The sequence below is a fragment of the Coregonus clupeaformis genome, chromosome 2 (genome assembly GCF_020615455.1).
Source record: "Coregonus clupeaformis isolate EN_2021a chromosome 2, ASM2061545v1, whole genome shotgun sequence".
Taxonomy (NCBI): domain Eukaryota; kingdom Metazoa; phylum Chordata; class Actinopteri; order Salmoniformes; family Salmonidae; genus Coregonus; species Coregonus clupeaformis.
The window spans coordinates 37,719,257-37,863,435 of record NC_059193.1 but is presented as its reverse complement, the minus strand read 5'-3'; the positions used below and the strand labels follow the sequence as shown (position 1 = coordinate 37,863,435).

General features: G+C 44.3%; 1 protein-coding gene across 2 annotated transcripts; it reads left to right on the top strand.

The window, feature by feature from the left end:
* Positions 1 to 27,988: 27,988 nt before the first annotated feature.
* On the top strand, positions 27,989 to 112,628 carry LOC121537158 (glycine receptor subunit alpha-4-like). 2 transcript variants are annotated; one of them, XM_041844897.2, is made up of 9 exons: positions 27,989 to 28,330; positions 84,395 to 84,528; positions 85,087 to 85,154; positions 87,271 to 87,494; positions 89,792 to 89,874; positions 103,215 to 103,352; positions 103,741 to 103,955; positions 104,938 to 105,087; positions 111,625 to 112,628. In XM_041844897.2, exons 1-9 carry the CDS (start codon positions 28,263 to 28,265, stop codon positions 111,910 to 111,912), a joined length of 1,368 nt encoding a protein of 455 aa, XP_041700831.1. In that variant the 5' UTR covers positions 27,989 to 28,262; the 3' UTR covers positions 111,913 to 112,628. The 2 variants fall into 2 exon arrangements, with proteins under 2 accessions (XP_041700831.1, XP_041700832.1); XM_041844898.2 differs by lacking the exon at positions 111,625 to 112,628 and adding an exon at positions 106,576 to 106,744.
* Positions 112,629 to 144,179: the final 31,551 nt, after the last annotated feature.

Here is a 144,179-nt window from a genome sequence, read left to right as displayed (position 1 = left end):
TTGACCACCACCCCACTTCACTCCCCCGTAGTGCCCCCGGTCCGATCTGACCCCGCTTGCTGGATCAGGACCTCCGACGCGCACCCCTGGCTTGGCGCGTGAGGTAGGAATGGACCGGACCTGGCAGACGATACGCACCCTTTGCCTGGTGCGTGGAGCCGGAACAGGCCTCACCAGGCTGAAGACTCGCATCCCTGGCTTGGTGCGAGTAGCAGGAATGGGCTGGATCAGGCTGACGGCTCGCACCCTTGGCTTGGTGCGAGTAGCAGGGACGAGCTGAACCAGGCTGACGACTCGCACCCTTGGCTTGGTGCGAGTAGCAGGAACGGGCTGGACCAGGCTGACGACTCGCACCCTGGCTTGGTGCGAGTAGCAGGAACGGGCTGGACCAGGCTGACGACTCGCACCCTTGGCTTGGTGCGAGTAGCAGGGACGAGCTGAACCAGGCTGACGACTCGCACCCTTGGCTTGGTGCGAGTAGCAGGAACGGGCTGGACCAGGCCGACGACTCGTACCCCTGGCTTGGTGCGAGTAGCAGGAACGGGCTGGACCAGGCTGGCGACTCGCACCCCTGGTTTGGTGCGAGTGGCAGGAACAGGCCGGGTCGGGCTGGCAACGCACACCGTAGGTTCTGTGCGTGGAGCAGGAACAGGCCGGGCTGGGCTGGCGACGCACACCGTAGGCTTTGTGCGTAGAGCAGGGACAGGCCGGGCTGGGCTGGCAACGCACCCCGTAGGCTTGATGCGTGGAGCCGGGATAGGCCGGGCTGGGCTGGCGACGCACACCGTGAGCCTGATGCGTGGAGCAGGAACCGGCCGGGCTGGGCTGGCGACGCACACCGTAGGTTTAGTGCGTGGAGCTGGGACAGGCCTCACCGGACTGTGGAGACGGATAGGAGACCTGGAGCGAAGAGCGGCCACCACCCGTCCTGGCTGGATGCCTACCTTCACACACTCTGCGTGAGGCATCCGCACAGGACGTACAGGGCTGTGAACCCGTACCGACATGACAGCACGCGATACGGGAGCAGGATATCCGGGACCGCGGAGAGGCACTGGAGACCTCGAGCGTAGAGCCGGCACACTCCGTCCTGGCTGCATCCCCCCCTTCGCACGACACGTGCGGGGTGCTTGCACAGGACGTACAGGACTGTGCCGGACCACTCGTGGCACAGTACGCTGCTCCGCATACCGCGGAACCTGCCCCGTCTCATGCTGCCATGCCTGAGTACGGGAAGTTGGTTCCGCTCTACCTCCAGGCCTCGCCAACCTGCCTTCTGCCTCCCAACACCCGGTGACCACCTCTCCAAAACGTCCTGTAGCAGCCGCCTGCTGCCCAGCCGCCCAAGCCATGTGCCCCCCCAAAAATTTTTATTTGGGGTTGCCTCTCTTCCATCCGACTATGGCCCTGCTGACGCCGTTGCTCCTCTCCATCCTGGGTCTCCCCCTTCATCGCCCTCCGGTACCGGACGGCCTCCTCCTGCGTAATATGTCCCCAGCCGAGGAGGACATCCACCAGCGTTCTCTCCTGCGGGTGTTCCTGTATACGCTGCTTGGTCCTTTTGTGGTGGGTTTTTCTGTCACGGCCGTCTACGGAAGGAGTGGACCAAAGCGCAGCGTTTGTAGCGAACATGACTTTATTAAAGTTAAAGTGCACGAACGAGAAAACAATAAACAATGACGGATAGTGAAGTCCTCAGTACACAGACTGAAACATGGAACAAAAACCCACAACCCTAAGGTGAACACTGACAGTTTAAATATGGCTCCCAATCAGAGATAACGAGCCGACAGCTGACACTCGTTACCTCCGATTGGGAGTCACATGACGAGACAAGACACTACAACCAAAACCAAACACAACCAAATGAACACACCCTATACCCAACACAACCAAATGAATACACCCTGGCTCAAACTACACAGTCCCGGAGCCAGAGCGTGACACCAATGGACCATAATTTCCAACCATTGTCACCCGTTACCAATGGACTATAACTTTCCAACCATTGTCACCCGTTACCAATGGACTATAACTTTCCAACCATTGTCACCCGTTACCAATGGACTATAACTTTTATCAACCATTGTCACCCGTTACCAATGGACTATAACTTTCCAACCATTGTCACCCGTTACCAATGGACTATAACTTTCCAACCATTGTCACCCGTTACCAATGGACTATAACTTTTATCAACCAAATTTAGAAATATTTTACTTCAGCCTCCTAGTCAACAACAATCACACCACCAGCCCAAAATCCACACTGTACATACAATCCCATTCCCCCAATGAGCAATCGACACAATTAATGCCCAAATGGTGATAAATCTCACCTTAGCCGGCTTGAACAGTAATCACCTCGCGTCTCAAGAGGGAACAAAGAGAATGCAATCAGTACCCGTACTGGCCACCATTTGTCGTGTCGCGTCGGCGGCTGGTGGCCATTGCCGTCAAACACAGAGACCTCTTACGCTGTACCTTGATTTGAAGTCTTTATTCATTATCACAGCTTACAGCATAAGTTTACAGACTCGCGAGGTCTGGAGAGCAGTGACCTCGAATTATAATAACCGCTCTGACTCTCTTTGTCTCGCCCCTTACTTATAACCAATGCTGCCCCCTCTTCTGGCCAATCACCAGTCTCCCCTGTCTACAACACACCTCCTGTCTGTGGTATGTGGTATTACACCTAAAACATTCCCTCTTGATACTAACATAAACAACATTCCTTGTTCCTCCAAAACAGTCATAATCTCAATACACGACAGAAGCTTTCTGGCTCAATGCAGGGAAAGTATTACGAGGCTTAAGTGTGAAAAGACACAAAGGATGGTGCAACATCCCCCCAAAAAGCCCTATGGGCCCTGGCCAAAAGTAGTGCACTATATGGATAATAGGGTGCCATTTAGGACGCACATTTTTGTCTTTAATTAATTAAAGAGCACCATGAAATGTACGGAATAGGTGCAGCTGCAGTCGTTTCTTCCTTTTTTGGAAGGCTCAGATCTACGATGTACTACAATGTACAAGCACCCCACTCCTATAAAAACCTTTGTTAGAGCCAGCATACTTGCATACACAATGACAATGCATCTTCAGTACTTTGCTACTAAGTGGAGACCAAGTAAGAAAAAAACTGCTAAAGCCAGATACAGTGTTCCATTGTGTTGTTTAACAGGTTCCATTCATATTTGATGTTCTACTAGTGTGAATATTTTAAGAGGACAGCCTCTGCAAGGTGAAAGATCCTTCGCAAACAACAGGATCATATTGGCTCCAGTGAAAGACCAGTCTGTCATGCGATGTTATGTAGCTCAACCAGAACGAGCTGTTCTAAGCCTCCAACCTGGCCGGCCCATGAGGGAATCCACTTTGTTGTTCTCAGCCTCAGTCTCTGAAGAAGAGAAGACCATGAAAATAATTGTACAGCAACGGCCATCAACATTTAAAAAAGGTTTTAAAAAAAGTATTATAATAAATGCAACAATTGGACAATGGATTTTTTTTTAAATTCCATTAGATATTGGCTGAATTAGCCTATAGTACATAAACCATTGTACTGGCAAGGACAAATAATGAATGGAGTTCAGGCATTTTGGTGGGAATTCAGTTAAGCCTATTGTAAAATGGCACTCTTTTTCTTATAATGCACTCATATATACATTTTCTTAGTATATTAGGCAGGGGTTGGAACCAAAATATTTTGTAATCGTTTCATTCTGAACAGAACCATTCGTTTTTTTGTTCCCGTTCCACTCTTCCGATCAGTAAAATACATTTGTGAATTGATTCGAACCAAAGAAAAGTACCAGTTTATATTGTTTCTTTCTGTTTTTACATTTAGCTCAACATTAAATTACTTCAGAGATCATGCAGTGCAGATAGAGCAGCTTGCTATGGAGCGGGCAAGCTATAGCTCAGTGAGTTGTTTACATGCATGATGGAAAGACAAGTGTAGCGCGCGAGATGCAATTCAAATTTTGCGGGAGGGGAGAGAGCGAGAGAGGGTGGAGGAGGAGGCTTGGCTTGAAGACATTAATTATCTGAATTAGGCCCACAGAATTATACCTATGGAGGAGCGGCTTCTATGGAGGAACTGCTGATGGAAAAAGACTATAAATACATTTGATTGATTGTTTGATTCAACTTTGAATGTCTTTGAACTTCAGAGTTGGCTTAACTTTGGACCAGAGAAGTTAGCTAGCTAACAAGCTTGTGTGTGCAGAGCGGCACCAGAATTAAAAACACATATTTTGGTACTGTCCATACGTAGCTTGTTTTTGGTCGCAGGTTCAGGAATTGTTGAAGAATTGCAACATTTACCTGGAGTTAACTCTGCAAATAGCACTGCTGGGAGATTTAACAAGTCTCAGTCAATCGATCAATAACATAATAGTACTCTTAGCAAAAACGTTTTCTTTAATTTACAATCTGTAGAAACTATGAGAATAGAACGGTTCAGAACTTTTGTGAAACATAACAGCACAGTTGAAAAATATACTGGATGCTGTTCAGAGATACTGTAGATGGGAGGGGTTGAGTTGAGCTGAAGGATGGTACTAAAAACAAACAAAATATAACTATTGTAAAATAGACTGTCCATAAAATGTATATAGTATGTATACGCTGGAAGTAGAAGCAAAAGTTTTGTTGTCCATTAGTTTACTCCGATTAGGGGAGGTAGGGTTAGGGGAAATGAATAAAGGAAAATATATACAAAAAATATATATATTTTATCTATATATTTACAAAAAATATATGGGGGATTGGAAGCCACAATCTATCTGCAATATTAAAGCTGATTTACCCCCTAAAAAAACACACACAAAAACACATCTTACCTTTTTGTAGTTAATACATCCAATGTGAAATGTGATAACTATAGTATCCCTAACTAGCATTGAAAAAGTTAATCCATTATTCTTTAATTAAAAATCTCTCTCCCTATCTTCTGAATCATGCTTGTAACGTCAGTAGGCTACAGCTATGCTTTGGAGGGGAAGGGGCAGGTAACCTACACACACACACACTGGCAAGGATGTTCAGCTGGCAGGCAGACACTGGAAGAAGTTTCTGAATGAAAGATGGAGGGCTTTGCATAGGCACTTTGTTGCGGTTTTTTGTGGGACTGACTAAGAGGTTATTTAACCAGGTTGTGGGAGAGGTGGGGGGTTCTTTGCTGACCTGCTTATTCAGAATTCAAAGCAGAGAGTGTGAGCTTGTCAGTCAGGGAGAGAGAACAGTAACTGTGGTGGCCGCACAGAAGAAAAACCAACTTCTCATCCAATGCCCTTTACAAGGGCTCATATAAGGCTATTTTTTGCCACCTTCAAACAGATATAGATTTTTTACGAGAAGCTGCCATGACTTATGTGTGGTGATATATGGATTACTGTACAACACCTCTCATCCATTCTATCTACAAGAAGGAGCGCGGCCTCACTTCAATCAACTCCTGACAGCTAAAACCTTGTGGCTTTACGGGGCATTGAAGGGTTAGTAGCGGCTATCAAATCATTTTAGGGTTGTGTTAATCATTAGGGATTCACGGTAAGAGACTGAGGGAGGTAATGGGGAGGTAAAGAGGAAAAACACTGCTGCAAATCCATCCCAGGCTAAATAAATCTGAGTGCCGAACTTTTTAAATGTGTATTTTATATATTTAGTCAATTGCTCCAACCTGTCTTAAATCGAGAATTCTTCAAAAGTAGCTTTTTCTGAATACAATTCACTGGCATTTCCGTTGGCAGTTGAGAAATGTATTTATAATGGAGCAGATCAAACTGGAATTAGATGCCATAAAGCTGTCATTGAGATTACTATTTCATTAGCTACCTGAACATGCATCCCAGCGGGAGCATAAAATCTATGAGAAATGTGAGAAATACTCATGATCTTTTTCTATGTTTTTCACATTGTGTGGAAGTTCATTTTAACCATGTGAAATCATTTTACACTCCATGCCTATTAGTCTTATCAATGCTATGTACAATAAATGCTCACTTGAAAAATGTCAGTAACCTAAAACACAATATTAAGGAATATGTATAATATACATTTAGTATGTTGTGAAGAAAAAGCGGCCCACATGCCCAGTTACATGTTGAGCAACTTCAGCCAAATCATGGAGACGAAGCTATAACAGTTCAGTGCATGTTGTCAAATGGATTTTATTTATTTAATCTCAGGTCTCGCCAGGTCTCATTTGGTGAGCCTGTCGAGGGGGTGGGCCTTTATCATCAAATCAAATGTATTTATAAAGCCCTTTTTACATCAGCAGATGTCACAAAGTGCTTATACAGAAACCTATGCTAAATCCCCAAAGCAATGCCGATGTAGAAGCACGGTGGCTAGGAAAAACTCCCTAGAAATGGCAGGAACCTAGGAACCTAGGAAGAAACCTTTATTGGACATCCATCTCCAGGATGGCTTCATTGTGGCTCCCAGAGTGGAAGCAGAATTATTACACATAATACATCTGGTTCTTCTTCAATGGCTGGCTCCACAGAATGAGAGAGACTTCTAACCCACACACATGCACGGACACAGACGTCGAACACACACAGACACACACACAAACACGCACCCAGATTCCAAACGGCTGCTCGACAAGCCCTTTCATATAAATCTTAAGAAGAGAAGCCTCCATGTGGGGATACATGTTATACACTCCACCGCCTACCGACGTCAAGGCTGTAAGAGGTTGTAGCTTGGTTTCCATCCAGTTGGCGACAGATTTTCATGCAAATAGGCTATTCTAAAATCCACATGAATAAAAGATGTGCATTTTCCCACCAGTGGTGTGTTTACACCAAACACAAAATGTACTTTTTTCGCTTACATTTTCATGTACCGAATACAAATCTAAAGTTCAATGTGTTTCCATCACATTTTCAACTCTACCGATAGTTTTGTCACATAAACTGTTGCATTAAATAGCAAACGTGCCTATTCTGGTCTTGGCACTTGCGCTCTAGCCAACAGCTCGCTGATGTGGGTGGGTAGGCTGTGTTGGTAGGCTAGTGTACATGATGAGATTATTATGGATTATTTGATTTGTCAAGGATCGATCATCAAAGTAGTACACTACATCGGGAATAAGGGCCTTTTGGGATGCATAGGTTTAAATCTCTTGTGTTTGTGATTCAACGTGTATTACTCAGAGGTTAACATTAATAATTAATGCAGGCCGGTTCAGTGCGTCAGATGATGATCATTACTACACAAGACAAAAAACATGTTATTTATTTTAAGATTTGGTCTGCTACTTCGTTACAGACCAATCGAAAGCATCGAAAGACCCATTTACTCGGTTACACACATTTGTACAGGCGGCCATATAACTGCCAGATACAAATTCAGTGGAGGGTTTGGGGGCCTTTAAAAGCTGATGGTTGCCATAGAGACAAGAGGATAGAGAATAGTTGGGTGGTTGGAACGGGTGCAGGGGGAGACATCACTGGTGTTTGCCAGGTTATTGTTCCAATTTCTTCATTTCTTCCCTCCCTGTTACCCAATAACTAGGGCCCTGTACACACTCAGGTTGAACAACTGAGGTACAACACATTTGACACAACGGTTGGGATACAACTGATATTTTTGTGATACAACGGTGTCTCGACAACCATTGTGTAAACCTTTTTGTTCAGATAAACTCTCAGATGTATCAAAGCAGTAGTGTCAAATGTGTTGTACATCAGTTGTACAATCTGAGTGTGCACAGGGACATCTAGCGAGCAACACGGTGACATATGACCCCCATGAATCTGCTGTATTATTTTCAACTCCTTTTAGTGATTAGACGTCTTGAACACCTCTGTCGTCATACATCCTTTTGTTATCGAGGTCCTTTACCTCGGCCTTGCCTCGTTTTCCTATTAACCATATTTATTGATGCAATTTCACGAGACAAGAGGCCCAATATTGTGGCTCCTGGTGGGCTTTGCAATCATGTCATTAGTCTCCATGTGTTAAGAAGTAATGTGAACAGACCACACACATAAACACATTATTTGCCAACCTTGCCTTGCAGACAATCACTGAGCGAATCATATCTTCTATAATTCACATTTCTACATTGTGTGTTGCTGAGGTGGGTAGGCACAGCTGTTCTACACAGTTTGATTTGGTTAGATTGTTATCATTGCCCTACAAATGAATTTCTCTTTCCCACAAAATTACAGAAATTGAAAAATAACTAGATGCTCATTGTTGCAGTGATGAAACAATCAAACAAGACAGCCATATTGTCACGCCCTGGCTCTGGGGACTCTTAAATGTTGAGCCAGGGTGTGTAGTGTCTATGTTTTGTTTTCTATGTGTTTCTTTCTAGATCGTTTATTTCTATGTTGGCCAGGGTGGTTCCCAATTAGAGACAGCTGTGGCTCGTTGTCTCTGATTGGGGACCATACTTAGGCAGCCTGTTTTGCACTTGTCATTTGTGGGATCTTGTTCCGGAGAGGTTTGTGTTTGTTAACCTTAGGACTTCACGTATCGTTTTGTTGTTTTTGTTATCGTTATATAAGTACTCATTAAAAGATGTACGCATATCACGCTGCGCCTTGGTCCACTTCATATGACGATCGTGACAGAAGATTCCACCATAACAGGACCAAGCAGCGTGTCCAGGAGCAGACAGCCTGGACTTGGGAGGAGATCCTGGACGGGAAGGGATCCTGGACTTGGGAGGAAATCCAGGCCGGAATGGCTCGCCGTCCGTGGGAGGAGACTGTGGAGGCGCGCCATAGAGAGGAGCAGCGGCGCCAACCGTGCCGACGTCGGACACGCAAGAGGCAACCCCAATACATTTTTTGGGGGGGGGCACACGGCTTGGACGACGGGGCAGCAGGAGGCAGCTACAGGGCGAATCTGCAGAATAGTAGAGGAGGCCACCAGGTTACGGGGGCTATTGGTCATGAGGGAGCAGGAGTTAGTTGGTCAGAGGGAGGAACTACTGGAGGCGATAAGGGAGAAGGAGAGTATAGAGGCACGGCGAGAGGAACTGGTTAGGCAGCAGAGGGAGCGGAGGTTTATGAGGAAACCCAGTCTCGCTCCTCGCACCAAGCAAGTGGTGTGTGTCACCAGTCCGGTCCGGCCCGTTCCTGATCCCCGCACTAAGTTAGTGGTGCGTGTTCCCAGTACGGCCCGACCCGTTCCTGCTTCCCGCACAAGGCCAGTGGTGTGTGTTCCCAGTATGGTCCGGCCCGTTCCTGCTCCCCACACTAAGTTAGTGGTGCGTGTTCCCAGTACGGCCCGACCCATTCCTGCTCCCCGCACTAAGTTAGTGGTGCGTGTTCCCAGTCCGGCCCGACCCGTTCCTGCTCCCCGCACTAAGTTAGTGGTGCGTGTTCCCAGTCCGGCCCGACCCGTTCCTGCCCCTCGCACCAAGCCAGTGGTGCGCGTCGCCAGCCCGGTCCGGCCGGTTCCTGCTCCCCGCACCAAGCCAGTGGTGCGCGTCGCCAGCCCGGCCCGGCCTGTTCCTGCCCCTCGCACCAAGCCTGTGGTGCGCGTCGCCAGCCCGGCCCGGCCTGTTCCTGCCCCTCGCACCAAGCCTGTGGTGTGCGTCGCCAGCCCGGCCCGGCCTGTTCCTGCCCCTCGCACCAAGCCTGTGGTGCGCGTCGCCAGCCCGGCCCGGCCTGTTCCTGCTCCCCGCACCAAGCCAGTGGTGCGCGTCGCCAGCCCGGTCCGGCCTGTTCCTGCTCCCCGCACCAAGCCAGTGGTGCGCGTCGCCAGCCCGGTCCGGCCTGTTCCTGCTCCCCACACCAAGCCAGTGGTGCGCGTCGCCAGCCCGGTCCGGCCTGTTCCTGCTCCCCGCACCAACCAGTGGTGCGCGTCGCCAGCCCGGTCCGGCCTGTTCCTGCTCCCCGCACCAAGCCAGTGGTGTGCGTCGCCAGCCCGGTCCGGCCTGTTCCTGCTCCCCGCACCAAGCCAGGGGTGCGCGTCGTCAGCCCGGTCCGGCCCGTTCCTGCTCCCCGCATCAAGCCAGTGGTGCGCATCGTCAGTCCGGCACAGCCCGTTCCTGCTCCCCGCATCAAGCCAGTGGTGCGCATCGTCAGTCCGGCACAGCCCGTGCCTGTTCCAGACCAGGGGCGCTACGGGGGGGTAGCGAGAGAGTGGTGGTCACGCCCGGAGCCGGATCCGCCTCCGAGGCGGAATGCCCACCCAGCCCCTACCCTCTTGAGTTTGTGTGGCGCGGTCGCAGTCCGCGCCTTTGGGGGGGGGGGGGTACTGTCACGCCCTGGCTCTGGGGACTCTTAAATGTTGAGCCAGGGTGTGTAGTGTCTATGTTTTGTTTTCTATGTGTTTCTTTCTAGATCGTTTATTTCTATGTTGGCCAGGGTGGTTCCCAATTAGAGACAGCTGTGGCTCGTTGTCTCTGATTGGGAACCATACTTAGGCAGCCTGTTTTGCACTTGTCATTTGTGGGATCTTGTTCCGGAGAGGTTTGTGTTTGTTAACCTTAGGACTTCACGTATCGTTTTGTTGTTTTTGTTATCGTTATATAAGTACTCATTAAAAGATGTACGCATATCACGCTGCACCTTGGTCTGCTTCATACGACGATCGTGACACATATGAAGTTAGTTATCATTTCCTTAAAGGGGCAATCTGGGATTGGTACATCAATTTGACTTTTAAATTAATGATATGTGGGTGATCCCAGATCGCCCCTTTAATTAGCTAAATTCCCCCAAAAAGAGAGCCATATAATTGCATAGTATTTTTCTCAAGACAGAATTAGACAGAGGCTTAATAAATAAAATGAAAATAAATGAAATGTAAATCTGCAGGCTCCTTTTCTTTCTTATTTAATTCCAATTGTTGTGCATTTAACAAGATATTCTGTGATTAAACTGCATCCCAAATGGTGCCTTATTCCCTACATAGTACCATTTGGGATACATCCTCTAATCGAGACTACCTGTATCATCCCGCCCCCAGTTCCCACACACAAAGCCGCTTTCAACAACAGACACACATTCAAAAACATTTGCAATCTGATTAGGACACAGAGCCATTTGGGCAGCCTACATTTCTCCAGCCAGTTTGCAGAAAATAAAAGTATGTGGACATTTCTGTCTCATTAAGGGGATTAGATACACTTGCCTGGCCTCGTACAAAAGCTCCATTTATTCCCACTTATTGGATTGGAGTCTAAATTGCTCCTGTTTTATTCAATTGTGCGCCGCAGTTTGTATTCGTTATGGGGACTATAGAGGCCATAGGCACCAGAAATGATGCCATGCAGAGTAGCAAGTATCCTGGACAAGGCATAGATCTGATAAGAAATCTTCTTGTATTACCATTTCAATGTGTGACACCCTGTCTCAAAGAGTGGATAGACACAAGGACAAAATACCAAGCTATAGCATTGTTTGAGATCCACCTAACCTGTTTATCTGACTTCCAATGTAGAGATATGAATCAGGCTAGAATTAATTCAAGATGGCTGCTGCTTGCTCTATTCCATCAGAAACACTATGAGTAGAAGGCATGCTAGGTTACTGACTGAGCTGGGGGATTGGAGACCTTTACAAAGGGTTTTTGTCTTTATTTAATTATTTCCCCCGACATCAGAGAGATAAAATAATAACCTTTGAAGCCTATCTTTCTCTTGTTTTTCTATATTTCAGTGTACTCAAACAGTAGCCTTATCAGTTCATCACTGTGGGGTAGCCAGGAGTGACTGGTTCTAGTCAGGCTCCATGCTATGCTGTGTATCCATTCTCCCTCTCCCTCTCCCTGAGAGACCCAACATGGATCCTCAGAGATCATTCTTAATTCCAGCTCACTGAAAAATAGAAGAAATTCCCTATGGGCTCTCGGCAGGGGTATGAAGTGGGGCTCAAAGGCTGCCCTAAGCAGAGAGACAGACCCCTGCTATTACTTTTACACACAGACTTTGCTCCAAGGCAGTTGAAGTTCTAGGAGAGGGGAGGAGGGAGGGAGAGGGAGGGAGGAGGGGGGAAAGAGAGGATGGTCTACCTATCTCTGAGTCACCCATCTCAAGGCGAGCTACGAGATCGAAACTAAAGATGGGTTTTTGAAGCCCATCTCTCCCAAGCCTCGACAACCATATCATTAAGTAAAAATATAGATGGAAGATTGCTGGTTGTTTTGGGTATTTGGTACTTGAATCTGTCTGCCTTGAGACAGCAGTCCCAGAGGGTGATGTGATTAAAACACGGTGGATAGTTTGAGGTATGAAACAATTGTTCAGGGATTTGAGAAAAATGATGATGATGAGGGGGATGGTGGTGAAGCAAAGACTGTATAGGCAGGAGGCCATCATTGTTCCTTACAGAAGAGGTTGATGTGTCAAGGCAAATGTATTACTAAGAGCTGTTTGAATCTGTTTGTCATGAAAATGTGTGTGCGCGCGCGCGCGTGTGTGTGTGTGTGTGTGTGTGTGGGTGTGTGTGTAGCACAACAAACATTTTCCATGTTTTGCGGTCCCTCCAGAGTGGGTGTTGTATCCCACAATAGAGACATTTGCTGCTGCAGGCCACCAAATCTGACTTAACCAAAGATGCGTCTTTGACCTAAATGCTCAGGCACCGACTTGAGATGTGTATGAATCATAGTTCATTTCTGTGGGACAAGAAATACATTTCACCAATGACTACTATGCTATCTCACATTGCATGGATGGACAAGGGATGTATGCATTGAGAATAGCAGAAAATTAAGTGACAATATTCAAAATGTGTAGAGTGCATAATATTGTGCTCCCGATGACTAACGATGCGGCATCTCATATTTGCAAATCATGCTGTCGGTTAGTTGCACAATTATTACCTGTGCATTAATGCTGTATGTCCTGACTATCAGTCAAGGGGTAAACAAGCACATTGTATGTTTAGATATACAAAGTCCATCACAAATGAGACCCTACTTCCTATATACTGTAGTGCAGTAGTTATGACCAGGACCCATTGGGCTCTGGTCAAAAGTAGTGCACTATGTAGGAAATAGGGTGCCATTTGGGACACATCTCAAGTCTCCATCGGTACTGTATGTAATTACTGGACTGGTTCAGTCAGAGACACATGCCCTTCCCTGAATCGAGCCCTTTAATGAGAATCCTCTGCTCATTCTACCCACCCCCTCTGCTCTCATTCCATCCAACCCCTCCAGTTCGCCATCACGTCTGGGGATCCTTCAAACCAAACAAACTGTCAACATACTGTTGAATTATTGCAATTTTACTCAGTGATGTATGAATTGCAGCTAGCAATTAGCAGTTCGCTGTTTGACTCCTCGCTCTCCACTGAACCCGTACACAAACAAATTATCATCCTGGCCCCTTCACCAGCCGAGTTTTAAAGGAGTGTCAGGAGGGGCGGATTCCTCCTCAGCTAGAGCAGCTCTGCCAAAAAACACTGCAGGGCAAAAGTTGGGTGCTCTGGGGAGCAGTGGGAGTTTAGTCTGTTGTGAGCGGACAGCAAAGGGTTTAATGAATTATCCAGCCGGAGCGTGAAGCAATTAACCTACATAAAACTACAGAGTGTGGGAGTTGCTGTCAAAGGTTGCATCCCAATTCTTCATCCTTCTCCCTAAGTGTGCACTTGCACACTTGAATGGATTTAGCAATGGTGGAAAAGTACTACTGCCAATTCTTACACCAATCCTATGCTTTCAAATCCATGATGGGGAGTGTGCAAGTGCATACTTCTGGAGAACGGTGGAGAATCGAGACGTAGCCCCTGTCTACTCTATGAGAAGGGCTATAGTGGGTGCTCTAATGCTGAGTTAGAGCTGTTGCCCGCTTGGACAGTGCACTGAGAGCAATGTTGGTATCCTTGGGCAGCTTTGTTGTGTGGAAAGTTGAGGTGTACCTGTAAAGACGCAGCTGTCCAAGAAAAATATCTGCAACCATCTAGAAGAGACCACTGCATGTTGCATTGCGGTCATGCAGGTATACACTACCGGTCAAAAGTTTTAGAACACCTACTCATTCAAGGGTTTTTCTTTAACTATGAAATAACACATATTGATTAATGTAGTAACCAAAAAAGTGTTAAAAATATCAAAATGTATTTTATATTTGAGATTCTTCAAATAGCCACCCTTTACCTTGATGACAGCTTTGCACACGCTTGACATTCTCTCAACTAGCTTCACCTGGAATGCTTTTCCAACAGTCTTGAAGGAGTTCCCACATATGCTTAGCACTTGTTGGCTGCTTTTCCTTCACTCCGCGGTCCAACTCATCCCAAACCATCTCAATTGGGTTGAGGTTGGGGGATTGTGGAGGCCAGGTCATTTGATGCAGCACGCCATCACTCTCCTTCTTGGTAAGATAGCCCTTACACAGCCTGGAGGTGTGTTGGGTCATTGTCCTGTTGAAAAACAAATTCTAGTCCCACTAAGCCCAAACCAGACGGGATGGCTTATCGCTGCAGAATGCTGTTGTAGCCATGCTGGTTAAGTGTACCTTGAATTCTAAATACATCACAGACAGTGTCACCAGCAAGGCACCCCCACACCATAACACCTCCTCCATGCTTTACGGTGGGAACTAAACATACGGAGATCATCCGTTCACCCACACCACGTCTCACAAAGACACGGCGGTTGGAACCAAAAATCTCCAATTTGGACTCCAGACCAAAGGACACATTTCCACTGGTCTAATGTCCATTGCTCGTGTTTCCTGGCCCACGCAGGTCTCTTCTTCTTATTGGTGGCCTTTAGTAGTGGTTTCTTTCCAGCAATTCGATCATGAAGACCTGATTCACACAGTCCCCTCTGAACAGTTGATGTTGAGATGTGTCTGTGACTTGAACTCTGTGAAGCATTTATTTGGGCAGCAATTTCTGAGGCTGGTAACTCTAATGAACTTATCCTCTGCAGCAGTGGTAACTCTGGGTTTTCCTTTCCTGTGGTGGTCCTCATGAGAGCCATTTTCATCATAGCGCTTGATGGTTTTTGCGACTGCACTTGAAGAAACTTTAAAAGTTCTTGAAATGTTCCGTATTGACTGACCTTTATGTCTTAAAGTAATGATGGACTGTCGTTTCTCTTTGCTTATTTGAGCTGATCTTGCCATAATATGGATTTGATCTTTTACCAATTAGGGATATCTTCTGTATACCCCCCTACCTTGTCATAACACAACTGATCAGCTCAAACGCATTAAGAAGGAAAGAAATTCCACAAAATAACTTTTAAGAAGGCACACCTGTTAATTGAAATGCATTCCAGGTGACTACGTCATGAAGCTGGTTGAGAGAATGCCAATAGTGTGCAAAGCAGTCATCAAGCCAAAGGGTGGCTAAAATATAATTTGATTTGTTTAACAATTGTTTGGTTCCTACATGATTCCATATGTGTTATTTCATAGTTTTCACTATTTTCTACAATTAAAAAAAATTAAAAATAAAGAAAAACCCTTGAATGAGTAGAAGTGTCCAAACTTTTGACTGGTAGTGTATATAGGACATTGTAATGCTGCCTTTTCCCCATCTTCCCATCTCCAGCCCCATAAGCATTCCAGGCGTAGCTGAGGAATATGGAACAGGCTTTAAACACTCCTTCACATCCCATTGTTACGAATCTGACACATACCGATGCTGCTCAAAACGGCCACCTCTAAAATGTACGCCGATATAGTCCTTTAGCTTTGTGAGCTATTTTATAAGGGAAAAATATAAAAATGAAAGAACTAAAACGATCAAATTGAGATTTTTTTTGGGATTGAGAGGTCTGAAAGAGAAACTATTTACATTTTTCATCAGGTAAAAAGAGGACAAGGAGCAGGGTAAAATGTTCAGTAGCAACAAGCAAGGGTTAGTCAGCACTTCAGTTGATTTACGTCCACAATATGCTTCAGTCTCATAAAATTGTACACTCTCAAGCCAACACAATTAGATCTGTATTTCATTGCTCCGTGTCATAAAAAGGCTTTACAATTCAAATCCACTGTAACAAAGCTAACATGGCCAACATGTCTTGTCACATAATGACTTAAGATTAATGGACCAATTTGCTCGACGCACAAATCCTTATTTTTGATATATGGAGAATGGAAGGTGTGCGTGTGTGTCTGTGTGTGTGTGCGTGTGTGTGTGCGTGCGTGTGCATATGCGTACACTCGCGTGTGTGTGCATGCACATGTACTGTTTAAGCATGTGTGTAATTAAAAACACAGACCGTATAAGGCAGCTTGACCAGGCTTGAAAAGTGTCTTCTCTGAAGTCAGCTACTGGACTGAGGCATTGGGAGGCACGAGCCCTGAGCCACTGAAGGTGTTACACAAGGACACCTGAACAAGAGTCCCAGGTTATCTCTCTCCGCCACACAATCCTTCCTCCACTTCTTTAACCTCTTAAGGATCTGACCCTTTTTTTCAATTTTCGCCTAAAATGACATACCCAAATCTAACTGCCTGTAGCTCAGGACCTGAAGCAAGGATATGCATATTCTTGATACCATTTGAAAGGAAACACTTTGAAGTTTGTGGAAATGTGAAATTAATGTAGGAGAATATAACACATTAGATCTGGTAAAAGATAATACAAACAAAAAAACATTCGTTGTAATTTTGTAATTTTTATATCATCTTTGAAATGCAAGAGAAAGGCCACAATATAATATTGCAGTTTAAGCGCAATTTACAGCAGCGTGTGTGCAAAGTTTCAGATTGATCCAGTGAAGCGTTGCAATACTGGACTATTTTGTATCAAGTCTGCCCAAATGTGCCGAATTGGTCAATTGATACATTTTCAAGTACATAACTATAGAGAGCATACAAAAATAATATGGTAATACAAAATGTAAGTTTACACACTCCCAGGAATGTCATACATGATGGATCATTAGCTTATACACTAACTTTCACACATCTAGATGGCGGGCAGGGTGGGTGTGGAGTCAGAGACAGCAAGGGTTCAAACTGTAGAACCCAGTTCATACATTTGAATATAAAAATGGATTTTAGTTGTTTTACAAAACTATGCTACATTTGATCTCTGGGACCCTCAGGATGACAAATCAGAGCAAGATTACTGAATGTAAGTACATTATTTACCTTCAGAGTTGAATGTATCAAACCAGTTGCCGTGATACGTTTTTTGTTGTTGTGCACTCTCCTCAAACAATAGCATGGTATCCACATCTCCCGAGTGGCGCAGTGGTCTAAGGCACTGCATCGCAATGCTAGCTGTGCCACTAGATATCCTGGTTCAAATCCAGGCTCTGTCGTAGCCGGCCGCGACCGGGAGACCCATGGGGCGGCGCACAATTCGTCCAGGGTAGGGAGGGAATGGCCGGCAGGGATGTAGCTCAGTTGGTAGAGCATGGCGTTTGCAATGCCAGGGTTGTGGGTTTGATTCCCACGGGGGGCCAGTATAAAAAAATAATGTATGCACTCACTAACTGTAAGTCGCTCTGGATAAGAGCGTCTGCTAAATGTAAAAAATGTATTTTTTCACTGTAATAGCTACTGTAAATTGGAGAGTGCAGTTAGATTAACAATACTTTAAGCTTTCTGCCGATATAAGACGTCTATGTCCTGGAAAGTTTGCTGTTACTTACAACAGTCATGCTAATCACATTAGTGCACGTTAGCGCAACCATCCCGTATATGGGACACCAATCCCGTAGAGGTTAACTTCCAAACAAAAGTAGTGGCCGAGACCGTAGAAAGGCAAATGAAGTAGGAAGAGGTAGACGATGTCCGGAATTGTCATTTGGGCCTTCCATACATGTGACTGAAAAGGAGCGTTATCTGAGTCAGAGACACTCTAGCTAAGCAGCTGGAAATAAGCCGGAGAGAAAGTTTGAAAAGGTGATGAAGAGATGTTTCCAATTGAAAGACCAGCCACGGTTCCTTTTTGGGTCTGTGGTGCTTATCTGAAAGTAGGGAGAGCAGTTGGTCTGGCTGTCAAGGTCTCTGTGAGGCAGCAAAGTGTCGACTGTAATGTAAAGCAGGGGTAAAACTTTGTTTTGAGATGAGGGAGGACCATTTCAAGTGAGGTATTGTGGAATCCTCACCCAATAAATATATGCAGTCAAACTGTCCATGTAAGGACATCAAAAAAGGAAAACATACCATACATACGTAAAATGAAAGGAAACCATATGTAGAAAGGAAACCGTACCGATGCCCTATAAGCAGGCAGGAAGGCATCAGGCATCCCAATAATCCAGCAGTGACCTTTCAGTTTGTGACTTTACTAACCTGCGTAGCCATAACAATGGTCTGACCCTTTCCTCTCATTTAGCCACTCTGGCTCTTTATGCTAACACTCACTGTTCTCGATACAAGACTCCGCTCTCTCCTTAAGTCTCACCACACCACAGCTGTTTGACATCATCCTAGCCTGCCCTATCCAAGAGAGGTCAAGAAAATGAGGCCAGCAAAACCACAGGGCATGTACAGTATAGGATATCGTATAATTCTCCATTACTTTTTTCCACTTCTTCCTCCTGGCATATTTCATGTCTAATCTAAGGGGTTGATGTTGTTCTTGTGGAGATCGCCATCTCCCACTGAGTTCACATAGATTCCTTTGTAATGATGTGTCAATCAGGCTACAAAGTGGCACCGTCCACTGCCTTAATGGCCCAAGCGATCCAAGAGCTCGACTTGAAGTCGGCCGGGTGAATTCGATGGCAGATATCAGGTTTATTTATGTACTGACATATCATTACTTTATGACCACTTTCACATATATCAGAAGCTATAGCAAAGTTGGCGTTGAGGATATAATGGAAGACCTTGAGTAATAGTATATCGAAAAGGACTCTGACATTACAGTACATTCTGGCCCACTTCTGAAACCAAACTCCTACATCCTTTAAATCCTTCTGACACACTCCGAAGGGTTTCTCAGGGAGAGTTGGGATATGCAAAAAACGAATTTCCAATTCACACATAAGCACCCACCAAATTATTATTAATATTATTACATCCTTTAAATTCGTACTGCATCTCTGGTGGACAAGTCATGACATACAGCCTGGGTCATCATATGTCCCCTTTTCTCAAAACTGGACCTTGAGGCCAAAAGTCCTGCTGATTTTCATTCTTCTTTAATCAGGGACTGATTCAGACTTGGAACACCACCCGGCAGGCAAAACTGGTACATTTATAAATGCCATGGTCCATAGCCGCGGGAGGTAGGGGTGCTGAGGGTCTGCAGCACCCCTTGATAAATCAAATAATAAAAAAATCCACAAAATTAGTGAACTAGTCCTTTATTACTCCTGTATGAGCAGAGACCCCCCCACCCCCACCCCTTCCTGCGGCCATGTCATGGTCAGGTTGTATGACAAAACATTTTTTACGTCTTTCTAGCAACCATAAAAACAGGCATCTACATCTGGTTGTAATCTGGATATCTGAACAGATAATAACCAAAATATGATGTATTTTTCATGGTTTCTTAATGTCGTCATGAAAACGACATCTTTACTAAGTTGTAACAGAGACCAATTGGTTGAAATCTGGTTGAATTATGTCTCCTTAACTAGAAAAACAGTTTGCAACCAGAAAATGACATCATTTGGATTCTAAAACTTTTCACAAAGCAGAATGCTGTGAGAAAGACATAAAAACTGCTTTGAAAGTTGTGGGTGCAATTTCCTAAAAAGTGTTTAGTGTTGGAATTAAGTTTAGATTACTCTCGCCTCAGTGCAGGGGGGCAAGATATCAAATCACAAAAACACACTATTTATGGCCTGAGTGACATCTCAGCCAAATGTTGCGAAAATCTTTTTTGGCATCTTTGTTACTCATTTACTTTGAGACAGAATACTTCTGACTGCTTAGAAAACACATTGGGAAGTGAGAGAATTGTTTGTCTTCCCTTTTTTGGAGAACAATAGAAAATGACCACTCAACACAGCACCGACAGCTGATGATGACATAGGATTGCTTTTCCTAGTACCCTGGCTCAGATTTTGACTAAGCCTCTGGATTAGACACATGGTAGACGTATCAGATGAAATATTAAAAAGGTAAATAACAAATTGTCAAATTTCAACTTCATGGTGGAATTCCCCCTCTCAATTAACTCTCCTTAATCCAGCCAGGTCACCTGTGATACAAGTCAGTATAAGCATCTGCCTCTAATTCCAAAGTTGCATGTTCGAATCCAGTGATAGAAAGTTATTTTTGCGATTTTAGTTTTAAGCCTATCCCAAACCTTAACCCTTACCCTAACCATTCGTATTTAATGCCTAACCTTAAGATTTTGGAGTTAATGCCTAAACTTAACCTTAAACACTTCGAAATGTGACATTTGAGAAACATGGATGAACGTCTGACGTGAGACTGTGAGAGCTAGTTGCCTTAATCACCTGTGGTGATGGGTAGTCATTTGCTCAATGTCAGCCTTTTTATTTTGTCAGTGCCTGTTGACATTCATGTGGATGGGCTGTCTACTTTGGCTGCATTGGATATTGAACGAATGCTTTAGGCCTGCTAACTAATTCTAGAGTCTTTCCAATTTAATAATACCTTGCCGTCAACACGGAGTAAGAGCATGCGAACATTATCTCCCTGAATTGACATCTACTTTTGGGAACGCTCCTTTCTGGCACTTCACACACATGTAATCGTATGATATAAACCTTATTCTTAGAAAGCATTTTTGTGCTTTTGGAAGTTCGCCTAAAGCCAGGTTTTTGGAGATCAAAATATGAACAGGCAAATGGAGAAAGGCCATGAGGATTAGACTTAAAGGGAGAAGTGTAATCTTTATGAATGAGGCTCTTAAATATAAACAGGAACGTTCTTCATTGCATACGGGATCGGCTCTTTGAATAGGCTTATCTGCATACCTTTTAAATAACTTTCTCATAGAATTGGTTTTGTTTATGGTTTCTTTATACAATGTTCTAAGTAGATTTTGTGTATTTCTATAGGCCTACAATTGGAAATGCAACATATATCCTTTAATTTGTGATTTAGATCATACGTTGCTTACTCTATCGTTCACCTTAGAATAATTCCATTGATTTTATGTCTCACCATCCACCATCTTGATTTGGAACGACTTTGTTGTCTAACCTCTGCTTTTGACCTTAACAAATGCTGCTCCTGATCCAAGAGGAGAGATCGTTGAAAGATTTAACTGGACTAATTTCTATCTCCAAGATAAACCCTCTAATGAAGCCCATATATCTTTTGTATGATCAAAAAGAGGAGCACAGGATACACTGCATGCATTGTATAGAACAGCATAGCTCTTACAGTACATCCACACTGCCAAGGCAACCACCCAAAAAAAATGAGACTTTGACCTCGCCTTCATGTCGGTTTGTTAAGTAGTGTGAAGATAATCGCCTCTTTAGGCCATGAACAACATGGATCGCTGCACAAAACCTTTAGTATTCCTCTGAACCAGCATGTGTGGCGTTAAGTCTGCTGTTCTGCTATGGAGAATCAGTGGAAGGAGAGCTACAAACACAGAGCATTACAGCCACAGGTCCATCCCTCCTTGGGGGCTTTAGACTGGGGTGATTGTGTGCCTCAGGGATGTGTGTGTGTGTGTACCAATTTCAGAGGGAAGTGAAGGGTCAACACCCCTTGGAAGGTACACCTAAGCCTGCTTTATGGCCACTTTCTCTTAGATTGTAATGCACATGAACTGCAGAATAGAGAGCTGAAAGCCTGTTAATTTGGCACCTAACGGAAGGAACCGTACTGAAAGAGTGAGGGACTACCTAGACTTTATATAATAAATGCTCGTGTTCTTTTTCCGTTGCATGCACTTATGAACACAACCCGGAAGCACTTTATAATAACTCCACGTAATAAAGCATTTATAATGGATTAGTAAATAGTTTATTCATAATTTATTAATCATTACTCCATTCATAAGCTGTTTAATATACACTCAGTGGACAGTTTATTAGGTACATTGTTTGATTGAATGTTAGAATGGGCAAAACGAGTGACCTAAGCGACTTTTAGCGCGATATGATCGTCGGTGCCAGGCGCGCCGGTTCCAGTATCTCTGAAACGGCCGGCCTCCTGGGTTTTTTCACGCACAACAGTGTCTAGGGTTTACAGAGAATGGTACGACAATCAAAAAACATCCAGTCTGCAGCAGTCCTGTTGGCGAAAACAGCTCGTTGATGAGCGGTCGAAGGAGAATGGCAAGAATCATGCAAGCTAACAGGCGGGCCACAAAGAAGCAAATAATGGTGCAGTACAACAGTGGTGTGCAGAACTGCATTTTGGAATGCACAGCTCGTCGGTCCTTGTCACATATGGGCTACTGCAGCAGACGACCAGACCGGGTTCCACTTCTATCAGCTAAAAACAAGAAGAAGCTGCTCCAGTGGGCACGCAATCACCAACACTGGACAATTGAGGAGTGGAAAAACATCGCCTGGTCCGACGAATCCTGGTTCCTGTTGCGTCATGCTGATGGCAGAGTCAGGATTTGGCGTAAGCAGCATGAGTCCATGGCCCAATCCTGGCTGGTTTCAACGGTACATGCTGGTGGCGGTGGTGTAAGGTTGTGGAATGTTTCCCTGGCACACGTGAGGTCCCTTGAAACCAATTGAGCAATGTTTCCATGCCCCGAAGAATTCAGGCTGTTCTGGAGGCAAAGGGGGGTCCAACCCGGTACTAGATGGGTGTCCCTTATAAACTATTTACAAATAATTAGTTGTCTTTTTGTGTAGCCTATTTATACTTTATAAATACTTGACCTGTGTAATTTGGCTGGGATATGCCATTGGTAGACATTCCAGCAGTACCTGATGCTCATGAAGGTCTCAAAATAGCTTAGAACATGCCAATGATAAAACAATAAGCACACAGCACAGGATGTTAAAGGAAATATATTGAACATTTTATTCACAAAAACTGTTGTGAAACAACTGTTCAAGGACTTGAGGAAGAGTTGTAATGTGAATGTTTTGCTAATGTTGTCAACCTCGCAAACACAAACTAATCATAAAACAGGGAGATATAGCAGATGTAGCCTACACACAACAGCTGGCTGAACCGGCCAGTTTTTCTCTAGTGGATTTGGGTGGGTATTATTTTACAGCAACATCCATCATGTGGGGTTTGTGTGTTGTACAAATGTGGGAGTAATGATTAATAAATGAATAAACTATTTACTAATCCATTATAAATGCTTTATTACATGGAGTTATTATAAAGTGCTACCCACAACCCTGATAACAAACAAGCTTTGCTGCAAAATAATTTTGTGGTTGTTGTTGTTGTTGACTTGAGCTCCCGAACTCCAAATCTCCCAAAATAGGGGAGTATTCCCCAAGCCAATGGTGCAGGGATGTCACGTGCCATTAATATTCGCCTGTATTTGGACGCCGCTGCGCTCTCCACATCACCTTGTGTCTCTAGGTGGGTGATAGATGTATCCCTGGCCCCAGATGTCAGCACTGATGTTAGGGGAGCCGTAGCAGCCGAGCAAGCCTAGGTGTGCAGCTCCACGCTCAGGGAAAAGTATGCTGTCAGTACAAGTGCTGCTGCCAACAACCACCATCCTTATTTCCCTCCCCCCTCCTCCTTCCTTTCCCTTCACTAATTTCATATTCTCCCCCTCCCCCCTCATCAGTGCTTCCATCCCCCCTCCTCCTCCCTTTCTCTTCCCTTGTTTCCTATCCTCTTCCATTTTGCCTGCACCAGCATCTCTTCTCACCCCATTCCACGACTCTTGTCTCAACACAGCTCCACTTCCCTCATTACGGGATTCCATCCCTCCTCCATCACTCCTTCCCTCCATCGCAGGTTGTTGCCATGGAGCTGTTGGCTACAAGGCATGATGGGAGGGGTGAGAGATAAAGCGAGAGAGAGACAGGTGGGTCAGTGGGTGTGTGTCAAAACACACGTAGCCACCATCCCCAGTTTCCAGGGCACTCAACAGTGGCAGGTGTAGCAACTCATAAGCCATTTTTACGGTCACAATATTCCAACTCTTTTCTGGCTTCTACTCTGTCTGCTGAACAATAAAATAAGAACAGCTTTTCATTTCAAAGTGAAAGGGAGAGAGTGAGGAAGAAAAGGAGAGATAGAGAGAAAGAAAGAACGACTAAGAAAAAGAGAAAGAGTGCGCAAAAGCTTGTGATAGGCAAATGTGAAGCTGACAGTCGCCCACTCACAGCATCAGAATCAAATGCATCTTTAATAGCTGGCTTCAGTGCAGAAGGAACAGGCAGATAATTGTCAGACAAACACAAAAAAGGGTGAGAGCTTAATCTGGAGTTTTCTCCCCACTAATAGATTAAAAACATTAGTAAGACATTTATCTCTTTAGGAGGCGTCATGGGCACATGGCGGAATCTGCAGGGAAGATGAATGACTTGAACAGTCCTCGTGAGTGATTTGTCAGGTCGCGCTCATACCCTTTGATCTCCAGTTTACAAACCCATTAATGGATTCCTTTATCACTGACCAAAAGTATGTCGACACCTGCTCGTTGAACATCTCATTTCAAAATCATGGGCATTGATATGGAGTTGGTCCCCCCTTTGCTGCTGTAACAGCCTCCAGCTTCTGGGAAGGCTTTCCACTAGATGTTGGAACATTGCTGCGGGGACTTGCTTCCATTCAGCCACAAGAGCATTATTGAGGTTCGAGCACTAATGTTGGCCGATTAGGCCTGGCTCCAATTCATCCCAAAGGTGTTCGATGGGTTGAGGTCAGGGCTCTGTGCAGTAAAGTCAAGTTCTTCCACACTGATCTCGACAAACCATTTCTGTATGGACCTCGCTTTGTGCATGGGGGCATTGTCATGCTGAAACAGGAAAGGGCCTTCCCCAAACTGTTGACACAAAGTTGGAAGCACAGAATCATCTAGAATGTAATTGTATGCTGTATCATTAAGATTTCCCTTCAATGGAGCTAAGGGGCCTAGCCCGAACCATGAAAAACATCCCCAAACCATTATTCCTCCTCCACCAAACTTTACAGTTGGCACTTTGCATTTGGGCAGGTAGCGTTTTCCTGGCATCCGCCAAACCCAGATTCTTCCGTCGGACTGCCAGATGGTGAAGCGTGATTCATCACTCCAGAGAACGCATTTACACTGCTCCAGAGTCCAATGGCGGCGAGCTTTACACCACTCCAGCTGATGCTTGGCATTGCGCATGGTGATCATAGGCTTGTGTGCGGCTGCTTGGCCATGGAAACCCATTTCATGAAGCTCCTGACGAACAGTTCTTTTGATAACGTTTCTTCCAGAGGCAGTTTTTGCAACCAAGGACAGACAATTTTTACACGCTATGCACTTCAGCACTCGGCGTTCCCATTCTGTGAGCTTGTGTGGCCTACCACTTCGCGGCTGAGCCGTTGTTGCTCCTAGAGGTTTCCACATCACAATAACAGCACTTACAGTTGACCGGGGCAGCTCTAGCAGGACAGAAATTTGACAAACTGACTTGTTGGAAAGGTGGCATCCTATGACGGTGCCACGTTGAAAGTCACTGAGCTTTTCAGTAAGGCCATTCTACTGCCAATGTTTGTCTATGGAGATTGCATGGCTGTGTGCTTCATTTTATACACCTGTCAGCAACGTGTGTGGCTGAAATAGCCAAATCCACAAATTTGAAGGGGTGTCCACATACGTTTATATAGACAGTATGGTGTATTCTTTCACATAGATTAAGTCCATGGAACTTATTATGTGACTAGTTAAGCAAATTGTTACTCCTGAACTTATTTAGGCTTGCCATAACAAAGGGGTTGAATACGTATTCACTCAAGACATTTCAGCTTTTCATTTTTTATTAATTTGTAAAACTAATTAACTAACTATTAATTTCTAAAAACATAATTCCACTTTGACATTATAGGGTATTGTGTGTAGGCCAGTAACAGAACAATCTCAATTTAATCCATTTTAAATTCAGGCTGTAACACAACAAAATGTGGAACAAGTCATGGGGTGTGAATACTTCGGAAAGTACTTTTTCCACATTTTGTTAAGTTACAGCCTTATTCTAAAATTTATTAAATTGTTTTTTCCCCTCATCAATCTACACACAATACTCAATAATGACAAAGCAAAAACAGGTTTTTAGAATGTTTTTTACATAAGTATTCTGACCCTTTACTACTTTGTTGAAGCACCTTTGGCAGCGATTACAACCTAGAGTCTTCTTGGGTATGACCCTACAAGCTTGGCACACATGTATTTGGGGGGTTTCTCCCATTCTTCTCTGAAGATCCACTCAAGCTCTGTCAGGTTGGATGGGGAGCGTTGCTGCACAGCTATTTTCAGGTCTCTCCAGAGATGTTCGATGGGGTTCAAGTCCGAGCTCTGGCTGGGCCACTCAAGGACATTCAGAGACTTGTCCCGAAGCCACTCTTGCGTTGTCTTGGCTGTGTGCTTAGGGTCATTGTCCTGTTGGAAGGTGAACCTTCGCCCCAGTCTGAGGTCCTGAGCACTCTGGAGCAGGTTTTCATCAAAGATCTCTCTGTACTTTGTGCTCCGTTCATCTTTGCCTCCATCCTGACAACTCTCCCAGTCCCTGTTGCTGAAAACCAACCCCACACCATTATGCTGCCACCACCATGCTTCACCGTAGGGATGGTACCAGGTTTCCAGACGTGACACTTGGCATTCAGGCCAAATAGTTCAATCTTGGTTTCATCTGACCAGAGATTCTTGTTTCTCATGGTCTGAGAGTCTTTAGGTGCCTTTTGGCAAACTCCAAGCTGGCTGTCATGTGCCTTTTACTGAGGAGTGGCTTCTGTCTGGCCACTCTACCATAAAGGCCTGATTGGTGGAGTGCTGCAGAGATGGTTGTCCTTCTGGAAGATTCTCCCATCTCTACAGAGGAACTCTAGAGCTCTGTCAGAGTGACCATCGGGTTCTTGATCACCTCCCTGACCAAGGCCCTTGTCCCCCAATTGCTCAGTTTGGCCGGGCGGCCAGCTCTAGGAAGAGTCTTGGTTGTTCCAAACTTCTTCCATTTAAGAATTATGGAGGCCACTGTGTTCTTGGGGATCTTCAATGCTGCAGAAATGTTTTGGTACCCTTCCCCAGATCTGTGCCTCGACACAATCCTGTTTCAGAGCTCTACGGACAATTCCTTCAACCTCATGGCTTGGTTTTTACTCTGACATGCACTGTCAACTGTGGGACCTTATATAGACAGGTGTGTGCCTTTCCAAATCATGTCCAATCAATTGAATTTACCACAGGTGGGCTCCAATCAAGTTGTAGAAACATCTCAATTATGATCAATGGAAACAGGATGCACCTGAGCTCAATTTCGAGTCTCATAGCAAATGGTCTGAATACTTATGTAAATAAGGTATTTCTGTTTTTTATTTTTAATACATTTGCTAACTATTCTAAAAACCTGTTTTTGCTTTGTCATTATTGGGTATTGTGTGTAGATTGCAGAGGATTTGTTTTTATTTAACACATTTTAGAATAAGGCTATAATGTAACAAAATCTGAAACAAGTGAAGGGGTGTGAATACTTTCTCAATGCACTGTATTTATTTTCTTGTTTTAGTTGAACCCTAGGTTGATTTGAAACAATAGCTGTTAATGACTTTGCAACTGCTATATATGGGCCTAAATAGTATTATTGATGATATATTACATATAAAGTACGGTTACATTTCATTTGCTCTGTTAAACGTAGTGTACCTACACTTTGTAATGATTTCGATAGCAACAGTGAATCTATTTAGTTATTAAGAGAGCTCTCAATAATCATTCTCACGATAGCACATCGGTACTGGTCAGTGACATATCAAAGCCAAGGGCTCCTCCCTCCTGATGTTTTTATTTCAATAAAAAGGGAGAGAAACGACAGAACCTTTCCCTCTTCCACACTTCCTCTAAAATGACCCCCCCTTAGCTCCCATTCACCTCCCCACCTCCCCTTATATCTCCAACACATAGAGATAATTTCCAGAGCCGTCTATCTTTCTGACAGGCATCACAAAAGGGGCTACTGTCCCTTTAAATCCTCCCCGTTATAATTCCTTGAGCAAGCATCTGGCCATAAAAAAGAGGGAGAAAGAAGGAGAATATAACACACTCCCGCCAAAAACACACGGTGACTCCAGTTCTGCTCGGACGAGTGAAAAATAAAAGCCTATTGTGGATTTGGGATTTGTACAGCCCTCTGTACTTAGTGGGAGGGGGAGAAGTTTATTTTCCCAAAGCCAAGCTCTTTGCAGACTTGCAGAGACGATGCCTTCCTTTTACCTTGTCTCAAAAGCCGCTCAGTGGATTTGGTAGTTGCTCAGATTATTTTTTGCAAGTTATTCCAACGGGAGGGACAGAGAGACTGAGCCAGAGAATGCTCGCACAGCTCATAAGGATTCTGTATGTCTTGTCTTTTTGCTTTTTTCAAGGTGGCTTTATCAGGTAAGAAAGACATTGCATTGCGTGTGGGTTATCTTTCACTGTTATTTGCAGTGGAGTGCATTTGAAGCAGTTTTACTTTTCATATATTCGCTTATCGAGATTATATTACCATATATCAGTTATTGTGCTTCCATTTTGCTGTGAGAATACAAAGGAATAAAAGTTGAAGTTTGGATCAACTGTTGATATAGATCTTGAGACTAACCATGCATTGCTACCTGACTTTTGTATCTTTGGACCTTGGCAAACACATTCTAATATTGGATATTTGAGCCCTACAGCCTTTGTTTAAAAACCCCATCCTTTAAAGGGACATCTTGACAGCTGAGTCAGAAATATAGAGGGAAGAAGTTGACCACTAACAATCGATTTATAATGATCATGTAAACCATGAGGGTAAACATTACTGCAACAATAACTAGCAACAAAAGAGACATGCAAACAATGGAATATTCACAGCACTGTCTCCTTCTTATGCGCAAGTAACAAGTAACATGTGATTCTACCTGGTATCTTACCCTTGTATTAACACAATGCAATGGACCTCTATATCTCACCCATACCTAAACAGATAAGAGAGATAAGAGAGAACCTGTTATGACCTAAACTACCTGTAGAGCATACAGCTGAACTTCTGTTATGTATTTAAGTAGGCAGTGTGGATATATGTTTATTGTAACCATTATATAACAGTCACCACAACCTGGTAACCTCACCATAACCTGAACCTACTAAACAATTCGTTTTAGTTTTTTTATAACAAATGCCTTCTTCGGAAAAGAGTCCCGAGGAGATTTCTGAAATGGAGAAATGAAATGAGTGTGCCAGCCTGGCAAGTGTGCGATGCTTGATTAATTATCATAGGAAAACAGTGGCATGCTGCTGTCTCTGTTCTGTTTAGACATGGTGTCTGGGTTGACAGACACGGAAGAGACGAACAGCTCTCTTTTGCTCTTCCTCTCTCGCTCCATCTTCCCTGCCTTCTGTATTTTTCTCTCTCCCTCTCTTTATCGCTCTCTCCCTCTCTTTAACTCTCTCACTCAGTCGCTCTCCCCCTCCCCATCTCTGTCTCTCTCTCCTTCCCCCTATCCCTCTTCCCCGCCTGCTGTATCTCTCACTCTCCTTGCGTAGCGGAAACTTTTGCAGTGAACGCTTTCCCTATTTCATGCCCTGTCAACCCCAGGTGTGAGCAAGGGAGGGAATTAAGATCTGCATAATCCCACCACTAGCCTCGACACGCAGTGAACCTCGGGGCTTGAGAGAGCAGCCCTTTAGCCTTGGCGAGCAGGGGAACTGACAGCACCTCCTCAGAGAAATCATCCCAGAAGCCAACCAACCTGGCAGGGAAAGATGGAAAGGGAGACAGAGAAGGGAAGGCAGGCAGAGGATAGGGGAGCAGAGAGAGAGGGAACGCATCCTGTAGGGATGGGGTAAGGGGGGACCTGTGGCTTCTGTGGCTGGGTAACATGGTTGGTTTCTTAGGGACTGACAATCCAGGACATCGAGCAGGGCTCAGTAAATTACACGCTTTGTGATCAGTCATTGTAGAGGAGACTCACAGTAGATGTAGTGTGTGTGTGTGTGTGTGTGTGTGTGTGTGTGTGTGTGTGTGTGTGTGTGTGTGTGTGTGTGTGTGTGTGTGTGTGTGTGTGTGTGTGTGTGTGTGTGTGTGCGCGTACATGTCTCTGTGTGTGTGTTTACTACACTGCAACCCAACGTGTGGATAAAGACAGACATAGGCACCTATACCGGCATTTAGAAGCCGTAAAACTGCACAGATCCTGCTCCTAGTGCTATTTAGTCAGCAAAGGCCCCAGACTTGAGTTGGAGCTGAGCTGGTTTGTGTTCATTATGCACCAAATGGATAGAAACATACTGAAATCAGGAGAGGGACTACCTGGACTTGTCCAATAAGAAACAATCATTTTAAAACATGCGTGAACATGACCCTCCCCATCAATTACCGCTGTGGAGCCGGGGCTGCAGGTCTGAAATTAGCAACGGGAGTCCTGCTCTGGCCCACTCAGACTACAATATCCCGGTGTCTGTCTTCCGCTCTGAACTGACCAATCTCATCACATGCCCCAGTGAGGGACGACAGGGAACACGAGCGAGGACATACATTTATTAAATATGTACTTAACATGCAAAACGGGGGCAAATAGATTATTCAACTGGATGGTCAGTGACTCAACACTGGATAGTAAACTTCGAGATTCCAGTGTTTTCTTATGAAAATGGGTCAGTGGTCATAACTATGTAAATAAGCGAGGGATTCGGTTGAGCGTGGTCAAGTGGGTGGAACACCCATATCGCACAGAGGGATATCTGAGAGAGCCCAGAGATCTTTTTTTTGCTCATTGGGGGAGTCCTGGTTCCAGTTCAGATAATTTCCTCCTATTCTAGGCCCTCCCTGTCTTCCCTTAATGGGCAGAAGAGATCTGGGTAGGTTTAAAATGGAAGGTGCAGGTAACTGCCAAAATAGTGGAAACACTTGAGTAAATGAGGGATACAAAGTGTATTGAAAGCAGGTGCTTCCACACAGGTGTGATTCCTGAGTTAATTAAGCAATTAACATCACATCATGCTTCGGGTCATGTATAAAAATGTTGGGCAGGCCATTATTTGGCCTACTATGGCTATGCCCCCATAGGATGACAATGCATCCATCCACAGGGCAAAAGTGGTCACAATGGTTTGATGAGCCTGAAAACGAGGTAAACCATATGCCATGGCCGTCTCAGTCACCAGCTCTCAACCCAATTGAACACTTATGGGAGGTTCTGGAGCGGCCTGATACAGCAATTTCCACCACCACCAACAAAACACCAAATGATGGTGTCGCATCCCTACAATAGAGTTCCAGACACTTGTAGAATCTATGTTAAGGTACTGTTCTGGCTCATGGTGGCCCAACCAATGATTTATATATACACTAGATTACTGATAGGGGGCGCTGTGTTGAAGCCACCGTACCTCCATGAATCACAGTCCTGCTGCTAGAAAGATGTTTGGGTACAGTGGTTCATGAACAACAATATAAACGCAACATGCAAACATTTCCAAAATAAATCTGAGTTACAGTTCATATAAGGAATTCATTCGGCCCTAATCTATGGATTTCACATGACTGGGCAGGGGCACAGCTATGGGTGGGCCTTGGAAGGCATAGGCCCACTCACTTGGGATCCAGGCCCACCCACTGGGGAGCCAGGCCCAGCCAATCAGAATTATTTTTTCCCCACAAAAGGGCTTTTTTACAGTCAGAAATACTCCTCAGTTTCATCAGCTGTCAGAATGGCTGGTCTCAGACTGTCCCGCTGGTGAAGAAGCTGGATGAGGAGGTCCTGGGCTGGTGTGGTTACACGTGGTCTGCGGTTGTGAGGCCGGTTGGACGTACTGCCAAATTCTCTAAAATGACATTGGAGGTGGCTTATGGTAGAGAAATGAACATTCAATTCTCTGGCAACAGCTCTGGTAGACATTCCTGCAGTCAGCATGCCAATTGCATGCTTCCTCAACTTGAGACATCTGTGGCATTGTGTTGTGTGACAAAACTGCACATTTTAGAGTGGCCTTTTATTGTCCCCAGCACAAGGTGCACCTGTGTAATGATCATGCTGTTTAATATAGCTTCTTGATATGCCACACCTGTCAGGTGAATGGATTAGCTTGGCAAAGGAGAAATGCTCACTAACAGCGATTTAAACAAATCTGTGCACAACATTTTAGAGAACCACACTTTTAGTGCGTATGGAAAATGTCTGTGATCTTTTATATCAGCTCATGAAACATGGGACCAACACTTTACATTTTGCATTTATATCTTTGTTCAGTATACATGAAGAGAAAAATGTCTTGTTAATAATTAAGGCCCTGATTCCGACCTGAGTTAAGCGTACGTAAATGGAACATAATTCCCTTTCTATGCACTGTTCTCTTCATGCGTATTCTAACCTTAAGCATGAGAATAGTGTGCTATTCACCTACTATTCGTTTTGGGTGGAGATCAAATAAATTAAGGTGTGGCGGAGGTGTGTCTACAGATACGCCTTATTCTGACCTTGACTTAATTCCCTAATAATTCCACCAACTTTATGCGCAAGGAAACCATGAATATCGTCTAGCAAACCTACCGGTTCCAAGTGGAAAAAGCATCTACTTGATTTTTTTCTGATAGAAATAACAACATTCTCCATGCACTGTAATTTACAACTTGATAAGGGAATTGTAAATATTAATGACACTTGTTTTAGTTAGGCTATAATTTACCTTATAATCGATGGAGACAAATGTGAAAACAGTCATATGGCTGAAAACTGAAGCATATCAACATATCAACTTTTCCACAGTAAGTTTATGAAATGCTGTGCCATTATGCAGAATTTCAATTGTACAACCTTTTAACTTGCAGGGATGGGCACTCTCGAATATCTTAATTATAGGCTACCCCGACTTTCTCTGTTTACTATTTCTATTATGTTAAATATTAACCACTATGAGTATCGTCAGTTGGCCTAATAACAACACATATTCAACTGCCAATTTACTGTTAGTTCCCTTCAGTTGTTATAGCCTACATTATCATTCCATTTCATGACATTGTTTTGTTTACCTTCATTTGCTTCCTCTGTAAACACCATCACTGCCATGTGGTTGTTGCTGAGGATCATTAGTAACAATTGATCATAGAAAGACATGTAGGCTAATTAAATCGTTATAGAGTGGAGCGCAGACAAAGGCATAACAGTTTGAACCCAACGCGTGGTGCAATACTTGGCCGTGTCATCACACAGTTCCATGGTTAGTGCCGGCAATAGACGAGGGTATAGCCTACTATTGTACACTATTCTCCCTATTATATTGTATGTCTGAGAAGTGCGTAGGAAAGGCATGTGTAAGAAAGGCATTGTGTCCTAAGTCTGAATCAGGGCCTATGTGTACGAGGGGACAGATTTTTTTCTTAAATTTGTCTGAAGGTTTATTGACACCGAAACGTTGGTATTAGATTAATTGAATCTGAGGAGCATTAAGATCAGAAATGTGCTGGAGTTTAGGTCTCATTATCTTACTTTTCTTACCATTTGGGGAGTTTTTCACTTCTTTTCCAAAAACACAGTCAGAATAGAGTAATGAGGAGATGTTTTGGGGAAAAGGAGGAATGTCAAATAGTAAAATAGGGGGTGCTTATATTTGTCCTCTTTCACAATTACATAACCTGTACAAGTGTGTGATGTGAAATGGAACTTAGTTTTTTGTATATCCCACTCCCCCTGAGACACCCTCGGAGAGGGGGATCACGGCCAGGGATAAGCCATTATTGACGGCAATCCTGGAGCAATTAGGGTTAAGTGCCTTGCTCAAGGGCAGATCGACAGATTTTTCACCTAGTCGACTCTGGGATTGGAACTTTCGGTTTCGATTACTGGCCCAACGCTCTAACCCAGTGTTTCCCAAACTCGGTCCTGGGGACCCCAAGGTGTGCACGTTTTGGTTTTTGCCCTAGTACTACACAGGAGATTCAAATAATCAAAGCTTGATGATTAGTTGATTATTTGAATCCGCTGTGTAGTGCTAGTGCAAAAACCAAAACGTGAAATGCTGCTCTAACCACTCTTAAATTTCACCTCTGTTGAAACCATATTGAGCCAATGTTTGTCTATGTGGCTCATCATTCGTTGACGGGCAACAGAGATCTCGGACAGCCATCTGTCATTATCTATCATTTTTTACCTGTATCAAAAGTTGAAATGAGTTAAATGGATCCATAATGCATTCTTCACACATTTCATCCATGGCCAGGTAGCCGGGCACTAGATAACAGCTTCAAAATTCATACACTTCTGATTTCAGTCAGACATATATTCCTTTGGATAGACTACCATTTATGCCCTGTGCACATAGTTGTCTGAGGGAGTTTACCAGCAGCGTATTTATTTAAGCTCAATAGCCCGCCATCCAGCCAGACAGAATCCGCACTCATTTCGTACAGAACAAACAAACTTTTCCCTCTACTGTCTATATTTGTTTTGTCACCTGGGCGGCTTTAGGCAAACAGGGTGAATGAGCACACAAACCCATGGCATACATTCAAGCATACATTGCAGCTTCCTCTTTGCCAGGGCTCACTTGAAAAACGGATTCCTGTCTCATTGGGACTTACCTAGTTCAATAAAGGATAAAAAAATGCAAAACGTGGTCATGGAAACCAAAGAATGGGTACTAGGACACAGACACAAACGGATGGTTCTCAGCCCATTTCACCCGGCACCTCGTCTGACCTTTACCACGTCCTTAGCATGAGATGAAATGTGCATAACAACCTCCTTTTGTCCACAACTGAAGGATAAGGGATTGGTAAAAACAGATCACTGAGATCTGACTTTGAGAGTATGTGGGGCTGAGAGGTACAGTAGCCTAGGATCCACACTGAATATCACTGTCTGTGTCTGGAATAAGGGGTGTTTTGCTAAACTAATGTGTCAGTGATTGGATCACCTTCAATCATTGCAAAGAAGACTAATCTGACCTGCTATAACTTAGCTAATTCTAAATGTCCCTCTATTGAAGCAAGCCCAGATTGAATAAATTAAGTGGAATGAGTATTCCATTTCCATTTGCAACACAGGTAAAGGGGCCAATTCTGTAATATCTCCTTGTCAAGCACATCACCTCACATGGACAGTAACAACTTTTTTTTTCACCCAACTTTTTCCCTGAGAGAGGATTGACACTACAGATTTTTACCTTGTAGTAACCCTTGCCTGCTACTTCCCCGGGCTAGTGTGGCAAAGTTGACAAAGTGCCATTTCTCCACTGTCAGGCCCCAAACCCCGAGCCAAACCCAGAGCCAGTGAATAAAGCGCCCATCATGAAGTGTAACCGATGCAGATGATGGGAGCCCAGTGTAAACCTTTAATCTTTCATTCCTGACAGTCCCCCTAATGATTAAGGTTGCATCCCAAATGGAACCCTATTCCCTATTATAGTGCATGCTATGGGCTCTGGTCAAAAGTAGTGCACTGTAAAGGGAATAAGGTGCCATTTCGGACGCAATCTTAGACAGCAGTCGGCTAGAAGTCATCAATTTGCAGCGTTGTCCGCTGGTCGGGATCGGAACCGGAGAGAGTCCTGGACTGTGCCCTAAACAGCACCCTATTCCCTATAAAGTGCACTACTCACCACCCATAGGGCTCTGGTCAAAATAGAGTCGAGGATTATCAGAGAGGAAGAGAAAGGAAGGGAAAAAGATATGCTGCTCCATGCTAATGCTGAGTGAAATAATGACTTCTTTTTTTGCGCAGTGTGAGAGAGGTATCTGATAAAGAGGTAAGACAGTCTTATTGCAGTCACAAGACACACTAATTTGAATGCTGACAGTGTTTCCCAACGCTCTATCTTTGACGACCACAAGCCGTTTCACATATTTGCACACCTGGGTTGTGTTCATTAGGGCATTTTACATGAACAGATATGTAAAATGATTGGTGTTCCCCCTGCAGTGTTTCCTAAACCCTGCCGTATGACACAATCTTCTATCAACACACAGACAGTCACAGCCTCTCCTTGTACTAACATAGGAGTCATTACAACCGTCTCGTATTAGCCCATACCATTCCATACTGTCTCATTACGAACACCAATGGCCAGCATATAGGCTACCTGAGGGAATCCATGGAATCTGTACTCTCTCGCTCCCAATGATGGATATTGCCTTTTATTGACTAAGTAGCACTCCAGCCAAGTTCATTGCTGCAAGTCATTATGTTCACTGCAATTGGGGACATGTAGTTGGGCCATTACAAAGCCTTTCGTGTTATTAAGCCCACACCATATAGCCTGGTAGATAGGCTACCAGAGGAACGAGAGAGAGAGGGAGAGGGTTGGGGAAGGAGAGAGGCAGAGGGGGAAAAGAGAGAAAGAGGGTGAGAGAGAAAGATAGACAGATCCATTATCCTGAGGAAGCTGCATGCTCAAAGAGTGAAGCCACAACCACAGGGCCCTGCACCCCCAGGGTCCATCGACACAATCAATGCTCCTGCACCCCCAGGCGCCAAGGGTCCATTCTCGGATGGTAAAAAGTTCAATGTCAATTGATTGTCATGTTAACTTGTTTAGCCCTAACGACACAATGAAGCTGTCTTCAACCGGGGTGGGCAATCTCATCCACAGAGGACTTTTGTCATGGAAGGGTTACGTTCCTAAATGTTATTCAAGGAGTGTGTGTGGATCTAGGAATTTACGCTGAGTGTACAAAACATTAGGAACATGACATAGGCTGACCAGGTGAAAGCTATGATCACTTTTTGATGTAACTTGTTCAATCCACTTCAATCAGTGTAGATGAATGGGAGGAGACAGGTTAAAGAAGGAATTTTAAGCCTTGAGACAATTGAGACATGGATTGTGTATGTGTGCCATTCAGAGGGTGAATGGGCAAGACAAAATATTTAAGTGCCTTTGAACGGGGTATGGTAGTAGGTGCCAGGCGCACCGGTTTGAGTGTGTCAAGAACTGCAACGCTGCTGGGTTTTTCATGCTCAACAGTTTCCTGTGTCTCAAGAATGGTCCACCACTCAAAGGACATCCAGCCAACTTAATACAACTGTGGGAAGTATTGGAGTCAACATGGGCTAGCATCCTTGTGGAATGCTTTCACACCTTGTAGAGTCCATGCCCCGACGAATTGAGGCAGTTCTGAGGGCGAAAGGGGGTGCAACTCAATATTCCTAATGTTTTGTCCACTCAATGTATATATAAAACTTTGCCACTGATTCAATTAATCATATTCTGACCCAATACCTTTATTTGCATCATTGGTATATCTGGTTGGTAGATCTGGTTGGCCCCAAACCGGCCTTTGCTGGATAAGATTTAATATATTTGATGAGACAATACATGGTTGGAGAACAAAAATGCACTCATACTGGCTGCCTTCAGGTTTGTACATGTCATTACCTCTGCATATATATTTTCCCTGTAACTTATCATTCGTGTACTGTACATGCAATTACTTCTGCCTATATATTTTCCCAGGGAAGAGAAAACTCACTGCGAGCACCACCAATGAATACCTGAATTTCATGAGGGAGACCTAGGCCTCCTACCTGGAGACACTTGAGGCCCAGCGTCAGCAGCAGGATCAGCACTTCAATCATCTGCTTGAAGATGAGGCAGCAGCCAGCGCAGCAGACAGGACATCCAGGGCTGCGGAGATGGCCCAGACCGCCTCGTTTAACAACAGCTTCATAGCTGTATTTGGACAGTTTATCCAAGCCATAAAAGGATGTCAGACAGCAGCAGCAGACATGCCACTAGACTAAACTGGCTGAAGTTCATTGCTGCCCAGGAACAAAAATTAAAGGATAGCACAAAATAGCCCGGTTAACTCCAGCACATTTTGCCAGTCAACGAGGATCACAATAATGTCGCTGTCGAAGTGTGTCATCGGTTGCTGTCTTAATATCATCACTAGCAGTTTTCCCGCTAATTAAACCAAGGCTAGTTTGTGCTGGTTCTGGCACGACCCAGTTCCTCTAGTGCAGAATTTCCCAAACTCGGTCCTCAGGACCCCAAGGTGTGCACGTTTTGGTTTTTGCCCTAACACTACACAGTTGATTCAAATTATCAAAGCTTGACGATTAGTTTATTATTTGAATCAGCTGTTTAATGCTAGGGCAAAACCCAAAACATACACCCCTTGAGGTCCAAAGATCCGAATTTGGGAAACCCTGCTCTAGTGGAATTGCGCCATTAAAATGCTAACCCTCTGGCACCGTATGACCAATCTGCACGAAACTTGATATGTGGCATCTATGGACAAAGGTCTCTTAATGCAATACTTTCCAGACTAGTACCTCAAACAACATGGTCGCTATTGACCCAAAAAAATTCACATGGGTGTGGTCTGGCACATAAATGCATATAAATCAGTCAAGGATATTTGTATTGTAACAAAATTTGGTACACATGTTGCAAACACTGTCAAGACTCAACACATAACATTAATATTGACCACATGGTGGCGCTATAACAGGCACATATTTATATATCTTGATCTGTTTGACTCAGTGATGAAATTTGGCACACATGCTCAGGGACATGAGTCTAGCTAACCCACACAATATTTCAGACACCACTGGCCAGATTTTGACGAAACTTAGGTGAATCATGCGCCTTGCTATAGAGATCACCATTTACAAAATCACACTGATTGGCCAAAGGGGGGCTGCTATAGTAATCAACTGCATGTACATTAGACATGAGTCTAGCTAACCCACACAATATCTCAGACACCACCGGCCCGATTTTGATTAAACTTGGATGAATAATGCGTCATGCCATAGAGATCCATCATTTACAATATTACATTGATTGGCCCAAGGGGGGTACTGCATCATTCGTGGGGGACAACATGTTTACTGTTGCCTTGTTACTATTGAAGCCATTATAGCACATGGGAATGTATGAAACTTACTCTTCAGCCTGAAGTGTCCCCACTTGGCTAGCTTACAATTCCACATACTTTTGTGCAGTGTGTATGCTAAGTGTGACCCTGATTTGCTATAATGTGGTTACTGAATTCGATTTTGAAAGATGAACGTTGGCCAAGGTCTGATAGTATGGAAATGTGTCAGTGCAGGTAGAATCCTTCCAAGGAGAGGAGAAGAGGAGGATAAATCCTCAGCTAAGATGAAACACTGTGAGAGGGAAGGGGTGGAACTGAGTTGACAGCTATAGAAATGTTAACTGAAGTCATGAGGTCAACATTTCAGTTTAACCTTGCGTTGGTCGGTCAAAATAGACGAGAGAATTCTGAATTCAGAAGTACTGTTATAGAAGGTTGGTCAGGAAATGATTGATGAGACGGCGCTTCTTGCACTGCCTAAATGAACAACTGTCTTGACTCGTACAGCCAGTGGAGCAAGAAAACGTCTGGTTCGTAGCTAGATCTCTTCCTTCAAGGGATTTTTGACACTGTGCTGCTTCTTCCTCTTTGGGAATCTCTCTCTCTCTCTCTCTCTCTCTCTCTCTCTCTCTCTCTCTCTCTCTCTCTCTCTCTCTCTCTCACTCTCTCTCGCTCTCTCTCTCTCTCTCTCTCTCTCTCTCAGCAAAGCAGTCTTGAGAGAGGGGGAGGGGGTGGTTTGTGGAGGGGATGGGGGGTGGGATGTCAACTGCGCTCGTCAGATAACACAATGGTAGAGCACGGTGGGCCCCGCTCCTCTCGAGCAGCATGAAATGAGAGCAAGCTGTTGCCGGCACACACGGGAGCCTGTGTAATTCCTCGCAACGCCACATAAATTAGCAGGACTGGTTTCAGGGAAAATCTCCACAACCCTTGACTCCATCCAGCCTGCTACTTCAAGAGCACATTAAATCCAATAGTTCTAATCACAACCGTGCCACGTCAAGTAGCAAAGGCTGACTTGTGCACTGACCTCGCTACTGAAGCTAGCTACTACACAGGAAGTGTGTTCTAACTTTTTATAAACTTTGTTTTAATACGAAAAAATGTGAGTTCTCCATTCCTTAAAAAAAGGTATACTGATTCGGACATCCGAAACAACATATACAGTACACATACTAACCCAGCGCTGACACACCGGACAAATAATCTATCATTATGAAATCTTACTGGGAATTCAGTATTTGTGGGTTTAAACATTGAGCATGTGTCCAGACAAACTCACAAACAAATTCATGCACTTCGATCCAGCAATTTGTTTTTACTTTACTTAATTTAGCAAATATTTTCTTAATCTGATTGGTTAAGGCTTGTAAGTAAGCAATTCACAGTAAGGTCTACACCTGTTGTATTCGGAACATGTGACAAATACAATTTGATAGGATTTGATTTGATCCTTCTAGAAGCCTGCTACCATACTGTATGTGCACAGAGCAGGGTTGTGTTCAGTATGGCACGCAACAGAAAACGTTGTAAATGAGCGTTGATTATTGGACTCCTGGTGGTCCCTCCTTGTTTCATTAAGTTTTCTTCCGTTTGATGCCTAACGAACACGACCCTGCTCACCCTTCCCTTACGTTACTGTTTTAGGCATGCATGGCCATGCTGTCTTCATGTTTCTGTTCGCTGCTCTGGCACCCCAATGGTGGAACAAGCTCCCTCATGACGCCAGGACAGCGGAGTCACTGACCACCTTCCGGAGACACTTGAAACCCTACCTCTTTAAGGAATACCTGGGATAGTATAAAAGTAATCCTTCTACCCCCCACAAAAATAAATAAATAAATAAACATATATACAAAAAATATAAAAAATTATTTTAAAAAAAGATTACAAAAAAAATATATATATATATAAAACAAATGAAAATTATAAATATACTCTAAAAATTAGGAATTAAAAGATAAATAACATAACAATTAAAAATAGGAAAGTGGTTGTCCCACTGGCTATCATAAGGTGAATGCACCAATTTGTAAGTCGCTCTGGATAAGAGCGTCTGCTAAATGACGTAAATGTAATGTAAATGTATTGTTTATCTGAGCACAGCATAGCGGGCCCACAGCTTCCTCCCCAGTGCAGTATCTCTTTTATCGGGCAAACAGAAGCAGATTGGGCCCCTGCCGTTTGTCCTTGGTTGCATCCAAAATGGCACCCTATTCCCTATATAGTGCACTACTTTTGACCAAGGCCCATAGAGTGTCCCATAGGGCTTTGGTATTGCACTATTTAGGGAATAAGATGCCATTTGGGACATATCCCTTGTTTTCACTCTCACTTTGATGCTTGACCACTGTCTGAGGCTCCCCCCATTCATCTGTCTGGCCCCCATTAGATGCCCAGCACATCGTTATGCTGTGGGGACGTGGCCAAATCGCTGACTGACGAGTGGCACCGACTGCCTATTGGCTGGAGGGCCATTTGCCTTTCATTAAGGGGGCGTATCATTTGATTGTTGGATAAACAAGTCGTAGATATTAACTGATGGCACTGTGTGGTTGGTACTTTTTTACTGCAACAATCCCTGGAGATATTTATCTACACAAAGTTTTTCTTAATGTCTTCAGGTCATGAGGAAAGCACACATGCATGCACACACTCACAATGGGATTAGCTATATGCCATTGTCCTGTACTTTACTGCACTTGTCGGTCCTTAAATAGAAAAGCGTGTCCACATCTCTTTGTACTCAGCATGTATCATGCCCAGAGCAACAGAGGAATCAAGTGGACTGTGGCATGGCAATGCTGCAGTGTGTGTGTGTGTGTATGTGTGTGTGTGTGTGTGTGGTGTGTGTGTGTGTGTGGTGTGAGAGGTGGTGCCAGTTTGCAAACAGAAGGCACTCCACACAAAAGAGGACTTATCCTCTGGACAACTATACGAGTGGGCACGAGCTCTCTGCTGGAGTTTGACCAGTCAGTGAGTGAGGATTATACTGTTCAGGAGTGGAGCCAGTCTTTCCACTCGGTTGGCTGATTCACACTATAGGGCCGACCCGAACCATACCGTACTGGCTCAGATTTTCTTTTTTATGTAGTCCTTTCCTGCATGGTTCCAGCAACTATGGTGGATGCGTAACCAGGCCAGCCCGGTACAGCTCAGTTTGGCCCTTTTGTGTGAATCAGGCATCAACACATAATACCATAGAGAATCACGAACCATTGGGACAACATGAGAGAAAAGGCAAACCCAATAGTACCTATAGGACACAATGGTTCCATTTCTAGCCGTTTTCTTTGTAAATGTATTCCATCACCCCTCTGTCCTCCCCTGCTTTATCAGCAACTGGCAAAATAAAAATATTTCCAAAAAAAACAAAGACAATATAATTTTTTCCTCAGACGGGGCTCATAGGATTCCTAGTGTTTTCTGGGTGTTGCATTAACGGGAATTCCAATTAGTCACCGGGTTGCAGGAAGCTGTCGACTGATGTGTGTTTGTGTGTGTTTGCGTGCGTGCTGGGCTCCATATGTCTCCTCTATCAGGCTGAAAGGGATCTCAGAAGGCTGCCACAGATAGTGGAGCAGAGTTGGGAAGCGTTCAGTAGGCATGAAATGGGAGAAAACATTTGAGATACCATCCATCTGAAAGCTCATTTTGGTTTTGAATATGAAGACGTTTCTACCTGTATGTGCTTACTGAATGTGACCTAGCTGAACTAATCTACTTTAGGTGTTGTTGTGTTTCATATTTAAAAAACATCTTGATGGCAAAGGCTCATGTGTGGATCCTTCTAGATTGGCTATACTTTCATAGTGTTGAGGAGTTTGTGGTTTATTTTTGCTAGTACTTTTTCTGGTTTAAACAACACAATCCATGTCTGGCTTTAGACTAAGATGTTGTTCTCATTAGAACTGACTCTTGAATAATGAATAGTTGTTGGTAGTAATGCAAGATTCTTCCTGAAAAAGCAGCTCGGTAATTTTACGGAAGGCAACAAAAATCTCAAATGTTATGGGGTTTTCTTGACAATAGCTATGAGGGTGTGAAAACATGTATCTCTGATAGCCTCAGAGATTATTTTTATTTTTTTATTTTTTTTATAGATGCTAACCGTATCTAATTAGACATACAGTATGCATCGTCATATGCAGATTTTCAAAGGTGCTTGTTAACTCATGCAAATGATAATCCAGGATTGCGATCAACTTTATTTCGATGGAACAGTATGGCCTCCCTTGTGTGTATTACATAAACTCTCCCTCTCTCCATTGGAGCAGCAGAGTCTCAGGTTTTGTTAGGACAATGGAAAGTGTTCACATGCAGTCTGTGTTAACTGTTACTGTGCATCTGTCCAGTCTCAGAAGAGGAAACACTCCTGCCAGGGTTTGTACACAGTCAAATGCAGCATTAAATGCATGGGTGATATGGAAAACGAGCAACACACACACACACACGCACGCACGCACACACGCACACACGCACACACACACACACACACACACACACACACACACACACACACACACACACACACACACACACACACACACACACACACACACACACACAGCTTGTCTTACTATACTGTATTTGTGAGGACTTTTTGGGGAACAACAATTGATTCCCTAAACCTAACCCTAAACCTAAACCTAACCCTAACCCTAACCCCTAACCCCTAACCCCTAACCCCTAACCCTAACCTAACCCCTAACCCTAAACCTAACCACTAACCCTAAACCTAACCCTAAACCTAAACCTAAACAATAACCATAACCACTAACCATAAACCTAACCCTAAACCTAACCGCTAACCATAATTCTAACCCCTAAAATAGCCCTTTTACAAGTGAGAACAGTCCGCACTTCTCTGAATTTTAGTTGGTTTACTATTCTTGTGAAGACTTCTGGTACTCACAAGTATAGTTAAACGTGTACACACACACACACACACACACACACACATAATCTCTGGCAGGCTCAACTCCAGTTTAGCCTCTTTCCACCACTGTCTGTCTGCCTCTGGTCATCCTGTTGAACCAGAGAGACCAGGGGCCATGCCTTTGGTGTTCCTTTCCCTCTCTCACTCTCCTGGCCAAAATGTGGGTCATACCCAGTGTGTGTGTGTGTGTGTGTGTCCATATCTCTATATTTCTCTCTGTGTGCATCTACTCTCTCTATGTCTATGCGTCAGCTTGTCTCTGTCTGGGTGTCTGTCTGAGTTACCATGTGTGCATATCCTGCTGAGCCCCTGTTATCCAGAGCGGCAGACCCCATAGGGTTGTGTCCACATTGGTTTAAGGCACCTTGGTCTGTAATTGGGGCCAAGCGCCCGTTGACTCACCCACCCCTGCTGGGACGTTGGTTCGCCGCAGTCTGGGTTGACTGTAAATGGGCCTCAGTCCCTGGGGCATGGAGGTTGGGGGGCACCTCACTTCCACCTCTCCGCCAAGAAAGCATCTGAGGAGGGCTAAACTAACAACCCTGTGACTCAGCCGGGTAATGACCAAACAGAAGAGCCAGGTCTAACGGCAGCTAGTGCTCCTCTGCTATCAGGCCAAGTGATTACCAATGAGACTGATGGGAGCTAACACCCCCATTCATATTCATACTGGCTCAGATGGCAAGTGGAAGACATTTATCATCTCACTCAAGCAGACTGCGCTTGCGTACCAAATGGCACCCTATTCCCTATACACTACTTTTACAAAAGTGGTGCACTATGTAGGGGAAATGGTGCCATTTGGGTCATACCCTGCAGATTTTGATTATACAGTAGGTGTTCTGTGTGTAGACTCCTCCTGTGGGATTGTGTGGGATTTCCGGGCAGGTGAGAGTTCCCAATGGGATTTGAAACAGAGGTGGCGTCTTGTCAGTGGTGGGAAGACGCACACTGGGAGAGAATCTGCGCTGACACACACACATACACGCTCACACACACCAGCAAACACACACATGCGCATGCGCATGCACACACACACACACACACACACACACACACACACACACACACACACACACACACACACACACACACACCCAACATACACACCTAACCACACACACACGCAGTAACTTCATTATCTAACCCAATTACCAATCCAGTTAGCTTGCACCGAAAATCCAATCTTACTCCTCTCTAAATGCTGCATTTCATTACCTTGACTAGATCAATAACATGAAACACCCTGCTTCTTTGATCAATGAGATTATACTGACGACGTTTGAACACATCTGCTTTGCATACAGCAAGGTTAGTGAAAACACGGGCGTAAAGGACAACATCAACCCCAACATCTGCTGTAGATGTTGCATTTACATTTACATTTACGTCATTTAGCAGACGCTCTTATCCAGAGCGACTTACAAATTGGTGCATTCACCCTATAGCCAGTGGGATAACCACTTTACATTTTTTTTTTTTTTTTTTTTTTTTTGGGGGGGGGAGAAGGATTACTTGATCCTATCCCAGGTATTCCTTAAAGAGGTGGGGTTTCAAATGTCTCCGGAAGGTGGTGAGTGACTCTGCTGTCCTGGCGTCGTGAGGGAGCTTGTTCCACCATTGGGGTGCCAGAGCAGCGAACAGTTTTGACTGGGCTGAGCGGGAACTATGCTTCCGCAGAGGAAGGGAGCCAGCAGGCCAGAGGTGGATGAACGCAATGCCCTCGTTTGGGTGTAGGGACTGATCAGAGCCTGAAGGTACGGAGGTGCCGTTCCCCTCACTGCTCCATAGGCAAGCACCATGGTCTTGTAACGGATGCGAGCTTCAACTGGAAGCCAGTGGAGTGTGCGGAGGAGGGGGGTGACGTGAGAGAACTTGGGAAGGTTGAACACCAGATGGGCTGCGGCATTCTGGATGAGTTGTAGGGGTTTAATGGCACAGGCAGGGAGCCCAGCCAACAGCGAGTTGCAGTAATCCAGACGGGGAGATGACAAGTGCCTGGATTAGGACCTGTGCCGCTTCCTGTGTAAGGCAGGGTCGTACTCTCCGAATGTTGTAGAGCATGAACCTGCAGGATCGGGTCACCGCCTTGATGTTAGCGGAGAACGACAGGGTGTTGTCCAGGGTCACGCCAAGGCTCTTCGCACTCTGGGAGGAGGACACAACGGAGTTGTCAACCGTGATGGCGAGATCATGGAACGGGCAGTCCTTCCCCGGGAGGAAGAGCAGCTCCGTCTTGCCAGGGTTCAGCTTGAGGTGGTGATCCGTCATCCATACTGATATGTCTGCCAGACATGCAGAGATGCGATTCGCCACCTGGTTATCAGAAGGGGGAAAGGAGAAGATTAGTTGTGTATCGTCAGCGTAGCAATGATAGGAGAGGCCATGTGAGGATATGACAGAGCCAAGTGACTTGGTGTATAGGGAGAAAAGGAGAGGGCCTAGAACTGAGCCCTGGGGGACACCAGTGGTGAGAGCAAGTGGTGCGGAGACAGCTTCTCGCCACGCCACTTGGTAGGAGCGACCGGTCAGGTAGGACGCAATCCAGGAGTGAGCCGCGCCGGAGATGCCCAGCTCGGAGAGGGTGGAGAGGAGGATCTGATGGTTCACAGTATCAAAGGCAGCAGACAGGTCTAGAAGGACAAGAGCAGAGGAGAGAGAATTAGCTTTAGCAGTGCGGAGAGCCTCCGTGACACAGAGAAGAGCAGTCTCAGTTGAATGACCAGTCCTGAAACCTGACTGGTTTGGATCAAGAAGGTCATTCTGAGAGAGATAGCAAGAGAGTTGGCTAAAGACGGCACGCTCAATAGTTTTGGAAAGAAAAGAAAGAAGGGATACTGGTCTGTAGTTGTTGACATCAGTGGGATCGAGTGTTGGTTTTTTGAAAAGGGGTGCAACTCTCGCTCTCTTGAAGACGGAAGGGACATAGCCAGCGGTCAAGGATGAGTTGATCAGCGAGGTGAGGTAGGGGAGAAGGTCACCGGAGATGGTCTGGAGAAGAGAGGAGGGGATGGGGTCAAGCGGGCAGGTTGTTGGGCGGCCTGCAGTCACTAGTCGCAAGATTTTATCTGGAGAGAGAGGGGAGAAAGAAGTCAAAGCATAGGGTAGGGCAGTGTGAGCAGGACCAGCAGTGTCATTAGACTTAACAAACGAGGATCGGATGTCGTCAACCTTCTTTTTCAAAGTGGTTGACGAAGTCATCCACAGAGAGGGAGGAGGGAGGGGGGGGGGGGGGGAGTATTCAGCAGTGAGGAGAATGTGGCAAAGAGCTTCCTAGGGTTAGAGGCAGATGCTTGGAATTTAGAGTGGTAGAAAGTGGCCTTAGCAGCAGAAACAGATGAAGAAAATGTAGAGAGGAGGGAGTGAAAAGATGCCAGGTCGGCAGGGAGTTTAGTTTTCTTCCATTTCCGCTCAGCTGCCCGGAGCTCTGTTCTGTGAGCTCGCAATGAGTCATCAAGCCACGGAGCTGGAGGGGAGGACCGAGCCGGCCGGGAGGATAGGGGACACAGGGAGTCAAAGGATGCAGAAAGGGAGGAGAGGAGGGTTGAGGAGGCAGAATCAGGAGATTGGAGGGAGAAGGATTGAGCAGAGGGAAGAGATGATAGGATGGAAGAGGAGAGAGTAGTGGGAGAGAGAGAGCGAAGGTTGCGGCGGCACGTTACCATCTGTGTAGGGGCAGAGTGAGTAGTGTTGGAGGAGAGCGAGAGAGAAAAGGATACAAAGTAGTGGTCGGAGACATGGAGGGGAGTTGCAGTGAGATTAGTAGAAGAGCAACATCTAGTAAAGATGAAGTCAAGCGTATTGCCTGCCTTGTGAGTAGGGGGGACGGTGAGAGGGTGAGGTCAAAAGAGGAGAGGAGTGGAAAGAAGGAGGCAGAGAGAAATGAGTCAAATGTAGACGTAGGGAGGTTGAAATCCCCCAAAACTGTGAAGGGTGAGCCATCCTCAGGAAAGGAACTTATCAAGGCGTCAAGCTCATTGATGAACTCTCCAAGGGAACCTGGAGGGCGATAGATGACAAGGATATTAAGCTTAAATGGGCTAGTGACTGTGACAGCGTGGAATTCAAATGAGGAGATAGACAGATGGGTTAGGGGAAAAATTGAGAATGACCACTTGGGAGAGATGAGGATTCCTGTGCCACCACCCCTCTGACCAGATGCTCTCGGGGTATGCGAGAACACATGGTCAGACGAGGAGAGAGCAGTAGGAGTAGCAGTGTTTTCAGTGGTAATCCATGTTTCCGTCAGCGCCAGGAAGTCGAGGGACTGGAGGGTAGCATAGGCTGGGATGAAGTCAGCCTTGTTGGCAGCAGAACGGCAGTTCCAGAGGCTGCCTGAGACCTGAACTCCAGGTGTGTGGTGCGTGCAGGGACCACCAGGTTAGAGAGGCAGCAGCCACGCGGTGTGAGGCGTTTGTGTAGCCTGTGCGGAGAGGAGAGAACACGGATAGGCAGAGGCATAGTTGACAGGCTGTAGCAGATGGCTACAATAATGCAGAGGAGATCGGAATGAAATGAACTAAACATCTGGGAAAGGAGAGAGCAAGGCCTCCCTCACCAAAAAAATATAACTCTCCCAACTTCCACCTCAGAAACTATAATTGTTTCACTGACCCACCCGAATAAAACTCTCCCAACTTCCACTTTAGAAATTAGAATTGTTGTAAACTACAGAGGTTCAATGTTTCAAGGACTAGACTCAACTTACTTTATTCAGCTAGCTAACTATGACGCCATAGCTAACTAGCATGCTAGCATCCAATAACACACAGTTTAGCACCAATACTTGGTTACAACAAACTACCAATAGTGTGTTAACACACTAAACAGATAATTTGTGTCCGTGTCTAGTTCTTTCATAACGCAGCAATGATTAAACGTTGGCTAGCTAGCACAAAGATATTGTATTTAGCTACTACAGTACAGCTAGCTGGTAGTGTTGGCTAGCTAGCAATGGCTGCTGTGTTGACTTTGTTTGAAAAACGGCGTCGCTGCGAACGAATGTAGCTGGCTAAAAGGATATTGTATTTAGTTACTACCGTTGCTAATAGCTACTAGCCAGCTAGTCCAGGAGGTGAGTTAGCTAGCTAGCTTCGTGCTACACCCGGCACCGCCGAATACAAAAGTAACCTACAATAACTACATACAACTACTACCCACAACAGCCCACGATGCCTACCTATAATACCTAATAATATACAGCCCACGATGCCTACCTATAATACCTAACTACAATCTAAATACATAGTTTAAGCCTTACTCGACAAAGCCCAAGCTATGTATAAAGCCAAACTTACCCAACGCCAGCTATCTGGGTGGCAGACTGCAATCAGTAGCTGTAATTAAGTACAGCAGCTACCAACCACCTAACGTTAATGCCTCGGATAATGAGGTTAGAAAAACAGCTGAATGGTAGGCAGCTAGCTGGCTCAATTACAGGTACTCTTAAGCGTGAAATAACATTGGAAACAACTAACCACAGTTGCTAAAAGTTACCAGTAGCTACCCGCTAGCTAGCTAGCTTTGTTGGTCCAAGTAGTGGGTTAGCTAGCACTTGTGCTTCGCCGGGGTCCGCCGAATACAATACTTACCTACAATAATTACCTACAATAACCTACAATAACCTACAATAACTACCTAAGTAAACTACCTATAATACCTGACTACAATACCTACCTACAATCTAAATACATGGTTTAAGCTTTACTCAACATCATATAAGAAGCCAAGCTTACCTCCTGCTAGAGAAAACACAACCATAAGCATGCTTCATCAATTATTCAATTATCAGATCCGATTTAATGCACTATGGAGGAGAAAATAGAACAGTGGAGTATTCTAATGCAGATGGTAAACCTCAGATGGAGTATACAAGCTGCAGGTTGCCTAGCGGCTAAGAGCATTGGGCCAGTAACCGAAAGGTCGCTGGTTCAAAGAGTTGGCAAGGTAGAATATTCTGCCGTTCTGCCCTTGAGCAATGTGTGTATAGGGCTGACCCATCATTGTGCTCCTACCGTATATCCAGCCCTAAACAGACACATCAAAGCTATCTTTCACAGCCAGCAAAATCACTCTCTATCAGAGATCCATGCTAGCAGTGTTTCAGCGAGACTGACAGGAGGCAAACCGTGCTGATATCAGATCTCTGAGACGTGTGGGAAGGTGTGTTGAATACAGAGAGGACAGGAAGACAGGAGAGACAGGAGATATCTGATAACTGAGGGCTGAGTAGAGCTGACTGTATATCAGGGTTGCGTCCTGAATGCACCCTATTGCCTATATAGTGCACTATTGACCAGGGCCCATAGGTCTCTGGTCAAAAGTAGTGCACTATGTCGGGAATAGGGTGCCATTTGGGACGCAACCCTGCTAGAAGCCCTCAAACACCGCTGTCGGGATCCACAGGGTAGAGTTCAATCTGGTAGTTATTAATGAGTAATTTCCGTTTTTAAGACAATAAGGAAGATGTTGAAGTATTGCAGATGTTCTTAACAGGATTCAACAATTCCTTTAGCTGCTGAGCGGAAAAATGCAATCAGGGCTGTAATGTGACTTTTGACGCTTTAAAAATAGCTGTAACTGGACTGAAATACTCAAAGGCAGTTCTAAAAACCTTATACAAATGCTTTGTCAAGATATCAGGGGAAAAAATATGTTGGGGTCAGAGGAGGCTGGTGGGAGGAGTTATAGGTGGACGGGCTATACGTAATGGCTGGAATTGAATTAATGAAACTGAGTCAAACATGTGGTGTCCATATGTTTGATGTGTTTGATACCGATCCATCTATTCCATTCCTGCCATTACAATGAGCCCATCCTCCAATAGCTCCTCCCACCAGCCTCCTCTGGTTGGGATCATTCATGTGTGAATGTCTCCATATGTAACTCCTTACATTTGGGCACAATTAGTGGTTGACATTTTAAGCATGTACAGTGGGGAAAAAAAGTATTTAGTCAGCCACCAATTGTGCAAGTTCTCCCACTTAAAAAGATGAGAGAGGCCTGTAATTTTCATCATAGGTACACGTCAACTATGACAGACAAATTCAGAAAAGAAAATCCAGAAAATCACATTGTAGGATTTTTTATGAATTTATTTGCAAATTATGGTGGAAAATAAGTATTTGGTCACCTACAAACAAGCAAGATTTCTGGCTCTCACAGACCTGTAACTTCTTCTTTAAGAGGCTCCTCTGTCCTCCACTCGTTACCTGTATTAATGGCACCTGTTTGAACTTGTTATCAGTATAAAAGACACCTGTCCACAACCTCAAACAGTCACACTCCAAACTCCACTATGGCCAAGACCAAAGAGCTGTCAAAGGACACCAGAAACAAAATTGTAGACCTGCACCAGGCTGGGAAGACTGAATCTGCAATAGGTAAGCAGCTTGGTTTGAAGAAATCAACTGTGGGAGCAATTATTAGGAAATGGAAGACATACAAGACCACTGATAATCTCCCTCGATCTGGGGCTCCACGCAAGATCTCACCCCGTGGGGTCAAAATGATCACAAGAACGGTGAGCAAAATCCCAGAACCACACGGGGGGACCTAGTGAATGACCTGCAGAGAGCTGGGACCAAAGTAACAAAGCCTACCATCAGTAACACACTACGCCGCCAGGGACTCAAATCCTGCACTGTCAGACGTGTCCCCCTGCTTGTCCAGGCCCATCTGAAGTTTGCTAGAGTGCATTTGGATGATCCAGAAGAGGATTGGGAGAATGTCATATGGTCAGATGAAACCAAAATATAACTTTTTGGTAAAAACTCAACTCGTCGTGTTTGGAGGACAAAGAATGCTGAGTTGCATCCAAAGAACACCATACCTACTGTGAAGCATGGGGGTGGAAACATCATGCTTTGGGGCTGTTTTTCTGCAAAGGGACCAGGACGACTGATCCGTGTAAAGGAAAGAATGAATGGGGCCATGTATCGTGAGATTTTGAGTGAAAACCTCCTTCCATCAGCAAGGGCATTGAAGATGAAACGTGGCTGGGTCTTTCAGCATGACAATGATCCCAAACACACCGCCCGGGCAACGAAGGAGTGGCTTCGTAAGAAGCATTTCAAGGTCCTGGAGTGGCCTAGCCAGTCTCCAGATCTCAACCCCATAGAAAATCTTTGGAGGGAGTTGAAAGTCTGTGTTGCCCAGCGACAGCCCCAAAACATCACTGCTCTAGAGGAGATCTGCATGGAGGAATGGGCCAAAATACCAGCAACAGTGTGTGAAAACCTTGTGAAGACTTACAGAAAACGTTTTACCTGTGTCATTGTCAACAAAGGGTATATAACAAAGTATTGAGAAACTTTTGTTATTGACCAAATACTTATTTTCCACCATAATTTGCAAATAAATTCATTACAAATCCTACAATGTGATTTTCTGGATTTTTTTTTCTCATTTTGTCTGTCATAGTTGACGTGTACCTATGATGAAAATTACAGGCCTCTCTCATCTTTTTAAGTGGGAGAACTTGCACAATTGGTGGCTGACTAAATACTTTTTTCCCCCACTGTATGTGCATTTACTGTGAGAGTTCAACTGTACGCTACCTAAATTACTTAGTTGCATAAACAAAGGGACGTTAGTGGATACATTTCTACAGTGCAAGTATTCAGACCCCTTCCCTTTTTTCATATTGTGTTACGTTATAGCCTTATTATAAAATGTATTAAATAAAATGTTTTCCTCATCAACCCCATAATGACAAAGCAAAAACAGGTTTTTAGAAATGTTTGCAAATGTATTAAAAATAAAAAAAACATAATTTTTTTTATTTACGTAAGTATTCAGACCCTTTGCTATGAGACTCGAAATTGAGCTTAGGTGCATCCTGTTTCCATTGATCATCTTTGAGATGTTTCTACAACTTGATTGGAGTCCACCTGGGGTAAATTCAATTGATTGGACATGATTTGGAAAGGCACACACCTGTCTGTATGAGGTCCCACAGTTGACAGTGCATGTCAGAGCAAAAACCAAGCCATGAGGTCGAAGAAATTGTCCGTAGAGCTCTGAGACAGGATTGTGTCGAGGCACAGATCTGGGGAAGGGTACCAAAAAATGTCTGCAGCATTGAAGGTCCCCAAGAACACAGTGGCCTCCATCATTCTTAAATGGAAGAAGTTTGGAACCACCAAGACTCTTCCTAGAGCTGGCCGCCTGGCCAATCTGAGCAATCGGGTGAGAGGGCCTTGGTCAGAGAGGTGACCAAGAACCCGATGGTCACTCTGACAGAGCTCCAGAGTTCCTCTGTGGAGGTGGGAGAACCTTCCAGAAGGACAGCCATCTCTGCAGCACTCCACCAATCTTGCCTTTATGTTAGTGGCCAGATGGAAGCCACTCCTCAGTAAAAGGCACATGACAGTCGTTTGGAGTTTGCCAAAAGGCACCTACATGACTCTCAGGCCATGAGAAACAAGATTATCTGGTCTGATGAAACCAAGATTGAACTCTTTGGGCTGAATGCCAGACGTCACGTCTGGAGGAAACCTGGGACCATCCCTACGGTGAAGCATGGTGGTGGCAGCATCATGCTGTGGGGATGTTTTTCAGCGGCAGGGACTGGGAGACTGGTCAGGATCGAGGAAAAGATGAACGGAGCAAAGTACAGAGAGATCCTTGATGAAAACCTGCTCCAGAGTGCTCAGGACCTCAGACTGGGGCGAAGGTTCACCTTCCAACAGGACAATGACCCTAAGCACACAGCCAAGACGACGCAGGAGTGGCTTCGGGACAAGTCTCTGAATGTCCTTGAGTGGCCGAGCCAGAGCCCGGACTTGAACCCGATCGAACATCTCTGGAGAGACCTGAAAATAGCTGTGCAGCAACGCTCCCCATCCAACCAGACAGAGCTTGAGCGGTTCTGCATAGAAGAATGTGAGAAACTCCCCAAATACATGTGTGCCAAGCTTGTAGCGTAATACCCAAGACGACTCGAGGCTGTAATTGGTGCCAAATGTGCTTCAACAAAGTCCTGAGTAAAGGGTCTGAATACTTATGTAAATGTTATATTTTAGGTTTTAGTTTTTTTTTTAACATTTGCAAACATTTCAAAAAAACTGTTTTTGCTTTGTCATTATTCAACTCTTTTTTGTTTTGGCAAGCCTAAATAAGTTCAGGAGTAAAAATGTGCTTAACAATCCACATAATAAATTGCATGGACTCACTCTGTGTGCAATAATGGTGTTTAACATGATTTTTAAATGACTACCCCATCTCTGTACCCCACACATACAATTATATATAAGGTCCCTCAGTCGAGTAGTGAATTTCAAGCACATATTCAACCACAAAGACCAGGGAGGTTTTCCAATGGTTCACAAAGAAGGGCACCTATTGGTAGATGGGCAAAATAATAAGACATTGACTATCCCTTTGAGCATGGTGCAGTTATTAATTACACTTTGGATGGTGTATCAATACACCCAATCACTACAAAGATACAGGCGCACTTCCTAGCTCAGTTGCCGGAGAGGAAGGAAACCGCTCAGGGATTTCACCCAATGGTGATTTTAAAACAGTTACAGAGTTCAATGGCTGTGATAGGAGAAAACTGAGGATGGATCAACAACATTGTAGTTACTCCACAATAATAACCTAAATGACAGAGTGAAAATGAAGCCTGTACAAAATAAAAATATTCCAAAACATGCATCCTGTTTGCAATAAGGCACTAAAGAAATACTACCAAATAATGTGCAAATAAATGAACTTTTTGTCCTGAATACGTTTGACATTTTAGTCATTTAGCAGACACTCTTATCCAGAGCGACTTACAGGAGTGAGTGCATACATTTTCATCCTTTTTTTGTACTGGTCCCCCAAGGGAATTGAACCCACAACTCTGGCATTGTAAGCGCCATGCTCTACCAACTGAGCTACACGGAACTACAAAGCTTTTCTGACCCCAAATCTAGAACAAATTTAAGAAAGCGTACAGTATTATTTGAGCCATTATTGCATGGAACTCCGTTCCCTCTCATATTGCTCAAATGAACAGCAAACCTGGTTTCAAAAAACAGACAAAGCAACACGTCACGGCACAACGCCTCTCCCCTATTTAACCTAGATAGTTTGATAGTTTGTGTATATGTATGGATATGTAGGCTACGTGTGCCTTTTGATTTTATTTTTAATTGATGTAATTCTGTCCTTGAGCCGTTCTTGTCTATTAATGTTCTGTATTATGCCATGATTCATGTTTTGTGTGGATCCCAGGAAGAGTAGCGTTATGTTTGGGGCAAATCCAACACAACACATCACTGACTACCACTCTTCATATTTTCAAGCATGGTGGGGGTGCCATCATGTTATGGGTATGCTTGTCATCGGCAAGGACTAGGGAGTTTTTTTAGGATAAAAAGAAACAGAATAGAGCTAAGAACAGGCAAAATCCTAGAGGAAAACTTGGTTCAGTCTGCTTTCCAACAGACACTGGGAGACAAATTCACCTTTCAACAGGACTATTACCTAAAACACAAGTCCAAATATAAAATGGAGTTGCTTACCAAGAAGAGAGTGAATGTTCCTGAGTGGCCTAGGTACAGTTTTGACTTAAATCGGTTTGAAAATCTATGACAAGACATAAAACATGGCTGTCTAGCAATGATCAACAACCAACTTGACAAAGCTTGAATAATTTTTTTAAGAATAATGGGCAAATATTGTATTCCAGGTGTGCAAAGCTCTTGGAGACTTACCCAGAAAGACTCACAGCTGTAATCGCTGCCAAAAGTGATTCTAGCATGTATTGACTCAGGGGGTTGAATACTTATCTAATCAAGATATATTTGTGTTTTATTTTCCATTAATTAATTAATTACTGTTTACATTTTTCTTCCACTTTGTCATCAGTGTATTTTGTGTAGATCGTTGACAAAAAAGAAAATTAAATCAATTTTAATCCCACTTTGTAACACAACAAAATGTGGAAAAGGTCAAGGGGTGTGAATACTTTCTAAAGGCACTGCAGAATTAGTGGTTGACATTTTGAGCATGTATGCGCATATTAAACTGTATTCTAATCAGTTTGTTCCTTAGACGAATGCTGTAAAGAGGCAACAAAAACAACTGCCATGATGATTAATAACAGAAGAATCAACTGCTGGGTTTTTGCGAGTCGGCAGTCAGTGGGACAGTGAGACGGTTGAAAGTGACAGCAGATGTGGCAATTAAGAGTTGAATAAACCCAACTTGATAGAAAGCTTCTCACTTCTAATCGTGTAACATCCGGACACCCAGCTGATAGCAGAATCACATTAGAGAGGAGAACAGTCGATATGAAATAGTTTGAAGGTTAGTTTAACGATTTCAGTGTGAAGAGGAGTATATCAGCTAAGCCTGGACTGGGTTCACCGGGGTCTTGTTCATTGGGTGCCAAATGGAAGAAAACCAATTGAAACTGGGGGGAGTGCCTTTTTTATTGTCCAATAAAAACCATTCATTGTTGTTTTTCGTTGTGTGCCCTAATGAACACGACCCAGGTAACCCCAGTTACAACAGGGACAAGTCCAGGCAGTCCTTCCCCGTTTCAATCTGTTTTCATCCATTTGGTGCCTAATGAACACCATCCACCACCCTGGAGGCAGTGGGGTTAGTTCGAACTTGGCAAAGCCGGGACATGGCATTCGCAGATCTACCATCAGATCATCAGAGTGCAGGCCTATTGTATCCTAGTCTCAGTCTGCGAGACGTGAGCTAAGCTTGGAGATAACGTTTCTGTTGGGTCTGTAGAGATGTCAAGACTCACTCCCACAAGATTAAAGATTGCATTACAAATTAGAATGCATGAACGTACAGTCGGAGGCAGCGATTTACTTCTTTGTGGGTTAGCAGTATGGATTAGTTTAAATCATTATACCCCAGGGCAATCAGACAGCTAAACATACACAACGTTTCCATGAAGCTAATTTTGCCATTTTGTAAGCATTGTGCACTAAACAAATTATATTCTTTATTTAAAAAATACATTATAAACACAGTAGTGAATATTAATAGTTCAGTGATGAGGGGGAGATGGAAGAAATATTAATAAGAAAGAAAAAACAATATAGCTTATGGCTATGTGTTTGTACTGTGGCATTTAAAATGAGACGGGGTAGAATCCAAATCAGCCTCTCAGACAACTCGCAAGATCAATTTATGTCCCGGGACAACTATTACTCTACTGTGTCTCTTGTAGCCCTGTACAACTTATTTTTTTTCACTCTATACCTCCAATTCTCAACTCTACTCTGAAAAACAAGTGTTGAATGAGGATAATGACATCTCTGAGCTCCATAGACAAATGACGAGGCAGCAAAGTCAAGTCGAAAATGTGATCCTGTGTGTCCTATGTGGTCTTCCATCAGACTTTAATGGTATACAGGAAATACAATTCCTAATTCTTAAAGTTTTCTCATGAATAAAAATCATATAGTAGGCCTATTCGAATATTTTCGGATGGTCAACACTTCCTGCAATTTGGTTGATTTACAGAGTTGGGTAGGTTACTTTCTAAATGTAATACGTTAGTTACTAGTTACCTGTCCAAAGTTAAACCTTTGGATTACCCTAGCTCAGTAACGTAATCTGATTACTTTCAGTTACTTTCCCCTTAAGAGGCGTTAGAAGAAGACAATAGGAATCCATCAAACGCATTTGGTGTGTCATCATAGTGATCTCTGATTGGTGGTCATCATTTGGTGTGTCATCATAGTGGTCTCTGATTGGTGGTCATCATTTGGTGTGTCATCATAGTGATCTCTGACTTGTGGTGAGACTTGCTCAGGTGGAACAAACTTAAACTTGCAACTCTTTTCAATGCTGAATTTAATGTAATTGAGAAAACAGAAAGGTTTCAATGTATTTTTTCGCAAACATCCTTTGTGAATTTAAAAGTAATCCAAGAAGTAATCATCTAGTTTTTCAAAAGCATCTGTAATCGGATTACAATATTTTTCCTGGTAACGTAACTGATTAGTTACAGTTTATTGTAATCAGATTACATGTAATCAGTTACTCCCCGACCCTATTGATTACACAACAGCTGAAGCTGAAATGTGTGTACAATTTTGAAGAAATTTAAATGACCTTAAGTTGTACATTTTTGACAGTAACAGCCCAGCAGTGAAAAAGATTTGCCTCTACTGTAGATCGAATCAGTAACTCCCCTCTCACCATTTATGACTTAACTTCTCTTTCACAACCCAGTCACGACTCAACAAAAACCAGTTTCTCCTCCCAGGGATATTCCTGTATTTCTGGCCTCTACTTCAGTTTGCTCCTCGATTCATGCACCTTGATTGGAAAGTGAAGTGGTGGCAGTGATCCCTTCCCTTTGCACTGTATTTCTTTCTGGACTTCCCAGTATGCTGTGGTGTGTGCTCACAAAAGATAGATCTGCCCTTTACATGTACATGTTCAATTCCTCGGGAAGAGCATTTTGTCCAGCTATTGATGCTATCACTTTGTTCTGGTGGGGGTGGACTGGGACTGGGAGTTGGTGAAGCCTGCTGCTGTATAGAGCTCCATCTCTGTCAGTGTCTTGTGTCGCCATAGGCATAAGCATAGCCATCACTATAGTGGAGTGGCAGTGGGTCACATCACTGAAAACGAATGTGCAGGGGTAAATTGCAATGTGTTCCAAATCCCATGATCCGATGAGGCTATTGATCAATAGCGAAGGGATTCTGCTACAGGCCACGACATGCATACAGTGCCATGGAGCGAGAAGGTCCACATAGGTCAATAGACAAAAGACGACATGTTGCTGTATTACAATAATAGGTCAGTGGAGATGTAACAGGAAATAGGGCTTGTCAAAGGTCTGTCTATGACAAGGTTCTATTTGGTTTTATCGTCAAAATAATGCACATTGTCGACATTTTGAGCGTGTGATTGGATCAGATTTTGGTATAAGGACAGATGTACTAACGCAATCTGGTCTGGTTGATAATAATAATAAATATTATATGCCATTTAGCAGATACTTTTATACAAAGCGACTTACAGTCAAGCGTGCATACAAAATTGCCATGAATGTGGCCTTTGTCTGAGAGCAAAATCTAAAGCTGGAGTGGACATAAAGGATGATGTCACAGCTATGGGAAATTACTAAGGCCTATTCCAACAGGTGGAGGGACCTGTTTTGTTCAATCTCCCATTATGCTAATGTCACTAAAAACCTGGAGTTCCACTGCATGGCTGTCTAAATGACTGACTTCCCGTAATGCGTGCCGAATCCAAGCAGTGGCGGGGCCACTATTCCAAATTGATATGCTTTCTGATCACTGGGCTCGCTAATGAAAAGCAATTAGCAGCATATGTTTGCAATTCAGGCGCTTAATATGGGCTAGGTTTAATTGAAATTAATCTAGTTCAGTGAATTTCATGCAGAGGCGCTGCCAATCTAGGATCATACAAAATAATAGCCAGCTCTGTTAGCACAAAGACTGCCTGTTGTCAGGCAAAATGATTTCAACAGTGCTTGAGTAAAATGGTTTGAGACTTGCATTAAGGTAGGTCCAGAGGCGAGGATGTATTATTTAAGACTGTCCAAGCTAATAGTCGGCTATAGCTTTAATGTGAGGAAAGGGGGAGTAAAGAAGTATAGGTAATAGACTCCTAGGGGTCCAATGATGCCTATGGAGGGAGAGTGGAGAGGAGTTGGCACTGACCCTTTCTCTAGTTGATATACATTTCATCCAATGTGCCGTTCAATGCAGTCAGACAGTTATTTTGTTCTGCAACGCATTACTTTATTCTACATTTGCTCCCTACACCCATGAGCAAAATCTTATATTGTAAACCTAAAGATTTTTCGAATGACATAAGAAATGGATTAATATTTGTATTGTGTGTCAAATCCAAGAAGCGATGAAAGCTTGACTAGCAGCAAAGAGAGACCTCCAAAGATGTTTCCAATAGTTACAGGACTGTCAGATGATGTTGCTGTGCTGACAGTGCACTCACTGTTCCTGACAGGGCTGACAGAAGTCGACACAGTGCTTCCTTCTAAAACCACAGTCTGTCAGCATATTACATTGGCTCGACACAACATCAACACAGGATGAGCAACTGCCAAACACCCTCACCTCCATTATTGAAATGTGAAATATTGGTCCTGTGGTTTTCTGCTAGTAATGAAATATTGCGTTCCTTCTGAATTATTACTATGCAGTTCTATCTTTGAGGGTAAACAAAAACTGAGATTCAAGATAGGGAGTTGAATAAACTTTTCCTCATTAATAATCATTAGTCACATGGCATGAAATGCCTAATTCTCGCTGGGCATTCATCTGTCTCGGTAATTGCTCAAAGAGGGAAGTACAAATTAGAAACTAAAACGATTTAATTCTGCATGCATAATTCAGTGACAACTATGTTTTACAGGGTTATTTTCCCACCAAAATGCATTCTGAACAGCTGTAGAGTTATGATGCAATTCTCCTGTTGTATTTGGCACTGTTCAAGGTTTACCCAATCGCACAGTTTTATGACGTTCCCAATTGCATTTGAACTGTGGCAGAAATACTGACTTTTTTCTTCAGCATTTCTTATTTGTCTGGAACTCATTAATAAACTAACCGCATTACAGGAGTCTGATACACAGAAAATATGTGCCCTTTTCTGTGAGGGGTAAGGGGGAGAGGGAAAGAGAGAGATTAGGGAGAGAGAGAAAGAGAGAGATTTGTTAGGTATTCTTGGCAACGATCCGATATGGATGCAGAGATCAGACAAGAGGTACGGTAGGCCTGAAAAGATCAGGCTCATTAAATGTCCCCAACTTGCATCTGAATGATTAGAAAGAGGCTATTGGTTTTGTCTAACAGGGTCCTGCTGCTGACAGGCTCCTAATGCTCTAAAGATACAAGCAATGCAGCCTTGACGGGTACCACAACCTATAATGTCAGGTAGAAGTGGCACAATTTACAGGTAATACAGTGTCCATATTAGGATATCGTCAATTGTCCGAAGAAAAACTCAGTTATCAGACCTCAGTGTCAGTGTTGTTTTTTTGGCTGCCTAATTATTATAGTTGGCAGGTTTCACAGGCTTAACAGGAATACTTTTTTCAACCCTTGCCGGCGCAGGACAATGAAGGCAAGAGTCCTGTTAGAAATGCATGAGGGTTGATGGAGAAGTGATGTAAGCCTGAGGGGATGCATAGGAATCCCACAGCCTTTTCAAGTGCACATGGGTAAAGATTCAACTGTGGTCATCATTAGAGCAGAGAGGGCTGCAGACCATTACAAACAGGACCTAGGAACTGCTGAACTGTTATGGACGGAAAGAAGCCAATATAATGTTTGGAAGGATCCAAACTCAAGGACCACTCATTGTTTTTTAAATGTCTTTGAAAGATAGCTTATTATAGTAGCAGTCGGTATGCTACAGGTGGGTTGAACGGCCCACGTAAAGATATTCTCAGACCCGTTAAAATAAAAATAGAAGAAACATTGAAGAAAAACGGCTTATTAAAGTAAAAGCTTAAAAAATATATATGTAAAAAGACATCAGATGAGCAATCTCAAACTGAGCTGTGTCCTCAGTACCTATTAGCATCACCAGGCACGGAATGAGCCACCCAAAGACAGCTCCATGATTCTAGGCTGAAATTCACTCCAACTTTCTCTCAAATGTATGTCTTGTCTAATGGATTTGGCTCCAGAATATTGACTCGCTGATATAGGGGAGTTTGATTATGAGCTCAATCTGTCTTGTGTGAGAACTTGAATAATAGTTTTTCCGACTCCAGTGAACCCTTTTGCAGCTTAACTGACAGGGGAGTCATAAAATGTACACTGGAGAATTAATGTTAGATTTGATCAGGTAATCATCAGTCACCTTCCCGCCTGACACAATCACCCAGAAATCCATGCAAACTCCTGCGAAATTGTTAACTCTTTATGCTTCAAAATATAATTAATTGACTTTTCTAATCCCGGACCCACCTACTTGTATAAAGAAGGGTCCCCCGAGCAAATGTATTGCAAATGTGATGTGTAATACTACTCAAGGCTTCTAAACCATTTTATTTCCTGTTTCAATTTAGTCATCAGAAAAACCAGAGCATCCCAATCATGTCCAAAAATTACATAATCATATCTATGTAGGTTTGCTACCTGGTTTCATCAGGTTTGGGGGCTTATCCAGAATTGAATCAAGTTAGGGTTGTGGCTTTTCGAGGTGTTTGCTTGCGTAGCTGGCCAATGCATGTTGGGTTTCATTATGTTTTCTCATACACTATATATACAAAAGTATGTGGACACCCCTTCAAATTAATGGATTCAGCTATTTCAGCTACACCCGTTACTGACAGGTGTATAAAAACGAGCACACAGCCATGCAATCTCCATCATAGGATAGCATCTCCGTCATAGGATGCCACCTTTCCAACAAGTCCGTTTTTCAATTTCTGCCCTGCTAGAGCTGCCCTCAGTCAACTGTTATTGTGAAGTGGAAACGTCTAGGAGCAACAACAGCTCACAGAAGCTCACTGAACGGGACCGCCGAGTGCTGAAGCGCGTAAAAATCGTCTGTCCTCGGTTGTAACACTCACTACCAAGTTCCAAACTGCCTCTGGAAGCAACTTCAGCACAAGAACTGTTCGTCGGGAGCTTCATGAAATGGGTTTCCATGGCCGAGCAGCCGCACACAAGCCTAAGATCACCATGTGCAATGCCGAGTATCGGCTGGAGTGGTGTAATGCTTGCCGCCATTGGACTCTGGAGCAGTGGAAACGCGTTCTCTGGAGTTATGAATCATGCTTCACCATCTGGCAGTCCGACTGACAAATCTGGGTTTGGCGGATGCCAGGAGAACACTACCTGCCCCAAAGCATAGTGCCTACTGTAAAGTTTGGTGGAGGAGGAATAATGGTCTGGGACTGTTTTTTATCGTTCGGGCTAGGCTCCTTAGTTCCAGCGAAGGGAAATCTTAATGCTACAACCTACAATGACATTCTAGACGATTCTGTGCTTCCAACTTTGTGGCAACAGTTTGGGGAAGGCCCTTTCCTGTTTCAGCATGACAATGCCCCCGTGCACAAAGAGAGGTCCATACAGAAATGGTTTGTCGGTGTGGAAGAACTTGATTGGCCTGCATAGAGCCCTGACCTTAACTCCATCAAAACACATTTGAGATTAATTGGAATGACGACTGCGAGCCAGGCCTAATCGCCCAATATCAGTGCCCGACCTCAGTAATGGAAGCAAGTCCCAGCAGCAATGTTCCAACATCTAGTGGAAAGCCTTCCCAGATGAGTGGAGGCTGTTATAGCAGGGGGACCAACTCCATATTAATTCCCATGATTTTGGAATTGTATATTATTTATTTATTTCACCTTTATTTAACCAGGTAAGCCAGTTGAGAACAAGTTCTCATTTACAACTGCAACCTGGCCAAGATAAAGCAGTGCGATAAAAATAAAAACAACAACACAGAGATACATATGGAATAAACAAAATGTACAGTCAACCCAACCTCACAATAGAAAATCTATATACAGTGTGTGCAAATGTAGTAAGTTATGGAGGTAAGGCAATAAATAGGCCATAGTGCAAAATGAGAGTCACCAGCAGCAAGCGCGACATCATTGATATACACCGAGAATAGAGTCGGCCCGAGAATTTACCTGTGGCACCCCCATAGAGACTGCCAGAGGTCCAGACAACAGGCCCTCTGATTTGACACATTGAACTCTATCTGAGAAGTAGTTGGTGAACCAGGCGAGGCAGTCATTTGAGAAACCAAGGCTATTTAGTCTGCCAATAAGAATGTAGTGATTGACAGAGTCAAAAGCCTTGGCCAGGTCGATGAAGACAGCTGCACAGTACTGTCTTTTATCGATCGCGGTTATTACATCGTTTAGGACCTTGATCATGGCTGAGGTGCACCCATGACCAGCTCGGAAACCAGATTGCATAGCGGAGAAGTTACAGTGGGATTCGAAATGGTCGGTGATCTGTTTGTTAACTTGGCTTTCAAATACTTTCAAAAGGCAGGGCAGGATGGATATAGGTCTGTAACAGTTTGGATCTAGAGTGTCACCCCCTTTGAAGAGGGGGATGACCGCGGCAGCTTTCCAATCTCTGGGGATCTCAGGCGATACGAAAGAGAGGTTGAACAGGTATTAGGCTTGGTGGGGGACTCAGGTGCAGAGACGGACACACGGACAACAGAGGGTGAATTAGGATGTCGTTTATTCAGCGTGAATTGGCAGAGAGAAACAGTTCAGGGTGGAATAGCTTCAGACCGGGGTAGGAGCTGAGTGGGGGGGAGAGCCAGTAGTCCGGAGAGCTGGATGACGAGGATATCAGACAACAGATGAGCAGGTTGCGGCGTGGGAATGGCAGGTAGGCAGGCAGCAGGAACAGACGGGATCTGGTCGAAGGAGAGACAGGTTACAAAACGTGGCAGAAACAACTATAATGCTGAGATAGTAACAACTAGACTGAGATTGCTGTACGGGGCCAAGTTACCACAGGTAGTGTAGGAACGAACTGGCGCTGGAGAGGTGTCCAGCCCGGGTAGATAACTGCTGGTTGATTGATGACAATGAGCCGCAGCTGGAAGTAACGGAGCATGAGAGAGAATGGCCACGCCCCTGACCTAGATCCTCTGACTGGGCTGCACAGCAGGGGGAGACAGACACAGACAACACACACACACAGGGGAAAAAGGAAAAGGGAAACAAGCGGGAACCGGACCAACAGTGCCGAACCGTAACAGTACCCCCCCCTCAACGGGCGCCACCCGGCGACCCACCCGGCTTGTCAGGGTGGTCCCTATGGAAGTCAGCCACCAGCTGCGGATCCAGTATAAATCGTCGGGGGAATCCAGGACCTCTCCTCGGGACCGTATCCCTCCCAGTCCACCAGGTACTGAAGCCCTCTACCATGCCTCCGGACGTCCAGCAGTCTCCGCACCGTGTAGGCTGGATGGTCGTCAAATATCGCGGTGGCGAAGGGGGATCCACAGGCGGACACAAAGGGCTGGAGGAGACCAGCTTCAGCTGGGACACGTGAAATGTAGGATGGACTCTCATGGCCTGGGGAAGCTTCAACCGAACAGCCGAAGGGTTGATGATGGAGTCGATCTCGAAAGGACCCAAATACCGGGGCGACAGCTTACGGGAGTCAGTGCGCAGGGGGATGTTGCTGGAGGAGAGCCAGACTCGCTGACCAGGCTGGAACTGGGGAGCGACTACCCTGTGCCTGTCCGCCACCCTCTTGTTACGCTCTGCTGTCCGTAGAAGGGCCTCACGGGTGTCCACCCACACCTTGCGGCAGCGACGAAGGTTATCCTGAACTGACGGGGACGGCTAACTCCTTTTCTTGAGACGGGAACAATGGCGGTTGGTACCCCAAAGCCGCCTCAAAAGGTGAGAGGCCGGTGGCAGATGAGGTGAGGGAATTGTGGGCATATTCGACCCACGGGAGATGTTTGGCCCAGGTGGACGGGTTCTGGGATGTCACACAGCGTAGAGCAGCCTCCAGGTCCTGATTGGTCCTCTCAGTCTGGCCATTGGACTGGGGATGGAAACCTGATGAGAGACTGACAGAGGCACCCAGAGCCGAACAAAACTCCTTCCATACCCGAGAAATGAACTGTGGACCTCTATCGGACACTATGTCCACAGGTATTCCATGGGGACGGAATACATGTAGGACAAAGAGGTCGGCTGTCTCACTGGCAGACGGTAATTTTGGTAATGCAACAAAATGGGCAGATTTAGAGAATCTGTCCACGATGGTGAGTATGGTGTCATTACCCTCAGACATAGGAAGTCCAGTGACGAAGTCCAAGGCCACGTGAGACCAAGGACGACTCGGGACTGGGAGAGGCCGCAGCAGGCCCGAAGGAGCCCTGTGGGAAGCCTTATTTTGGGCACAGATGGAACAGGCCGCCACGTACTCCCGGACGTCAGCCTCGGCGGATGGCCACCAAAAGTGCCTCTTAAGTAGCGACAGTGTACGGTTCATACCAGGGTGGCAGGAGAATCGTGAGGTGTGGATCCAGTTGAGCACTTGCGGCCGCACGGCTGCGGGAACATAGAGAAGGTCGGGGGGCCATCGGCCGGTCCAGGTTCCAACTCTTGTGCCGATCGGACGAGGGACTCGATTTCCCAGTGAACAGCCGCCACCAAACAGGAAGCGGGCAGAACAGGTTCAGGATTGCTGAAGTCTTCATTGTCTGTAAACTGGCGAGAGAGAGCATCAGGCTTGACATTACGTGTGCCAGGACGATATGTTAAAATAAACTTGAACCTGCTGAAGAACAGAGCCCATCTGGCCTGACGGGGAGTTCAGCCTCTTGGATGACTGGATGTAAGCCAGGTTCTTGTGGTCTGTCCAGACTATGAAGGGTTGCTCTGCTCCGTCTAGCCAGTGCCTCCACTCCTCCAACGCCAACTTGACAGCAAGCAACTCCCGGTTACCCACGTCGTAGTTCTTCTCAGCAGGGGTCAATTTCCTGGAGAAAAAGGCCACAGGATGGAGCTTCTGGTCCGTGGGGAACGTTGTGACAGGACTGCCCCCACCCCCGAATCAGAGGCGTCCACTTCCACAATAAACTGCAAACTAGTGTCTGGATGAATAAGAACAGGTGAGGTGGTGAACAGTTCCTTCAATGTACTCACAGCTGACTCGGCCTCAGGCGTCCACAGGAATGGCACCTTAGGGGAGGTGAGCTTGGTCAGGGGGGCAACCACTCGGCTGAAACCCCTGATGAAGCGGCGGTAGAAGTTGGCGAAGCCCAGGAAGCGTTGTAGCTGCTTCCGAGACGTGGGTGTGGGCCACTCCACAACCGCTCTGATCTTGTCAGGGTCTGGTGACACTTGTCCCCGCTCGATAATAAAGCCCAAAAAGGGGACGGACTGCCGGTGGAACTCACATTTTTCTGCTTTCACATACAGTTTATTTTCCATGAGGCGTTGGAGAACCAGACGGACGTGGGAGACGTGTTCATCCTGTGACTTAGAGAATATTAGAATGTCATCCAAATAGACAAACACAAAACGGTGTAGAAAATCCCTCAACACATCGTTAACCATGGCCTGAAACACTGCTGGGGCGTTAGTGAGACCGAATGGCATGACTAGGTATTCAAAGTGTCCGAGAGGGGTATTGAACCCAGTCTTCCATTCGTCTCCCGGCCTGATCCTAACGAGGTGGTAAGCGTTACGTAGGTCGAGTTTGGTAAACACGGTGGCACCATGAAGGGGTTCAAATGCTGAGTTGATGAGAGGCAGGGGTACGTATTTCTGACTGTGATGTTATTAAGTCCTCTGTAGTCAATGCAGGGGCGTAATGTTTTGTCCTTCTTCTCTACAAAAAAGAACCCAGCACCAACAGCGGAAGATGAGGGACGAATGATGCCAGAGGCTAGGGAGTCGCCTATGTAGGTTTCCATAGCTTCTCTCTCAGGACGGGACAGATTGAAAAGCCGACTGGACGGCAAAGGGGCTCCAGGCAGTAACTCAATAGCACAATCGTATGGCCTATGAGGTGGTAATGAAAGTGCCTTGGACTTACTGAATACCTCGGCCAGGTCCAGGTACTCCTCAGGGACTGAAGAGAGGTCTGGGGTTTTGACAGGGGAAGCAGGGGAACCTACCGAGGGCGGAATAGCCGACCCAAGGCAAACAGAATGGCAGTGAGTGCTCCAACTGTGTATTTTGTGGTTTTGCCAGTCAATATGGGGGGTTGTGAATGCTAAGCCAAGGGAAACCGAGGATAAGGGGGGAGGCCGAGGAGGAGACTACTTTAAACTGGATGGTTTCTTTGTGATTGCCGGACAGCATGAGAGAAACGGGGACAGTTTGATGGGTGATGTTGGCAAACTGATGGCCGTCAATAGCGGTTACTGTTATAGGCTTAGGCAGGGGGCTTAACAGGGATCTCAGCCTGAGTGACCAGGTTAACGTCAAGGAAACTATCCTCAGCACCAGAGTCGATGAGAGCAGCTAGTGGGAGAGATAGATTCCTGAACTGGACTGTAGCTGGGATAACTAGACGGGGTGCTGTGGGCATTGAGTCAGGTGTAGCACTCGCAAGTATGCCCACTTTTACCTGCGAGCTTGGTCTTTTGGGCGAACCGGACAGTTAACCAGGAAATGAGTGCGGTCCCCACAGTACATGCACTCACCAGCCCGCATGCGCCGTTCCTTTTCGGCAGGGGACAGACGAGCACGGCCCAGCTGCATGGGCTCGTCTAGTTCCGTGGAGGGATCCGCTGCGGTGTGTGGGGCGGTGTCCGAGTGGTGGTGTAGCTCGGGCTGCAGAAAGCGAGGGGGCCCCGCCTGCGGTGTGGACCCGACCGCCCCTCTCCTGTCTCCTCTCCCGTAGCCTGTTGTCTATTCGTGTAGCAAGGGAAACGAGAACATGAAGGTTAGCAGGCTCATCACGAACAGCTAGTTCATTCTTAATCGTGTCACTTAGACCGTTAACAAACGCTCCCTGAAGAGCTTCGTCATTCCACTTGGAATCGGCTGCCAAGGTCCAAAAATCAATGGCGTATTCAGCCACGCTACCCGTGCCCTGTCGTAGCTTCAATAGTCTCTTTGTGGCGGTCCCGGCATGGTCCGGGTGATCAAACACAACTTTCAATTGAGAGGAAAAATCGTCAAACGACAGGCTGGCAATCTGCTGAGTAGAACAAGCCGCTTCTGCCCAAATCAAAGCTTTGCCCCTCATTAACCCCAGTGCGTAATGTACCTTTGAGGATTCCGTGGAGAAAGACAGGGGCATCTGTTGGAACACCAAGCGGCACTGAAGCAGGAAACCACGGCATTTGTTCAGGTCCCCGGTGAAAGGTTCGGGTGAGGTTGTAGGGGGTTCCCGAAGGGCAGGAGCGGAAGCCGAGCCTGGAGCCACTGTAGGAGGAACAGGCGGAGGAGAAGCAGAGGGAGGAAGGGTAGTGAGTGTTACCAGGTTAGCTAACTGAGAGGTGAGATGAGATACTTGATCCAACAACTGCTGGTTGTTATCCACAAGAGTCCGGATGAGTTGGTCGTGTTGTCCCAATAACATTCCCTGTGAATGGAGGGCGCGTTGTACGCCATCACCCGTTGTTTCATGTGGCATCTCTGCTGAGTCCATGTTTGGCCAGTTCGTTCTATTAGGCTTGGTGGGGGACTCAGGTGCAGAGACGGACACACGGACAACAGAGGGTGAATTAGGATGTCGTTTATTCAGCGTGAATTGGCAGAGAGAAACAGTTCAGGGTGGAATAGCTTCAGACCGGGGTAGGAGCTGAGTGGGGGGAGAGCCAGTAGTCCAGAGAGCTGGATGACGAGGATATCAGACAACAGATGAGCAGGTTGCGGCGTGGGAATGGCAGGTAGGCAGGCAGCAGGAACAGACGGGATCTGGTCGAAGGAGAGACAGGTTACAAAACGTGGCAGAAACAACTATAATGCTGAGATAGTAACAACTAGACTGAGATTGCTGTACGGGGCCAAGTTACCACAGGTAGTGTAGGAACGAACTGGCGCTGGAGAGGTGTCCAGCCCGGGTAGATAACTGCTGGTTGATTGATGACAATGAGCCGCAGCTGGAAGTAACGGAGCATGAGAGAGAATGGCCACGCCCCCTGACCTAGATCCTCTGACTGGGCTGCACAGCAGGGGGAGACAGACACAGACAACACACACACACAGGGGAAAAAGGAAAAGGGAAACAAGCGGGAACCGGACCAACAGTGCCGAACCGTAACAACAGGCTAGTAATAGGGGTTGCGACAATTTTGGCGGCTAATTTTTGAAAGAAAGGGTCAAGATTGTCTAGCCCAGCTGATTTGTAGGTGTTGCAGCTCTTTCAGGACATCAGCTATCTGAATTTGGGTGAAGGAGAAGCGGGGGGGGCATGGGCAAGTTGCAGCGGAGAGTGCAGAGCTCGTGGCTGGGGTAGGGGTAGCCAGGTGGAAAGCATGGCCAGCCGTAGCAAAATGCTTATTAAATTCTCAATTATCGTAGATTTATCGGTGGTGACAGTGTTTCCTAGCCTCGGTGCAGTGGGTAGCTGGGAGGAGGTGCTCTTATTCTCCATGGACTTTACAGTGTCCCAAAATGTTTTGGAGTTAGTGCTACAGGATGCACATTTCTGTTTGAAATGAGATGTTCAACGAGCGGGTGTCCACATACTTTTGGTAATATAGTGTACACCATACACAGATCAAAAGATCAAATAATGGTGTGCCAGTGCTTTTGTAATGAAGGTGGTGGTTCATTGAACCATGCTTGGCTAACACAGTCTTGTGGCACTCAGGAGACCGGGTTCGAACACTGGTCGGTCACAACCCTGTGCGCTTGAAAACTTCACACTGCAAAGAGTCTATTGGAGGAGGTCAGAGACCTGGCCGTGTGGTGCCAGGACAACAACCTCTCCCTCAACGTGATCAAGACAAAGGAGATGATTGTGGACTACAGGAAAAAGAAGAGGACCGAGCACACCCCCATTCTCATCGACGGGGCTGTAGTGGAGCAGGTTGAGAGCTTCAAGTTCCTTGGTGTCCACATCATCAACAAACTAACATGGTCCAAGCACACCAAGACAGTGTGAAGAAGGCACGACAAAGCCTATTCCCCCCCAGGAGACTGAAAAGATTTGGCATGGGTCCTCAGATCCTCAAAAAGTTATACAGCTGCACCATCGAGAGCATCCTGACTGGTTGCATCACCGCCTGGTATGGCAACTGCTCGGCCTCCGACCGCAAGATACTACAGAGGGTAGTGCGTACGGCCCAGTACATCACTGGGGCCAAGCTTACTGCCATCTAGGACCTCTATACCAGGCGGTGTCAGAGGAAGACCCTAAAAATCGTCAAAGACTCCAGCCACCCTAGTCATAGACTGTTCTCTCTGCTACCGCACCCCCCCCCCCCCCCCACCCCTCTGTTACGCTGCTGCTACTCTCTGTTTATTATCTATGCATAGTCACTTTAATAACTCTACCTACATGAACATATTACCTCAATTACCTCGACTAACCGGTGCCCCCGTAACATTGACTCGGTACCGGTACCCCCTGTATATAGCTTCGCTATTGTTATTTTACTGCTGCTCTTTAATTATTTGTTACTTTATTTGCTAATTATTTTTTAGGTATTCTTTCTTAAAACTGCATTGTTGGTTAAGGGCTTGTAAGTAAGCATTTCACTGTAAGGTCTACACCTGTTGTATTCGGTGCATGTGACAAATACAATTTGATTCGATTTGATTGGATTCAGCAGCAGTAGACAAGTACAGTTCAGAGACCTTGTGAGCACACAGGGAGCATCGGGGAGGGACTGGGGTGGGATAGCAGTCCATACTTCCCAGACTGGGAGCCCGCGTCATGACCGATCCGCTAACAATTGCATCAAAAGCATGGGGTGAAATCAGCGGCACACCAGCCAGGAGAGATCCATCACACAAGCCAGGACCCGTGGGCTCCGAAATCGCTCTTCTCTCTTTGGCCTGTCGGGCCTGTCAGTGGCAGACTGCAAGCCATGTTGGAGCCGGAATCAAAGCCTTCCTCCCCTGGTGTGACATTCACAGCATTTCAATTGAGCCATCAATCTGTCAAGCCCCACTGCTGCTAAGCCAGGCAGGAGTACACAGCGACAGAGGGGTGGGGTTGGCTGTGGAGGTACATTTTCCCCTTTTGCAGCCTCACTGTAGTTACCCACTGGGCACACACTGGTTGAATCAACATTGTCTTAACGTAATTTGCCAACATATTGTGACATGGAACCAATGTGTAAAATACATTGGAATTGAAAAAAGTAATCAACCAGTGCTGTTTTCATCTAATTTCAACCAGCGTTGTAAACATTGAAATTAGAGTTATACTTAAACTTAAATACATTTACTTAACCTGACTAACAGGTTGTTACATCAATCTAATTTCAAGATAATCATCAGAACTGTGTATAGGTGTATGTGAAAGTAAATTCGGAGTGAGGTTGGGTTTATGTAGGCTACATTGACATTTGATTTGCCCAAAGGAAACCGTCCTTTCAATGTGAAGCTAGGTGTACATACTATCATTCGTCCATGATTGATTGGATCTTTGGAAGTTTAGAAGTAGTTACCATTATAAATAGGATGCCAAATTCATGATATTAATAATAAACTTTTACCTTTGGATATTGTATTATATACATGTTATTCATAATATACAGTGCCTTCACTTTTTCCACATTTTGTTGTGTTACAGCCTGAATTTAAAATTGATTACATTTTTTGTCACTGGCCTACACACAATACCCCATAATGCCAAAGTGGAATTATGTTTTTCAAAAATGTTACTAATTCATAAAAAATTTAAATCTGAAATGTCTTGAGTCAATAAGTATTCAACCCCTTCGTTATGACAAGCCTAAATAAGTTCAGGAGTAAAAATGTGCTTAACAAGTCACATAATAAGTTGCATGGACTCACTCTGTGTGCAATAATGGTGTTTAACATGATTTTTGAATGAAGACCTCATCCCTGTTACTCACACATACAATTATCTGTAAGGTCCCTCAGTCAAGCAGTGAATTTCAAACACAGATTCAACCACAAAGACCAGGGAGGTTTTCCAATGCCTCGCAAAGAAGGGTAGATGGGTAAAAAATAAAAATAAAACAGACAATGAATATCCCTTTGAGCAAGGTGAAGTTACTAATTACACTTTGGATGGTGTATCAATACACCCAGTCACTACAAAGATACAGGCGTCCTTACTAACTCAGTTGCCGGAAAGGAAGGAAACCGCTCAGGGATTTCACCATGAGGCCAATGGTGACTTTAAAGCAGTTACAGAGTTTAATGGCTGTGATAGGAGAGAACTGAAGATGGATCAACAACATTGTAGTTACTCCACAATACTAACCTAATTGACAGAGTATAGTGGTGGCTGCATAATGGTGGCTGCATCATGTTATGGGTATGTTTGTAATATTTAAGGACTGGGAAGTTTTTCAGGATAAAAAAGAAACAGAATGGTGCTAAGCACAGGCAAAATCCTAGAGGGAAACCTGGTTTAGTCTGGGAGATTAATTCATCTTTCAGCAGGACAATAACCTAAAATACCAGGCCAAATCTACACTGGCGTTGCTTACCAAGAAGACAATGAATGTTCCTGAGTAGTCGAGTTACAGTTTTGACTTAAATTTGAAATCAACCAACTGTGATGTCACGAGAGGCTGTGTCCTGGAGGGACGTTACATCCCCCTGAGGTGGCTGCAAACCCAGACAGCTATGGCTCCATCTGCTGGTATGGTCGGGAACTCCACCCCTCTATGGCCAATCTTCCCACGCAGCTGAAACAAATGAGGAGCTGATGAGCTGAAGGGGTGGGAAGGGAAGAGACACGGTCTCCAAGCTGGGCTCTCTGGAGGACAAGAGTGCTGCACGTCCACTTCCATGAGGAATATAAGGATTTGGAGATACTTACCTTTGGGAAATACTCACCTTTGGATATATGCACCTGTGGAAATACGTGTGGGACATTTGGAAGGACGTTTTGCTGGGTTGGCCACTAGCTGCAACGTGGAATACAGTAAGACTGGGGAAAAGTTATTTGAGCGAGGGAGAGTTATGATTTTGGATGTGGAAGAGACATCCCTGAACTGTTAACCCTTAAAGAGCCACCAGAGAACAGAATTGTGTTATACTTTCGTTAGTTTCCCAAGACCTTTAATAAAATCCTTGTTTTGGTTGAACCTGGTCTCCTTGCACTACTTGAGCAATCCCGCTGAAAGCTGTGTAGCCTCTCGTGACATCACAGATGGTGGAGAATACAGGCACGCTCAAGCGTTAATAGTGCATGTCAGAGGAGGATACCGAAGGTTTGATCACCCAGTTTTCCAAGTTGGCCGTAGGCTCCCCGCCGACTGAAATGGAGGACATATTGAAAGCCCTTGTTGCTGGTCAGCAAGCCCAGATGCAAGCAAACATGGCTCTCTTGGAGGAGCAAAAGAAAGCCAACCTTCTGAAGGCAGAGGAATTGCAGTTGCAGAGACAGAGGGTTGTCCAAAATACCCGCCCAATAAAGGCAAGTGACTTTATATCTAAGATGGGAGCTACCGATGACATTGAGGCATACCTGCATGCATTTGAGGCCACGGCCACTAGGGAAGCCTGGCCCAAGCAACAGTGGGTTGGTCTGTTAGCCCCCTTTCTAACCGGGGAATCGCTGAATGCTGTCCGGGACCTGGGCCCTGACCAGGTTACTGACTATGATGCCCTGAAGTCTGAGATCCTCAGCAGATATGGACTCACAAAGTTTGGTATGGCCCAGCGCTTTCACGGCTGGACCTTCCAACCAGACCAACCTCCTCGGGCGCAGATGCATGAACTTGTCCGAATCGCAAGGAAATGGCTGGATCCGCAGAGGAATACAGCAGCGGCGGTGGTGGAGGCCGTTGTGGTGGATCGGTACCTACGCGCCCCTGCCTTATGAGGCAAAACGGTTCATCAGTCAACAGGCCTTGACCACGGCTGATCTGACCGTGGAAGCTGTGGAAAAGTACCAGGCCACAGCGGAGATGCTGAATGCTTCCCGAAAAGACCCCAGGAGTGCGGCCCCACCACAAATGGGGAAAACCCGTCCAAAGGACCCCAAGGTCTCGAACCCCGCCGCGTCAGGACTTATCCCGGCTCCAGGGGGAGCCAGAAACCAGGCGGGTCCAAGAAGAGTACACCAGGATGGGGAACCTCGACAGTGTTACCGGTGTGGGGAGATGGGACATATCTCCTGGCAGTGTGGGAAACCAGCCGATGAACCTATGCCCACTGCGGAGTCCTCCAGCTCAGCACCCACACATCGTTTTGCCTCGCTCTTGGGAGTCGTAGATGGCGGCCCAGATCGACCCCCCACCTGCCCGGTAACTGTGAATCACCATGATGTGGAGGCCTTACTGGATTCTGGTAGCCGGGCCACCCTGGTGCGTAAGGATTTGGTGGGCCCAACGTGTCTGACCCCGGGGAAAGTCCTCCCAGTTTCCTGTGTCCATGGGGACACCAGAGAATACCCCACTACTGAACTTACAATGACCAGCACACGGGGAACCATACACACGACGGCGGGGGTGGTTGATTCCCTCCCCGTCCCTGTCCTAATTGGACCGAGACTGCCCAGCCTTTTACCCACTCTGGAGAGAGTCTCAGGAGAGGATAACCCGAGTACCTCGGAAACGGAGAGGCAAGACTCATCCTGGGAAGGCTCCGGTGCAATCCTCCGAGTTACTCACTCCCGCCCGGGCTCTGATAGGGATGGCAGGTGCCCAGACCGACACAGAGACGGAGCTACAGAATCTGGACAAAGAACTGTCTGGTCTGAAGGGGACCGCTGAGAGGTATCGTTTGTTAAAGCAACAGTTAGACATGAAGACAGAAGAGTTAGATATCCTCCAGGCTAAACTCCAACAGAGCTCCTTCCCTAAGCAACAGGAGGAGCTGGAGAGGCTGCGCAGGACCATCGAGGAGTGTGAGGAGACCCTGCGCAGTAGTAAGGGAGGTCCAGAAGAAGGCAGAGGAGAAGTACAAGGTGTTGGAGAACAAGATGAAGAATGCGGAGGCAGAGAGAGAGAAGGAACTGAAAGCTGCTCAACAGAAGCTAAACTCTGCTAAAACCAAGGCTGATGCGTTCAGTAAGAAACTCAAGGAGAGATAACAGGAGGCTGAGTCCCTGGTCCTAGAGGTGGAGGAGTTGAAGAGAGAGCAGGCTGGCAAGCACCACGGCAATGCGGACGCCCTCTCCCGGCGTGATGCCTTCTTCGCTGCCTTTACCCCGACGAGGACGTCGGTCCCGAGGAGGGGATGTGTGATGTCACGAGAGGCTGTGTCCTGGAGGGACGTTACATCCCCTGAGGTGGCTGCAAACCCAGACAGCTATGGCTCCATCTGCTGGTATGGTCGGGAACTCCACCCCCTCTATGGCCAATCTTCCCACGCAGCTGAAACAAATGAGGAGCTGATGAGCTGAAGGGGTGGGAAGGGAAGAGACACGGTCTCCAAGCTGGGCTCTCTGGAGGACAAGAGTGCTGCACGTCCACTTCCATGAGGAATATAAGGATTTGGAGATACTTACCTTTGGGAAATACTCACCTTTGGATATATGCACCTGTGGAAATACGTGTGGGACATTTGGAAGGACGTTTTGCTGGGTTGGCCACTAGCTGCAACGTGGAATACAGTAAGACTGGGGAAAAGTTATTTGAGCGAGGGAGAGTTATGATTTTGGATGTGGAAGAGACATCCCTGAACTGTTAACCCTTAAAGAGCCACCAGAGAACAGAATTGTGTTATACTTTCGTTAGTTTCCCAAGACCTTTAATAAAATCCTTGTTTTGGTTGAACCTGGTCTCCTTGCACTACTTGAGCAATCCCGCTGAAAGCTGTGTAGCCTCTCGTGACATCACACAACCATCCTTCATATGGGTCTTTCTACAAATAATGGTGCCAATGTGTGACATTGGGATCAACATTTCTAAATGGTTTGAAACTAAAATAAAAAGGATGTACATGCAGTTCCACACATGTACTTAGAGGAATAAAAGTGAATATATGCAAATTGGCCCTTAACTCCACCTATACAACACACTGTAGGCCTAGGACTATACATCCTTTAAGCAGGGTTCATAAAGACATTGGCAAGTCAAATTCAAGGACTTTCATGGACTTTTTCAAGAAGTTCATTATCATTTTCAAGGACCTCTATATAGGTCCTAATATTTCAGGAGAAGACCCAGATGCAGACAGTGTCGAAGTAACAAAAGTGTATTACAAAAACAAGGGGCAGGCAAATGACAGGTCAAGAGCAGGCAGAGGTCAGTAATCCAGATCAGAGTCCAAAAGATACAGAATGGCAGGCAGTCTCAGGGCAGGCATAGGTCAATAATCCAGGGTGGTGTGACAAGGTACAGAAAAAAAAAAAAAAGAAAAAAAAACAGGCAGGGTCAGGGTCAGGGCAGTCAGAATGGAAAACTAGAGAACAGGAACTTGAGAAAGACAGGAGCAAGGGGAAAACCGCTGGTAGGCTTGATGAAACAAAACGAACTGGCAACAGACAAACCGAGAACACAGGTATAAATATACTGGGGATAATGGGAAAGATGGGCGACACCTGGAGGGGGTGGAGACAATCACAAAGACAGGTGAAACAGACCAGAGTGTGACAAAAGTGACCAAAAACCAGGTTCCTTTTTTAATGGGAAGATTTGTATGGAAAGTCAAGTTGAAGCCAACAAATGTTGTCATCCTCATTATAACTGCACATTATAACTGCACAGAGTAGTGCAACACCCTTCAATTGTAGCAGGGAAAACAAACGAAAATGAACAGATCAAAAATGAAATCACGGATAAATTATACGGTAGCAGGAGAACTTATAAATTGGGTACAATAATTACAAAGACTTTTCAAGCACCATATTGAGGAAATGTCTGATTTTCAAGGTAGGCCTATTCCAGTAATTTAATTTCTGAGCTCCATATTCAAGTAGGCTACCTCAAGTCCCTTGAATTGTTTAAAATTCAGGTGTAACATGAAAAACAAAATGTATTTGTCATGTTATTTCAAACCAGATCATATTGTGAATAAGCCCACTAGGCTATGTAATTTGTTGTCATTATATCCAGAATAATTCATAGGAATAGCGTTGGGTGTTGCACAATAGTCTATCCTACACAATTGCGCACAGTAGACAAGGTGTCCAATCCGATGCACAAAAACATATGGAAACATGAACTCATTACCTTAATGCTTTCTCTGTTAAATCTAATGAGACCCTGTTGTAAATCAAGCAGACAACAACAGATGATCAACATCATCAGTTCGCTAGGGATATTAGATCGAACGTGGATCCAGGCACAACTGTCTTCACCAGCATAATGAATGAGGCACAAATTCTTGACATTCCTCGTGAACGCCTTTTTTCCAGCACTTGGGCTGTTGTTGCATCGCACGCGCTATCACAACAGCTATTCATCACATGACTGTCATTCGGAAAATGATTTCCTGGATCAGATGATGATGTGTGAAAATATCATGGCATAACTAATCACGTGGACACCAAATGCACATCCAACAAGTATTATGCATAATTATTGAAGAACCACTTTAATGACAGTATTGATTTATGTTTTAAGTGTCAAGTTAAGGGGACTCTTTCGGTTAGAAGCATTTGATTTTGCAATCACATACATAAGTCTGGATTTGTGTGCCAATGAAAACTGTTTTCACCCTATAACATAAGGAGACATGAAATGTTACACAGCATTTGTCAGATCTCTAGACAAAAAACTGTCCAACAGCTAAAGATCCAGGATTCTTACAGGGTTCAAGTTCAATGTCTAATTTAACTGATTAATGCTTAATATATGATATAATGACAATTTACACTGCCATAACTGCCAGGACATAAAAGCAATGTTGTATGTTACACGATTCTGGACAAATCCCTCAAGAAGCCAAACATGATAAAGCGTTAAACAGGTTTTAAATCATCTCGTGAATTTTATTGAATATAGCTATGATTCCCCCTAATGCTGTAATGACATGAAACATTTTTTACTTATCAACTGCTGTAACAAGTTGTCCAGTGTAGAAAATCCTCACTGGTACCCTAGTTTATAGAAAGACCCATATACAAAACAATATCCAATAATTTGGCATTTTATTTATGTGGCTAATGGTAACTATAGTACTTCTAAACTTCCAAAGATCTATTCAACCATGGATGATTGATAGTATACCTAGCTAAAAGTTGAAATGAGGATGTCCTTTTTGGGGCAAATCGGATGTCAGTGTAGCCTACATAAACCCAACCTCACTCTGAATTTTCTTTCACATACAGCTTCTGTAAGAACAGTGGTGTGTATTCATGGATGCCAAGGGAATACAGGCTTTCCCAAAAAATGTACCAAGAAAAAATAATAATGTATCTTTAGTCTCTCTGTGTTTCATAATTTTCCTTCAATTCACAAGAGGTTGAATGTATCTCACCGGAGAAAGCATCTGAGCAAGCGAAACAGCGCCCCTCTGTCTTTGTATGTGTAGGCCATCTTCCTGATCCTGTCTGGTCAAAAATAGCATTGAATGCAAGGGAAGCCAGTGAGCATTTGTCCTCCCTTGATAAAAAAAAGTATAAAATAATAGCCAATCAGCGTTGAGCTAAACTGAGTGAGCTCAACTGTGAATGGTCCTGGTTGCACCAAAAAAAAGTGTCACTCCAATCATATGACATCTAGAGCAAAATGTCATTGACAGAAAAAAAAACTTGAATTGTTGCATCTCGTTGTGTTGCTAAAATGGGCCATTTCCTAAGTCCTCCAGGATTTGGACTTGTGGTTTAACTTAATTCTCCATACTGGCCAATGATTATAACAGCCATTCTGATCCAACCATAAATTAATACATTGTGCCCAAGGCCTGAGAGGATGGAAGTTCAATATGTAGCTAGATGTAGTAGGCTAATGTTAATTAGCTGGCCTGGCGCATAGTTCCCCATGAAAGGAAGTTAAGCTAGTGAGCAAGCATTTTAGCCAGGTAGCCTAGGACAACAAAAAATTAAAGTGTCACACACAGAAATCAGAACCATGGACAGCTTCATTAAATGTAGCTTAAATTGATATGGACTAAATCTTTTTTTTTGGTATCTTTAAGTTGTCACTGTATTAGACTAAGCAGAGGTGATTTGATGACGTTGAAGTTTAAATGGTGCTGGAATAGTGCAGGCAGCTCCTGTTTTCTTTGAGACATGGGGTAACTCTCCGTGGTTCTAAACTCTCCGTAGTAGTCCAAAAATGTTGGAAACATTAACTTGCTTAACAATGCTGTTGGTCATGTTGGTAGAGCATGGCGCTTGCAACGCAAGGGTTGTGGGTTCGTTTCCCACGGGGGGGCAGTATGAAAAATGTATGCACTCACTACTTGGAAGTCGCTCTGGATAAGAGCGTCTGCTAAATGACTAAAATGTAAAAATTTAACTGGTTGCAATATGCTTTGTGGACTTCCCCGGACAGAGGTTACTCTCTGGTTTTGTGATGAAACAAAGGTGTGGTTGAATTTATTCTGCCACTGTGTCTTCTTATTGTCTCGGCCTTAGGCCTACAGTATATATCATGGTCGCAAGGCATATGAACTAACAGGTTATAGAGCAAACAATGCAATTATCACAACACATACTGTAGGTTGTAATATGGCTTTTTTTCTGGCTTTGCTTCCCAAGTGATTTTACCCATACACCGTTATTGTGTAAGAAAGGTTAGAGCAGTGGTATTCAAACTTTTTCAGCGGGGACCTCTGTGTTAACTCCTCTAACAATGCAGCAAAACGTCAAACCCAAAAATGCAAGAAGAAAATAATACAAGAAATCAAGAATGGCGGGTTGAATCTGACAACCCAAATAGCAATCAAATGCAATCTATACACATGTACACAGGGATAATTTATACAAGATCAGCTAAGAATGATATGTACAGGAATAGATTTATTAGAGTAAGCTATGTCAATAATCCAGTGTAGAAATAAATATGCAGTGTGAATAAACAGTGTAACTAAAATATAATGTACATAATGTATAACTGTAGCTCAGTTGGTAGAGCATGGCGCTTGCAACGCCAGGGTTGTGGGTTCGTTTCCCACGGGGTGCCAGTATGAAAAATTTATGCACTCACTAACTGTAAGTCGCTCTGGATAAGAGCGTCTGCTAAATGACTAAAAATGTAAATGTAAAATTATAGTGAGCTATGTCGGGGATACAGTATTTAAATGCACAGTGTGAAACGGGAAGTGACCAGTGGTTCAATGTCTCTATAGCATGGGACAGCAGCGTTGACTGTGTGTGTGAGTGTGAGTGTTTGTGAGTATGAGGTGTGTGTGTGATAGCTTGTGTGTGTGTTTGTGTGAGTGGGAATCACCTAGTCAACGGCTAGTGATGGCTGTTCAACAGTTTGATGGCCTAGTAATAAAGCTGTTTTGTAGTCTCTCGTTCTTAGCTCTGATGCACTTGTACTGTCTCCGGCTGTCGGACGGTAGCCGAGTGAACAGTCCGTGGCTCGGGTGGCTGAGGTCCTTAATGATCTTCTTGGCCTTCCTGTGACACCGGTTGCTGTAGATGTCCTGGAGGGCAGGCAGCGTGCCCCCGGTAATGCATTGGGCTGCCCGCACCACCCTCTGGAGAGCCATGCGGTTGAGGGCAGAGCAGGAGAAGTTGCCGTACCAGGCGGTGATACAGCCCGACAGAATGCTCTCAATGGTGCATCTGTAGAAGTTCGTGAGGGTGCCGAATTTCTTCAGCTGCCTGAGGTTGTAGAGGTGCTGTTCCGCCTTCTTCACCACAATGTCGGTGTGGCGAGACCATTTCAGGTCCTCGGTGATGTGCACGCAGAGGAACTTGAAGCATTTGACCCTATCAAGTTTCACGTTTTAATGTCACGTGCACAAGTACAGTGAAATGCCTTTCTTGCAAGCTCCAAACTCAACAATGCAGTAATCAATATCAACGTAGCACAACAAAAAAACCTACGATAGAACAAAAACACAAGAAATAAAAATAAAAAATACGAACACGAGAAAGTCAGAAGCTATATACAGGGTCAGTTCCAACACCACATTTACAATGTGCAGGGATACTGGAGTGATAGAGGTAGATATGTACAGTATAGGGGTAAGGTGACTAGGCATCAGGATATATGATAAACAGAGTAGCAGTAGCACCATGCGACCGAGGGTGGTGCAGTTACCATAACAAGCGGTGATACAGCCAGTCAAGATGCTCTCGATGGAGCAGCTGTAGAACTTTTTGAGGATTTGAGGGCCCATGTCAAACATTTTCAACGTGCGCATGTTAGTGGGTCATTTTATGTCCTTAGTGATTTGGGTACCAAGGAAATGTAAGCTCTCGACCCGCTCCACTGCAGCCATATCGAACATAATTCCAACCTTCCAATTGTACACTGCTCAAAAAAATAAAGGGAACACTAAAATAACACATCTTAGATCTGAATGAATGAAATAATCTTATTAAATACTTTTTTCTTTACATAGTTGAATGTGCTGACAACAAAATCACACAAAAATAATCAATGGAAATCAAATTTATCAACCCATGGAGGTCTGGATTTGGAGTCACCCTCAAAATTAAAGTGGAAAACCACACTACAGGCTGATCCAACTTTTATGTAATGTCCTTAAAACAAGTCAAAATGAGGCTGAGTAGTGTGTGTGGCCTCCACGTGCCTGTATGACCTCCCTACAACGCCTGGGCATGCTCCTGATGAGGTGGCGGATGGTCTCCTGAGGGATCTCCTCCCAGACCTGGACTAAAGCATCCGCCAACTCCTGGACAGTCTGTGGTGCAACGTGGCGTTGGTGGATGGAGCGAGACATGATGTCCCAGATGTGCTCAATTGGATTCAGGTCTGGGGAACGGGCGGTCCATAGCATCAATGCCTTCCTCTTGCAGGAACTGCTGACACACTCCAGCCACATGAGGTCTAGCATTGTGTTGCATTAGGAGGAACCCAGGTCCAACCGCACCAGCATATGGTCTCACAAGGGGTCTGAGGATCTCATCTCGGTACCTAATGGCAGTCAGGCTACCTCTGGCGAGCACATGGAGGGCTGTGCGGCCCCCCAAAGAAATGCCACCCCACACCATGACTGACCCACCGCCAAACCGGTCATGCTGGAAGATGTTGCAGGCAGCAGAACGTTATCCACGGCGTCTCCAGACTCTGTCACGTCTGTCACATGTGCTCAGTGTGAACCTGCTTTCATCTGTGAAGAGCACAGGGCGCCAGTGGCGAATTTGCCAATCTTGGTGTTCTCTGGCAAATGCCAAACGTCCTGCACGGTGTTGGGCTGTAAGCACAACCCCCACCTGTGGACGCCGGGCTCTCATACCACCCTCATACCACCCTCATGGAGTCTGAGCAGACACATGCACATTTGAGGCCTGCTGGAGGTAATTTTGCAGGGCTCTGGCAGTGCTCCTCCTGCTCCTCCTTGCACAAAGGCGGAGGTAGCAGTCCTGCTGCTGGGTTGTTGCCCTCCTACGGCCTCCTCAACGTCTCCTGATGTACTGGCCTGTCTCCTGGTAGCGCCTCCATGCTCTGGACACTACGCTGACAGACACAGCAAACCTTCTTGCCACAGCTCGCATTGATGTGCCATCCTGGATGAGCTGCACTACCTGAGCCACTTGTGTGGGTTGTAGACTCCGTCTCATGCTACCACTAGAGTGAAAGCACCGCCAGCATTCAAAAGTGACCAAAACATCAGCCAGGAAGCATAGGAACTGAGAAGTGGTCTGTGGTCACCACCTGCAAAACCACTCCTTTATTGGGGGTGTCTTGCTAATTGCCTATAATTTCCACCTATTGTCTATTCCATTTGCACAACAGCATGTGAAATGTATTGTCAATCAGTGTTGTTTCCTAAGTGGACAGTTTGATTTCACAGAAGTGTGATTGACTTGGAGTTACTGTACATTGTGTTGTTTAAGTGTTCCCTTTATTTTTTTGAGCAGTGTATATAGGATGCCCAAAAAATATTTACGTGTGGAATTTAACACAATTTCAGCATATACATAGTTCTGATGATTATGTTGAAATTACACTGAACAAAAATATGTAAAGTGTTGGTCCCATGTTTCATGAGCTGAAATAAAAGATCCCCGAAATGTTCTCAAATGTTGTGCACAAATTTGTTTACATCCCTGTTAGTGAGCATTTCTCCTTTGCCAAGATAATCCATCCACCTGACAGGTGTGTCATATCAAGAAGCTGATTAAAAAGCATGATCATTACACAGGTGCACCTTGTGCTGGGGACAATAAAAGGCCACTCTAAAATGTGCAGTTCTGTCACCAACACAATGCCACAGATGTCTCAAGTTTTAAAGGGAGCGTGCAATTGGCAGAGCTGTTGCCAGAGAATTGAATGTTCATTTCTCTACCAAAACGCCTCCATCGTTTTTTAAAAATAATTCGGCCTCACAACCGCAGACCACATGTATGGCGTTGTGTGGGCAAGCGGTTTGCTGATGTCAACGTTGTGAACAGAGTGCCCCATGGTGGCGGTGGGGTTATGGTATGGGCAGGCATAAGCTAAAAACAACGAACACAATTGCATTTTATCGATGGCAATTTGAATGCACAGAAATACCGTGACGAGATCCTGAGGTCCATTTCTTTTAAGGTGTCTGTGACCAATGCATATCTGTATTCTCAGTCATGTGAAATCCATAGATTAGGGCCTAATTTATTTATTTCAATTGACTGATTTCATAATTTGAAATTGTTGCATGTTGCGTTTATATTTTTGTTCAGTATAGATGAATGTAACAACCTGTTAGTCAGGTTAAGTCCATGTATTTAAGTTGAAGTTTTACCCTAATTTCAATGTTTACAACTCTGGTTGAAACGAGATGAAATCCGTACTGGTTGATGACTTTTTTCAAATCCAATGTATTTTCCATGTTGATTCCATATCACAATATGTTGACAAATTACATTGAAACAACCAATGTGTTCCCAGTGGGTAGGTTCTATTAAACACAATATGTACCGAGCATCATGTGAAATTAGATGGGTTTTCGGGGGTGGCTGTGCAAAAAAATCCTTGTTTTTCCTTGTATTTTCTCTTCCTATGTATTCCACTGATGCCGGTTGAAGTTTCTTGTTTTCTAACGCTTGCTTCTCTCTCCCTCTCTTTCTCTCCTCTATTTGTCTTTGTTTTCATTCTTCTTCAGACTGGGCTCCTGTAAGGAGGAGATAAAGTCCTCCAGTAGGACAGTCCCCTCCTCGCAGTCGCCGTCTGACTTCCTGGACAAGCTCATGGGGAAAAGGTCTGGGTATGACGCCCGCATCAGACCCAACTTCAAAGGTACGTCAAAAAGTATGTTCAGAAGTAGGCCACAGCGCCCATAAAAAAACACTGAAACTTCACTAAATTAAAGCAGACAGCCACCAAAAAAAAAAGAAAAAAAGATATAAGATAGGACTTGCCTGTAGAAATGGATAGGAAGCTTGTAACTGCGCATACCATGTGGTTGCTTAACTTAGAATTCCATAAACCAATGTGATGCATTTTTTGTTAGCTTAGTTCTCTGTTAAAAAGTTAAAGGAAGTGATTCATGCCTAGTATTTCAACTTGCAAAGAGGCAGGAGAGACACAGTATTCCCTACTAGAGAGCCACTGGAATCAGAACACAGTCGTTCCCCACAAGGACCCAGCTACAATAGTGTCATACATATTTCATACCTGCTCCACATCATAGAGTTGACAGCAAGACACTCTCCACTTCCTGCACATACAATAACCCTCACAGTGTCATTCAAAGATGTTAAAATAATCTTTATGAAACCTTTTTACAGCAGGTCAAACAGTGAAAGGATTATTCCATATAAGGAGTGATGGATTTTATTTTGGTTCTTTTTTCAGGTCCGCCTGTGAATGTCACCTGTAATATTTTCATCAACAGCTTTGGGTCCATCACGGAAACGACTATGGTGAGAAGACACGTCTGAGCAAAGTCAACTGAGTGAATTGAATTTCCATAGTGAATTAACATCCTGGAATTAGAACTATACATCATTTAAAGCTAATAATTGAATATGTTGCCGACTACTGCCATCTTGAACAGGTCTCTCTTGTAAAAGAGATTTGATCTCAAAAAGACAAAATTATAAAAATAAAGGTTAAATATTTTTGGGGGATGAACATGCACATTATACAAAATACCATCATTATGGTCTCATTGCTCTGTAATCATGAATTACCTTGATAAGGATCATATTTGAGCAGGTTTCCACTAGCTAAATCCCAGAATTTACAAAAGAGAAATCTGAAAGCTCTCCAGTTAATATAATACCCTGTTAATTCCCAACCTTTGGCCTGCTCAGTATTGGAGCAATTCCCTCACCACTCTCCCTTTATTTCCTCGAGCCTATCAGAGCAATCTTCAGAGAACAGTGGGTCAGTGATGTTCTGATAATGAACAGTCCACTCTGCAATTAAAATGAAAAATTGGGGAAAGTGCTTGGTCAGTAGATTGTAGCAGTGAGCTGTTAAAGGTTATTGGACCCAGAGGGCTTGACCCCATGTTAGGTCAGCATGGACAGAGAGGACACTAATGATGTCACTGGACGCTGTGGCCCAGTGTTTGTTGTGCTGTCCTTAATTTATTTGTGATACCTCATGGGAACGGAGACAGACAGTTGAAAACTGCCAGGGAAGAACACAGCCACAGAGTCTCTCATTACCATGAGCATTTACTAGAATGATTTACTTGAATAACTCCTGTGACTAAATGAGGACGTGTACTTTTTGTGGAATCGAACCAAATTTCAAAGTAGCTGTTCATTTTGCTTCCCATAAAGCTGATTGTTGTCATTTCGACAGGCACTGAACAATACTTGGATTAACCCAGAATCTGGTACTACAGGTAACAGCACTACAGGTAACTGCCAAAATAAAGAAAACACTTGAGTAAATGAGGGATACAAAGTATATTGAAAGCAAGTGCTTCCAACCGAAAACATTTTCCTCATTATTTCCATTCACGAAGTAGAATGAACGCGTGTGTCAGCCCTTGAGAATTGAACCTCGACGATTCTTGAGTTTGGACGCTGCCATTGGACGTGATGCAACGCGGGCAGTATAGCAGCTTTCATTGATTTCAAAGGTAGCGGTCCCTGATGGCAATGCCGGATGCCCGATGGCTGTAGTGTAGCAGGGCCGTTAGGGTCATGTATAAAAATGCCCAGTATCCAGAGTATTTTCAGATTTCGTTATGAACAAATGCGGCGAAAAGTACAGTAAATGTAAAATGCACATAAAAATCAACAGTGTAATGTCTGGATTCAGTCTTGTGTCAGGTTAACTGTTGTGTCCTCACCTTATAGTCTAATAATTTTCCCATAATCGCCAAACTGTTCCCTTTTCATTGGTTATGCTTTCCATATTTCTTCTGTAAGAAATATTTCAATTTAGCCCTATCCAAATATACATATTCCCACGAGTGTAGGGGGTTATTAAAACACTATGTTGGTGTTTCCTTTATTCTGGCAGTTACCTGTAGGTGTTCTAGGTTATGGTCTGTTATTTCCCCCTTTACAAACGGACAAAATGTAAATTAAATGAAAATGGTGGTTGCATGACTGCTAATTCCATTAGTGTAACCCTCAACTAAATTCAAATCAGTCTTATCAAGATACACACTACTTTTCAAAGTATAAATACACTCTACTTTTCAAAGAACTAATTGAAAAGAAGCTTCCCTTTGTCGCATTGGCTTGGGTATAATTAACAGCTGTATAGGTTATTAATTTAATCAGACTTCCCACTTTACATCAGAGACAGACTATCATTAACAGAACATGCTAATTAAATAATTGAAACCTGGCAACAGTATCATGGCTCAACCTCGATGTATCTTCCGCAATTCCTCACATCCCATCTCCTCGCCTCCTTCTCAACGGCATTCGAGGAGAAGGCCCAAAGTCCATCCCCTCTGACATCTTCTCCTATGCGTTTTGAGGAGGAGGCGAGGAAAGAGGATGCGAAGAATCGAGAAAAGATTAATTGAGAAAGAGCCAATGAGTCAATTTCTTGGTCAATACACAGGACTACAGGCTCAATGTGTTCCTACGGCAAAAATGGAACGATCCCCGATTGGCTTACCAGGAGTACCCAGATAACTCCTTGGACCTGGATCCCTCCATGTTGGACGCCATCTGGAAGCCTGACCTGTTCTTCGCTAATGAGAAGGGGGCTAACTTCCACGAGGTCACCACCGACAACAAACTGCTGCGGATCTTCCAAGATGGGAGTGTACTGTATAGTATCAGGTGAGCAGAGACAGTTCGGTCTGTGGCCACAGAGGGAGCTAGTGAGTTATTCAAGAAAATTCTGCCTATGGCCGAAGGGGGAGCTAGTGATTTATTCATTATGATAACTTTGATACCAATATATTAGACCCTCAATCAAACCCATACACTGCTGTGATTTGATCTATCTCTCCTTCATCAACATTCATGATCCCATGAAAGGAATTGAAAAACATGCAGTTAAGCATACCATATTGATTACAACGGCGGATTTATCCGCTAGCAATCATCACACACTAGTCCAAATGCATTTTCGTAGCTACCTTTCTGAAACTGAGGATAAATTACACACGCAGAGAAGCTTCGAAAGGCTCATTCATCAGTGTATTTGTGGGCGATATTTTTGTGCTTAGAATTGCACGTTATCGCAGCACAATAGCAATGGAGGCTCCTGCGAGTAGCATAGAGCTGGTGGCTCTTGTCGCTCCTCTGGGCAATACATTACAGCAGGTAATTACACAGCTTCTCTTCAAACCCAAACTCTCTAATAGCTCCTTCTCTTCCCCACGGCTCCTTGAAGGCTCAAAGCATCAGTGCCGCAATAAATAAAGGGAAGGATGTGTCTACCAATTAGATTGCTATTACAGCGGAGCCCTGTAACCAAATGGCACCGTAACTCATGGCATCCTTTGCAATTTGCCTTATTTGATAACCGGAGAAAACGCACACAATTCATGCCGTAATGTATAGTAAAGAGTTTATCTAAGGGTAGGCCGTACATTTTGCTACCGTTGAAGCATTAGGTACATTTTAAATCACATTTCTGACCTTCGAAGTCCCTTTATTGCCCTTTGCATCTGTATTTGTATTTATTAAGGATCTCTTTAGCTGCTGCCAAGGCATTACATTTCATAACACTTTACCCAATACATTTAGTGTGTTCCCTCAGGCCACTTCAATACAACATCCATGTGTACGTGTGTGTGTAGAGTGTATGTCTTATCATGTGTGTGTGTCTATTCCTGTGTGTCTCTTTACAGTCCCGCTGTTCCATAAGGTGTATTTTAAATCCGATTCTACTGCTTGCATCAGTTACCTGATGTGGAATAGAGTTCCATGTAGCCATGGCTCTATGTAGTACTGTGCGCCTCGCATAGTCTGTTCTTGACATGGGGATTGTGAAGAGACCTTTGGTGGCATGTCTTGTGGGGTATGCATGGGTGGCCAAGCTGTGTGCATGTCAAAACTTCTTACAAAAACAAGTAATTATGATGTCAATCTCTCCTCCACTTTGAGCCATGAGAGATTTACATGCATATTATTAATGTTAGCTCTCCGTGTACATTTAAGAGCCAGCCGTGCGGACCTGTTCTGAGCCAATTGTAATTTTCCGAAGTCCCTCTTTGTATTTAGGACTAATTTATTTATTGCCACCCATTCTGAAACTAACTGCAGCTCTTTGTTAAGTGTGGCAGTGATTTCACTCACTGTAGTAGCTGACGTGTATAGTGTTGAGTCATCCACATACATAGCCACACAGGCTTTACTCAAGGCCAGTGGCATGTGTCGTGGAAATTCTAATCAATAATGAGGAGAGACAAGGTCAATCACCAATCAGGATATTACTTTATTCAAAACGTATTAATAAGGGAGCAGGTCACACCATACACACAAGTGAATAGAGTGAGTGCTCTGCAATAATGAAGCTGGTCGACCCAACACTCTTGAGTTTTGGGCCGAGAGCTTTGACATGCAGAGATTAACAGAGGACATATAAATGCTTACTCATGGCTGGTTCCACCACAACTGTCTCAATGTGTCGAACCAACCGATATCTACCAGATGAGGTAGCTAAATATTCTGTTCTCTGTGTTCTCCTTCGAGTACTAAGAACTGTTTGTTCTTAGAATAGAGGATAAGGAGAGACTTTGTTCGGAACAGAGATACCTTGTATCCGAACATGCAAGTTTCAGAGTACAGAGCGTGGGGGTAAGAACACAGGAGGTGCACAGCCGTGGTGGACCAGGTACAGAGATATGTTATAACAACAACTTACACAACCAGAGTAACAGGATTGTACACACATATAATTTATATGAACCTTAAAGTAATGCTAATATAATTTTATTTCTCTCACACACAAAAATAAGGGGCCTAGATAGCTGCCCTGGGGAATTCCTGATTCTACCTGTATTCCTTTGCCTCTTTGTCTTAATTTATCCCTGTATGTTGTAATTCTCTTCTTTCACGCTCTCCTTTGCCCTTTACCTTCACCTAAAGCTGCCCTTCTCTCTTTTCTCTCTCTCGTTCTATCTCAGGCTGACTCTCATCCTGTCCTGCCCTATGGACTTGAAGAATTTCCCCATGGATATTCAGACCTGTACCATGCAGCTTGAAAGCTGTGAGTCTCCTTCTTCCTCATTTTCCTTTTCATTTCCTCCACTCCCTTTTTCACACTGGCTTTTAGTTTATGGTTTTAAGTTGTGAAATTCATAAGAGATACACTACATGACCAAAATGATGTAGGACACCTGCTCATCGAACATCTCATTCCAAAATCATGGGCATTAATATGGAGTTGGTCCCCACTTTGCTGCTATAACAGCCTTAACACTCTTCTGGGAAGGTTTTCCACTAGATGTTGGAACATTGCTGCGGGGACTTGCTTCCATTCAGCCACAAGCATTAGTGAGGTTGGGCAATTATCATGCTGGAACAGGAAAGGGCCTTCCCCAAACTGTTGCCAGAAAGTTGGAAGCACAGAATTGTCTAGAATGTCATTTTATGCTGTAGCGTTGAGATTTCTCTTCACTGGAACTAAGGGGCCTGGCCCGAACCATGAAAAACAGCCCCAGACAATTATTCCTCCTCCACCAAACTTTATAGTTGGCACTATGCATTGGGGCAGGTAGTGTTCTCCTGGCATTCGCCAAACCCAGATTCATCCGTCGAACTGCCAGATGTTGAAGCGTGATTCATCACTCCAGAGAACACGTTTCCACTGCTCCAGAGTCAAATGGCGGCAAGCTTTACACAACTCTAGCCGACACTTGGTATTGTGCATGGTGCCATGGAAACCCACTTCATGAAGCTCCCAACGAATAGTTATTGTGCTGACGTTGCTTCCAGAGGCAGTTTGGAACATGGTGGTGAGTGTTGCAACCGAGGACAGTCGATTTTTATGGGCTACGCGCTTCAGCACTCGGCAGTCCCGTTCTGTGAGTTTGTATGGCCTACCACTTTGTGGCTGAGCCGTTGTTGCTCCTAGACCTTTCCACTTCACAATAACAGCACTTACAGTTGACTGGGGCAGCTCTAGCAGGGCAGAAATTTGATGAACTGACTTGTTGGAAAGGTGGCATCTTATGAAAGTCACTGAGTTCTCCAGTATGGGCCATTCTACTGCCAATGTTTGTCTATAGAGATTGCATGGCTGTGTGCTCGATTTTATACACCTGTCAGCAACGGCTGAAATAGCCAAATCCACTAATTTGAAGGGGTGTCCACATACCTTTGTAATATAACCACATACAGTGGGGAAAAAAAGTATTTAGTCAGCCACCAATTGTGCAAGTTCTCCCACTTAAAAAGATGAGAGAGGCCTGTAATTTTCATCATAGGTACACGTCAACTATGACAGACAAATTAAGAAAAAAAAATCCAGAAAATCACACTGTAGGATTTTTAATGAATTTATTTGCAGATTATGGTGGAAAATAAGTATTTGGTCACCTACAAACAAGCAAGATTTCTGGCTCTCACAGACCTGTAACTTCTTCTTTAAGAGGCTCCTCTGTCCTCCACTCGTTACCTGTATTAATAGCACCTGTTTGAACTTGTTATCAGTATAAAAGACACCTGTCCACAACCTCAAACAGTCACACTCCAAACTCCACTATGGCCAAGACCAAAGAGCTGTCAAAGGACACCAGAAACAAAATTGTAGACCTGCACCAGGCTGGGAAGACTGAATCTGCAATAGGTGAGCAGCTTGGTTTGAAGAAATCAACTGTGGGAGCAATTATTAGGAAATGGAAGACATACAAGTCCACTGATAATCTCCCTCGATCTGGGGCTCCACGCAAGATCTCACCCCGTGGGGTCAAAATGATCACAAGAACGGTGAGCAAAAATCCCAGAACCACACAGGGGGACCTAGTGAATGACCTGCAGAGAGCTGGGACCAAAGTAACAAAGCCTACCATCAGTAACACACTACGCCGCCAGGGACTCAAATCCTGCAGTTCCAGACGTGTCCCCCTGCTTAAGCCAGTACATGTCCAGGCCCGTCTGAAGTTTGCTAGAGTGCATTTGGATGATCCAGAAGAGGATTGGGAGAATGTCATATGGTCAGATGAAACCAAAATAGAACTTTTTTGGTAAAAACTCAACTCGTCGTGTTTGGAGGACAAAGAATGCTGAGTTGCATCCAAAGAACACCATACCTACTGTGAAGCATGGGGGTGTAAACATCATGCTTTGGGGCTGTTTTTCTGCAAAGGGACCAGGACGACTGATCCGTGTAAAGGAAAGAATGAATGGGGCCATGTATCGTGAGATTTTGAGTGAAAACCTCCTTCCATCAGCAAGGGCATTGAAGATGAAACGTGGCTGGGTCTTTCAGCATGACAATGATCCCAAACACACTGCCCGGGCAACGAAGGAGTGGCTTCGTAAGAAGCATTTCAAGGTCCTGGAGTGGCCTAGCCAGTCTCCAGATCTCAACCCCATAGAAAATCTTTGAGGCAGTTGAAAGTCCGTGTTGCCCAGCGACAGCCCCAAAACATCACTGCTCTAGAGGAGATCTGCATGGAGGAATGGGCCAAAATAGTGTGTGAAAACCTTGTGAAGACTTACAGAAAACGTTTGACCTGTGTCATTGCCAACAAAGGGTATATAACAAAGTATTGAGAAACTTTTGTTATTGACCAAATACTTATTTTCCACCATAATTTGCAAATAAAATCATAAAAAATCCTACAATGTGATTTTCTGGAATTTTTTTTCTCATTTTGTCTGTCATAGTTGACGTGTACCTATGATGAAAATTAAAGGCCTCTCTCATCTTTTTAAGTGGGAGAACTTGCACAATTGGTGGCTGACTAAATACTTTTTTTCCCCACTGTATGAGTGACATTGATTGAGGTTATATTCAATGCCTGAATGTGACAGGCTAGGTTTTGAGTTGCTGCTTTTATCAAACATCCTCAGATGACGGTTACTCGTGCATACATAAAATGAAAAATGGACTTTCTGACACCGACTTGTGTGATTTAGTGACCCAGCAATAAAAAATTACAGTTTAGCTTTGTCAGTGATGTCGTGTAAGGGTAATGAAATTCCTGTGTGGTGTATCAAATGTAGGAATCTCTTCATTAAAAATATCAATAGAACAAAGTCCAGTCTATAAAGCCTGTGCATAGCATGTCCTTCCTTGTTACCTAAATAAAAGGTAAACAGGGAAAAAAGTCAATTTGATACCCCTTGCCCCAAGCACTGATAGCATCCACAAATCCAATTCCGAGGATATCAATAATGAAACTTTCATTTTGTGTCCCCTTTTATTATATGACCCACCCCTGGCACCCGGAGGTGGCTTAATTCCATCTCTGCCAGGCCAGACAAAATAACTAGCAAGAGGAGAACCAAATGGGAGCAAAACTGGCTCAGGAGACAACAGATTTCTTGCTGGGAGATCCAGCAGCAAGCATTTGAAATTAATGATAAGTCAAGTTGTGTGTTAGTATGTTTATTGCCTTATACCTCTCTGTTTCAATTGAAGATGTTTAGGAACTTGCTTGGAGTGTATACCCATATTTCAATGCCAAATATGGTAAAAGATTGATAAATATAATTGTGTGAATCAACATGCAGATGTATTATTAGGTTCACTATTCTCAGCATTGCCCTACAGAGTAACTCTACCACTGTTCCTCTCAGACCTTCAGAGATGGCAAAGACTTTGATCACTTTCCCCCCTAAATGTTAACCACTTGTCCTCTTGTTGTCTGCAATTAAATCTACCCTCCTAAAGTGTGGAGAGCAGGTGAGGAGAAAAATCTTGGCCAACAGTGGAAAGCATGCCAGCCAGCAAGTTTACTACCTGACAGGGCCATTACAGGAGTCCTAATAATTTTTTGATTAAAGGAAGCCCTCCTCTTCGTGTCACTAAAGGGGACAGCCAGCTCTGTTTTGACAAGTGTTAGTACACTGCCCAGGGTGTGATCACCTTGGCTGCCTGGGGAGGACATGACGAGGACAGTTGCAAGTTTAACTATAATGCGCTGTGCCAACTGCCAACACTGCCACATTGAGGGTGAGCGCAAGGAGGGAAAAGAGAGAGGGATATCTTCGGGGGCTGATCATTCTGAGAATGGAAGTCCAGACCAATGCTGTTTGACAGCCTTAATCTTGATGCCTTGAGCTCTAGTAGATATAAATAGTCTGCACTGTAGCTATATCCTACTTCAAACAACCTTTAAAACCATCATGTGTTCTCGTGACCCAATTTGGTATCCTTAAGTCAGTAAGTAGATGTATAAAGTGTAAATCAACAGGACAGAGTTAGACAGTAAATCTGAAGCTTGACCAATTCAAATGTGTTTTTTTTACAGGGACAAGGCCATAAAAACGTTGGTATCCTCAGCTAGGTCACCTCGTCAAATACAACCAGACAATGCACCTCATAAATTCCACTTTGATCACACACTTTGAATATATTAATTTGATGTTTGACTCCTATTAGTGTATAACTGGGAACGAAAAGATAACATTTCGTCACCTTTATGAAGACGTTGGTATTCTCCTTGCTTGTTAGGGAAGGATATGTGAATGACTCAGAACTCTTCAGGAGCAAGATAATTGTATTTTAGTGGTCATGTTGTTTTCAGGCTGCTGGTAAGGATCAGGTGATAACGTCTTGAATAATTTATGTCTTTGTTACTCAGGCCCCAAGGGCCCAGACAGACATCAGTAGTATTATTCAGATGTGTCAAGTATTGCACGGCATTAATGCATGCTCCGTGCATTTTTAATGGTCCGGTAATCAGACCCCTGTGAGGGGAAATAGAGCCTTCAAAAGGTGTGGGAGGATAGACAGGGTTGAGGTGTGTGTGTGCGCGTGTACCCATGCATATTATGTGTATGCATATTTGTGTGTACGCATATGTAGGGCCCTATAAAATCAGTTAAATTTTTAGGCTGATTCTGTTTGGTTTTTTCCCAAATTCAATTTTCTCTGTTTTGTTTTCCCCATTGTTTTCAGGTTTACACTCTCAAAATCACACTTTTTAAAATAGAAAAACAACAAAATTGGATGTTCTAAGTCCAAAACAATGTTTAATCCACATCAGGAGACTATTTTTTAGGTCTGGGAAAATTTGAAAAAAAATGTTTTTGGGTGAAGTTACCCTTTAATGTTTCAGTTTCAGTTTCAAGTTTTAATGTCACATGCACAAGTACAGTGAAATGCTTTTCTTGCAAGCTCTAACCCCAGCAATGCAGAAATCAATAACAATGTAATATAAAAAATAACAAGGTAGAAAAAAAACACACGAGATATAAAAATAAGAAATAAGAAGAACATGATAAAGTAAGTAAGCATACAGGGTCAATTCCAGTACCATATTTACAATGTGCAGGGATACTGGATCGATAGAGGTAGATACAGTGGGGAAAAAAAGTATTTAGTCAGCCACCAATTGTGCAAGTTCTCCCACTTAAAAATATGAGAGAGGCCTGTAATTTTCATCATAGGTACACGTCAACTATGACAGACAAATTGAGAAAAAAAATTCCAGGGACTCAAATCCTGCAGTGCCAGACGTGTCCCCCTGCTTAAGCCAGTACATGTCCAGGCCCGTCTGAAGTTTGCTAGAGTGCATTTGGATGATCCAGAAGAGGATTGGGAGAATGTCATATGGTCAGATGAAACCAAAATATAACTTTTTGGTAAAAACTCAACTCGTCGTGTTTGGAGGACAAAGAATGCTGAGTTGCATCCAAAGAACACCATACCTACTGTGAAGAATGGGTGTGGAAACATCATGCTTTGGGGCTGTTTTTCTGCAAAGGGACCAGGACGACTGATCCGTGTAATGGAAAGAATGAATGGGGCCATGTATCGTGAGATTTTGAGTGAAAACCTCCTTCCATCAGCAAGGGCATTGAAGATGAAACGTGGCTGGGTCTTTCAGCATGACAATGATCCCAAACACACCGCCCGGGCAACGAAGGAGTGGCTTCGTAAGAAGCATTTCAAGGTCCTGGAGTGGCCTAGCCAGTCTCCAGATCTCAACCCCATAGAAAATCTTTGGAGGGAGTTGAAAGTCCGTGTTGCCCAGCGACAGCCCCAAAACATCACTGCTCTAGAGGAGATCTGCATGGAGGAATGGGCCAAAATACCAGCAACAGTGTGTGAAAACCTTGTGAAGACTTACAGAAAACATTTGACCAGTGTCATTGCCAACAAAGGGTATATAACAAAGTATTGAGAAACTTTTGTTATTGACCAAATACTTATTTTCCACCATAATTTGCAAATAAATTCATTAAAAATCCTACAATGTGATTTTCTGGATTTTTTTTCCTAATTTTGTCTGTCATAGTTGACGTGTACCTATGATGAAAATTACAGGCCTCTCTCATCTTTTTAAGTGGGAGAACTTGCACAATTGGTGACTGACTAAATACTTTTTTCCCCCACTGTATATATAGGGGTAAGGTGACTAGGCATCAGGATATATGATAAACAGAGTAGCAGCAACGTATTTGATGATTGTATGTGAGTGGGTGTGTGTAGAGTCAGTATAAATGTATGTGCATATTATGTGTGTGTGAGCAAATGATGGAGTGAGTGTTTTTATGTGTGTTGGCGTATCAGTATACGTAGTGTGTAGGGCCCTGTGAGTGTGCATAGAGACAGTGCAAAAATAAGAATAAAATGGAAAAGGTCAACTCCATGTAGCCATTTTGTTAGCTATTTAGTTAGCTACTTAGCAGTCTTATGCAATGCTTAATTTGTAAATCGGGAGGTGCAGTAACAAAAAGTGAGCGCCAGAGGGGGGTGACCTGGGGAGTTTTGAGGTAACGGATTGCATGAGAAAAAAAATCACTTTTATAATAAAGCATTGCATACATATCATCGCATTTGCGTAGTGGCATAGAGCAGTAGAGTAGAGGCACTTACAAAAGTTGGGGAACATCTTTAGTAGCCTAGGGTCCGGAAAATGTTTGGCCTTTTATAAACACATTTCATGCAATTCTATGTCATTTTACATGACTGGAGACTTTGGCCGAATCTTTTTTAATACCGCACAATTGATCGAAATGGCAGGCTACTTTGACACTGACAAACTGAGAATCTGAGATCAATAAAAACGACCTTTTCTTGAATCCATCAATGCCCTAGGCTTAGGTGTGTGGAGACACATATTGTAGGTAACAATATGAGGAGGAAATGATAGTCCTAAAAATGCTTTCAAGTTTCACTGACTCACCCAATGATGCGCAGCTCACTCGCTGGTGATGGCCGATACGCTCGGGCCAAAAGCCTATCTCTCTCTTGTTGTACTTTGTAAAACAATATTTGGAAGTTTATCAAATATTTTGGTAGCCTACAGTATAGAGTCTTCTCTTTTCAGCAGGAGCCGTTTGCTTTCCAACATGTGTTTTCTCTCGATTGTATTTGAAATTATGCAAAATACCTGTTTGTCTGCATGCTGTTTTTTCACTGACAGATTTGCCGCACGTTCCCGACTGTAGGCTATTCCTTGTTATTGGGCTACAATCCACAGCTAGGCTATTTTTTTAAAGTAGCTATTGATCCTCTGTGGCTAAATTATAGGCCCTCGCATTGTGTAGTAGGCTATTCTGAATGATTTCATTTATTTCTGAACAGACAGCAGTGATTGTATAACTTGTATAACTATTTTATTTCAATTTATCAGGGGTGCTGCAGTTCCTTCAGAACCACTCACGCAATTCTATAAGGAAATAAATGATGAAGTACAACGCTGGAGAGATGAGAGTTGTAGGCTCATGTTTATCAGAGCAGAGAGGAAGAGAGATCGTGAGCCCGTGAAATGTTCAACGAATTGTGTGAGGGGTAGGAATGAGCGGATATCTCCATCCCCTTCTCCAGCCGTTGCATTGGGCAGTTCAATGGTGAGACATTTCTCAGTCCCTGGAGCAAATAATTTGTGCTATCAAGGAGCATGAGTACAGGACATCAATAAGCTGCTCCCAAACATTTTAAACCTGCATCAGGAAATTGAGTCGATCATAGTTCATGTGGGATTCAATGACATTATGAAGGGCAGCTCAGAACAGCTGAAGATGGATTTGAAAGAACTGATTGGGTCTCTGCTTGTAACCAACAAATGCCCCATAATATCTGGCCTTGTGCCCCCCCTAAATTGTGGCATTGAACGTTTCAGCAGACTTTTAGCCCTCCATAACTATCTACGAGACTATTGCAGCTCTGTGGGTGTAACATTTATTGGCAATTTTGATACCTTCTGGAAACCACCACCCAAATCATTTGGGTTCCTGGATCCTTTCACAGCATTATAAGGCTGTGTTGAGACAATGACTTATCAATGACCCAAACCCAGCTCAATTAATCCCTACCATTGTGTTGCTGAGTTGCCATAATGCTTCAGCAAATGTACATTATCCCAGGGGCTTTGGAAGTCACAATGTAAGTAACCTAATTGATGTCCCTCTAACTGCCCTGAAGTCTGAATACTTTCCGAATGCACTGTAACTTTCTTAATATTGCTCGACCCCAGGAAGAGTAGCTGCTGCCTTGGCAGCAGCTAATGGGGATCCTTAATAAATACAAATACAAAGTTAATCTCATTCTAGTTATGTGAGAGATATTGCCGCGCTTCTCACATGGCCACGGCCATGCGTTGGTTTCAAACATAGATTACAATGTTGCGCAAACTATAAAGCCGGGTTGAAACTCTACTTTTTAACGTTCAGTTTTTTTTGTGGGGGCAGGATAATAAACGAAGAGGTAACTCAAATTAACTTTGATCGCTTTTGTTCGAATATTTACATTGAAAATAATGTTTCATGCCACGAGAGGTACCGGAAACGCTTGCCGTGCGGAAGCAGAGAGAACAGTCTATGACTTGGGTGGTTGGAATCTTTAACGATATTCCAGGAATTCCTTTCACGCCGCCTGATATAGAGGTTCTGGATGGCAGGGAGCTCAGCCCCATTGATGTACTGGGCTGTCTGCACCACCCTCTGTAGCACCATGCGATTGAGAGCGGTGCTATTGCCATACCAAGCAGTGATGCAGCCAGTCACGATGCTCTCAATGGTACAGTTGTAGAACTTTTTGAGGATTTGAGGGCCCATGCCAAACCTTTTCAACCTCCTTAGGGGGAAGAGGCGCTGTCGCACCTTCTTCACAACTGTGCGCGTGTGTGTGGACATTTTAAGTTCTTAGTGATTTGGACACCGAGGAACTTCAATCTCTCGACCCGCTCCACTGCAGCCCTGTGCAAGTTGTTGCTGTAGCGCTTATGTGATTGAGGAGTTTGCAAAACAAATGGCCACTGGATTGATGTAAATAATCATGATGTCATTCTGCAAGGTAGGCATAGGCTACTTTGTAGATAACATTTAATTGACAAGGTTTTTGGTAAAGCCTATCCATCTCTACCAGAAGAAGGTTATCATTAGCATCATCGCTAACAGCTACACAAAGTGTAGACATACGCACGCACCGCACACTTAGGCACAGAGGCATTCCTGTGCCGTTTAAGAAAGATGCCTGAAAATACAAATCACTGATTCATTTTGTTCATGTTTTATGATTCACTTGGTCAGATTAATGCATTTCCTACTAATAAGTTCAATAAAAAAAAATATATATTGTTGAAATCCGTTTTATGGGGCCCTACATACAGTTGAAGTCGGACGTTTACATACACCTTAGCCAAATACATTTAAATTCCGTTTTTCACAATTCCTGACATTTAATCCTAGTAAAAATTCCCTGTCTTAGGTCAGTTAGGATCACCACTTTATGTTAAGAATGTGAAATGTCAGAATAATAGTAGAGAGAATGATTTATTTCAGCTTTTATTTATTTCATCACATTCCCAGTGGGTCAGAAGTTTACATACACTCAATTAGTATTTGGTAGCATTGCCTTTAAATTGTTTAACTTGGGTCAAACGTTTTGGGTAGCCTTCCACAAGCTTCCCACAATACGTTGGGTGAATTTTGGACCATTCCTTCTGACAGAGCTGGTGTAACTGAGTCAGGTTTGTAGGCCTCCTTGCTCGAACACATTCTTTTTCAGTTCTGCCCACACATTTTCTATAGGATTGAGGTCAGGGCTTTGTGATGGCCACTCAAATACCTTGCCTTTGCTGTCCTTAAGCCATTTTGCCACAACTTTGGAAGTATGCTTGGGGTCATTGTCCATTTGGAAGACCCATTTGCGACCAAGCTTTAACTTCCTGACTGATGTCTTGAGATGTTGCTTCAATATTTCCACTTAATTTTCCTTCCTCATGATGCCATCTATTTTGTGAAGTGCACCAGTCCCTCCTGCAGCAAAGCACCCCCACAGCATGATACTGCCACCCCCGTGCTTCACGGTTGGGATGGTGTTCTTCGGCTTGCAAGCATACCCCCTTTTTCCTCCAAACATAACGATGGTCATTGTGGCCAAACAATTCTATTTTTGTTTCATCAGACCAGAGGACATTTCTCCAAAAAGTAAGACCTTTGTCCCCATGTGCAGTTGCAAACCGTAGTCTGGCTTTTTTATGGTGGTTTTGGAGCAGTGGCTTCTTCCTTGCTGAGCGGCCTTTCAGGTTATGCCGATATAGGACTCGTTTTACTGTGGATATAGATACTTTTGTACCTGTTTCCTCCAGCATCTTCACAAGGTCCTTTGCTGTTGTTCTGGGATTGATTTGCACTTTTCGCACCAAAGTATGTTCATCTCTAGGAGACAGAACGCATTTCCTTCCTGAGCGGTATGACGGCTGCGTGGTCCCATGGTGTTTATACTTGCGTACTATTGTATGTACAGATGAACGTGGTACCTTCAGGCGTTTGGAAATTGCTCCCAAGGATGAACCAGACTTGTGGAGGTCTACAATTTTTTTTTTTCTGAGGTCTTGGCTGATTTATTTTCATTTTCCCATGATGTCAAGCAAAGAGGCACTGAGTTTGAAGGTAGGCCTTGAAATACATCCACAGGTACACCTCCAATTGACTCAAATTATGTAAATTAGCCTATCAGAAGCTTCTAAAGCCATGACATCATTTTTTGGAATTTTCCAAGCTGTTTAAAGGCACAGTCAACTTAGTGTATGTAAACTTCTGACCCACTGGAATTGTGATACAGTGAATTATAAGTGAAATAATCTGTCTGTAAACAATTGTTGGAAAAATTACTTGTGTCATGCACAAAATATATGTCCTAACCGACTTGTCAAAACTATAGTTTGTTAACAAGAAATGTATGGAGTGGTTGAAAAACTAGTTTTAATGACTCCAACCTAAGTGTATGTAAACTTCCGACTTCAACTGTATGTACAGTGGGGGAAAAAAGTATTTAGTCAGCCACCAATTGTGCAAGTTCTCCCACTTAAAAAGATGAGAGAGGCCTGTAATTTTCATCATAGGTATACGTCAACTATGACAGACAAAATGAGGGAAAAAAATCCAGAAAATCACATTGTAGGATTTTTAATGAATTTATTTGCAAATTATGGTGGAAAATAAGTATTTGGTCAATAACAAAAGTTTCTCAATAATCTGTTATATACCCTTTGTTGGCAATGACACAGGTCAAACGTTTTCTGTAAGTCTTCACAAGGTTTTCACACACTGTTGCTGGTATTTTGGCCCATTCCCCCATGCAGATCTCCTCTAGAGCAGTGATGTTTTGGGGCTGTCGCTGGGCAACACAGACTTTCAACTCCCTCCAAAGATTTTCTATGGGGTTGAGATCTGGAGACTGGCTAGGCCACTCCAGGACCTTGAAATGCTTCTTACGAAGCCACTCCTTCGTTGCCGGGCGGTGTGTTTGGGTTCATTGTCATGCTGAAAGACCCAGCCACGTTTCATCTTCAATGCCCTTGCTGATGGAAGGAGGTTTTCACTCAAAATCTCACGATACATGGCCCCATTCATTCTTTCCATTACACGGATCAGTCGTCCTGGTCCCTTTGCAGAAAAACAGCCCCAAAGCATGATGTTTCCACCCCCATGCTTCACAGTAGGTATGGTGTTCTTTGGATGCAACTCATAATTCTTTGTCCTCCAAACACGACGAGTTGAGTTTTTACCAAAAAGTTATATTTTGGTTTCATCTGACCATATGACATTCTCCCAATCCTCTTCTGGATCATCCAAATGCACTCTAACAAACTTCAGACGGGCCTGGACATGTACTGGCTTAAGCAGGGGACACGTCTGGCACTGCAGGATTTGAGTCCCTGGCGGCGTAGTGTGTTACTGATGGTAGGCTTTGTTACTTTGGTCCCAGCTCTCTGCAGGTCATTCACTAGGTCCCCCCGTGTGGTTCTGGGATTTTTGCTCACCGTTCTTGTGATCATTTTGACCCCACGGGGTGAGATCTTGCGTGGAGCCCCCAGATCGAGGGAGATTATCAGTGGTCTTGTATGTCTTCCATTTCCTAATAATTGCTCCCACAGTTGATTTCTTCAAACCAAGCTGCTTACCTATTGCAGATTCAGTCTTCCCAGCCTGGTGCAGGTCTACAATTTTGTTTCTGGTGTCCTTTGACAGCTCTTTGGTCTTGGCCATAGTGGTGTTTGGAGTGTGACTGTTTGAGGTTGTGGACAGGTGTCTTTTATACTGATAACAAGTTCAAACAGGTGCCATTAATACAGGTAACTAGTGGAGGACAGAGGAGCCTCTTAAATAAGAAGTTACAGGTCTGTGAGAGCCAGAAATCTTGCTTGTTTGTAGGTGACCAAATACTTATTTTCCACCATAATTTGCAAATAAATTCATAAAAAATCCTACAATGTGATTTTCTGGAGAAAAAAAATCTCAATTTGTCTATCATAGTGTACGTGTACCTATGATGAAAATTACAGGCCTCTCTCATCTTTTTAAGTGGGAGAACTTGCACAATTGGTGGCTGACTAAATACTTTTTTCCCCCACTGTATGTGTGTGCTCAAAGTAATTACAATCTAGTCTTCAGTGGTCACGAATGGCTGCTTTGTCTACTGTGATGTATGTTTGCTTAAACAGCTGACAGGCTTTGCGGGTCTTTGGCGACGTAAACACGTGTAAGCGAATGCAAGGCCAACCCTGCATCCATTAAGCCATCAGCTCCCGCTGTTGGGAAAGCATGCACCTCACGTTCACCCTTCATGTTCGACCTTCAAGCCACCGGTCTGCCACTTTGGCATATGACTTTTATCATGATAAACAGGCGGGAGGGAGATGGGAATGGCAGCTGGACTGAAGGATGTCACCCTGTTTACTCCCCACCACTCACTCTCTCCCTCACCATCTACCACCCTCTTTTCCTTCACACCTGTCTTTCACTCTCCAACCCTCCCTGTCTCTCCCTTTCTCAACTCTATCCCTCTCTCCATATCTTTCCCTTTGGACCTCTCTCTCAGTTTCTCATCTTCTCTCCCCCCCCTCTCTCGCTCTCTCTTTCTCTTTCACCCTCCCTCCTGTGTCTCTCCCACTCTAATCTTATCTCTTTCTCTCTCTGTAGTTGGGTATACCATGAATGATCTAATCTTCGAGTGGTTGGTCGAGAACCCCGTGCAGGTGGCTGATGATCTTACGCTCCCACAGTTCGTGCTGAAAGATGAGCAGGATTTGGGCTACTGTACCAAGCACTACAACACAGGTGGGACCTTGGTGGAATTTCAGTGGAAGAGCACATTGTTATCATTGTTTTTCTGAAAAGAACATAAATGGCAATATGGAGCTTTGGGGTTCGGGGATTGAATCCAAGTTTAAGAAAAGAGTTCAGAGCATAACTTGATGAGAAAGACGGTGCTTTCTGCAGAATGATTAAAAGTGCTAGATGCTGCAGAATCATTGATAAATGTACATGAGAAAAAAGCAAATTAAGTGCTCAATGGAGTGGCAGCAACTTCCTTCTCAACATATGATCTGAACTCCATGGACCAGTGGCAACTTTTCCAACCTACACACTTAAACCACATAAATTCTACTGAATTTGCCAAAAGACTGACATAAGTACTTGCCAATTCTATCGGTTATGGTGGCAGGTAAATTCACCTGCATCGAGGTTAAGTTCCACCTGGAGAGACAGATGGGCTACTACCTGATCCAGATGTACATCCCTAGCCTGCTCATCGTCATCCTGTCCTGGGTCTCCTTCTGGATCAACATGGATGCTGCCCCGGCTAGAGTGGGCCTGGGCATCACCACCGTGCTCACCATGACCACCCAGAGCTCTGGGTCCCGGGCCTCTCTACCCAAGGTGAGCATAGATAAGGCTCTACCAACACATGGGATGTAGTGTTAAAAAGTAAGCCAAGTAAGTGGGATGATGGATAGCGAGTATAGTAAGAGCTAGCAATTTTGCAAGGCGTGTAAACATTATTCACATGAAGCATCACTGTCAACTCAAAGCTTGTAGGAACTGGTAGCATTGGTGGGTATGTATCAGAATGTTTCAAATTGTTTCTATTTAATCAAATGACTCCTCTCCCAATGCTGATTGGCTATTTCAGATGTCACTTTAGTAGACTGGCACCTGGTTATTGTCACCTGCCAGATCAACAGAATGCAATGTAATGGTCCAGTACATAACCAATTACTTCTAGCATCTGCAATGATTGGCACGACGCACATGTGAATGTACCTTAACTGGATAAGTAGCTGCTGCCTCACATGCTAGGCCTCTAGGTTCGTTAGACTGGAAAAGCCAATATAGATAGATACAGTAGCTAGGCCATGTCTAGACAGGTAGCTGGCAAACTATTACTATGGAGTGAACAGGAACTGGAATTACAAACTTGAGTTTGACATGTTTTGACCTTAGCGTGTTCATGAACAGAGCAGAGTTGACATTCCCTGTGTCTTACTGTGACCTCTCTCATGGCTGATGCATGAGTCTATGTGCATCTGATGCATCTGCCTGCATCTTATTGACTCCCATTAAAATGTTGGGCCATTCTGAGGACATGGCTTATTAGTCTCACTAGTCCCATGTAGCTCAGTTGGTAGAGCTGCGCCAAGGTTGTGGGTTTGATTCCCACAGGGGACCAGTACGACAAGTATAAAAAAATGTATGCACTAACTGTAAGTCGCTCTGGATAAGAGCGTCTGCTAAATGACTAAAATATAGTCTGCCTGTTTAGGGCAGTGTCATTACGCCATTTCCCCCTAATTATGCCAACCAACGCCTCCATTGATTCGCTATTGATGACCCGGTGACCTTGTGTGCCCCTCCCTGCAAGGTGTCCTACGTGAAGGCCATTGACATCTGGATGGCCGTGTGCCTGCTGTTCGTGTTCGCCGCGCTGCTCGAGTACGCGGCAGTCAACTTTGTCTCGCGGCAACACAAGGAGTTTATCAGGCTGAGGAAGAAGCGGCGGCGGCAAAGAATAGTGAGTGTAAATCACCAGACACACACTGGACACACACAGACCTGTCACTTTCTACCACACTGATTTACAGACCTTGTTATTGTGCGCCGCTGTATATTCAGAGACTGACAACGGCGACACGCTACAGCTGGCCGTCACTTTACATGAGAAAGATCAGCTTGTTTCAGGCTCAGATCATTCCCATGGTGAACACTGACCTGCACAGATGTCCATGTGCTCCCTGATCCCCTCGTCACACCATTAACCTGCTCGGTAACACAGGCTAAACCTGTCCTTCAGCCTCGCATCACTGGAACTCTGGGAGAGTAATATAAGGGGTTTTATGGCTGAACAAGAGCTTAGGAGGAGTAGAATATTGCTGATCTGAAGTATTACTATCCAGCCAAACAAACCAATCCACCATGTACACACGTGTAGAGAATGGAGAGCGGTGGTGCTACTGAGCGCAAATTACCAGATGGGAGACCCTTTAGCGAAAAAGAAAATTGACTCTCAAGAGCAGAGACAACAGAATCTGAAAAAACGCATGAAAACGGTGGCCCAAAATGGCTGGGCTATTTTCCCAGACTTGTAGTAAAGCTCCCACTGTCCAGGGCAGACAAATCCCACAGATTTAGTGGTCTGTCTACTGGACCCAAATACAATAAAAGGAGTGAAATGGTTCTCCATGAGCGCAAGAAGTAACTCCTCTCCACATCAGTAGGGCAATTACTCCCATCGAGGCATTTGGCTTCTGAATTATCTATCTAGGGTGGTATTGATGCGTGGCCTTGGGCTGGTGGAGCACACCTAGCTACCATCACTGACTGACCAGGGTTGATCAATACCTACTGTACCTCCATGGTCTTCAGCTTGGCTTTGAAAAACAACAGAGGGCAGTCAGACCCTGACCCCCAAGCTCCCATGTACGTCTACTGTATACACTACAGCTTACATCACACAGGAAATACAACTACTTTATATCTACTGTGTAAGAAAATGAGTTATATTGCAGTTTTTGCAAAGCCAACTTACTCTAGTTCCTCAAGGATATTTTCCTCAGCCTCCTGAGCTATAGTAATTCCCTTGGTTACTGCCGTGGATGATGTATCGTACTTTTAACTTTTTCCTTGAGTGCTTCTCTGATTTAAAGGCTAAATGGCATAGCTTGTTTTCCTTTTAGTTCCGCACCACCATGTTTGATATATTTTATGTCCACATCTTTTATCTATTTTTGGCTCAAAGCAAGTACTGTACTTTTGCTGAATTTGGAATGAAGCAGATAACATTTCCTGCACTCAGCAAAAAGCAGATGAGCATTTCTCAGGAATTAAGTTTTGCAGCAGCTGAGCACATAATTCTTTCAGTAGCCGTGTATTATAGACAAAAGCTGAGAAAAAAAGTACACAATCCAACGTGCAGCTAATTTCTGATTGGTATTAAAAGAGAGAATAGCATGGTTTCAAATGACATTTTTCCAATCTGTGTATTGTTCCTTTCCCTACGGAGGCCATGGCCTTGGCCAATCAACCGGGGAGTGTAGAGTCACTGAGGAAAGTAAACGACCTGCCTGGCAACAACACTATCAGCACCAGCTACCACGGAAACCTGAGTCAGCACTGCAGCGCCTGTGCCAGGGTAAAACTGACCCCTGTATCACCTCTGACCCCAAAGTGAATGTTCCGTCACCTCTGTCCACTCAAACTGAATCTGTTGTCACCATTGACCCCCGAAACCGAATGTCTTCCATCTGATATCTTTCTGTGTCATCGGCTCCAGGTGTGTTCTCTCCAATGGGGGGGTGGGGGGGGGATGTGTTTCACCTTCCCTGTCTTCTCAAGAAAGCACTTTTCTTTTTCAGGACATCCTCTGCTCTGAGGGTGTTGGCATGTGTTGATCGCTTAGTACTTGGGGATCTTTTTTGTTGAGTAAAAAATATGCCTTCAGAAAGTATTCATACCCCTTCACTTATTACACATATTGTTGTGTTAAAGCCTGAATTCAAAATGGATTAAATTGATTTTTTTTCTCACCCAATGACATAGTGAAAACTAATTTTAGCAAATTTACTGAAAATTAAATACAGAAATGTCTCATTTACATAAGTATTCACACCCCTGAGTCAATACTTTCTAGAAGCACCTTTGGCAGCGATTACAGCTGTCAGTCTTTCTGGGTAAGTCTCTAAGAGCTTTCCACACCTGGATTGTGCAACATTTGCCCATTACTCTTTTCAAAATTATTCAAGCTCTGTCAAATTGGTTGTTGATCATTGCTAGACAACCATTTTCAGGTCTTGCCATAGATATCCAAGTAGATTTAAGTCAAAACTGTAACAGGAACATTCACTTTCTTCTTGATAAGCAACTCCAGTGTAGATTTGGCCTTGTGTTTTAGATTATTGTCTTGCTGAAAGGTGAATTAATCTCCCAGTGTCTGGTGGAAAGCAGACTGAACCAGATTTTCCTCTAGGATTTTCCCTGTGCTTAACTCCATTCCATTTCTTTTTAATACTGAAAAATTCCCCAGTCCTTAACGATTACATGCAACTGAGTTAGGAAGGACTCCTGTATCGTTGTTGTGACTGGGTTTATTGATAAACCATCCAAAGTGTATTAATAACTTCACCATGATCAAAAGGGATATTCAATGTCTGTTTTTTTTATGCATCTACTAATAGGTGCCCTTCTTTGTGATGCATTGGAAAACCTCCCTGGTCTTTGTGGTTGAATCTGTGGTTGAAATTCACTGCTCGCCTGAGGGACCTTACAGACAATTGTATGTGTGGGGTACAGAAATGAGGTAGTCATAAAAAAAGAATGTTAAAAACTATTATTGCACACGGAGTGAGTCCATGCAACTTATTATGTGACTTGTTAAGTAAATGTTTACTCCTGTAGGCTTGCCATAGCAAATGGGTTGAATACTTATTGACTGAAGACATTTCAGCTTTTCATTTCGAATTAATTTGCAAACATATCGAAAAACATAATTCCATTTTGATATTATGGGGTATTGTGTGTAGGCCAGTGACCCCAAAAATCTAAATGTAATACATTTTAAATTCAGGCTGTAACAACAAAACGTGGAAAAAGTCAAGGGGTGTGAATACTTTCTGAAGGCACTGTAGCTGTTTGATTTCTAAGTGTTGGCAACTACTTGCTGCTCTACCTTGGCTCTTCCCCCCCAAGTCAAAGTCGATAATGTAAAACATTGGTGTGAATTTCTAGCAGTTGGGTAAAAGCCAACAGAAATGCCAATCCATTTTAACACAAACATTTCTACAGACACTCAGTTTACACTCTGCAGCAGAAACGGACTGCCCATAACGCAGAATGATAATTTGGCTAATTGACTACTGTCCCACTAAATAGACACAGGCCCAAAATGGACCGGCCCAGGGCTGGGCTGATTTCTGGTCCTTGTCCGCCCCTGCTCAGCAGAGTCAGGACACTGCATGGTGATGATCACAGTGGTGAGAACAGCACTCCTCTCCAACAAATCACAAAGTGTGTACCGAAGCTACCTGACTGGGGCCATGAAAACAGGCCAGCGAGGATGAGTACCTATTATCTTTGGCGAAATACATCATTAGACCTAAGCAGATGATGCACTGTATAGTTTAGCTGGAAGTAGAGGAGATAACTTAGTGAAAGAAGAGCTACAACTATTGAAGGTGTAATTTGTCATTGGGCAACAGATAAACGGTTTGTTTCTAAAATTTCACTCACAGCCAAGGAACAAGGCAGGCATGTCAGAGAGGAAAGCCAATTATCGTAATTGAAGAAAGGAACTTAGAGAAGAGCTGAAGTTGGGCTTTAAATGGGGGGCATATTGCCAACTGCCCTTCACTAAAGCCATTTAAGAGTTTAGAGCTTCCAGATAGACCACTAGACGTATCATGCACACTTACTGTAGACCCAATGTACAGCTACCACAGTAGCTATGGTGGAAAGGGTGTGGAAAGTAGGAAATGGTGTCCGTATGTTACTATTCTCTGCCAATTCTGTGCAGCAATGAGATGGTCCCAAAGACCTGCCAAGGGACACACCCGGGAGGGTCAATTCACTCACTGCCTTTACACAGACTACTAATCACCCAATTTAGATCCCACATCTCCACTTTCCCCTGCCAAAGCGCATCTCTCAAGGTGTGAGAGGACTGTCAACGTTAAGCTACATGTCTATTAATATTCTCCACAAAGAGAGGGAATATGGCATCTCACTCTGCATGGAAAAAGAGTGCCCGCCATCCATCATTGGTAATGCCCATTGTGAGTTTTTGTCGGGACCCTGACTTTTCACACCGGCACCTTGAGAGGTCTATTATTTCAGAAGTTTAGATAAAAAAGTCCTTTGCCTACAAAGAGAAATGGAGGTTAATTTTTTTACTTCGGTAAAATGTCCCATTCGCGCTAATGATGCTGTTCCTCTCCCGCTGCCCTCCCTCTGTGTAGAGACTCCGGAAAGACAGATGATTGAACAAACTTGAACTTAGGCCGCTGGATTGATTAAACACCATCTCTCACAAATCATCCATGACACGAGGCAAAATTACACAACACTGGAAATAGCTCTCCCCTTAAAGCCCGACTGCACTTCCTGATTTGGCCTCGTTTTAGATTTGGTTCATTAAGAAACGCTAGCAGCAACGACTGAATTGAAACAGGTGTTGGTTTCAGGGTGTGGTTTGATGTGGATGTCTCTTTTGTGTGTTCGCAGGTGGGAAGAGTTAGCCAAATTATTTTGCCAATTAGCTTCAGCCTGCTGATGTGCGACCGTGGCAAATTGGTTTGACTTTGGATAGCCTATCTCCGGGGCTAGTTAGGGACCGTCAATAAATTACACAATGTAAATGAGACAATATTTTCATGTTGCACACCTTTTAGTTTTCTCATTAAATGCTTTCAATATTTGTATATTAATTTATACTATTTATAGTTGGTTTGAGGTTTTTTAGTCATTGAAATTTGGAGCCAATTTTTACATATTGTCCCATGTAGCTTAACCTCAACAAGACAAACCTCCTCTTCCTTCAGGGTAAGGCCTGCCCGCTCCAAGACCTCTCCATCACGGTTGACAACTCAGGTTCATGATCTACAACATCCGTAGAGTACAACATTACATCACACAGGATGCGGCACAGGTCCTAATCCAGGCACTTGTCATCTCCCGTCTGGACTACTGCAACTCTCTGTTGGCTGGGCTCCCCGCTTGTGCCATCAAACCCTGCGATTTATCCAGAACGCAGCAGCCCACCTGGTGTTCAACCTTCCCAAGTTCTCTCATGTCACCCCACTCCTCCGCACATTCCACTGACTTCCAGTCGAAGCTCGCATCCACTCATCTCCCGCTCAGCCCAGTCAAAACTCTTCTTACTACGACTGTAATATGTGGTTGCCTCACCTAGCTATCTTAAGATGAGTGCACTAACTGTAAGTCACTCTGGATAAGAGTATCTGTTTAATGACATTTTATTTTAACAAATGACATTGTAATTTACCAATGGTCCCTAACAAGCCCCACAGGGACATCCAAAGTCAACCCAAATTGACCACGGGCATTACGATTGGGCAGTGTTGTAAAGTACTTAAGTAAAAATACTTTAAAGTGCTACTTAAGTAGTGTTCTGGGGTATCTGTACTTTACTTTACTATTTCTATTTTTGCCAACTTTTACTTTTACTTCACTACATTCCTAAAGAAAATGATGTACTTTTTACTCCATACATTTTCCCTGACACCCAAAAGTACTTGTTACATTTTGACAGGAAAATTGTCCAATTCACACACTTATCAAGAGAACATCCCTGGTCATCCCTACTGCCTCTGATCTGGCGGACTAACTAAACACAAAAGCTTCGATTGTAAATTATGTCTGAGCGTTGGAGTGTGCACCTGGCTATCCTTAAATAAATAAAAACTGGAAAATGGTGCCGTCTGGTTTGCTCAATATAAGGAATTTGAAATGAGTTATACTTTGACTTTGACTTTTGATACTTAAGTATATTTAAAACCAAATACTTTTAGACTTTTACTCAAGTAGTATTTTACTGGGTGACTTTGACTTTTACTTGAGCCATTTTCTATTAATGTATCTTTACTTTTACTCAAGTATGACAATTGCGTACTTTTTCCACCACTGCGATTGGGTCATGTGTAGCTGACAAGCTGTTGGCATGTGGGCAGGATTGAAACAAACCCAAACTTCATTTAGGATGTGATGTCTCACAAAACTCAGTTTGAGTTATGACCAAAATTATCCTATTTACACTTTATAGTAAACTTTGACAGTAGAATAAATGGTTATGACTAATATCAATGCAACAACTGTTTTCTAAATGAGAAGTTGTTTTTTAGGGGCAGTTGCTCTTTAAGTCCAGGCATGCTTGGTGTTTTTCAATTTAAGTTGAGTAAGTAATACCCTCACCCTGTTGCCCTTTTGCTACGTTACACCCCAAACGCCTGCATCTGAGAATTACCCACTGTGAAGAAATATGAGTTAATGCCAGTAGACAGTGAGAAGCCAATCTGTGCTTTCTTTTTGCTTCATTCCCCAGGAAGAAGAACTGGTGAGAGACAGCCGTGGGTTTTACTTCCGCGGCTACGGACTGGGTCACTGCCTGCAGACCAAAGACGGAACGGCTGTGGAGGGGGCCACAATCTTCGCCCCGCCGGTGTCCACCGTATACGATGGCGAGGCGGTCCGCAAGCGCTTTGTGGACCGGGCCAAGCGCATCGACACGATATCCCGAGCAGTCTTCCCTCTGAGCTTCCTCTTCTTCAACATTTTCTACTGGATTACCTACAAAGTGCTGCGACACGAGGACATCCATGCAAATTTGTAATACGCTCTCTGCTCTACTCCCCATGACCTCCCAAATGTTACATGCTACATTTCTGTTAGTTTTTTTTCTTCTTTCAACCGAAACTGCCTATCAGATCTACATTAAAAGTGTTTCAGAGGCGGATGCTTCGTAACAGATGCCATTAATGCTAAAAACTCTGTGCTCAGGTGCGTCTTCAGGATCTCAGTGAGAGAGAGAAAGAGACAGAGACAGAGACAGAGACAGAGACAGAGAGAGAGAGAGAGAGAGAGAGAGAGAGAGAGAGAGAAAGTGTGTATGAAATGAAAAAGTGAAGATGTGAATTTAAACTGGTGGTAGAGTGCTGTTTGTTATTGCATTCTCTTTTATCTTAATCATCTTGTTTTGACTGGATTACAACAGAGACATAATAATGCTAGTCTTTCAACTTCTGCCTGAACTCTGAACTATGGCTAAAGGCAGATACCACAAGGGAATATTAGTCATGGCTGGATGGATAATGCTGACTTGAATTTTACCACTCAACACATCTTTGAATGAATGTAAAAAATAAAAAATAAAGAAGAAAAGAGGCTTTTCTACAACTTTACATTGCCAAACAAATGGGGTGTGAGGGAGGGATTGGGGTCTATTTCTGTATTTTAATGAGGTGATCATGATATGTTGTTTTAGACAAGAGATTATATACAGTGCATTCGGAAAGTATTCAGACCCCTTGACTTTTTCCACATTTTATTATGTGACAGCCTTATTCTAAAGTTGATTAAATAGTTTTTTTCCCTAATCAATCTACACACAATACCCTATAATGACAAAGTAAAAACAGATTAAAATAAAAAACTGAAATATCACATTTACGTAAGTATTCAGACCCTTTACTCGGTACTTTGCTGAAGCACCTTTGGCAGCGATTACAGCCTCGAGTGGGACCTTATATAGACAGGTGTGTGCCTTTCCAAATCATGTCCAATCAATTGAATTTACCACAGGTGGAATCAAATTAAGATGTAGAATCATCTCAAGGATGATCATTGGAAACAGGATGCAGCTGAGCTCAATTTCGAGTCTCATAGCAAAGGGTCTGAATAGTTATGTAAATAAGGTATTTCTGTTTTTTAAATACATTTGCAAACAATTCTAAAAACCTGTTTTCACTTTGTTATTAGGGGGTATTGTTTGTAGATTGATGGGTAAAAACAATGATTGAATCCCTTTTAGAATAAGGCTGTTACGTAACAAAATGTGGAAAAGGTTAAGGGGTCTGAATACTTTCCGAAAGCATTGTAAATGTGTGTGCATATATAGATATATGCAGTTGAAGTCGGAAGTTTACATACACTTAGGTTGGAGTCATTAAAACTAGTTTTTAAACCACTCCACAAATTTCTTGTTAACAAACTATAGTTTTGGCAAGTCGGTTAGGACATCTACTTTGTGCATGACACAAGTAATTTTTCCAACAATTGTTTACAGACAGATTGTTTCACTTATAATTCACTAAGTTGACGGTGCCTTTAAACAGCTTTGAAAATTCCAGAAAATGATGTCATGGCTTTAGAAGCTTCTGATAGGCTAATTGACATAATTTGAGTCAATTGGAGGTGTACCTGTAGATGTATTTCAAGGCCTACCTTCAAACTCAGTGCCTCTTTGCTTGACATCATGGGAAAATCTTTGTTGTTCTTAAGCCATGCTATTTTCCACAACTTTGGAAGTATGCCTGGAGTCATTGTCCATTTGGAAGACCCATTTGCGACCAAGCTTTAACTTCCTGACTGATGTCTTGAGAAGTTGCTTCAATATATCCACATAATATTCCTTCCTCATGATGCCATCTATTTTGTGAAGTGCACCAGTCCCTCCTGCAGCAAAGCACCCCCACAGCATGATGCTGCCACCCCTGTGCTTCACGGTTGGGATGGTGTTCTTCGGCTTGCAAGCCTTCCCCCTTTTTCCTCCAAACATAACAATGGTCATTATGGCCAAACAGTTCTATTTTTGTTTCATCAGACTAGAGGACATTTCTCCAAAAAGTACGATCTTTGTCCCCATGTGCAGTTGGAAACCGTAGTCTGGCTGATGTCAAGCAAAGAGGCACTGAGTTTGAAGGTAGGCCTTGAAATACATCCACAGGTACACCTCCAATTGACTCAAATGATGTAAATTAGCCTATCAGAAGTTTCTAAAGCCATGACATCATTTTCTGGAATTTTCCAAGCTGTTTAAAGGCACAGTCAACTTAGTGTATGTAAACTTCTGACCCACTGGAATTGTGATACAGTGAATTATAAGTGAAACAATCTGTCTGTAAAAAATTGTTGGAAAAATAACTAGATAAGTAGATGTCCTAACCGACTTGCCAAAACTATAGTTTGTTAACAAGAATTGTGTGGAGTGGTTGAAAAATAGTTTTAATGACTCCAACCTAAGTGTATGTAAACTTCCAACTTGAACTGTATATACACAAATGTATAAACTGTACATAAACAGAGTTGTTCGTCGATTGCACAGCACATTATTTCTTTTTGTCTAACATTTGAATAAATTGATATTCTGCCAGGAAATTGCGATTGCTTTTGCTCCTCTGTCCCTAAATCTATTGTTGGCGGGAGATAAAAATTGCTTACAATAGAGAAATGCAGAGCCGTAATACACCGAAGATTCAAGTCTGACTTTCAAAACACACAGTCAGGAAATTTCCTAACAGATTTACAACATCATAGACAATTGCTTTCTGTTATAGTCTTCCATTATTTTCAATTAGTGTACACCAACGGTGGGCCAAATTCCATTAAGCAAGTGTAAAATAGAAAAGTGACGCCACTTTTTAATTAAATTGTACAACTTTGCCTCCCTGCCAAAAAAGAAAACTCTGTGAACAGCTCACATCAACAGTTCTTTAATACTTTTTCCCAGAAACATCACTGACAGAATCCTTGAGTCAAACGTATTAAAGCTACCATTCATTTTTCAGTCCCCACCTATGGAGGTGTGGAGAAATGGGAAAGAAAGTGGTCATCACTGACATGGGAGGATGAATTCGTTTTTTAAATAGGAAATCAGAAGATGTTTTAATGAGTTTGAAAAGGACTCGCCGTTCCACCGCTAATGAAATTCAATTTAGACCAGCAGCCTCAGCTTACTGTCCTTTGTCTGATGCGAGGCATTCCTAATCAACTCCTCTGTATGCTGTGCTACCATGGGCGGGAGAGGGCTGTCTGTGATGTGTGCCTTCAGATGTCTATATTAATGGAAGGTTACCCTCTGAGTGGGAGGCTGTGGACCCTTGATGAACCCATGTGTTAATCAATGCATACGGACAGACCTATTAGCACCAACTCTGTCAACTGCTGGACATTTCAAAAACCAGCACGCAAACCAATCTACTTGTTGGATAGCTGCATGCAATCTCCATACAATCTGGTTTTGAAGTGGCTATTTTCCCCTCTGATGGAGCTTATGGTTTCTGAAATGACATGTACACTCTTCCACATGCCCACTGCAGAATTAATCCAAGCTGGTCCAAAAACCCATCAAAAAACACTGTCCTTACTCACTATGACAAGTTATGGACGAGAGCTCAAATCCCCTTTGTCTCAAATCATTCAAGTTTGATGATGACCCCATTTTCCAGACATGAATACATGCAAAGAAACATTGCAAATGGGAGAAGGCGAGGTACATCGCCTCAGAGAGTTGAAGGGTTTCTGGACATTGAAAATGAATATAGTGGGTTGACACATTCGTTTAAGCCCTGTATATTTGCCTTAAGTATATTTCTTTAAAGGAAATCTGAGGGTAATAGGCAAATGTCAAAAATATTGGTTATTGTGCATCACTGGGAATGTATTCCCCAGAATGGGGCCTGATAGTTTCCACACAGCGATCAGAACCCAAGAGGGAGAGACTGCAACAGGAAACGTTCCAGCTCCAAAATGAAGATTGTTATAATTTACTGTAACAACCCTCACAGCAATAATGTCTCCATTTATTTTTATTATAGCTCTGTATAACATGAGAAGGTCTTATTGTGTGGAGAAAAACGGTGCTTTTGTGTCAGTTTAAGAGGCTTTTCTAAATCTGCAATCCATGACTGACACGCACAAAATAGGCACCGTGCTTTCTGGCGCATCACTCCCATTACGCTCCCTCGCCACCTCCTGAAGGGAACATTTCTCCTCAGGGTCTCTTTACGCAGGGAAATTAAGGGAGATTGAGGGGTGGGGATTCCAATAAAGTGGAATCTCACGGATGCCCCTGTAAGACGGCTCAGCGGACCTTTCTCTTGACAAGCAGCCGGGATTCATAAGCTAACTCATTACACACTAAATCCCTAGAAGCGAGGACTTTTACAAATGCCGCTCTCGCTCTTTCTCGCTCTCTGTGAGAGAAGCATGATTGATCTTGGCGAGGTGGCCCCAGGTTCTCCTGATGGGCATCACAGGTAAAGGTGGAACCGCCAAGCCTTCTAATGGTCTAATCAATAACCTAATCTTCCATTGGAACGATGGCTTCAAATTAGAATATTACATATTAATTCACTATCCTGACTGTAAAAGCCGCTTGACAATGTCACGTTGTTCGATGACTTCTGTAGCGAGGCGTGTTTTTGCTTTATTCTTCAGCCTATGAAAGCGGATTTGTCTCAACGAGGCTCTTGAGTAAAGGATATGGCCTGTGTGTTCGTTCATGGCAGGCTATATCATTTTCTGGTTGTCCATGAGCATTCAACAACACAGGTAAACAGAGGACAGAGCTGTTGGTTTGATGGAGGCGTTGGTCAGCCATATCCCTCCCTTGGGGATAATCAACATGTTTTCTACACTTTATCTGAGTAGAATGTGTGAGCCGTCATGGAGCATCCTGGGACTGGTGTAATCAATACTTTTGTCCTTTTGAATGAAAGCCGTTTCCGTCTTTCTTTACCATTTCTTTCACACGCACAAACACAAACACATGAATATGCACTTATCGAACCACTTCCTCCCTCTCTCAGACTCGCACACTATAAAATATGATAAAATAGTGTGTACAGAGAGAATTGCTCCAAGAAGGATTTTTAATGCAGACCTTGAAAATGTCACCAGGCTCTTCAAATATAGATATCCATGCATGGTGAATATACCTTTTATATGTGGTCACTTCAATGGCTCCCTTTATCTTGGGGCCAGAAGAGAGAAGTGATCCTATTTCTCATTTTCTCTTCCTTTAGAAGTCCCCTGACAACCTTATAAACGCTAATGTCAAGGTCTGTCTCCCCTACAACGTCACATCTACATTAAACAAAATACTCAGGACTTGACCTCTCCTGCAGGAAAATCACAGAAAATGTTGTGCTGAGAAAAATGGCGCAAACTCAAAACCCTCTGCACACAAACACAACGCAACTAAAGAAGCACCACTAAAGCACCACTGCAAAGCCAAGGTACCCCATAACTAACTAGCTAGCGATTCTACATCAGCTGTAATTGCAAAAAAATTGACATTTGGTATTTTGGGTATTTTATTAGGATCCCCATTAGCTGTTGCAAAAGCAGCAGCTACTCTTACAGGGGTCCACACAAAACATGAAATATGACATAATACAGAACATTAATAGACAAGAACAGCTCAAGGACAGAACTAAAAAAAAAAATGTAAAGGTCAAGGCACACTGTGACACTCTGGCTCCATGGACTTTATATTTGAGCCAGGGTGTATTTTGATTTGTTGGGGTTTGGTGTTGTATTTCTAGGTTTGCCTTTCTGTTGGTTGTATTTCTAGGTTTGGTCATTGACTCCCAATCGGAGGTAACGAGTGTCAGCTGTCGGCTCGTTATCTCTGATTGGGAGCCATATTTAATCTGTATGTTTTCTTGTTGGGTTTGTGGGTTTTTGTTCCATGTTTCTGTCAGTGTTACAGAGGACTTCACTATCGTCATTCGTTTATTTGTTTTCGTGGTTGCTTTGATTAAATAAAGTCATCATGTTCACTCAACGCGCTGCGTATTGGTCCGCTTCCTCAGACGATCGTGACAGAAAAACCCACCATAGAAGGACCAAGCAGCGTGTCCAGGAGCAAGACAGCTGGACATGGGAGGAAGCGCCTGGTAAGGAGCTCGAGAGGCTGGCGATGGCCCAGGTGGGCAAATCGTGGTCCTGGGAGGACATGCTCGGGGGCAAGGGACCTTGGGGGAAGATCAAGGCCCTGGCGAGAGAGGAGCAACGGCGTCAGCAGGGCCATCATCGTTGGAAGGACGAGAGGCAACCCCAAAAAAGTTTTTTTGGGGGGGGCACATGGCTTGGCGGCTGGGCAGCAGGAGGCTGCTACAGGGAGACGTGGAGAGAAGGCTATCGGATTACGGGAGCCATTGGCGAGTAGAGGAAGGGAAGTTGTTGTGGCACGGCGTGAGAGACTGATGTGTGTTACCAGTCCGGTCCGGCCCGTTCCTGATCCCCAGTTAAGGCCAGTGGTGTGTGTTCCCGGTACGGACCGACCTGTTCCTACTCCACGCATCAGGCCCACGGTGTGCGTCGCCAGCCCAGCCCGGCCTGTTCCTGCTCCACGCACCAAGGATACGGTGTGCGTCGACAGCCCTGCCCGGCCTGTTCCTGCTCCACGCACCAAGGATACGGTGTGCGTCGACAGCCCTGCCCGGCCTGTTCCTGCTCCACGCACCAAGGATACGGTGTGCGTCGACAGCCCTGCCCGGCCTGTTCCTGCTCCACGCACCAAGGATACGGTGTGCGTCGACAGCCCTGCCCGGCCTGTTCCTGCTCCACGCACCAAGCCCACGGTGTGCGTCGCCAGCCCAGCCCGGCCTGTTCCTGCTCCACGCACAGAACCTACGGTGTGCGTCGCCAGCCCAGCCCGGCCTGTTCCTGCTCCACGCATCAAGCCCACGGTGTGCGTCGCCAGCCCAGCCCGGCCTGTTCCTGCTCCACGCACAGAACCTACGGTGTGCGTCGCCAGCCCAGCCCGGCCTGTTCCTGCTCCACGCACCAAGGATACGGTGTGCAGTCGACAGCCCTGCCCGGCCTGTTCCTGCTCCACGCACCATGGATACGGTGTGCGTCGACAGCCCTGCCCGGCCTGTTCCTGCTCCACGCACCAAGGATACGGTGTAGCGTCGACAGCCCGACCCGGCCTGTTCCTGCCACTCGCACCAAACTGGACGGTGCGCGTCGCCAGCCCGGTCCGGCCTGTTCCTGCCACCCGCACCAAGTCTACGGTGCGCGTCGCCAGCCCGGTCCGGCCTGTTCCTTCTCCCGCACTAGCCCTGAGATGCGTGTCCTCAGCCCGGTACCTCCAGTTCCGGCACTACGCGCCAGGCCTAAGGTGCGCCTCAGACGGCCAGAGTCTGCCGTCTGCCCAACGGCGCCTGAACTGCCCGTCTGCCCAACGGCGCCTGAACTGCCCGTCTGCCCAACGGGCGCCTGAACTGCCCGTCTGCCCAACGGCGCCTGAACTGCCCGTCTGCCCAACGGCGCCTGGACTGCCCGTCTGCCCAACGGCGCCTGAACTGCCCGTCTGCCCAACGGCGCTTGAACTGCCCGTCTGCCCAACGGCGCTAAAGCCGCCCGTCTGTACTGAACCTGCAAAGCCGCCCGTCTGCCATGAGCCTTCAGAGCCGTCCGCCAGACCGGGCCGCTAGAGCCTTCCGCCAGACAGGAGCCGCTAGAGCCTTCCGCCAGACAGGATCAGCCAGAGCCTTCCGCCAGACAGGATCAGCCAGAGCCTTCCGCCAGACAGGATCAGCCAGAGCCTTCCGCCAGACAGGATCAGCCAGAGCCTTCCCGCCAGACGGGATCAGCCAGAGCCTTCCGCCAGACAGGATCAGCCAGATCCGTCAGCCAGCCATGAGCAGCCAGATCCGTTAGCCAGCCATGAGCAGCCAGATCCGTCAGCCAGCCATGAGCCGTCCAGCCAGGATCCGCCAGAGCCGTCCAGCCAGGATCCGCCAGAGCCGTCCAGCAAGGGGATCCGCCAGAGCCGTCCAGCCAGGATCCGTCAGAGTCGTCCAGCCCGGATCCGCCATTCAGTCCGGAGCTGCCCCTCAGTCCGGTGCTGCCCCTTAGTCAGGTACTGTCCCTTAGCCCGGTGCTGCCCCCTTAGTCGGTGCTGCCCCTTAGCCCGGTGCTGCCCCTTATCCCGGTGCTGCCCCTTATCCCGGTGCTGCCCCTTAGTCGGTGCTGCCCCTTAGTCTGGTGCTGCCCCTTATCCTGGTGCTGCCCCTTCTCCTGGTGCTGTCCCTTAGTCCGGTGTTGCCCCTTAGTCCGGTGCTGCCTCTTAGTCCGGTGCTGCCCCTTAATCCAGTGGGGTTATATTGGAGGGTGGTCATTTGGAGGAGGCTACGTAAGCAGGTAGTGACTATGGTGGGGGTGGGGACCACGACCAGTGCCAGAGCCGCCACCATGGACAGACGCCCACCCAGACCCTCCCCTAGACTGTATGCTGGGTGCGCCGGAGTTCGCACCTTTAGGGGGTACTGTGACACTCTGGCTCCATGGACTTTATATTTGAGCCAGGGTGTATTTTGATTTGTTGGGGTTTGGTGTTGTATTTCTAGGTTTGCCTTTCTGTTGGTTGTATTTCTAGGTTTGGTCATTGACTCCCAATCGGAGGTAACGAGTGTCAGCTGTCGGCTCGTTATCTCTGATTGGGAGCCATATTTAATCTGTATGTTTTCTTGTTGGGTTTGTGGGTTTTTGTTCCATGTTTCTGTCAGTGTTACAGAGGACTTCACTATCGTCATTCGTTTATTTGTTTTCGTGGTTGCTTTGATTAAATAAAGTCATCATGTTCACTCAACGCGCTGCGTATTGGTCCGCTTCCTCAGACGATCGTGACACACACGTAGCCTATATATCAATACATACACACAAAATATATCGGTTAAATAGGGGAGAGGCATTTAAACCAGCTTTGCTGTTCATTTTAGCAATATCAGATGGAACAGTTCCATGCAATAATGGCTCTATATAATACTGTACACTTTCTTGAATTTGTTCTGGATTTGGGGACTGTGAAAAGACCCCTGGTGGCATGTCTGGTGGGGTAAGTGTGTGTGTCAGAGCTGTGTGTAAGTTGACTATGCAAACAATTTGGCATTTTCAACACATTAATGTTTCTTATAAAAAGAAGAAGTGATGCAGTCAGTCTCTCCTCAACTCAGCCCTGTGATTATAATGAAGAGCAAGACGTGCTGCTCTGTTCTTGGCCAGCTGTAGCTTAACTAGGTCTTTCCTTGCAGCACTGGACCACACGACAGGACAATAATCGAGATTTGACAAAACTAGAGCCTGCAGAACTTGCTTTTTGGAGTGTGGTGGCAAAAAAGCAGAGCATCTATTTATTACGGACAGACCTCTCCCCATCTTTACAACCATTGCATCTATATGTTTTGACCATGACAGTTTACAATCTAAGGTAACACCAAGTAATTGAGTCTCCTCAACTTGTTCAACAGCCACACCATTCATTACCAGATTCAGCTGAGGTCTAGAACTTGAATGATTTGTACTAAATACAATGCTCTTAGTTGTAGAGATGTTCAGGACCAGTTTATTACTTGCCACCCATTCCAAAACAGACTGCAACTCTTTGTTAAGGGTTTCAGTGATTTCATTAGCTGTGGTTGCTGATTTGTATATGGTTGAATCATCATCATACATGGTGTTGCAGGTCATTGTTCAAAATAAAAAAGAGGGCCTAGAGAACTGCCCTGCGGTACACCACACTTGACATGTTTGACATTAGAGAAGCTTGTCCATACAAGCATGGTTCCTTTTTTATTTTCTAAATTCTGCTGTCTGAGGTGCCGGTTAGTCTGTTAAGTCCACTGGGAGAAACAGAAGAGATGCCAAAACACAGGTCCATTAATCATAAGGCATAGAAACAGAGTTTCAGGCAAGATGGCGGAAGGTGGTGAGTATAAACGCATGGCTCTGACATGGCTACCGGTCTATTATCACCAAAAGTCTCGTAAATGATTTTAGCATGTCACTATAAGCTACTAATGTGTCCAACTATGCATCAACAACAAAAAATATCCACCCAAAGCCAAAAACAATGCCAGTAACAAGGACAGATCATTGGGCGTCGCAATCAATATATGGCAGGCATGGCTCTCCATTCTAAAGAAATGTGAAAACTACAGCAAACAATGCAGGAGATAGCAAAGCACTGACCGCTAATGAAGCACTGTCAGCTCAGGGTAAACAAAATAGACATTATCTCTAGCAGGCTTGACAACCTGCAGACCTCTGTGCTCTTCATTGACGGAGAATTAGAGAAGGTTACAGCAGAAACAAACAAGCCATCGAGCAAGGCAAGCAAGACAAGAAAAAAAGACACTAGAGAAGGATCTACAAATCGTTACTAACGCTATCGATTTCTTGGAAAATAGATCAAGAATCTCAACTTTACCCGATGGCAGAAAACGCAGCAACATGATAACATTCCTGGCTAGCTGGCTCTCTGAGATGCTCCAAGTCCACATACAACACAGTGACATTGAGTGAGCCCACAGAATCGGTGCCCAGAGGATCTCCAGTAACAAACCTCGAGTGGTGATCTTCAAACTACACCATTTCCAAAAGAAAATTGCCATCTTGAAAGCAACCAAGTGCAAGGAGCTGAAGTTTGCTGAACATCCCACCAGGATAACCACTGACATGTCAGTCTGACTTAGAAGACAAAGAGAGGAGTTCTGGCCACTGCGACAGCAACTCCATGACCAAGGACTATGAACTCAGGTGCGGGAACCGGCAACACCATGGGTATGGATCGACAACAAACATTGCAAGTTCAACAGCCTGCAGGTCACTACTGAGTCTATGAAGTCCAAGTTCCCAGACATCAAATAGGCCTCCGGGGTTTCATCCATAGCGTAACCAGCTACATCGCTGAATTGTGGGGGTAAGAATCCTCATGCAACAATTCTTCTAAACTCCATTGAGATCTTCCTGAACTTTGTTTTTCTCCCATGTTATTGTCAAATGGAATAAATTATTTGGCTACAAGCTGCTTCTACAGAGACTCACAAGATTTAGGACAATGTGCATAGTTTAGCTTCACCAAATTGACCCAACTTGATTCTGTTGGTCTCATGGGTATCGTTTTTTTGGGGTCCAATTTCTTTCTGGTTTGAAAAATCAAGGAGTGGTTTTATTATCTAGGTTTATACTGTCCTTTTTTCTTTTACGATTTCAGGTTACGTTATGGAAGGCAGGCCTCATTCTATAACAACGTCCATAAGAGGGTTTCATTCCACTGCATGTTGCAGCCTACTGTTACTTTGAGGCCTACACAGCCACAGACAATTTAAGTCCCACTCATTAAACTAAAAGGTTTGATACATGTTAGAGACCAGAGGTTGGGATGTAGGGCATAGCCTGAAGGTATGAAGGGGCAGTTAATCTTACTGCTCCGTAGGCAAGTACCATGGTCTTGGATGCAAGCTTCAACTGGAAGCCAGTTGAGTGTGCGGAGGAGCAGGGTGACATGGGAGAACTTGGGAAGGTTGAACACCAGGCGGGCTGCAGCGTTCTGGATAAGTTGCAGGGGTTTGATGGCACAAGTGGGGAGCCCAGCCAACAGTGAGTCACAGTAGTCCAGAAGGAGATGGCAAGTGCCTGGATTAGGACCTGCGCCACTTCCTATGTGATGTAGGGTTGTACTATACTTATGTTGTAGAGCAGGGATGGGCAACTGGCACCCCCAGTTTGTAGGCCCGGGGACCAACTCAGTCAGGGTCTCAACTTACTGTTGAGAGTTAGAATAATAGAATCCACAAGGTGCAATTTTGAAATTTGGTTGCGCATCAGCATGTCAGCAAAACATATTTTTGATTGGTAAGTTAGTCTAGCGGCCAGCTATCAAAACTTGCAGTAAGCATGGTCTAATTACCGACCGGGTGGGGACCATTTATCAGTTATCATACAAACATTTGCCTCCACCCTATGGCAAAATATGTAGAATTGCAGGAAATGAGCTGTAAAACTGCTTTTCTCTACGCCCCATGGCAAAATGAATTGCATGAAATTTGTTATAATATTGCAAAATCTTCTCTCCGCCTAAAACCCCGCATTCCCCAAGAGAGGATGTCTTTCACTTCAGCAGTGATTCATTCATTAACTTCTTCAATGAAAAGATCATGATCATTAGAAAGCAAATTACTGACTCCTCTTTGAATCTGCGTATTTCTCCAAAGCTCAGTTGTCCTGAGTCTGCACATAACTGCCAGGACCTAGGATCAATGGAGACACTCAAGTTTTTTACATTCATGAAAATAGTAATGGCCTCTAAACCTTCAAGCTGCATACTGGACGCTATTCCAACTAAACTACTGAAAGTGCTACTTCCTGTGCTTGGCCCTCCTATGATGAACATAATAAATGGCTCCCTATCTTCCGGAAGTGTACCAAACTCACTAAAAGTAGCAGTAATAAAGCCTCTCTTGAAAAACCCTAACCTTGACCTGGGAAAATGTTTTAAAAAACTATCGGCCTATATCGAATCTCCCATTCCTCTCAAGAAAAATGCCTTCCTGCCTTCCTGAAGAAAAATAATGTATACAAAACACTTCAGTCTGGTTTTAGACCCCATCATAAAACTGAGACTGCACTCATTAAGGTGGTAAATTACCTTTTAATGGTGTCAGACCAAGGCTCTGCATCTGTCCTCGTGCTCCTAGACCTTAGTGCTGCTTCTGACACCATTGATCACCGCATTCTTTTGGAGAGATTGGAAACCCTAATTGGTCTACACGGACAAGTTCTTGTCAGGTTTAGATCTTATCTGTTGGAAAGATATCAGTTCATCTCTGTGGATGGTTTGTCAATTGTAAGTTTTGGTGTTCCTCAAGTTTCCGTTTTAGGACCACTACTGTTTTCACTATATATTCTACCTCTTGGTGATGTCATTCGGAAACACAATGTCAACTTTCACTGCTATGCGGACGACACACAGCTGTACATTTCAATGAAACATGGTGAAGACCCAAAATTGCCTACCCTGGAAGCCTGTTGGCTGCAAATGTTTTACTTTTAAACTCGGACAAAACAGAGATGCTAGTGCTAGGTCCCAAGAAACAAAGAGATCTGCTGTTGGATCTGACAATTAATCTTGATGGTTGTACAGTCGTCTCAAATTATACTGTGAAGGACCTCGGCGTTACTCTGGACCCTTATCTCTCTTTTGACGAACATATCAAGAATATTTAAAGGACAGCTTTTTTCCATCTTCGTAACATTGCAAAAATCAGAAACTTTTTGCCAATAAATGATGCAGAAAAGCTAATAAATGCTTTTGCCACTTCTAGATTAGACTACTGCAATGCTCTACTCACCGGCTACCCGGATAAAGCACTAAATAAACTTCAGTTAGTGCTAAACATGGCTGCTAGAATCTTAATAATAATAATAATAATAATATGCCATTTAGCAGACGCTTTAACATTACAGTCATGCGTGCATACATTTTTTTTGTGTATGGGTGGTCCCGGGGATCGAACCCACTACCTTGGCGTTACAAGCGCCGTGCTCTACCAGCTGAGCTACAGAGACCACGTCAGTGCTAGCCTCTCTACACTGGCTTCCTGTTAAGGCTAGGGCTGATTTCAAGGTTTTACTGCTAACCTACAAAGCATTACATGGGCTCATACCTATCTCTCTGATTTGGTCCTGCCGTACATACCGACACATACTCTACGGTCACAAGATGCAGGCTTTCTTATTGTCCCTAGAATTTCTAAGCAAACAACTGGAGGCAGGGCTTTTTCCTATAGAGCTCAATTTTTATGGAATGGTCTGCCTATCCATTTGGGAGACCCAGACTCGGTCTCGATTTTTAAGTCTTTACTGAAGACTCATCTCTTCAGTAGGTCCTATGATTGATTGTAGTCTGGCCCAGGGGTGCGAAGGTGACCGGCAAGGCACTGGAGCGTCAAACCACCCTTGCTGTCTTTGCCTGGCCGGCTCCCCTCTCTCCACTGGGATTCTCTGCCTCTGACCCTATTACGGGGGCTGAGTCACTGGCTTACTAGTGCTCTTCCATGCCGTCCCTAGGAGTGGTGAGTTACTTGAGTGGATTGAGTCACTGACAGCATCTTCCTGTCTGGTTTTGCGCCCCCTCAGGCTCATGCGGTGGAGATCTTCGTAAGCTATAATCAGCCTTGTCTCAGGGTAGTAAGTTGGTTGTCTGTTGATATCCCTCTAGTGGTGTGGGGGCTGTGCTTTGGTAAAGTGGGTGGGGTTATATCCTGCCTGGTTGGCCCTGTCCGGGGATATCGTCGGATGTCCTATCTGGTGTCCTGTGTGAATTTAAGTATGCTCCCTCTAATTCTCTCTCTCTCCCTCTCTCGCTCCCTTCCCGGAGGACCTGAGCCCTAGGACCATGCCTCAGGTCTACCTGGCCTGATGTCTCCTGACTGTCCCCAGTCCACCTGGTCGTGCTGCTGTTCCAGTTTCAAATGTTGTGCCTTCGGCTATGGAACCCTGACCTGTTCACTGGACGTGCTACCTTGTCCCGCACCTGCTGTTTTCAACTCTCTCTCTCTCTACCGCACCTGCTGTCTCGACCTGTGAATGCTCGGCTATGAAAAGCCAACTGACATTTACTCCTGAGGTACTGACCAGTTGCACCCTCTACAACCACTGTGATTATTATTTGACCCTGCTGGTCATCTATGAATGTTTGAACATCTTGAAGAACAATCTGGCCTTAATGGCCATGTACTCCTATAATCTCCACCCAGCACAGCCAGAAGAGGACTGGCCACCCTTCAGAGGGGGGGGGGGGGAAGAGAAGGTAGATAAGGTAGAGGAAGAGAAGGTAGAGAGGAGGGAGTGGAAGGATGATAGGTCCTCTGGAAGTTTAGTCTTCCTCCATTTTCATTCAGCTGCCCTCAGCCCTGTTCTGTAAACTCGCAATGAGTCACTCAGCCACGTAGCAGCAGAGGAGGGCCGGGCCTGGCCGGGAGGAAAGGAGAGTGTGCGAGTCATAGGATGTGGAAAGGGAGGAGAGTAGGGTTGAAGAGGCAGAATCAGGAGACAGGAGGGAGAAGGATTTAGCAGAAGGGAGAGATGATAGGATAGAAGAGGAGAGAGTAGTGGGAGAGGGGGAGCGAAGATTGTGACGGCTCATGACCGTCTGGGTAGGGGCTGAGTGGCTAGGGTTGGCGGAAAGGTGGCATAGCAGTGCGGTCATGTTTTCTGTAGTGTCCTCATGTAAATAGCCTGTTTTAGTTTTTTGTCTTTTTCGTATATATTTCTTAATCTCACTTTCCATCCTTTAACTAAATATACTTTCCTGCAACCCGCCTCACCCAATGTGGAACAGATTCTATTATTTCTTCATACATTTTTATCCAGATCCTCTGGCTGAAACTAGCCAGCTAACTAGCTACTTGCTATTAGCCACCGTTAGCGGTCTTCACCATTGTCCGTGGCCGTGGCCTGCACTACCTACCAGCCAGCTCTAGCCTGGACAATTATCGGCCAGTCTGCACAGTCTGCACATCGCGCTATCGAGCCAGAGCATATCGGATTTTCTACCGGAATCACTGAATCACTGGACCTTAACACCGGATCATCACAACTAGCTAGCTGCAACCGAATGGCTGTTGTCGTTGTTGGCTAATCACCAATGTCCTGAAGCTAACCCCAGTTAGCCTTGAAGGCCAGTTCTTAAAGCCTTTAGCCGTATCCTTATTCTACTCCTCCTCTGTTCCTCTGGTGATGTAGAGGTTAACCCAGGCCCAGTTTCACTCCTGCTCCCCAGGCACTATCATTTTTTTTATTTATTTTTATTTTTCACCTTTATTTAACCAGGTAAACCAGTTGAGAACAAGTTCTCATTTACAACTGCGACCTGGCCAAGATAAAGCAAAGCAGTGCGATAAAAACAACAACACAGAGTTACATATGGGGTAAAACAAAACAAAGTCAAAAATACAACAGAAATACATATACTGTATATACAGTGTGTGCAAATGTAGCAAGTTATGGAGATAAGGCAATAAATAGGCTATAGTGCAAAATAATTACAATTAGTATTAACACTGGTAGATGTGCAAGAGATGATGTGCAAATAGAGATACTGGGGTACAAATGAGCAAAATAAATAACAATATAGGGATGAGGTAGTTGGGCGGGCTAATTTCAGATGGGCTGTGTACAGGTGCAGTGATCGGTAAGGTGCTCTGACAACTGATGCTTAAAGTTAGTGAGGGAGATAAGTGTCTCCAGCTTCAGAGATTTTTGCAATTTGTTCCAGTCATTGGCAGCAGAGAACTGGAAGGAATGGCGGCCAAAGGAGGTGTTGGCTTTGGGGATGACCAGTGAGATATACCTGCTGGAGCGCAGACTACGGGTGGGTGTTGCTATGGTGACCAATGAGCTAAGATAAGGCAGGGATTTGCCTAGCAGTGATTTATAGATGGCCTGGAGCCAGTGGGTTTGGCGACGAATATGTAGTGAGGACCAGCCAACAAGAGCGTACAGGTCACAGTGGTGGGTAGTATATGGAGCTTTGGAGACAAAACGGATGGCACTGTGATAGACTACATCCAATTTGCTGAGTAGAGTGTTGGAGGCTATTTTGTAAATGACATCGCCGAAGTCAAGGATCGGTAGGATAGTCAGTTTTACAAGGGCATGTTTGGCAGCATGAGTGAAGGAGGCTTTGTTGCGAAATAGGAAACCGATTCTAGATTTAACTTTGGATTGGAGATTCTTAATGTGAGTCTGGAAGGAGAGTTTACAGTCTAACCAGACACCTAGATATTTGTAGTTGTCCAGCAAGCATAACTAAAAAGAGCAAATAAAATTTTTATTTATACTCTAGGTCAGACCCGTCGAGAGTAGTGATTCTAGTCGGGTGGGCGGGTGCAAGCAGCGTTCGGTTGAAGAGCATGCATTTAGTTTTACTAGTGTTTAAGAGCAGTTGGAGGCTACTGAAGGAGTGTTGTATGGCATTGAAGCTCGTTTGGAGGTTTGTTAACACAGTGTCCAATGAAGGGCCAGATGTATACAAAATGGTGTCGTCTGCGTAGAGGTGGATCTGAGAGTCACCAGCAGCAAGAGCGACATCATTGATATACACAGAGAAAAGAGTCGGCCCAAGAATTGAACCCTGTGGCACCCCCATAGAGACTGCCATAGGTCCAGACAACAGGCCCTCCGGTTTGACACATTGAACTCTATCTGAGAAGTAGTTGGTGAACCAGGCGAGGCAGTCATTTGAGAAACCAAGGCTATTTAGTCTGCCAATAAGAATGCGGTGGTTGACAGAGTCGAAAGCCTTGGCCAGGTCAATGAAAACGGCTGCACAGTACTGTCTATTATCGATCGCGGTTATAATATCGTTTAGGACCTTGAGCGTGGCTGAAGTGCACCCATGACCAGCTCGGAAACCGGATTGCATAGCGGAGAAGGTACGGTGGGATTCTAAATGGTCGGTGATCTGTTTGTTGACTTGGCTTTCAAAAACTTTTGAAAGGCAGGGCAGGATGGATATGGGTCTGTAACAGTTTGGATCTAGAGTGTCACCCCCTTTGTAATCGCAAAAGCCTTGGTTTCTTGCATGTTAAGATCAGAAGCCTCCTCCCTAAGTTTGAGTTATTCACTGCGTTAGCACACTCAGCCAACCCTGATGTTCTATCCTGGCTTAGGAAGGCCACCAAAGATTCTAAAATGTCCATTCCCAACTACAACATTTTCCGTCTAGATAGAACTGCCAAAGGGGGTAGAGTTGCAATCTACTGTAGAGATAGCCTGCAGAGCGCTATCATACTATCCAGGTCTGTGCCCAAACAGTTTGAGCTTCTACTTCTAAAAATCCACCTTTCCAGGAATAAGTCTCTCACTGTTGCCGCTTGCTACAGCCCCCCCTCAGCCCCCAGCTGTGCCCTGAACACCATATGTGAATTGATTGCCCCCCATCTATCCTCAGAGTTCGTATTGCTTGGTGACCTAAACTGGCATATGCTTAACACCCCGGCCGTCCTACAATCTAAACTAGATGCCCTCAATCTCACACAAATTATCAAGGAACCTACCAGGTACAACCCTAAATCCGTTAACATGGGTACCCTCATAGATATCATCCTGACTAATTTACCCTCTAAATACACCTCCGCTGTCTTCAACCAGGATCTCAGCGATCACTGCCTCATTGCCTGCGTCCGTAATGGGTCCGAGGTCAAACAACCACCCCTCATCACTGTCAAACGCTCCCTAAAACACTTCAGCGAGCAGGCCTTTCTAATTGATCTGGCCCGGGTATCCTGGATGGATATTGACCTCATTCCGTCAGTAGAGGATGACTGGTTGTTCTTTAAAAGTGCTTTCCTCTCCATCTTAAATAAGCATGCCCCATTCAAAGAATTCAGAACTAAGAACAGATATAGCCCCTGGTTCACCCCAGACTTGACTGCCCTTGACCAGCACAAAAACATCCTGTGGCGTACGCCATTAGCATCGAACAGCCCCCGCGATATGCAACTTTTCAGGGAAGTCAGGAACCAATATACACAATAAATTAGGAAAGCAAAGGCTAACTTTTTCAAACAGAAATTTGCATTCCTGTAGCAATAACTCCAAAAAGTTTTGGGACACTGTAAAGTCCATGGAGAATAAGAGCACTTCCTCCCAGCTGCCCACTGCACTGAGGCTAGGAAACACTGTCACTACCGATAAATCTACGATACCCAAATTCAGATAGCTGATGTTATGAAAAGAGCTGCAAAATCTGGACCCCTACAAATCATCTGGGCTAAACAATCTGGATCCTTTCTTTCTAAAATTAGCCGCCGAAATTGTCGCAACCCCTATCACCAGCCTGTTCAACCTCTCTTTCGTATCGTCTGAGATCCCCAGAGATTGGAAAGCTGCCGCGGTCATCCCCCTCTTCAAAGGGGGTGACACTCTAGATCCAAACTGTTACAGACCTACAGTGGGGAGAACAAGTATTTGATACACTGCCGATTTTGCAGGTTTTCCTACTTACAAAGCATGTAGAGGTCTGTAATTTTTATCATAGGTACACTTCAACTGTGAGAGACGGAATCTAAAACATAAATCAAGAAAATCACATTGTATGATTTTTAAGTAATTAATTTGCATTTTATTGCATGACGTAAGTATTTGATACATCAGAAAAGCAGAACTTAATATTTGGTACAGAAACCTTTGTTTGCAATTACAGAGATCATACGTTTCCTGTAGGTCTTGACCAGGTTTGCACACAATGCAGCAGGGATTTTGGCCCACTCCTCCATACAGACATTCTCCAGATCCTTCAGGTTTCGGGGCTGTCGCTGGGCAATAAGGACTTTCAGCTCCCTCCAAAGATTTTCTATTGGGTTCAGGTCTGGAGACTGGCTAGGCCCCTCCAGGACCTTGAGATGCTTCTTACGGAGCCACTCCTTAGTTGCCCTGGCTGTGTGTTTCGGGTCGTTGTCATGCTGGAAGACCCAGCCACGACCCATCTTCAATGCTTACTGAGGGAAGGAGGTTGTTGGCCAAGATCTCGCAATCCATGGCCCCATCCATCCTCCCCTCAATACGGTGCAGTCGTCCTGTCCCCTTTGCAGAAAAGCATCCCCAAAGAATGATGTTTCCACCTCCATGCTTCACGGTTGGGATGGTGTTCTTGAGGTTGTACTCATCCTTCTTCTTCCTCCAAACACGGCGAGTGGAGTTTAGACCAAAAAGCTCTATTTTTGTTTCATCAGACCACATTATCTTCTCCCATTCCTCCTCTGGATCATCCAGATGGTCATTGGCAAACTTCAGACGGGCCTGGACATGCGCTGGCTTGAGCAGGGGGACCTTGCATGCGCTGCAGGATTTTAATCCATGACGGCGTAGTGTGTTACTAATGGTTTTCTTTGAGACTGTTGTCCCAGCTCTCTTCAGGTCATTTACCAGGTCCTGCCGTGTAGTTCTGGGCTGATCCCTCACCTTCCTCATGATCATTGATGCCCCACGAGGTGAGATCTTGCATGGAGCCCCAGACCGAGGGTGATTGACCGTCATCTTGAACTTCTTCCATTTTCTAATAATTGCGCCAACAGTTGTTGCCTTCTCACCAAGCTGCTTGCCTATTGTCCTGTAGCCCATCCCAGCCTTGTGCAGGTCTACAATTTTATCCCGGATGTCCTTACACAGCTCTCTGGTCTTGGCCATTGTGGAGAGGTTGGAGTCTGTTTGATTGAGTGTGTGGACAGGTGTCTTTTATACAGGTAACGAGTTCAAACAGGTGCAGTTAATACAGGTAATCAGTGGAGAAATTTTTTTTCATTTACATTTTAGTCATTTAGCAGATGCTCTTATACAGAGCGACTTACAGGAGCAATTATGGTTAAGTGCCTTGCTCAAGGGCACATCGACAGATTTTTCACCTAGTCGGCTCGGGGATTAGAACCAGCGACCTTTCGTTACTGGCACAACGCTCTTAACCCCTAAGCTACCTGCCGCCCCAGAACAGGAGGGCTTCTTAAAGAAAAACTAACAGGTCTGTGAGAGCCGGAATTCTTACTGGTTGGTAGGTGATCAAATACTTATGTCATGCAATAAAATGCAAATTAATTACTTAAAAATCATACAATGTGATTTTCTGGATTTTTGTTTTAGATTCCGTCTCTCACAGTTGAAGTGTACCTATGATAAAAATTACAGACCTCTACATGCTTTGTAAGTAGGAAAACCTGCAAAATCGGCAGTGTATCAAATACTTGTTCTCCCCACTGTATATCCATCCTGCCCTGCCTTTCGAAAGTATTTGAAAGCCAAGTTAACAAACAGATCATCGACCATTTAGAATCCCACCGTACCTTCTCCGCTATGTAATCTGGATTCCGAGCTGGACCTTCAGCCACGCTCAAGGTCCTTAACGATATAGTAACCGCGATCGATAAAAGACAGTACTGTGCAGCTATCTTCATTGACCTGGCCAAGGCTTTTGACTCTGTCAATCACCGCATTCTTATTGGCAGACTAAATAGCCTTGGTTTCTCAAATGACTGCCTCGCCTGGTTCACCAACTACTTCTCAGATAGAGTTCAATGTGTCAAATCGGAGGGCCTGTTGTCTGGACCTATGGCAGTCTCTATGGGGGTGCCACAGGGTTCAATTCGCGACTCTATTTCTGTGTATATCAATGATGTCGCTCTTGCTGCTGGTGACTCTCAGATCCACCTCTACGCAGACAACAACATTTTGTATACATCTGGCCCTTCATTGGACACTGTGTTAACAAACCTCCAAACGAGCTTCAATGCCATACAACACTCCTTCTGTGGCCTCCAACTGCTCTTAAACACTAGTAAAACTACATGCATGCTTTGCAATCGAACGCTGCTTGCACCCGCCTGCCCGACTAGAATCACTACTCTCGGCGGGTCTGACTTAGAATATGTGGACAACTACAAATACCTAGGTGTCTGGTTAGACCGTAAACTCTCCTTCCAGACTCACATTAAGCATCTCCAATCCAAAGTTAAATCTAGAATCGGCTTCCTATTTCGCAACAAAGCCTCCCTCACTCATGCTGCCAAACATGCCCTCGTAAAACTGACTATCCTACCGATCCTTGACTTCGGCGATGTCATTTACAAAATAGCTTCCAACACTCTACTCAGCAAATTGGATGTAGTCTATCACAGTGCCATCCGTTTTGTCACCAAAGCCTCATATACTACCCACCATTGTGACCTGTACGCTCTCGTTGGCTGGCCATCACTACATATTCGTCGCCAAACCCACTGGATCCAGGTCATCTATAAATCCCTTCTAGGCAAATCCCTGCCTTATCTTAGCTCATTGGTCACCATAGCAACACCCACCCGTAGTATGCGTTCCAGCAGGTATATCTCACTGGTCATCCCCAAAGCCAACACCTCCATTGGTTGCCATTCCTTCCAGTTCTCTGCTGCAAATGAATGGAACGAACTGCAAAAATCTCTGAAGCTGGAGACTCTTATCTCCCTCACTATCTTTAAGCATCAGTTGTCAGAGCAGCTTACCGATCACTGCACCTGTACACAGCCCATCTGTAATTAGCCCACCCAACTACCTCATCCCCATATTGTTATTTACATTGTTATTTATTTTTGTTCATTTGCACCCCAGTATCTCTATTTGCACATCATCTTCTGCACATCTATCACTCCAGTGTTAACACTAAATTATAATTGTAATTATTTTGCACCATGGCCTATTTATTGCCTTACCTCCATAAGTTACTACATTTGCACACACTGTATATAGATATTCTATTGTGTTATTGACTGTACGTTTTGTTTATTCCATATGTAACTCTGTGTTGTTCTTGTTTTTTCCACACTGCTTTGCTTTATCTTGGCCAGGTCGCAGTTGTAAATGAGAACTTGTTCTCAACTGGCTTACCTGGTTAAATAAAGGTGAAATAAAAATAAAATAAAATAAAAAGGAAACAAAGTAGTGATCAGAGACCTGGAGGGGGTTGCCGTGAGATTAGTAGGCACACATCCTCTAGTAAAGATGAGGTCAAGCATATTGCCTGCCTTGTGAGTGGGAGGGGACTGGGAAAGGGAGAGGTCAAGAGGCAAGGAGGGGAAAGAGAGAATGGAAAGAAAGTAATCGAAGGCAGATGTCGGGAGGTTGAAGTCACCAAGTTCAAAGAGTGGTGAGCCATCGTCAGGAAATTAGCTTATCAAGGTGTCAAGCTCATTGAGGAACCCTCTAAGGGCACCTGGTGGGCAATATATGACAACATTTGTTAAGCTTGAGTGGATAAGTGACAGTGACAGCATGGAATTAAAATGAGGAGATGGACAAGTCAGAGAGTGACAAAGTGAAAATCTCCACTTAGGAGAAATGAGTAACCCTGTGCCACCACTGCGACGACAAGATGCTCTCGGACTATGAGAGAAAATGTAGTCAGATGAAGAGAGAGAGAGCAGCTAGAGTAGCAGTGTTCTCTGGGGTGATCCATGTCTCAGTCAGGGCCAAACAGTCAAGGGACTGAAGGGCAGCATAGGCTGAGATGTACTCTGCATTCTTGACCACAGATCGGCAGTCCCAAACGCTGCCAGAGACCAGGAATTCCACATGGGTTGTGCGTGCAGGGTATACTAAATTAGAAGGGCTGCAGCCAAGGGGTGGGGAGCGTCTATAAAGCCTACAGGGAGAGGAGTGAACTGGGATAGAAAATATACACAGTTGCCAAAGCTACAAAAGAGCAAAATGAGATTATCTGAAAATAACTAGGTAAAATACTAAAGTCAGAGAGTGTTGTGGAGCCTTCCTCTCTTTCCTTCCTCGAATAACTCAGCGGAACAACTCGGCAGAAATTTCTTAATTTTGCAACGACCTGCCGCTGAGAGAACAGGGGAGACTGAAGTACTAATACCAATTGAATTGCAAAGGTGAAGAGCACACCTCCCGGTACTAATTTCTTATTGTCTAGGAGAGGAGAAACCACTCCCCCTCCAATTCAGCCACTGATTACGAAAACAACAACAGTCACAAATTGCCCTGCCCCTTAATCCTGGTTGATGTGTCAACAATCATCTGCAAATTAATAGCAGTCAGCAGTTCACACACCAAGTAGGCTACTGGGAAGAGAGGCAGCACTTAAAGTAGATCGCCCTAGCTAGCAAAAAGACAGTGCTAGACAACAGCAGATAAAGACCAAAATTATATGTATTACTCCTGGAGATAACAGGAGTCCTCTAGCTATAGAATGAAGCACCCAACAGAAAAAACTAAGGTTAAAAAGAATTGAAGAACTAAACAGAGCTTTTGACTGCTGTTGAAACGCAAAATAATCCCAAGTATAGAGAAATCTATTCTAATCTCATTAAAGCTCAAACGGAACAGGTGGATTTCCTGAACAAAACATTTGAATTTTCTTTATTTGAATTCAGATCCAAGAACTCTCATATTTAGGAGACAAAACTGGTAAACGATTACCTCACAGACTCCAAAAACAGGTAATTTTACATCTCATCCCTGCTATTTCATCCACTGATAAGAATATACTCACATATCCAAGCGTGATCAATAGTAGATTAAAGGACTACCATGCAGACCGATTCAAAGCTGAAAACAGTCCATCAGCTGTAGATTTTGATCACCAAACTGCCATTAGATGACAGAGACACAGAGGGAGATACTGTATATGCATCGAGGAGGTTACCAAAGCAATTAAATCACTTACTAGTAATAAAGTCCCGGGTGATGACGGCTTCTCTGTTAATTTTTATAAAACTCCTATTGATACTGTACTTCCAGAAAAACTACTCAAGGTATACCACAAGTCGAAAGAGAGAGGCACCTTTCCAAAACCAATGAACTCCTCGATAATAGCCCTATTGCCCAAACCAAATAACGACCTGTTAGAATGCAGCAGTTACAGACCAATTCAAATTTTAAACATGGATAATAAAATATTTGGGAAGATATTAGCTGGAAGATTAGATGTATTAGCTGGAAGATACAATAATTAATCCACAAAAAGGTCCTGGGCTGGCGTGGTTACAAATTGCATGCTCCCTCAAAACTTGGCATTGTATTGTGTGACAAAACTGCCCATTTTAGAGTGCCCTTTTATTGTCCCCAGCACAAGGTGCACCTGTGTAATGATCATGCTGTTTAATCAGCTTCTTGGTATGCCACACCTGTCAGGTATATGGATTATCTTGGCAAAAGAGAAATTCTCACTAACAGGGATGTAAACAAATTTGTGCACAACATTTGAGAAAAATAAGCTGTGATCTTTTATTTCAGCTCATGAATCATGGGACCAACACTTTACATTTTGCATTGTCCTGGTCCTGTGCTGGGAAGCACTCTCACTGTGAACCTTCTTTGGATGTTCTTTCTCAGCCCGGGGCTACGCCTGGTCTGTGTCCACGGGACCAGCCCTGGATGTTTATGTATTTATATGGGTATTTATGTGCATGTACATTTACATTTTAGTCATTTAGCAGAGGCTCTTATCCAGAGCGACTCATGTATGTGTGAGTACTCCTGAAGATGCTTGAAAGTTTATGTCAATCTTAGGAAATTCACCCCTTCACCCCTTCCTTCCCTTTCCCATATTCTAGGATGTTAACACTATATGATGATCTATGAGAACGTATGAAGTGCTTTTGTTTTGTAAAGTGACACGTTTATTGAATTTGTTAACAAAAAAAGTAAAAAATATATGCCACAACACAACCATTAAAGAAGCAGAAACTCAATTTCGAGGCTCTGTATACTGCAGGTTTCCTCCAGATTTTCAGTAAACAGAGAGGGAAACATTTCCCTGGTGTCCTGCAGCTCATCTGTCAATCTCAACCCCAAGGTTAGCAGCTTAAAAGCCCTCATAATTGACGGCCCCTTGAGGTCACAGAGAGACAATATTTGTAAGCAGATTTCTAAAACTAAGCAGAGCCTGTAGAGAAGAGAGGAGTGGAGGGGGGGCAGCCTTCAGCAATCATTTCAGCCGTCCGGTTCCCTGTCCCTGTGGCAGAGGTTTCAATCATTCCACCAGATTTACTCTCTCGGTTGAAGCCCTCCTGAACATCCCCCCCCCCCAATCCTCCCTCCCACCACCCCTCCAAAAAACACTCCTGCCTTCAACATTGGCCAGGTACCCCGGACGAAAATAACTAAACAAACAGATGATGCTGAGAGGAGTTGACAAGCCGCAAGCAGCTCCTGGTCTATGGACTCTCAATGAATCACACTGAAGTTTCAGACAAGAATACAGTCCAGAGTGTGTTTAGTTCTCCGAGTGGGAAGGGAGGATCGTTACTGGGATTTTTTTTTACATTTTGGAAATGTAGATAATAGACTAAAGGAAAACCCTCCCTTGAGCAACCTACACTCTAAGAAAAAAAGGGGTTCCAAAAGGGTTCTTCGGCTGTTCCCATAGGAGAACCCTTTGTGGTTTCCAGGAATAACCATTTTTGGTTCCAGGTAGAACCCTCTGTGGAAAGGGTTCTACATGGAACCCAAAAAGGTTCTAAATGGAACCAAAAGGGTTATTTCTACCTGGAATCAAAAAGGGTTATTCAAAGGGTTCTTCTATGGGGACAGCCAAATAACATTTTTAGGTTCTAGACAGCCCCTTTTTTTCTAAGAGTGTACTTTAAAATGTGCATGATTGCAAACATCCATTTCAAAAAGCATATAAGTGCTCACTATTCTGCACACTAAGCTACAGTAGGCAACATAGAAAATCCATACGGTTTTGTTTTCACTAATCCCCCTCACTGATTCTGCATTTCTATAATTTGATAATCTGAGAGAAATTAATTTACACAGAACAAAAATATAAACGCAACATGTAAAGTGTTGGTCCCATGTTTCATGAGCTGAAGTAAAGAATCCCAGAAATGTTCCATACGCACAAAAAAACGTATTTCTCTCAAATTCTTTGAACAAATTTGTTTATATCCCTGTTAGTGAGCATTTCTTCTTTGCCAAGATAATCCATCCACCTGATAGGTGTGGCATATCAAGAAGCTAATTAAACAGCATGATCATTACACAGTTGCACCTTGTGCTGGGGACAATAAAAGGCCACTTTAAAATGTGCAGTTATGTCACAAAACACAATGCCAAAGATGTGTCAAGTTTTGAGGGAGCGTGCAACTGGCATGCTGACTGCAGGAATGTCCACCAGAGCTGTTGCCAGAGAATTTAATGTACATTTCCCACCCATGTCTGCACCCCTGCCCAGTCATGTGAAATCCATAGATTAGAGCCAAATTCATTTATTTCAATTGACTGATTTCCTTATATGAACTGTAACTCAGTAAAATCTTTGTAATTGTTGCATGTTAAGTTTATATTTTTGTTCAGTATATATGCTTCACGGTTTACATGGAATGGTTACAGGCATTTGTTCCCACTACTCTTCCGCTCTTTGTGTGAGAACATGAAAGAAGGGTAATTAGCACCTTCGCAAATCCTTCAGTGTCGTGGAAAAGAATCACCAAAATGACTGCCAAGTGTCAAGGTAGATGTAGGTGGGTGTGGTGGTGGAATCAGGCGCAGGACGCAGAACGTTAGTCCAACAGACTTTAGTTGATGCACACGAAAAACAATCACAAACAAACGCCCTGAGGCGAAACTCCGCACGTAGGCGAAAATAACGGATGCACTAACAGGTGCGACAAAAACACTCCAAACAATGGAGATATAGCTCAACCGAGCAAAAGTAGAAATCCAGCCTACCGGCACGACAGTAAAACAATCACACACAACACTAGACAAACACAACGAGAACTTATAGGATACTAATTACACTAAACGATAACAGGTGTAACAACAATCAGACAAAAGCAAACGAACATAGAAACATGCAACGGTGGCAGCTAGTATTCCGGAGACGACGAACGCCGAAGCCTGCCCGAGCAAGGAAGCGAGGCAGCCTCGGCCGAAACCGTGACACCAAGTCATAGAACATTGGGTGGAATATGTCTGTTTTCAGTTGAATCCAAATAAGGAGAGTAGGTCATTGTATGGACAACAAAACCCACATAATGTAAAAACTCTCCACATAACAAAGCAGAAACTGATTCCATGTAGAAAACACATCCAGCATGATGCGTAAATTCACAATATTATGAAGACCTAAACTGAACCATCCTCAACAAATCCCTTTGATAATACACCTGAATGGCCAGCTATGTGGTGCTGCTATGTCAACGTGTTTCACAGGTCACAAAGTAGATCGAGAGGTCATGCAATATCAGGATTTCTAACCTCTAACTGAATTAGATTCACAGCACATCTCTCCCCTCTCCAAACTTCCTCCCATGGCTCTAAAAAGAGCAGAAGTTGAACAAACTGATACATTATTAAAAGAGAAAGAAATCCTCTCTTTTTAATAACAAATCTCTGGGGGTCTGTCTACGCTGACCCTTGCAGACGAGGAACGGACCGGCACTCCGGAATCCCTCCCTTCCCTCCTCCTTCCCTCTACCTCCCCTCCTGTCGCTTAATTCCCCTCTCTCCTCTCGTAAGCAGGAAGTAAGCAGGTACAGTGCATATGCTGCTGCCTCTGCCTGACTCTCTCTCTCTACAATGTGTTCAACTCAGCTCTCATCCACCTGCACTCTTAGGTCTACCATTCACTCTTCTCCTCTCTCCCACTGCAATCTGACATCGCTCACACTGGTGTAAATGCCCAGGAGAACGGGCGAGTGAGACAGCCCCGTGCCGTTTTCCACCGCCGCTCTGACACTGATTCAGTGCTGTAGGTTTGGGTAGGGAGAGAGGGAGAGAGGGAGAGAGGGAGGTGAGCGAAGGGGGAAAATAATTATTTCCCTGGGAGAGATTTGTGTGTGTGTATGGGTGTGAGTGCGTGTGGCTCACTTTTCCTGAAGCTCAGACACACGGCGCAGGGTTAAGGTAACACAGCTAAACACCTCCTTGCCTCCTCGCAAAGGAAATATGGAGGACATCCATATACAGTGCCTGCCTTCTTAAGAAATATTGTACAATAACCATAGAGTAGATAGAGAGGGGAATGACATCTAAATGTATAGTGATGGGGGGAGGAAATCAATACAGTTACATATCGGGATATTATTTTTGACAATATCTCGTATAATTTTGACAATATTGCAATATTATTTTTGCACTACTTGGCTGTACCTGCACCAAAACTCCAGTATTTTTGCTTCATAGCTTGTTCTCCATCTTCTTTTTAAATAGGGAGCCATTTTGTTTTCAGCAGCACTTTTATTTCCATGACTGATCAAAACTTGTTTCTCATGGCTCCCTCTTGTCCCTCTGCAGCAGACGTATGGTGAGCAATATGTTTGGAACATCGAATCGCAATAAAATCACAGTATCGAATCGCAGTACATATAGAATTGTGAGATTCATGAGAATCGCAATACATGTCGTATGGGCACTAAAGTATCATGACAATATCAAATCGCGAGGTCCCTGGCAATTCCCAGCTCTATAAATGCAGTCTTCAAAGTTCAAACCTCTTACTCATCAAGCATACGACAGCATCTTCAATCTCTTAATAGTGAAAGTGATGATTGTCTGACTCCTCAGGCTTCTCTCAGAATTGAATGTACTTGAATGCTTTAGTATGCTAAGAGTCTTTCAAAGGAATTGGCCTTGCATTAGCATACAAGCATCTTTCAGTCACTTCCTCCATGCTAATTAGCAGGGTTGGTGGGGTCGGGGTAAAAGTCCCTCTGCTAAATATCACATTGGATCCCTGTGAATGCCACACTCTGCATGATAATGAGCAATGGCAATGTTTCTTAAGGTTAGCCTGTCCTCATGCTTGTTTCCACAGACAGGTGACAGGCGAGTCAATAAGGAAGAGGATCCTCTTATACTAGGTTTAGTCTCAGCTAGGGCTGAGGATGTAATTAATGAATGTCACCCAAACACTGTGGAAACTACTTTTTGTAACACGGTTTTTGTTTGTTTGAGATAGCACTCAGAATAAAGTTGAATTGGGAAAGTGACAAACATGCAATTCATCTAGGTAAGATAGTCAAATTAGTGTGACCTCGCCCAAATATCTAGAGATAGTATTTCTTTAACTGTGCCTTAGGGCTGAAGCATTACAGATTGTGCGATATACATTTTAAGGTAATTTCCGATTGAGCCGACGTACGGTACAGTGGGGAAAAAAGGATTTAGTCAGCCACCAATTGTGCAAGTTCTCCCACTTAAAAAGATGAGAGAGGCCTGTAATTTTCATCATAGGTACACGTCAACTATGACAGACAAATTGAGATTTTTTTTCTCCAGAAAATCACATTGTAGGATTTTTAATGAATTTATTTGCAAATTATGGTGGAAAATAAGTATTTGGTCACCTACAAACAAGCAAGATTTCTGGCTCTCACAGACCTGTAACTTCTTCTTTAAGAGGCTCCTCTGTCCTCCACTCGTTACCTGTATTAATGGCACCTGTTTGAACTTGTTATCAGTATAAAAGACACCTGTCCACAACCTCAAACAGTCACACTCCAAACTCCACTATGGCCAAGACCAAAGAGCTGTCAAAGGACACCAGAAACAAAATTGTAGACCTGCACCAGGCTGGGAAGACTGAATCTGCAATAGGTAAGCAGCTTGGTTTGAAGAAATCAACTGTGGGAGCAATTATTAGGAAATGGAAGACATACAAGACCACTGATAATCTCCCTCGATCTGGGGCTCCACGCAAGATCTCACCCCGTGGGGTCAAAATGATCACAAGAACGGTGAGCAAAAATCCCAGAACCACACGGGGGGACCTAGTGAATGACCTGCAGAGAGCTGGGACCAAAGTAACAAAGCCTACCATCAGTAACACACTACGCCGCCAGGGACTCAAATCCTGCAGTGCCAGACGTGTCCCCCCTGCTTAAGCCAGTACATGTCCAGGCCCGTCTGAAGTTTGCTAGAGTGCATTTGGATGATCCAGAAGAGGATTGGGAGAATGTCATATGGTCAGATGAAACCAAAATATAACTTTTTGGTAAAAACTCAACTCGTCGTGTTTGGAGGACAAAGAATGCTGAGTTGCATCCAAAGAACACCATACCTACTGTGAAGCATGGGGGTGGAAACATCATGCTTTGGGGCTGTTTTTCTGCAAAGGGACCAGGACGACTGATCCGTGTAAAGGAAAGAATGAATGGGGCCATGTATCGTGAGATTTTGAGTGAAAACCTCCTTCCATCAGCAAGGGCATTGAAGATGAAACGTGGCTGGGTCTTTCAGCATGACAATGATCCCAAACACACTGCCCGGGCAACGAAGGAGTGGCTTCGTAAGAAGCATTTCAAGGTCCTGGAGTGGCCTAGCCAGTCTCCAGATCTCAACCCCATAGAAAATCTTTGGAGGGAGTTGAAAGTCTGTGTTGCCCAGCGACAGCCCCAAAACATCACTGCTCTAGAGGAGATCTGCATGGAGGAATGGGCCAAAATACCAGCAACAGTGTGTGAAAACCTTGTGAAGACTTACAGAAAACGTTTGACCTGTGTCATTGCCAACAAAGGGTATATAACAAAGTATTGAGAAACTTTTGTTATTGACCAAATACTTATTTTCCACCATAATTTGCAAATAAAATCATTAAAAATCCTACAATGTGATTTTCTGGAGAAAAAAAATCTCATTTTGTCTGTCATAGTTGACGTGTACCTATGATGAAAATTACAGGCCTCTCTCAACTTTTTAAGTGGGAGAACTTGCACAATTGGTGGCTGACTAAATACTTTTTTTCCCCACTGTACATACAACACGGTCCTCATTAGCTGATTTCTCTCATAGATGCACTTCTTAAATCAGGCTACAGACCAGTTAAATATGCATAAGACCCCTAGATTTAGTGAGTGCAACAATATTAGCATGTTAATCAGTTTCACAAGACTCGATTTGAAGACCACCTTCTGTCTGGGCGAGCCAAAACCTGTTCTCACTTTCTACACCATCTGCTCTTCTCAGCTACAAAACTATAGAAACTTCTGCAAGGAAAAGGAGTTGGTTACAGAAGAACAAAACTCCTGGACTCCGTTAATGTGAAGGTTAATGGTTTGTTTTTATTTCTTTTACTTTTATTTTCATTTGAACTGCTGCTTTGTTTTTCTGATAAAGGAAGTTTGGAGAAGTTCCCTGCCAGCTAATACTTGGTGGTTTTCTTTTCGAGTGTCAAACTAATTGACGAAGAGCATTGATAAGAACCTCTTTCCTTCATATACACTGCAGCTATACGTCTACCGAAAAAATATTTGAGTCATTAGAGAGGAGAGTTGGAAATGTAAAACGTCTTGTTGTTTAACATTATCTAAAATGTTACAGTTCATTTTCTCTATCAAGCCTTTGCTTCTCTTATCTGTGGTTACCAAAATAATGATGATCGTCTAGACTAGAACAAACCTCCCAGATACACGGCAACATCTTGTTACCTTGGAAACAAGGGCCTGCTAAGAAGCTGGGAGGTAGTAATTCTTAAGCCCACGGGTGATTTTATTTGGCCCCACCAGTTTTCTGAGCAAAAGAAAACAAGTTTATTTTATTGTTGGACATAAGACTGTAAAAACACCAGCAAATCAGCTCCAACTGATTGTAATTTAGGAAATATGTTCCAGAGTATTCCCATGCATAATAGAGCGACATGATCGTATACAAATGTAAGCAAGGTTTGCAATTATTGTGTTTTAGTCAAATATTATACCTGTTTGGCTTTTTGTGGTCAATTTGCTGTGTGCAAATTATTAGTAATTATGTTCCGGCCCCCTCACCCCCTGGCCATACGCTCAAGAAAAAATTAGCCCGCAGCTGAATCTAGTTGATGAT

Excerpts from the sequence above, each read along its gene's own strand:
- LOC121537158 (XM_041844897.2), top strand. The coding sequence starts at position 28,263 with ATGCTCGCACAGCTCATAAGGATTCTGTATGTCTTGTCTTTTTGCTTT. Across the intron at positions 87,495-89,791 it reads AGTGTACTGTATAGTATCAG|GCTGACTCTCATCCTGTCCT; the intron begins GTGAGCAGAGAC and ends GTTCTATCTCAG. Across the intron at positions 89,875-103,214 it reads TACCATGCAGCTTGAAAGCT|TTGGGTATACCATGAATGAT; the intron begins GTGAGTCTCCTT and ends CTCTCTCTGTAG.